A 140,940-nucleotide genomic window follows, 5' to 3' on the forward strand; every position below is an offset into this window, starting at 1 on the left:
TCACAGAGAGGAAGGGAGAGAGATAGAGTTAGAAACATCGATGAGAGAGAAACATCGATCAGCTGCCTCCTGCACATCTCCCATTGGAGATGTGCCCGCAACCCAGGTACATGCCCTTGACGGGAATCGAACCTGGGACCTTTCAGTCCGCAGGCCGACGCCCCATCCACTGAGCCAAACCGGTTTCGGCTATTTTTTTTTCTATTGATTCAGAGAGAGAGGGAGAGATAGAACCATCAATGGTCAGAGAGAATCATCAGCTGGCTGCCTCCTGCATGCCTCCTTCCCAGGCAGGAGCCCTGACTGAGAATCAAACCGTGACCTCCTGGTTCATGGGTTGAAGCTCAACCACTGACCCACACCTGGCTGAATGGTTTTAAGCAAGGAAATGTCAGATCTGAATCTTAGAAAGATAGCCCTGGTCTTAGGGAATCCGACAGTTCCATCTGCCCCTGGGGGTGGATCTGGGGCCATTCTACCTGAACGGCATTAGTCAGAGCCTCGCTTGATCCTGAGGAGAGTGCTGCCAGAGGTCAGAAAGAGGCCCCTGCACCCCAGGCAGCTGTTCTCCACAAAGGCCCTTCCACCCAAACACAGAATTCGGAGAGGTATAGGTTCTCTCTCCGAGGAGGGTGGGCAGGGATCCTGGGAAGGAGGCGGGAGGGTAGCAGCTTCTCTAGTCACACAATAGAGAACTACACACACAGTCAAACCTCGGTTCTGGAAAGTTCCTATCATGAACAATTTGCTTCTCAACCTGACAACCCTTTCAAGCTGATACCTGCATGATCATGTGCAACAAACAAAGGAGAGAATGTGCAAGTAGGAGTCAGTTTACCACTGTTAAAATCTCAGGATATTGTGCTGTGAATATTTTCATGGGTTTTTGGGGTTTTTTTTGCTTTTGTTGCTGCTTATTATTAAATCTTCATATTTTACTGTACATTTCCTTTTCTTTTTATTAAATTTCATTTATATTTCATGTCTTTTTTGCTTTTCAAGTATCTACAAATATTTATAGATTAAACAGTACATTAGACATGTACTGTATATAAAAAAAGGTTAAAACAGAATCATTTGGGAGTCTGGGGTGAATTAATTCAATTTACAGTACTTCGAATGGGAAAAATATAATTCGGTTTTCGAACAGCCTTACGGAATGAATTCAGTTCGAGAACCGAGGTTCCACTGTAGCTGGTCTTCAAGCTGATAGGGAATCTCTGTGGTGGACCAAGCCAACACTGTCATAAACGGTCCCCTGAAACCGTGAAAAGGAACTCGGTAAATGGAGAACTGCAACATGGGTCACAGCCACCCAAACTCGGGACCGAGTCACCACAAGCTGCGGGCCCTCCACGGGCATGTTCCACTCACTTCTTTGGACCATTAGTCCCCTGGGGCACTCCTGTGGGTCCAGGGCAGCTGGTTCCCAGTCTTCGGTATTTCGTTCCAACCAGGAGATGAGGGCTGGTTTGGGACCCGCGCACCCTGGGGAAGGAGAACCAGCTCATAAGTAACTCCGGGTCAATATGTTCCCGGAGCATCTGCTGCCAAGCCCCCATCCTGGTCGCAGTCCAGGACCCTGGACACCCTGCCCCCTCCCCCCGCCAGCTCCCCGTCCCCTCTGCCCCGCGGCAGCGGATTGGACCGGGCCTCACCGAGCGCGCCCAGGTGGCCGTAGTTCTCCCGCATCACGTCCCGGTACAGGGCCCTCTGCGCGGGCCGCAGACACCCCCATTCCTCCGGGGAGAAGTACACGGCCACGTCCGCGAACTTCACCGCCCTGGGCTTCCTTCCCCTTCTCCGGCCGGGTCCGGCCTCTCCGGGTCCCCGCGCGGAGCGTGGAGCGGACGGCGGTGCCATTGGGCCAGAGAAGCCGGCGCCACGACCTCCCGTTCCCGGCTCGGCCCCTAGCGGACCCCGGGATTTGGGAGCCCTCGGGGTCCCGGGACTGACGTCCTAGGGCAGGCCAGGAGGGGATCGCAATCAGCCGCCTGCGGGGCTAACGGAAACCTCTCGCTGTTATTCAGGAAACTCCTGCCCGAACGTGGGGGAAAGGCACCGGAAGATGCCTTCGGCGAAAATGGCGGCGCTGCTACTGCACCGCCTCGGCCTGGAACACAGGCAGCTTCCAGCTATCGATTTTATTGACCAGAGCGCCATGACGGCTTCCTACCCTCTTTGCCCTCAAGTGTGATGGCGCTGCGATTGGGCTTCACGCCCTTTTTCCTCCTCTCCCACGCGCTCATTGGGCGGCGGTGGAAGATCGAGCGTTCTGATTGGCTGCTGACGAAAGCGGCCTGTTTGAACGAAGCCAACGGCAGTGTAAGGGCAGGAAACTGGCCCCCGGTGTAGGGTGACGGAGTTTTGAGGCGGGAAAGCCTCCAAGTGGCCTGGGATTAGCCGGCGGCGGTCGGAGCGCTGCCCACCTGAGGGAGGGGCCGGTCTGAGGAGGGAGCCGCTGGGTTCCTTTTCGCGTCTTTCTAGATCAGCGGTTCTCAACCTGTGGGTCGCGACCCTTTGGGGGTCGAACGACCCTTTCACAGGGGTCGCCTAAGACCATCGGAAAACATAATTACATATTGTTTTTGTGATTAATCACTATGCTTTAATTATGTTCCATTTGTAACAATGAAAATACATCCTGCATATCAGATATTTACATGACGATTCATAACAGTAGCAAAATTACTACTAGTTATGAAGTAGCAACGAAAATAATTTTATGGTTGGGGGTCACCACAACATGAGGAACTGTATTAAAGGGTCTCGGCATTCGGAAGGTTGAGAACCACTGTTCTAGAGGAACCGTCTCTTTGGATAATGGGGAACTTCCTCGTTGCCCTTTTGGGAAGGGAATTACTGTTAGAGTTTGGTCTGTGCTGGCCACATACCCAGCATATTACACATTCTATTGCATTTATTCTTTGCCACCGCTGTGTGAGGTAATGGTTATCATTCCAGTTCCACTAGCGAGGAAGGATACTGCTAGCAAAATGGAGAGATTTAGACGGGGGCGGGTGGGGGCCGAGGGGGGGCCCATAGGGTCTTATTCATGCCGCTGACTAGGCACTCTCCCCTCCCACTACCTTGATTTGCTGGGTAACTCAAGAACCCCCCGGAGCGCCTGGCCTCCTCTAGGGTTCAATCTTTTGTGTATCCATACTTTATTTTTACGTGACACTTGTTCAACGTACAAAGCATCGTGGTAGATAGTGAGAAGAGGCTGGGTACAAAAATAAGCCCTGAATGAAGTTTACAGTCTAGTGAGGCACAGAAAGTCACAACTAATAATGATACAAGCATGTATGGGCAAGATACATTAGGAAAGAAAATTGCTGCTGGGACCAGTCAGCTCAGCACCTACGCCCATCGGTCTGTCCCCCCTTCTGTGTACGTGTCGTGGTGCATAGTTTTGCCAGCTCATCATTGCCCAGGGGGGCTGGGGACAGGAGAATACACCATTTGCTATACAGTCAAACCCTGGTTCTCCAACCTTCCCATCTCAAACAATTCAGTTCTAAGTTCTCGACCAAGCTGTTCACTGAAAAATGTCTCAGTTGTTGACCAAAACTTCAATTTCGACCTGACAACCCTTTCACGCAGACACCTCAGCATGACAAAAAGCATCTCTCAGGCAACAAAGGAGAGAATGAACCTACTATTCGCACAATTAGAACATAAAGAGGCCATCAAGAGTGCTAATGTTGCTAAGGACATAAAGGTGCTCACAAAACAACAATCACAGGCGATTGAATAGGTAGAAAAACTGTGTTGATTGGATAAACAAAAAGCAGTTAGCTAGTGACAGCAGTTCAGAGGCAGTGATGTAAGAAACATTCCTTTAAGGCTAGTGGGGGATAGTTCAATAAATTTAAGAAAAGAAGTGTTTATTTATAGATTAAACAATACATTAGACATGTACTGTATATGAGAAAGGTTAAAACAGGGAATCATTTGGGGGTCCGAAACAGACTAATTCAATTTACATTATTTTAAAAGTAAAAATGATTCCGTTTTCTAACAAATCGCTTCTTGAATAACCTTCCAGAACTAATTAAGTTCTAGAACTTAGGTTTCACTGTATCTTTTTCTTTTTTAATCCTCACCCGAGAATCAACTTTTTCCATTGATTTCTAGAGAGAGTGGGAGGGAAGGAGGGGGGGGGAGAGAGAGACACACATTGGTTGGTTGCCTCCTGCACAAGCCCTTGACCGGGAATCCAACTGATGACCGTTCAATTCATAGGCCGATGCTCTAATCACTGAGTCAAACCGGCCAGGACTTCACTGTATCTCTTACGTCAGCTGATGACATACATATTTATCTTTCCAACCCATTAATATTTTTAATGATTTTTTAAAAAGTTATCTTTATTGTTAAGAGTATTACAAATGTCCTCCCTTTTCCCTTCCTTGCCCCCCTCTACCCAGCTCCCATCCCACCCCAGGTCTTCACCACCCTATTGTCTGTGTCCATGGTCAATGCATATCTATACATATAAAAGGCTAATATGCTAAGTGTCCATCTGACCTGTAGCTATGATGCCCACTGACCACCAGGGGGCAGACGCTCAATGCAGGAGCTGACGAGCTGCAGTGACTTGGCAGCGGCGGTTCTCCAGCACCCACCCCGAAAACAGAGAGGAGGGAGCCTGATTCCTCGTGGGGCCATGTGATTCTGAAAGGACAAAGCAGAAACATACTCCCCTCCCTCTCCCCTATCTTGCCTTATAGGGCTGGGCCCTCAGCCCAAGCCCCCTCCTTTTCTGAGTGACCACAAGAATGCCGGTATTGACCTAACTCCCCCAACCACCACCTGAGTGGACCAATGAAGCTCCAGGAATGCAGCTAAGGTCCTGATAAGGCTATAGTGGGGGACGGCCCAAGCCTCAGAATGTGCTGGTCACTTCCTGACCTTTGTGCTATAAGACCCTGATGAAAAACCCTGACCTAAATGACCAATCTCTGTAACCCACGTCACCCCCTAAGCCCACCCAAATAACTAGCCCTATATAACCTTTGTTCTCCTGGGACACGCTCTCTCGCCTTACCGCTGCGTCAGACAGAGGCTGGGAGCCAAACCTAGGTTTGATTAATAAGATTAATAAAGACTCCTTGCTTTTGCATCGGAAGAGGCTCCCTGGTGGTGGATTATTGGGGACCCCGAACTCTGGACATAACAATTCCACCTTTGGTCCTGGGCTATGTTGTTGCTGGGGCACTGTTGGCCCAGATTCTGGTTTACTGCACACTTGCGTTTGCATTCCACACCCTGTACAACAGCAACTTTGCACTCCAGGACCCCTTGGGGGATGTTGGAGAGCGGTTTTGGCCTGATCCCCGCAGGCCGGGCCGAGGGACCTCACCTGCCAGAGGGACCCTGCTCACTCCTGAGTCGCCCTTTGAGCCGCAGCGCCACCCCAGGTGCAGCTGGCCAGGAAGGGACCATGGGAGGTTGGCTCCAGGGTGTGTCCAGCCCACCTCACCCAGTCCCGTCCTGCTGGCCACCTTCTAATTAATTTCCTTTCAGTGTGCATGAATCCATGCACCGGGTCACTACTATCTATATAAGTTCTTTGGTTAATCTCTTCCTACCCTCCCCTCTTCCCTCTGAGATTCTTCACTCTGTTCCATGCTCCCAGGTCTCTAGATCTATTTTGTTTTTCAGTTTATTTTGTTCATTAGATTCCACATATAAGTGAGATCATGTGATATTTGTCCTTCTCTGCCTGGCTTATTTTGCTTAGCATAATAATCTCCAGGCCCCTCCATGTTGTCTCAAAGAGTAAGAGATTCTTTTTTTATAGCTGCATAGTGTTCTAGCATATAAATATGCCACAGCTTTTTTTATCCACTCATCTGATGGGCATTTGGGCTGTTTCCAGATCTTAGCTATTGAAAATAATGCTGCTCTGAACATAGGGGTGCATATATCTTTTCTGAATAGACTAATAAAACTAAAGAAATTGAAGCTGTAATAATAATAAAAGAAAACTACCAGCAAACAAAAGTCCTGGTCTGGATGGCTTCACAGAGGAGTTTCACCAAACATTCAAAGAAGAACTAACACCTATCCTCCTCAAATTATTCCATAAAATCCAAGAGGAAGGAACACTTCCAAGTTCTTTTTACGAGACCAGCATTATCCTAATTCCAAAACCAGATAAAGACACTACAGAGAAAGAAAATTACAGGCCAATATCCCTAATGAATATAGATGCCAAAATCCTCAACAAAATATTAGCAAATTGGATCCAGCAATATATCAAAAAGATCATACACCATGACCAAGTTGGATTTATTCCAGGGATGCAAGCTGGTACAATATTTGTAAACCAATAAATGTGATACATCACATAAACAAATTGAAAGACAAAAATCACATGATCCCATCAGTAGACACAGAAAAAGCATTCAACAAAATCCAACACCCATTTTAAAAAAAATATTTTTATTGATTTCAGAAAGGAAGGGAAAGGGAGAAAGAGATAGAAACATCAATGATGAGAGAGAATCATTGATCAGCCAACTCCTGCACACCCCACACTGGGGATTGAGCCCACAACCCAGGCATGTGTCCTGACCAGGAACTGAACTGTGATCTCCTGGTTCATAGGTTGACACTCAACCACTGAGCCAGTACGGCTTGGGCTCCAACACCCATTTTTGATAAAAACTCTCAGCAAAGTGGGAATAGAGGGATCATACCTCAACATATTAAAGGCCACATATGACAAACATCATACTCAATAGACAAAAACTAAAACTATTTCCCCTAAGAACAGAAACAATACAGGCATGTCCACTTTCACCACTCTTATTCAACACTAGAGACCTGATGCACGAAATTTATGCAAGGGTAGGCCTTCGCAGCCCCAGCTGCCTGGCGGCCCCAGCCTCCAACCCTCATCAATCGCCCCGCTGGCCGGTGGCCTGGGCCTCCCTCTGCGGGGCGATCGTGGGGCGATGGCGGCCCCACCCACCCACCAATTGCCTCTCATTCACCTTGGCTGGCCTGGCGCCAGTGTGTGTCATAGCATGGTCATCTGAATGGTTGTTCTGCTGTTCAGTTGATTTGCATATTATGTTTTTATTATTATAGATAGTACTGGAAGTCCTAGCCATAGCGATCAAACAAAAAGAAAAAGTAAAAGGCATCCAAATTGGAAAGGGGGAAGTAAAACCGTCATTATTTGCAGATGATATGATATTGTACTGGTATATAGAAGACCCTAAAGACTCCACCAAAAAACTACTAGATTTAATAAATGAATTCGGCAAAGTAGCAGTATACAAAATTAACATCCAGAAATCAATGGCATTTTTATACACCAATCATGAACTCTTAGAAAGAGAAACTGAAAAAAAATAAAATTAAATTTAAAAATCCCACAATGGGGCAGTGAGGGCCTGGGGCAGAGGATGGGGGCAGGCTGGACAGAGTCAATGGGGGGGGGGGGGGAGAGGAAACATATGTAATACTTTCAACAATAAAGAATTATTTTTTAGCCGAAACCGGTTTGGCTCAGTGGATAGAGCGTCGGCCTGCGGACTGAAAGGTCCCAGGTTCGATTCCGGTCAAGGGCATGTACCTGGGTTGCGGGCACATCCCCAGTGGGAAATGTGCAGGAGGCAGCTGATCAATGTTTTTCTCTCATCGATGTTTCTAACTCTCTATCTCTCTCCCTTCCTCTCTGTAAAAAATCAATAAAATATATTAAAAAAAGAATTATTTTTTAAAAATCCCATTTACCATTGCAACAACAAAAAATTAAGATACCTATAAATAAAAATAACCTGAAGCATCCATCTTATATAAAAACTGCTGTTTGAAATTTTAACCCTGCTATTTTGGCTCCTGTAAATGCTTGCTGGCTTAAATGATAAGGGAAATAAGACTACTCCCATTCCAGAGAGACCAAAAACCTTCCCCAGACAAAGTTAACAGTGTTGGCGCCAGGCCAGGCCTTTGGTTGAGGTCTCAAAGCCCTAGCACATAGGGCTCTTTAAGAACTTGCAAAGGGGACCGCAAAACCCCATATTTGGGAGACAAAGAAGGTAAAAAGATATAAATAGGGAAACTTCCTCCAAATTGGGGCCCAGAATTTGAAATACAGTTTTCTCTCAACCCACGCACAATAATAATAATAATAATAATAATAATGATAATGTGTAACTCCATCTCTCTAAGCGTTGCTTGGTTCTTCTCCGGTCTTCTGTAACAAACCAAGTAAAAGACCCACACTTGGAAAACTATAGGACATTGAAAAAAGAAATAGAAGAAGATACAAACAAGTGGAAGCATATACTGTGTTCATGGATCGAAAGAATTAACATCATTAAAATGTCCAACTCATTAATATTTTATTTTTAATATATTTTATTGATTTTTTTATAGAAAGGAAGGGAGAGGGATAGAGAGTCAGAAACATCGATGAGAGAGAAACATCAACCAGCTGCCTCCTGCACACTCCCCACTGGGGATGTGCCCGCAACCAAGGTAGATGCCCTTGACCAGAATCGAACCTGGGATCCTTGAGTCCACAGGCCGACGCTCTATGCACTGAGCCAAACTGGTTAGGGCCCCATTAATATTTTAAAGCACTGACTATGGGCAAAACAATTCTCCAAAGCCTACAGGGAGTGAAGACAATATGACTGGAATAACAAAAGCAGTAAGACATTCTGAGGATGTCTTGGAAGGTCAAACAAACAAACAAGCAAACAAAAACAAACTGCAGTAAACCTTACATTGAGTTTTACTCTATCCTAAGGATAGTGACTTTATTGAAAAAACTACTGAGGGATACCTGGCCGGCATGGCTCAGTGGTTGAGCGCTGACCTATGAACCAGGAGGTCACAATTGATTTCCGGTTGGTGCATATGCCTGGGTTGTGGGCTGGATCCCCAGTGTGGGGTGTGCAGGAGGCAGATCAATGATTCTCTTCATCATTGATGTTTCTTTCTTTTTTTTTTTTTTAAAATATATTTTATTGATTTTTTACAGAGAGGAAGGAGAGAGGGATAGAGTTAGAAACATCGATCAGCTGCCTCCTGCACACTCCCCACTGGGGATGTGCCCGCAACCAAGGTACATGCCCTTGACCGGAATTGAACCTGGGGCCCTTGAGTCCGCAGGCCGATGCTCTATCCACTGAGCCAAACTGGTCAGGGATGATGTTTCTTTCTTATTTTTAAAAATTGTTTTATTGCTTAAACATCATTGATGTTTCTATCTCCCTCTCCCTCTCTCTCTCCCTTCCAGTCTGAAATAAATAAAAATATATTTAAAACACACACACACACACAAAACGTTATATTAAGTGAAAGGAGCCAGATTTTTCAAAGTGTGTATCTTTTGATTCCATTTATATGAAATGTCCCAAATAGGCAAATCCGTAGAGGCAGAATGTAGGTCAGTGGTTGCCAGGGGCTGAAGGAAGGGAGGATGAGGGAGTGACGGCTAAGGGGTTTCTTCCTGAGGTGATGTGCTAAAATTGACTGTGGCATGGTTTTTCATAACTGAATATACTAAGAACATTGAACTGTGCTCTTTACATGGGTGAATTATATAGCTTGTGAATAACATCGCAATAAAGCTGTTAAAGTCACTGCACTGTAGTCGCAGACATGGAAAGATGGTCTGGCAAATTATTCACACCCTATAAAACAGCAAACCAAGCCTGACCCTCACGACTCCCAGGAGCCATTCTGGGACAGGCCTCCCCCAAGCCTCGGCCTGACACCCGCCATCGGGCATCTTAGCTCCTCCTTCCCCTCACCCCCTCCAGGCATTCTGCGCTCTGTGGGTCGCCTCCGCGCCTGCAGCTCTCGCCCAAGAATCGGTTTGAGTAGGTTACCAATAAATGAATAAATGAGCAAAAACGGGCAGCGCGAGCCCGAAAGGCTTCACCGAGCGCCCCCAGGTGGCTGCGGGTCTCTTGCGTCACGTCCCGGCCCAGGGCCTTCCGCGCCTTAGGCTCCAACACCCGCCGTGGCCGCAAGCTTTACAGCCCGGTTCTCCTCGGCTCAGGGCCCAGCTCTGGGCTGCGATGGAGCGGGCGCGGGGCAGGGCCAACGCTTTGGCCTCTTTCAGTCCCAGGTCCTATGGTACAGCCCCAGCGCCTCTGTCTCTAACGGGCTGAGGAGACACTGCTCCGCGGGACCCGGAGTCCGAGCCGCTCGGCTCCGGCTCCACGTGGGGCCACGCTGCGGCCAGAACCCAGGAATCACGGCGTCGCGTCGTGCGTCACTCGGACGCTGAGGGGAACCACGGTACCGGAAAATGCCCAACAGAATAGGGCGGCGACCTGCCTTCACGACCCTCGTCACTCGTCCCCTCCAGCTGATCCTATCAAACCAGAGTCCGCTCCAAATCGGGGCTCCGGCGGTGACAATCCTCAACGCTCATTTGCTGCTCGCGGCGATTGGCTCGAGGACGTGGCTTCCGATCGCGCCCAGTGATTGGGTTGCTCTCATCACTGACACAGCGACGTCCGCGCTGATTGGCCCCCTTGGGCCAGCCTCCGGGACGCTGTTGCTAGGGAACGCGTGACGGGGGACCGCGTCCTTAGAGCCGGACTAGGCGTTCCGAGGGGTTTACCGGGCAATGAGCCGGCCTTGGTGCGATTCTACCTCGGCTCCTGTTCCGCTGACCCACAAGGCCCCCCAAAGCGCGTCCTGGACACAAAATGAACTGGTTCCTGTCCTTAGAGGAGGCATTTCTGGGAGGCTGAGCACATGTATGGCATTTTTACATGATAGAATCCTCTAACCCTGAGCAACGCTCCACACGAGGGTGGGCAGTGTGGTCCCTATTTAAGAAGAAAATTGAGACTGGCTGACTGGTGCCCGCCTCTCTGGCTTCAAGTCCAGTGCCCTTTCTACTCACCTAATTAATCAGTAGAAGTTTCCCTTCTGAGCCGCACGGCCTCGGAGGAGCTCACAAACACTCCTGGATAAAAGGCCCTGGCCACCAGCAGGACTTCACTGACTCACAGAAGCGCCCTCTTCCCTTTTCTCCATCGTCTTAAGGGCTGAGCACACAGCCAGAATCTTATTCTTTGTTGCTCCCAAGCATCTAATAATTAGTCATAAGAAAAAAAAACAACCCACACAACGTGCTGGAAATTGTGCAAAACGCTCCAAATGCATTATCGTTAATTTAACGCTTGAGGCAGATCCATGAGGCTGATCATCTCACTTTCCAAATGGGGGCGCTCAAGCTCAGTCCAATAAGAAAACTCTGGCAGTAACATAGCTTAACTGAGCCGGCAATGGAATCCAATGTATCTGACTTTGAAGCTCAAATTATCCTAACATTACACATACAGCTTCTCCTCGGCACCATTATTGTTCCAAAATAAGGAATGAAAAATTTTTCTTTGCTTTCCCCTTGCCCCTGTGTTCCAACCCTAACCTCCAAGTAAGAGACTCTCATTCCATAATTAACTTCCTTTACAGTTATGAGGTACAGGACCTGTGAGCTCAGGCCTTGAAGTCAGGGGGAACTCTACTTCATGGTACCTGTATAATGCAAGCATGCTTCCTCACCTTGCCACTGTAGGTTTCTTCGTTTGTAAAATTGAGGTCATATTATCTACCTCACAGACATGTCATTGAAGTTTAAAAGAGTTAACTGTAAAGTGTGGGGCCTATGGTTGTTAATTCAGGGGTTATTGTCTGAGAGAGATGGAACTTAGCTCACAAGAGGGGTGCTGTTGGTTTGAAACCTGGGGAATCTGAAACTGGTTCCCATACACCGAGGGCAAGGAGAGACCAAAGAAAGAGGCAGACTACTCTAGACTGGTAGGTGGCAGGTTTAACAAGCCAGGGAACTTACATATAAGTCTTGTCTTGAGTGGCCACCAGCAGATCTCCTCCCATGCCCACCAGAGTCTTAATAGTTTATATAGAGGCCTCAATAGGGCTCAGTCATGTAGACGTCAAGATGGTCTCAACAACATGTTGCTCTCTCAAGTCTTCATCCTTGAAAATGGCTCCCATTGTGGGACCAGTGGGCAGAACATACATTTCAAGGATAGGGGAGGGGGGAGGAGCCTCCCAATTGCCCAGGTTGGGCTCACAGCTCAACCAATAGTCATGTTCTCTCTCTTTTTTTTTTTTAATATATTTTATTGATTTTTTACAGAGAGGAAGGGAGAGAGATAGAGAGCCAGAAACATCGATGAGAGAGAAACATCGATCAGCTGCCTCCTGCACATCTCCTACTAGGGATATGCCTGCAACCCAGGTACATGCCCTTGACGGGAATCGAACCCGGGACCTTTCCGTCTGCAGGCCGACGCTCTATCCACTGAGCCAAACCGGTTTTGGCATAGTCATGTTCTCTTGATGACCTCCTCCAACAGATGCTCCCTAGCATGTTCTATATCTTGAAGCAGTGATAAAACACCGTAAGTATATCATTTTTATTCTTGGAGAAGTCTTGAAGGTTGGGGTATGGTTTTCAACCCCACCTTCTTCTGGTCCTACCCCTTGGATAATCAAGTATCTTTTTCTTCCATATCCCTGGTGCCAGGGTCCCTCACTCTCCCAGGCTGACTAATCTAGACTTATGGGAGGATCTGGGTAATGCGTAACTTCTGGCTCTAAGAACTGAGACTCAAGCCTGGAAGTGGCCTGGTGGCTGAGAGAATGGAACTGACCTAGAAAAGGTACTGAAATTGCAGTGGGTGCCAGGCCATGGTTCTTTGTCTCAGGGTGAGGCACCTGCCGTGGCACCGGTGTCTCCATAGCCCAGTGTTTCTCGACTTTTGGTCCCTTCCCTCTGCATCCCTCTTCCCCTTGTTTTCTGCTAGAAGAGGTTAGGATCTCAGGACTTGGGCTGCAAGCAGTTTTAGTCCAAGAGGCTTTTCACGGTTCTTAGAGGGTGAGGATGAGGGCAGTGGGAAAATTCAAAGACATGAGCCAGAACTCCCCTGGATAGTTGAGTAAGAGAGGCCCTCAAGTCCCCACAGCTGGCTCTTAGCCCCATAGCATCGTGGGAACACTGACCCCTCACGAAGAGCCCATCTTGTGCATGGAGTCTGAGAGAACGCCTCAGTCAGGGGCTTTGTTCCTCACCTGTGAAAGACCTCCCCCCATACTTGCAAACAACAGGAACCCTCTAGGACAGCGGTTCTTAACCTGTGGGTCGCGACCCCTTTGGCGGTCAAACGACCCTTTCACAGGGGTCGCCTAAGACCATCCTGCATATCAGATATTTACATTACGATTTGTAACAGTAGCAACATTACAGTAATGAAGTAGCAACGAAAATAATTTTATGGTTGGGTCACAACATGAGGAACTGTATGCAAAGGGCCAGAAGGTTGAGAACCACTGCTCTAGGAGCTCCCTGGGATCAGCTCAGGGGAAAAAACAACAAAAAAACAGGACCTTAATATCTTCAACCTGTAGAGAAGCTACTCTGACATTCTTTATATTTCAGGTTTATAAAGGTCCAAGATTAGTAACACATGAGTATTCCGAAGAGTGTAGCTGAAAAGCTAAGAAATAAGGAAAAGCCCACTAGATTTGAAGCTCTTTTAAAAAAATGTTTTTATTGATTTCATAGAGACAGTAAAGGAGAGGGAGAGAGAGATAGAAACATCAACGATGAGAGAGAATCATTGATGGGCGGCCTCCTGCAAACCTCCCCACTGGGGATTGAGCCCACAACCTGAGCATGTGCCCTGACAGGGAATTGAACCGTGACCTCCTGGTTCATAGGTCGATGCTCAACCCCTGAGCCACACCAGCTGGGCCTGAAGCTCTTTTGAATGAGTGGCACATTAACACTGTGATCTTCACCTTGAAATGATTATGAATGTCAACCAGCCTTGCACTCTCCCACTCCAACCAAAGGATATGTACCCCGAGCTCCAACACTAAGTCATCTTTGGGCCCCTTTCCAAAGAGTTCATGTTTTGTTGAGAATTCCCATTTACAAAGCACTTTGATCCTTTGCCCCTCATCAGCAAGGGACCCAATCTCTCTGCCTTAAATTTCTTACATGTTAAATGGGGGAAATCATTTCTTCCTCTTAGGGATTTTGTGAAGATTACATGAGATAACGTGATTAAAAGTCCTCTGTAGAAGCAATGAAGTTCAGTATGTGTTGAACAAAATTTACTTCCCTTCTCGACCCCCACAAATGACACTCTCTCTCCATAGCATTCACAAGAGAAAGAATGGTCAAGGGCTATTTTTAAAAACCTGTGGTATTATACTCCCCAAACCTGGAAGTAGCCTGGTAGCTGAGAGAATGGAACTGACCTAGAAAAGGTACTGAAATTGCACTAGATAGTTGCTGCAGAGAGAGCTCTTTGTAAGTGGTGGGCCCTTGAGGCCTTTCAAAATAGTCTGACTTTAGGCCGACACAGAGTTGCCTCATCTCAACAGGCTCTCTGGGACCTGCCTTCTCTGTGGGGTCCCCAGCTCCAGAGGATCACACACCTCTACTTTTTGTTTTATCCAAGAGCCAAAGGTGCTTTCAGATTCTGGGGAAGAAGCAATGAGTCAGAGATGGTGTAGGAGTCTGGAAAGGGGGGCCAGGGCGCAACTCAACAAGGTGTTATTAGAACCATTTTATGTTAAGGAAACCGAGGCTCAGAGAAATTAAATGGTTTGGCCAAGTGCACACCACATGGAAGGGATGGAGGCAGAATCCGCCTCCAAGTCTGCCTGACATCAATCCCTAAGCACTTAGTCTGGACCCAGCGACCATTACCAGACCTCACCTCACCTTGGCTTTATGTATTCCTTTTCTCTTATAATTATTTTGTGAATAGCACAATTATATTGCAATGGCTTTTGTGTTAAAAGTATCAGTTTGCTAAACGCATGTAAAACATACCATTGTTTTAGGGTTCTGTTTTTTCCATTTTTAAAAAATATGATGGCAGCTTAAAAAAAACCAAACCAAACAAAAAGGTAATAGCGAGGCCCTCTCTCAACTTTATAAAAGGCCCATGTCGGCCTTGGGCGGGGGTGAATTACTAGTATGTCGCATGTGCCTTACTAAACCAGGCACAGTAGAGCGCCTCTCCTTGGCACCCAGACCCGCCCTTGGTAAGCTGGGTGCTGGTCCCCACAGTTGCGCTGGTGGATTGGACATTTCCAGTCAATCGCCTAAGCCAGGCGCGGTGATTGGGCCTGGAAGGGCGAGGAGGTTTGAATGGCGCCTGCGTGGGTGTTACCTGCAGCCGAGCCCTTAGTGAATCTCATGGGGCAAGTGACCTGGATGCCAAGAGGAAAAGCCAAGCAGGAAGGCGCGTTCGGGGGAGCCTGCAGGACTCCTGTGTGAGTTTGGCACTGACAGAGCCTCGATAACAGTCAGTCTTCTCCTGTAAAATAGGGCTGTTGATCCCCCAAGAGCATTGTGAAAAACACCTACAAAGACTAATCCTTGGGAAGTCAAATAAAAATGTGTGAAAGTTTATATGGAATGTCCAGAATAAACAAATCTGTGGAAGTAGGGCCAGGGAAAGGGCCCCATGGGGAGTGACTGCTAATGGATGTGGAATTTGTTATGGGGGTGATGAAAATGTTCTAAAATTATATTGTAGTGGTGCTAATATACAAAAGGCCTTTGAATTGTACATTTCGAATAGGTGAATTATGCCCTATGTGAGCTCTATCTCAATAAAACTTTTAAAATGTGTGAAAGTTCTTTGTAACCTCACTAAAAATTTGGGGCGCTCTACATATCGCAAAATTTCCCCATGTATTATACGATTTTGTCCTCCATCCAATCCTTTGAGGTGATCATCATTAGAAAGGAACACACATAATTGCAGGGCAGAAGGGACAGTGAGAAATGCCCTAGATACAGTGGTTCTCAACCTTCTGGCCCTTTAAATACAGTTCCTCATGTTGTGACCCAAACATAAAATTATTTTCGTTGCTACTTCATAACTGTAATGTTGCTACTGTTATGAATCGTAATGTAAATATCTGATATGCAGGATGGTCTTAGGCGACTCCTGTGAAAGGGTCATTTGACCGCCAAAGGGGTCGCGACCCACAGGTTGAGAACCGCTGCCCTAGAAGATTAGGAGAAGAGACAGGAGGAGATTCCACTTGAGCTGGGCCTTTAAGGATGGTAGAAACTGGACAAATGGAGACACAATGATATCCTAGAAGATGGGAAAGCATCGGATATGTATCACTGTAATAATTAGATGTTTGGCTCTAGCATAGAGTATTTGAGGAAGAATTCTCACAAATGTCTGTTTGGGTAAGGTCATGCTATACAAAATGAACATGATATCTGACAATCCAACTCTGATGTTAATTAGCATTAGTAAATCACTAACATCTCTGAGCCTCAGTTTAATTACAGTTCCTACCTTGCAAAGTTGTTGTGATACTTAAATAGCACTGTTAGGGGTTAAATTGTGTCACCATAAAGATATGTTCAAGTCCTAACCCCTAGTACTCTCTGAATGTGACCTGATTTGGAAATATGTCTTCATAGATTTAATCGAGTTAAGATGAGATCACACTCAGTTACGGTGGTCGCTAATCTAATCCGACCAGTGTCTTTGTAAGAAAGAAAAGGAGACACACAAAGACAGACAGGAGGAGAGCACCAATGATTACAAAGGAAGAGAATGATGTACCAAGGAATGCCAGGGACTGTTGGCTACCACCAAAAACTAGGAAGAGGCAAGGAAGGATTCTATTCAGGGTCTCAGAGGGAACATGGCTCTGCTGACACCTTGATTTTGGACTTCCAGAACTATGAGAGAATACATTTCTGCTGTCTTAAGTAACCCAGTTTGTGTGCTTTGTTATGGCCGCCCTAAGAAACACATACACTTAGCATATGGTAGGCATTGATACATGTTTCCCTGAGAATTGAACTAGCATTTTGGTCTGCATACTGTAGGCAGCAGGGAGAGAGTAGGTGTTCTTGAGCAAGGGAGTTATATATGATTTTAAGATTTGGAAGAGGAGAACCTGCAGGTAAACATAGGGTTTTGGCCCTGGGCGGGTGGATCAATTGGTTAGAGCATCGTCCCAATATGCCAAGGTTGTGAGTTCGATCTTCCATCAGGGCACATACAAGAATCAACCAGTGAATACATAAGTGGAACAACAAATATCTCTCTCTCTCTCTCTCTCTCTCTCTCTCTCTCTCTCTCTCTCTCAAATAAATAGATAAATAAATAGAATAGTATTTTGCTTTAGTTCATCCACTTGAGAGTAAACAGGGGTTTTTATCTCAGAGTAAGTAGTAGAAATGCACAGGAAGGTCCTTTCCAGAACCTTCTGTAGTCTACTGTGTTCTAAAGGAATGACATGGTCTGAGAAAATTCTTTTATATCTCAACCCAGTAAGCCACTCTCTTGAAATTAGTCTGGGGAAACCAAGAGTTGGGTCCTAGATCCTATTTCATGGTTTTCTCCCACTTCATTTGCACTCTGCCCTGGCCAGGTAGCTAAATCTCTCTCACTCTCCCTTCCTCTCTCTCTAAAAATCAATATAAATAAATAAATACATACATACATAAATAAGTTTCTGCTCCTTTCATTCCTTCAACTAACTTCCTTCTCAAGATGGAAGGATGATTGATACTTTGTCTTTTCCAAGACTCTCCAGGGCTGGAGAATGCAGTGGGGGGTACAATTGCTCCCTCATTTCTCTTACACCCTCACCCTCTGCTTTGATTCTTTCTCACTGCCTTGACTTCATTGTTCTATCTGTGCTTCATTGCTTTGCTGTCACTGGTTACTTGACTGCATCCGATTTTTCATCACCTGTCCCACCTAGAATGCAGCTATGTGCCCTGGCTCACACAAACACACTGCAACCCAGCTTCTGTCCCTATATTCCACTAAAACAATTCTCTCCGAGTCCCGCGAACTTCATTAAAACACTGCTACTTTCTTCCGATGGCTTCTGAATCTTTATTTATTTTGTTGATTTTGGTTTTTGTCTTTTTTATTACATCCCTTTTTTTGAAGTGCATTTCCCCAAAGTTCAGGCATTCAACCTCTTTCCCTTGGTTTCAACTGACATTATATCCTGTAGGCCAGCGATTCCTGACTGGCAATGTCGAGAGACACTCTTTGGTTGGCACAAGGAGCGGGCAGGGGAGGGGGACAGGGTGGGGATGTGTGTGTGCTATCGACATCATGGGGGTATAGGCGGGGATACTTCTAATAAACATCCTGCAATGCACAAGACAACTCCTCACAACAAAGAATTGTCTGGTTCAAAATATCAATGGTACTGAAACCCTCCTCCTGGCCTACAACTCTAACGGGCTGCTAGTATTTTCACATGGTTGTTGAACTGCAAGCTTGTTGTTTTTTCTACATATTTTAAATGACTGTTAACTACACTTCACTCCTGTTACTGGTTTATCAGACCTAATGCCTGTTATCTGAGTCCTTCCTTTTCCCGGCTTTCCCCTGCCAGTCCCAACAGTCTCCCATGTACTAGTAGCTTAGGATAAGTCAGCTAAAAAAAAAAAAAAAAAGGCAAAGATGCTCTTTTCAAGAAGCTTCCATTCCAAAGGGGAAGAATGAACAACTTCTAATAATCATAGATACAGTGAAACCTTAGTTCTCAAATTTAATGCATTCTGAAAGTCTGTTCAAGAAATGATTTATTAAAAAACTGATTCATTTTTCTCCATTAGAAATAATGTAAGTTGAATTAATCCATTCCAGACACACAAATGATTCCGTTTTAACCTTTCTTATATACAGTACATGTCTAGTGTACTGTTTAGTCTATAAATAAACACTTTAAAAACAAAAAGGACATGAAATGTAAATGAAAATTTAACCAAAAGGATATCAAATGTACAGTAAAATAGGAAAATGTATGTAAACACCAGAAGTTACCTTTAATGTTGAGAGCTAGTGATGACTGACTATGAAGAGGAGAGATGGAGGGATGTTATCATTTGGAAGGGGAGTCCCCTTCTGTAAACATGTCAGATAGCCCAGCCGGTGTGGCTCAGTGGTTGAGTGTTGACCTATGAACCAAGAGGTCATGGTTTGATTCCTGGTCAGGCACATGCCCAGGTTTCGGGCTCAATCCCCAGGAAGGAGCATGAAGGAGGCAGCCGATCAATGATTCTTTCTCATCATTAATGCTTCTATTTCTCTCCCCCTCTCCCTTTCTCTCTGAAATCAATAAAAATATATTCTAAAAAAACAACATGTCAGGCAGCTGTTCTTCTGGGGTTCTTTCTCTCTTTTGTCTCTTTGGTCCACTTGCTTCAGGCTCACTGGGCCTCTGTCTCGCTAAAAACCTATCTAACGATGTTTGTTTTGCCTGCATTTTGACACCTGCCTGAAGTGAAACACTGCATTGTCATTGAACAAGTTTATTGTAAGGTTTGCTACTTCTTTGTCAGGGTGATATTTCCCAATAAAACTTGGCATTTCTCCCCATTTCCCAAGCATTCCCTGGATTAGCGAAGTAGGAATATCCGCCCTCCCCTCCTCCTCCTCCTCCTCCTCCTCCTCCTCCTCCTCCTCCTCCTCCTCCTCCTCCGAAGAGTGCTCCTCAGCTGCCGTCTGTGGCTGCTCCCTCTGAAGGTCATGAAATTCCTTGGTGGTCAGCTCAGTGTTGTGGTCCTCATCAACTCCGCCCCATCATACATACCCGCTCCCAAATCCATCTTGCATAGGAGTTGCTAAATCTTCACAAGGGATCATTTTAATTTTGTCTTGTCTTTCCTCAAAAACATTTACTATGAAACACAGGGGCTGACATGTAGGTAAAGGTTACCATTGAGGCATTGTTTATAATTCCGAAGGATAGAAAACAACTTAAATCGGTAGGAGAGTAATTAAAGGAACTATAGTATAAGCCACACAATGGAAAACCTAGGCAGCTGTAAATAATGCAGAAGTGCTCTGTACACTGCTAAGGAACGAGTTCCTAGATATAGTAAGTGCAGAGCAGAGCACTATATGTAGAATAGTATACCTCCTGAACATAAACCAGTCAGGGAGGAGAACGGATATGGGTATTTGCTTTTCTATGCACAAAGAAATTCTAGAGGATAGGTAATAATCTAATAATATGATTTCCACCCTAACCGGTTTGGCTCAGTGGATAGAGCGTCAGCCTGCGGACTAAAGGGTCCCAGGTTCGATTCCGGTCAAAGGCATGTACCTTGGTTGCGGGCACATCCCCAGTAGGGAGTGTGCAGGAGGCAGCTGAATCGATGTTTCTCTCTCATCGATGTTTCTAACTCTCTATCCCTCTCCCTTCCTTTCTGTAAAAAAATCAATAAAATATATTTTAAAAAATATGATTTCCTATACAGGGCCAGGACTGAATAGAAAATTGTTTTTAAAATGTAAACCATATAACTTTATTACATAATAAAAATTAAATTTTAAAAGCCAATATAGCCCTCACAGGTTGTCGGCCTGTAGACGGAAGGGTCCCAAGTTCGATTCTGGTCAGGGCACATGCCTGGGTTGCAGGCTCAATCCCCAGAAGGGGGCGTGCAGGAGGCAGCCAATCAGTGATTCTATTTCATCATTGATGTCTCTCTCTCTCTCTCTCTCTCTCTCTTCCTCCCTCCTCCCTTCCTCTCTGAAATCAATAAAAATATATTTTTTAAAAAGCCAGTATAGTTTCTTATTTCCTGCAGCATCCATTCACTCATTTGCTTACTTATTCATTTAACAAATCTTTATGGAATCAAGCCCCCACTTTTCCCCACTAGAGTACTTTTTTCCTCTTTGTTAGCTGACCCTCACTGAGCCTGAATAATCTTTTCACCTCCCATTTATTTTTTTAAAATATATTTTTATTGATTTCAGAGAGGAAGGGAGAGGGGAGAGAGGGATAGAAATACCAATGATGAGAGAGAATCATTGATTGGCTGCCTCCCCTGTACGCCACAATCTGGGTCAAACACGGGACCCTTTAGTCTGCAGGCTGACTATCCACTGAGCCCAACCAGCTAGGGCTCCCATTTCTTTGATGATCCCTTCCCAGTTGCTGAACTGAACTTTATGCCCTAAATCTATGGCCCCAAACCTATGGCTCTTCTCAAACTATTCCAAAAAATTCAAGAGTAGGGAAAGATACCAAGCTCATTTTAGGAGGCCAGCATTACACAGATTCCAAAACTAGACAAAGACATTACAAAAAAATTATAGCCCAATAGCCCCAATGAACATAGATACTAAAATCCTCAACAATATGTTAGCAAACTGAATTCAGCAATACATTAAAAAGATCATATAGCATGATCAAGTGGGATTTATTCCTGGGATGCCAGGTTGGTTCAATATCTACAAATTAATTAATGTGATATACCACATAAACAAAATGAAGGACAAAAATCATGATATCAATAGATGCATAAAAAGCATTTGATAAATCCCAGCATTCACTTACGATAAACCTCTCAGTAAAGTGGGAATAGAGAAAACATACCACAACATAATAAAGGTCATACATGACAAAACCACAGCTAACATCATACTCAATGGAAAAAAGTTAAAAGCATTTTCAGGAAGAAGACAAAGATGTCCATTTTCACCACTCTTATTCAACATAGTACTGGAAGTCCTAGCCACAGCAATCAGACAAGAAAAAGAAATAAAAGTTATCCAAATTGGAAAAAAAGAAACTGTCACTATTTGTAGATGACATACTATAGAGAAACAATTATAACTGATAAATAAATTCAGTAAAGTAGCAGGATACAAAATTAATATTCAGAGATTTGTTGCTCTTATTTTATTTTATCTTCACCCAAGGATATTTTTCCATTGATTTTTAGAGAGAGTGGAAGGGAGGGGGAGATACAGAGAGAGACACACATCGACTTGTTGCTCCCGCATGTGCCCTGATCAGGGCCAGGATGGAGCCTGCAACCAAGGTATGTGCCCTTAACTGGAATCGAACCCAGGACCCTTCAATCTATAGGCTGATGCTCTATCCACTGAGCCAAACTGGCTAGGGCTGGTTGCACTTTTATATAACTAGAGGCCTGGTGCTCGAATTTGTGCATGGGTGGGGTCCCGCTGGCCTGCCCCATTGGGGTTGATTGGGGGCAGGGGCCGAGGGTGGTTGGCCGGCCAGCCCCGCTCCCATCATGGCTGGGGGGGATATCAGGGAGCAGGGCCGGCCGGGGGAGGGGCCTGGAGAAGACCCATTGAGTTGGAGCTGAGCTTGGGCCCCAGGCTTCCCAGGGAGGACGGCCTCAGCAAGGAAACAGAAACCACCAGGAGGCTCTGCAAACAGGCCCTGAGCTCCCTTTGGCCAGGCGGACTCAGAGCTGGTGTCTCTGTGTGCACATTAGACACAGCCCAGCACTCGCCTGTGTCTGCTGGTCAAACCCATTGCATTGAAAAACTTGTTCCCCTTCTTCTCTCTGGGCCCTGACAACAAATACGGACCAATTGGAAGACGCCGGCCCCAGTGGCAGAGCCAGGCCCCACAATCACCCGGAATTTAGGCCTAAAACAACTGGGTAGCAATCTCCATGGAACAGAACACACTGTTTTAGAGTCTTAATTCTCCCCTAAAATGTGCCCAGCTGCTCCTCTTTAGCCGGGATAGACTGAACTAAGGAACCAAAGACCGAGTTTCCTTTGAGGCGGGATCCACTGGGAGCCAGCTGGTGGCAAGGCCCCTCACAGGCGGCTGCCTTCCCCCCAAGCTCAGTGTGCTCTGAGCCTGTCTGTTTCTGATGGTGCCGGGTCCTGGGCTGCTGGTCGGGTGGCAGGTACACAGGGGTTCTCTCTGCCACCTTCCTGGCCTCCGGAGCAGTACCCTCTGGCCCAGCGCACCAAGCAGCTGTCACTAGAGCCAGGACTCGGAGAGCGAAGGAGCTGGTCCACGTCGAGAGGGACCCGCAGGTGGCCAGGCCGTGCCTTCCTACCCTGCTTCTCAGTCTCGCTCATGTGGATCAGGCCAAAGCCCGCTGCCTGAGACTGGCGCCACGTGGGGAGAGGGATGCCCTGACCTGCCAGCCTTGGTGACGATCATCTAGGTGCCCAGCTGATTGAATTCATCCCACAGAGCCTTCATCTCAAGCTACACACTCACGCTGGCCATCTTCATGTTTTTTTGTTGTTGTTTTTTTCAGTTGATCAGCAGCCTAGCCAGGATCTCTAGCCAAGTTCTGGTCAGGATCTCCAGCGAAGTTCTGGTTAGGATCTCCAGCCAGGTTCTGTGTCCATGTTCTCTTGCTAGGTTCTCCAGGTTCTCCAGCCAGGTTCTGTAGTCATGTTCCCTCGCTAGGTTCTCCAGCCAGGTTCTGTCCAGGTTCTCCAGCCAGGTTCAGTCACCAGGTTCTAGTCAGGTTCTCTTGCCATGTTCTATCCAGGTTCTGTAGCCAGGTTCTGTCTCTAGGTTCTTCCAGGTTCTGTCCAGGTTCTGTCCAGGTTCTCCAGCCAGGTTCAGTCACCAGGTTCTAGTCAGGTTCTCTTGCCATGTTCTATCCAGGTTCTGTCTCTAGGTTCTTCAGCCAGGTTCTCTCGCTAGGTTCTGTCTCTAGGTTCTGTGGCCAGTTTCTGTCCAGGATCTTTTGCCATGTTCTCTCCAGCGAAGTTCTTCTGTCTCTAGATTCTGTGTAGGTTCTGTGTCTAGGTTCTGTGTCTAGGTTCTGTGTCTAGGTTCTGTGTGGGTTCTGTCTTCATGTTCTTCTTTACCAGGGCCTTGCTGGTAGCCTCGCAACAGGCCCTTGGGCCCTCAAGCTCTGCAGCAGTGCTGGTGGCAGCCCCCGTGGCCGGCACATCATAGCGACTGGTCGTTCCAGTCATTCTGCTATAATGGTTGCTGGGCTTTTATTATATAGACTAGAGGCCCAGTGCACAAAAATTCATGCACTTGGGGGGGTCCCTCAGCCTGGCCTGCACCCTCTCGCATTCCGGGACCCCTTGGGGGATGTCCACCTGCTGGCTTAGGCTCGCTCCCCAGGGGATCAGGCCTAAGCTGGCAGTCAGACATCCCTTTGGCAGCCTGGGAGCCCTAGGGGGATGTCCAACTGATGGCTGGCCTAAGCCACAGTTGAATATCCTTAGTGCTGTCGCAGAGGCGGGCGAGGCTCCTACTACTGCCACTGCACTCGCTCCTAGCCATCAGCCCAGCTTGTGGCTGAGAGGCACTCCCTTGTGGGAGTGCACTGACCACCAGGGGGAAGCTCCTGCATTGAGAGTCTGGGCCCTGGTGGTCACTGCGCATCATAGCAACCAGTCGTTCCACCATTAGGGTCAATTTTCATATTACCCTTTTATTATATAGGATAGCAAACTATCAGAGAGAAAAATTAAGAAAATAATCCTAGCCCTAACCAGTTTGGCTCAGTGGATAGAGCGTCAGCCTGTGGACTGAAGGGTCCCAGGTTCGATTCTGGTCAAGGGCATGTACCTTAATTGCGGGCACATCCCCAGTAGGGAGTGTGCAGGAGGCAGCTGATCTATGTTTTTCTCTCATCGATGTTTTTAACTCTCTATCCCTCTCCCCTCCTCTCTGTAAAAAATCAATAAAATATATTTTAAAAAAAGAAAAAGAAAACAATCCTATTTACAAACCTACATCAAAAAATAAAATACCTAGGAATAAATTTAACCTATACTTGGAAAATTATACAACATTGAAGAAGATACAAATAAATTAAAGCATATACAGTACTCATGTATAGAAATAATTAGCATTGTTAAAATGCCCTTACTGCCCTGGCTGGTGAGCAACAGCCTGCACACTGAATGGTCACAGGTTCGATTCCCAGTCAAGGGCACATACCTGGGTTGCAGGTTTGATTCCTGGCCCTGGTTGGGGTGTGTGCAGGAGGCAATCAATCAATGTGTCTGTCTCACATGGATCTTTCTTTCTCTCTCCTCCACTCCTTCCCTTCCACTCTTTCTAAAAACCAATGGGAGAGGCCAAGATGACGGCATAGGTAGACACCAGAGAATGCTGCCTCGAACAACCACTTCAAGGATACAACTAAAAGACGGAACGGATGTCACCCAGAGCCACAGGAGGGCTGGCTGAGGAGAGGTTCTGCAACTGGAAGGAAAGAGAGAGGCGTGCCGAGACTCAAAGGAGGCGCAGTACGGAAGTAAAATATTAAGGTGCGGAGGTACGTGCGGAGCGGGCTGGCGGCTGAGCGCGCGGTTGTTGTTTTCAATTGGGAGGGAGTCTCAGGCTCTGGGCTCCAGTTCCAGGCGAGTCTCTGGGGACCCAGACTCAAACAGGAGAAACGGGACTGTCTGGCATCGGTCAGAACACGAGGGCAGCTTTCTCCCTGAGGTACTTGCAGCGGTCGCTGGGACACTGAGAGGCAGAGCCTCTGGGGACGGGGCTGAGAGCAGCCATAACTGCTTGCTCCACCCAACCTGTTGATCCCCTGGGACCCGCCCTGCCCAAGCCCTGCACAGAGGAATTTGCTGGTTAGCCTCAGGCAAAGGCTAGATTAGCACCTCCCTAGAGGACAGAAGTTCTCCCACTGCAGACACAGCTGATTCTCACAGCCAGTTGGCCTGGAGGTCAAATACCCTCCAGTGTTACCTACAACAATCAAGGCTTAACTACAACAAGACTTCGCACAAAGACCACTAGGGGATGCACCAAGAAAGCATAAAAAATGCGGAGACAAAGAAACAGGACAGAAATGGAGGAAGGCAGAATGCTGGATATAGAGCTCAAAACCACACTTTTAAGGTCTCTCAAGAACTGTCTAGAAGCCGCTGATAAATTTAGTAAGGCCCTCGAAAAGACTGGTGAGACCGCTGATAAATTTAGTAAGGCCCTCAAAAAGACTGGTGAGACCACCGATAAATATAGTGAGATCCTCAAGAAATCTAATGAGACCCTCGAGGTTATGATAAAGGACCAACTAGAAATTAAGCATACACTGACTGAAATAAAGAATATTATACAGACTCCCAACAGCAGACCACAGGAGCGCAAGAATCAAGTTAAAGATTTGAAATGTGAGGAAGCAAAAAACACCCAACCGGAAAAGCAAAATGAAAAAAGAATCCGAAAATATGAAGACAGTGTAAGGAGCCTCTGGGACAGCTTCAAGCGTACCAACATCCAAATTATAGGGGTGCCAGAAGATGAGAGAGAGCAAGACATTGAAAACCGATCTGAAGAAATAATGACAGAAAACTTCCCCTACCTGGTGAAAGAAATAGACTTACAAGTCCAGGAAGCACAGAGAACCCCAAACAAAAGGAATCCAAAGAGGACCACACCAAGACACATCATCATTAAAATGCCAAGAGCAAAAGACAAAGAGAGAATCTTAAAAGCAGCAAGAGAAAGAAACTCAGTTACCTACAAGGGAATACCCTTACGACTGTCAGCTGATTTCTCAACAGAAACTTTGCAGGCCAGAAGGGAGTGGCAAGAAATATTCAAAGTGATGAATACCAAGAACCTACAACCAAGATTACTTTATCCAGCAAAGCTATCATTCAGAATTGAAGGTCAGATAAAGAGCTTCACAGATAAGGAAAAGCTAAAGGAGTTCATCACCACCAAACCAGTATTATATGAAATGCTGAAAGGTATCCTTTAAGAAGAGGAAGAAGAAAAAGGTAAAGATACAAATTATGAACAACAAATATGCATCTATCAACAAGTGAATCTAAGAATCAAGTGAATAAATAATCTGATGAACAGAATGAACTGGTGATTATAATAGAATCAGGGACATAGAAAGGGAATGGACTGACTATTCTTGGGGGGGAAAAGGGGTGTGGGGGATGCGGGAAGAGACTGGACAAAAATCGTGCACCTATGGATGAGGACAGTGGGTAGGGAGTGAGGGCGGAGGGTGGGGTGGGAACTGGGAGGAGGGGAGTTATGGGGGGGGGAAGAGGAACAAATGTAATAATCTGAACAATAAAGATTTAATTAAAAATAAATAAATAAAATAATAAAAAATAAAAACCAATGTGAGAAATATCCTTGGGTGAGGATTTTTTTTAAAATATATTTTATTGATTTTTTACAGAGAGAAAGGGAGAGAGATAGAGAGTTAGAAACATCGACGAGAGAGAAACATCGATCAGCTGCCTCCTGCACATCTCCCACCGGGGATGTGCCCGCAACCCAGGTACATGCCCTTGACCGGAATCGAACCTGGGACCTTTCAGTCCGCAGGCCAACGCTCTATCTACTGAGCCAAACCGGTTTCGGCCTTGGGTGAGGATTTTTTTAAAAGTCTAACAGAAAGAAAAGGCAAGGCGAGAAGAGAAGAGAAGAGAAGAGAAGAGAAGAGAAGAGAAGAGAAGAGAAGAGAAGAGAAGAGAAGAGAAGAGAAGAGAAGAGAAGAGAAAAGAATCCATACTACCCAAAGCAATCTATAGATTCAATGCAATCTCTATAAAAATACCAATGGCATTTTTCACAGAACTAGAACAAATAATCCTAAATCTTATATGGAACCACAAAAGACCCCAAATAGCCACAGCAATGTTCAGAAAGAACAACAAAGTTGGAGGTATCATGCTACCTGATATCAAACTATACTACCATGTCATAGTAATCCAAACAGCATGGTTTTGGCATAAAAAGACACATAGGTCAATGGAACAGAATAGATGCCCAGAAATAAACTCATGCCTATATGGTCAATTAATCCATGACAAAGGAGGTAATCATATAAATGGGGCAAAGACAGTTTCTTCAATAAATGGTTTTGGAAAAACTGGACAGATAAATGCAAAAAAATTAAATTAGACCACTTTTTCACACCATATACAAGAATAAACTCAAAATGAATTAAAGACTTAAATGTAAAACCTGAAACCATAAAACTCCTAGAAGAAGATATAGGCAGTAAATTCTTTGACATTGCTCTTAATATTTTTTTTCTGATATATCTCCGTGGGCAAGGGAATCAAAAGAAAAAAATGAACAAATGAGACTACATCAAACTAAAATTTTTTTGCACAGCAAAGAATTCCATCACTAAAATGAAAAGACAACCTACCAAATAGAAGATGCTCACCAAGGATACATCCAATAAAGGGCTATATCCAAAATATATAAAGAACTCATACAATTTAACACCAAGAAGACCTGAATAGACACTTCTCCAAAGAGGACAGATAGATGTCCAGTAAACATATGAAAAGATGCCAAATACCATTAATCATCAGAGAAATGCAAATGAAAACCACTATAAGATTTCACCTCACATCTGTCAGAATGACTATCTTTAATAAACAGAAAAACAAAAACTATTGGCAAGAATGTATGTGAAGAAAAGGGAACCCTTGTAGGCTGTTGGTGGGATTGCAAATTGGTGTAGCCACTATGGAAGATTCCTCAAAAAATTACCCAGAAACGAAAAAAAAACACACACAGTAAAAACAGAATTACTTTATGACCCGGCAGTTCCACTTCTGGATATTTATCCAAAGAAATCCAAAACACTAATTCAAAAATATATGTACCCTTATGTTTATTGCAGCATTAGTTAAATGGCCAAAGATGTGAAGCAATCTAAGCGTCCATCAATAGACTATGGGATAAAGAAGTGATACATGGCCCTGGTGGGGTAGCTCATTTGGTTGGAGCATTGGCCTGATACACCAAGGTTATGGGTTTGACCCCCCAGTCACGGCACATACAAGAAACAGCCAATAATGCATGGATGGGTGAAACAACAAATAATCTCTCTTCTCTCTTCTCTCTCTCTCTCTGCCTCAAATAAATAAAATGAGTGGTACATATACAGAGTAGAATATTGCTTAGCTATCAAAAAGAATGAAATCTTCCCATTTGCGACAACATGGATGGACCTAGTGAGTATTATGCTAAGTGAAATGTCAGACAGAGAAAGACAAATACCATATGATTCACTTATATGTAGAATTTTAAAAAAATGAACCAGCCCTAACCGGTTTGGCTCAGTGGATAGAGCGTCTGCCTGTGGACTGAAGGGTCCCAGGTTTGATTCTGGTCAAGGGCATGTACCTTGGTTGTGGGCACATCCCCAGTAGGGGGTGTGCAGGAGGCAGCTGATGGATGTTTCTCTCTCATCGATGTCTCTCACTCTCTATCCCTCTCCCTTCCTCTCTGTAAAAAATCAATAAAATATATTTTTTTAAAAATAAATAAATAAATAAACCAATAAAACAGAAACAGAATCATAGATACAAAGAGCAAACTGATAGTTACTTGCCAGTAAGCTACTTGTCAGTTACTTACTTGAGTTTGGGAGGCTGGGTGATAAAGGTGAAGGGATCAAGAAGTACTAATTGGCAGTTACAAAACAATCTTGGGGATGTAAAGTAACAGCATAGGTAATATAGCCAATAATATTGTAATAATTATTTATGATACCAAGTGGGTACTAGGCTTATCCAGGGAATCATTTTGTTAATTAAATGGATGTCTGACCACTATACTATACATCTGCAACTAATATAATATTGAATGTCAACTAATTGAAAAAGAAAAAATCTGTCCCTTGTCCTCCATTTTCAGAATGCCCCATGGACATTCATGTAGGTGAAAACAGGTTATCTGAATACAAAACCTAAATTCATGTTATATATGAACACAAACTTATAAGTCCAGTTTTAAGCCTGACCTCTTCCAGAAAGACAGCACCTGTACAATGAAGGAAGACTGGAACTTTACCAAGAATTATTAGTCATTTTGGCAAAGCATGACACAGAGGCCACACTTGAGTGTGAATCACCAACACAACTCATCTGTGACAGTCTGCATTAGTAGCTGCTGTATTCAGGAAATCCTATATGCAGGTGAAAACATATGACTAATTCAGTGTGACCACTTCACTAAACCTTAGGGCAAAGCCCTGCCCAAGCATTTACATATTGAGATAGAAATTTTAAAAACAAATGTGATACAGAAAAGTGTACAAATCCTAAGCATTAGCTCAATGAATTTTCACAAAATGAACACACTCACATGATCAGTACCCAGATCAAGAAACCAAAACATTTCTAGTATCCTAGGTTCTCCTCGTGTGCCTTCCAGTCACTACCCTTCCCAAGGACAGCCACTAGTCCAATTTCTAACGTTATCATTTTGCCTCTTTTTTGAACATAATGCAAATGGAATCATAAGGGGGGTGTGTGTGTGTGTGTGTACACACATTCTTTTGTGTCTGGCTTATTTTGCTTCTTAAAATTCATTCATATTGTTACCTGTAGTTGCAGTTTTTATTCTAAGATATGTATAATATACTATTGGATATGCATTTTTAAATAAATTACTTTATTTGTCCTTTAAATCATAGTAAGATCTATATTGATTATTCTTTTTCAAAAAATTATTTTAGAGAGAGAGACAGAGAGACATCCCTGGACCTCCCAGGGCACAGGATGATGCTCCAACCAATTGAGCCATAGTGGCCAGGGCAAGAGTTATGTTGATTTCTTAAAAGTAGGACTGTAGATGGTTATTTCACTATTCATTTTTTCATAATAGTAAAAGTAGCATTCAAAATATTTATTCTAAAAAGCATGCATTAGTTCTGATAGGTTGATGGACAAATTACATGTATTTGAAGCCTCCTGAATTTTGCCCTCTGAACCTTTGCATGTTTATGATGACCTATGTAGCCCCCCCCCCCCGCGTGCTCCTCCCCCCCCCCCCCCGACCTCCTTTCCTTCAATTATCAGATGATTCTTCACTTTCTCTGGGAAGTCTTCTCCTCTAACTCTGCTTATGTGCTCTTTTGTGAAGCCAAATAAAAGTTGAGTTTAACATTTATCTCACTACACACTCGCTTCTCTCTGAAAACAAGGACTCTCACTTGTCTTGTTCACCATAATATTTTGCCTGTCACATTATTGAAGTTCAACAAATGTGTTGAACCAAAAATGGACGCCTCAGCCCATATTTAGAGCCTCCTTGACCACCCGGAGCCTTTGCCATCCCACATGTAGCCCTCTTTCTCTGCACAAAAGGTCACAGCTGTGCGTGTTTTGTGTGTGTCATGGACCTCCCTGCCCCAGCCCTGCCACTCTAGCCCTGAGTACCACTTCCCTCTGCCTTCCCAGCCTGTAATATTAGACACAGTCACTTCCAGAAAACTCCACCTGGACTTGTTTCTGAGTGTTGTCTAGGGTTGGCCTCCACCTGAAACCATACACGTCGGGAACTGCCTTTAGGCAACATGGCATTTGTCCAGCTCAACTTCTTCCTCTTCAGTCAAGCCAGCTGTCTTCACAGGCACCTCCTGCACTCACTTTTTATTCTTTCTCAGGTATGATAGAACATCCAAATGCCTTTAAGGAATATGTCTGCAATGTAGACTTTAGTCCTCTTTCAAAAATGGCTTACTTCTTAAAGCTCTTCATAGCAATTGCGGTAGGAACTTTCAAGATTCAGATATTCCATTTGATTTAATGCTGAAACACTAGTATTTTTGTTGGCAATAGTATAAGTCTAGGTCCAGTCAGAAGAGAGAGAACCTATATAGTAATTCCAACAAGGACAAGTTTAATACAAAGAATTATCAGCTATAATAGGTAATTAGAGAAATGAGGGATTGGGTTGTGTATTTGTTTCTTAGGGCTGCTACAACAAATTACCACAGGTTGGGTGGTGGCTTAAGACCACACAAATTTATTTGCTTGCTGTTCTGGAGACTAGAAATCTGAAATCTATGCATCAGCTGGTCATGCTCCTTCTGAGATCCTGGCTAGAATCCTCCCTTGCCTATTTCTACTTCTGCTGGTTGCTGGCAATCTCTGGCAGTCCTTGGTTTGTAGATGCATCACTCAAATCTCTGCTTCTGTTGCCACGTGGCATTCTTTCCATATGTCTCTGTGCTTGTCTTCACATGGCATTCTACTTTCTACATGTCTGTGTCCACATTTTCTTCTTATAAGAACACCAGTCACTGGAGTAGGGCTCACCATAAACCAGTATGACCTCATAGAATACATCTGAAAAGTTCAGCTTTATTTACAAATAAGGTCACAGTCACAGGACTGGGGATTAGAACATATCTTTTGGGGTACACAATTCTGCCCACTACAGATAGGAAGAAGTAAAGAGAATTCTAAAGAATGCAGTAATATCATATATAGGAGCAGCCACTACTCCTGCTGAGATATAGCACCAAGAAGAAGCCTCTACCTGGCGTCCCTAGGGCTGAGATCCAGATCTTTTTTTTAAATCCTCACCAGAGGATACATTTTGTTTTGTTTGGGTTTTTTTTTATTTCTTTTTAGAGAGAGGAAGGGGGAGGAAGCAAGAGAGAAACATCGATTGATTGCGTCCCATATACACCCTGACTGGGGATTGAACCCACAACCTGGATATGTGCCCTGAATAGGAATCAAACCTGCAACATTTTAGTGTACAGGATGCTGCTCCAGCCAACTAAGCCACCTGGCCAGGGCAGAGATCCAGAACTTTTTGGAGAGAAGACAGATATCACGGAAGTGCCACTCCAGTGTAACTTGCTGGAAATCTTCCCTCTAGGGCAGGGGTGGGGAACTTTTTTTTTTTTTTGGCCAAGGGCCATTTGGATATTTATAACATCATTCTCAGGCCATACAAAATTATCAATTTAAAAATTAGCCTGCTGCAAGAAATAAAATAAAATAAAGATTAGCCTGCTATATTTGGTTAAACATTTAACTAACTCACCCCTAATGCCTTGGCAGGGCCAGACAAAATGATTTCCCGGGCATATACGGCCCATGGGCTGGATGTTCCCCACCCTGCTCTAGGGTGTCAGGGAAAGCTGTTAATGGAAAGGTGTCTCGCCAAAGGCACCCATCACAAAAGTGTCCAAGGTGAATAGCAGGGGGAGCTGCTAGCCATTGGGTGCTGTTGGCCACTACGCCCTGCAGGAGCCTGGGACTGGAGAGGCTGCCTGCACTGCAGAAGCTGGGGGCTGGGGACCCCACTTGCACTGTAGGACCCTGCCAATAGGGCTCACTGGAACCAGGAAGCAAAACCCTTTCTTCCAGCAATATCTCCCTAGCTGACAAAACTTAATGATTACAGCTAGTGAAGAAAAAAGTATTTAAAGGGCCCAGATCCATTTGTCACAGAGAGGCAAAAAGAATAAATTCAGAGTTGAGAGATAATAAATTGATAACCGGCACAGTGACATATCACTGTTTCAGATAAGCAGCTCCCTTCACCTTTCTTGACTTTTTCTCCAATCCTTCAAACCTTCTCCCCTTCCCTGACATCCTCACTTTACCAGTTCCTCCAAACTTGACCCTGGCCTATCACGTTCCCCCCACACACCCCATAAAAATGAAGGCAAAGATGGAACTGGTGGTGGGCTCTCTAGACTGGGGAAGAGACAGCGTTAGAACATGGGTAGTACCAGCTTTTTCAGATAAATTCTAATAATTCGAAGTAGCTGACCAGAATAGCTGCCCAAGGGTGAGTCTTAAAAGTTCCTCAGGCCATAGCTGGTTTGGCTCAGTGGATAGAGCATTGGCCTGTGGGTCCCGGGTTCAATTCCGGTCAAAGGCACATGCTTGGGTTTCAGGCTCCATCCCCATTAGGGAGTGTGCTGGAGGCAGTCGATCAATAATTCCCTCATCATTGATGTTTCTATCTCTCTCCCCCTCTCCCTTCCTCTCTGAAATCAATAAAAATATATTTTAAAAAATAAAAGCTCATCCGCAGAGGAATTAAATTGGGCAGGAATGTGCTGACACCTGGTTAGGCTGAGTACTTGAGCATGGAGAGGGCTGAAGCTGAGGTAATCAGCAGAGCCAATGGCAATTTTGTATCTACACTAATCAAAGACAAAGATGTAAATTGACTGTCCCTTCATGACGCCCACCAGCCAATCAGGAGTGAGTATGCAAATTAACCTGGCAAAGATGGCAGGCCTGTGGGCAGTGCACATGCGCAGAGCAGCTGGGGGTGGGGCGGGACGCTTGTGTCGTCACCATGGCGATGACGCAGGCATCCCACACTGTGCCAGCTGCTCCGGGCCTCTGGGACAGTGTGGGAAGGTGGAAAGGTGGCTCTGGGCCAGAGCGAAGGTGGTGCAGGCAGCCAGGGGAAAGAAGGCCTATTCTTGCACGAATCTTTGTGCATCAGGCCTCTAGTATCCTATATAATAAAAGAGAAACATGTAAATTGACCATCCCTTTGCTACGCTCACCAGCCAACCAGGAGTGAATATGCAAATTAACCCGCCAAAGATGGTGGGTTAATTTGCATACACAGGTGCTGGGCAGAGAGAAGTGGGAGAGCCGGCAGCTTGGGGGGACGTGGCTCCTTTGGTCACTCCCTTGGGGAATGTGGCTCCCTCGGTCGCCAGGCAGAGAGCAGAGCAGGAGAGCCGGAGGCTTGGGGGGCGGTGGCTCCCTTGGGAGCTCCCAACGCGGGGAGCACCAGGAATTCTGGGACTAGTAGTTCTGATGGCAGCCCCAGGACTGGAAGTGGAAGCCCAGAGCATGGGGAGCACCAGGAATACTAGGAATCATAGTTCTGGTGGCAGATGGATCTCCTAGGGCAGTGATGGTGAACCTTTTGAGCTTGGCGTGTCAGCATTTTGAAAAACCCTAACTTAACTCTGGTGCCATGTCACATATAGAAATTTTTTGATATTTGCAACCATAGTAAAACAAAGATTTATATTTTTGATATTTATTTTATATATTTAAATGCCATTTAACAAAGAAAAATCAACCAAAAAAATGAGTTCGTGTGTCACCTCTGACACGCATGTCATAGGTTCGCCATCCCTGTCCTAGACACTAGAGCAAAGTGAGCCTGGAGCAAGTTACTGTTGTGGTGGGGATGGAGGAAAGCAAAGGTGAGAGACATAAGAGTGTCCAGGGAAAATTAAAGGGAAGATATCCTAAAACTTCCAGGAAATCTCCACCAATGAAGCAAAGGGAAAAAAAATGCCTCTATTATTCTGTGAGCAACAAACCAAACTGGGTTGGGGGGTCTCAGACAATTCACTCATATGATTGCAAAGACAGACAGAAACTCCCGGATTGGAGAGGGCTCCCCTGAGGGCTTCCAGATTGGAGAGGGTGCAGGTTGGGCTGAGGGATTCCCCACCCCTCCGTGCACGAATCTTCATTCACCCGGCCCCTAGTAGGGATATAAACGCCAAACTCTTAGGGACAGGTGAGAGAAGTTAGCTTGAAATGCAGGCACGCAGGGCAGGGGTCCAGTGGGAAACAAAGGCAGGTGAAACATAGGCAGGGGCAGAGACAGCAGTGTGAGCAGCCTAATCACAAAAGCCAACCAAGAAGAACTAATAACATTTTTCTGGACTCAAAGTGGGAGGCACAGGAATCCAGGGAGGGTCTGCAACAATAAAGTGAACTGACTTATAAGAACAGGGGCCGAAACCGGTTTGGCTCAGTGGATAGAGCGTCGGCCTGCAGACTGAAAGGTCCCAGGTTCGATTCCGGTCAAGGGCATGTACCTGGGTTGCGGGCATATCCCCAGTGGGGGATGTGCAGGAGGCAGCTGATCGATGTTTCTCTCTCATCGATGTTTCTAACTCTCTATCTCTCTCCCTTCCTCTCTGTAATAAATCAATAAAATATATTTAAAAAAAAAAAAAAAAAAAGAACAGGGAAAGTTCAGGTCCATTGCTGGGCAAGAACAATTGAGGGAATCAATTAGGTGACGACAAGGGTAGATATAGAACAGACTTGTAGCAAATATATACCCTAGACAAGGCTTTAACAGGCAGCCCATTATTATTTTTTTAAATATATTTTATTGATTTTTCACAGAGAGGAAGGGAGAGGGACAGAGAGCTAGAAACATCGATGAGAGAGAAACATCGATCAGCTGCCTCCTGCACACTCCCCACTGGGGATGTGCCCGCAACCAAGGTACATGCCCCTGACCGGAACCGAACCTGGGACCCTTCAGTTCGCAGACTGACGCTCTATCCACTGAGCCAAACCGGTTAGGGCAGGCAGCCCATTATTGCCCACCCCCTACTCATGTGGGGAGTGTGAATCTGCTGGTAATAAAATTTCCACTTTTGCTTAAATCTTCTGGTCCATGGAGCTCATTCTTGGGAGTGGTGAGACACGACCCCAGGGGGGTGGGGGGGGGGGAACCTTGGCTCACCATTCTGGTTATCACAGGCACTTATCTATCCCCAGGACATAGCATATAGGAGGCATTGACATTTTGTTGCATGGTTGATGCAAACAAGAGCAGCAACCCAAATTCATTTCAACACCCTAAAGCCACATCCTAACCAGCCCACCCTAGCTGATCTGGAGATCAGGCTAGAGCAGCGGTTCTCAACCTGTAGGTCGAGACCCCTTTCACAAGGGTCGCCTAAGGCCATCCTGCATATCAGATATTTACATTACGATTCATAACAGTAGCAACATTACAGTTATGAAGTAGCAACAAAAATAATTTTATGGTTGGGTCACAACATGAGGAACTGTATTTAAAGGGAAGGTTGAGAAGGTTGAGAACCACTGGGCTAGAGGCTTCTGCAGAGAAACGTACTTAGCAGAGCAGCTGGCTTGGGAGGACAAGGCATAGGACACTCTGAGAGGAAGAATAGGTGGTTTTCATCACCCTCTTTTTACCTGTAGCCTGAGACTTAACTTATTTATCAGGCACACTGAGATGTGTCTTCTCACTTGATCTTGATCTTCCAAGTCTATTTTGAGATAAGGCATGGCAGGGTTTATTGTTCTCATTATACTGAAGCCAGGGAACAGTTAAGCAGGTGGGAACCCAGTCTAAAGGGGCCCAGAGTTTCTGAAGAATGATACACTGAAGTGCCGACAGCCAATATTCAGCCACATCGCCTGGCTTGCTGGAGGCTGTGTGGGGCTTCTGGCCACACCGTAGAGCAGTGGTTCTCAACCTTGGCTGCACATTAGAATCACCTGGGTATCTTTTTAAAATCCTGATTTCTGGGCCTCGAGGTGATTCTAATGTGCAGCCAAGGTGCGAACCACTGCCGTAGAGTGTGTGCACAGGTGATGGGTAAGATAGGAGTTGTTGAAATGGTAGTCACAAAGAGGGCCCAAATAAGATCTTGAAGCTATGAAGGCTGGTAACTGTGGGCCTGGGCTGGGAGCCAAGACACCAGAGTCTACTTTAGACCTCAATTTGATGAACTCCAGCACCCCAGTTAGGGTTGTAGGGCTGTGCCCTACCTACCAGCTTACTTGGTCCCAGGCCCTTTCTTTAAGACCACCTCCTTTGCCCTTGAGTTCTTCAGGAGATCTAGAGAATGAAAACTCAGACCTGGCAACTTTTCTTGCCTTGGGGCCTGGGAAGTACCTATGTGTTTAAGCAATGAAGTGAGAGAGAAGGATCTCCGAGCACCACCAGACCGCCAAGGAACATCCTCGGGTACTATGCAGCCAGTCTCCATCCAGGGGGAGAGAACACTTCCAGCTGAAAGAGCTGCCGCCTACTTCTACCAGAAGCCTTAGAATGGATTCCAGAGGGCCCAGCAGGCCATTAGAGAGCCGCCATTGTCCTGGAAGACCTATCGACGAGTCCTTGATTATAGAGTTGGAGAGCTTTCACTTTCCATACCAATTCTTGCTAATTCTGCTCTTTCTGTGTCATCTTTTGTCCAATTACTTTTATCATTTAATCCCATAAGAGAGAATCCTGCTGAGATGGGGAGGCACCTCAGGGCAAGAGAGCGTAGGCTTCAGGCTCTCTTGCATAAAGAAAATCAGGCCGGGTAGCTCGGTTGGTGAGGGCCTCCTTCCCGTACATCAACCTCGCAGTTTGATCTCTGGTTAGGGCACATACAAGGAGCAACCAATGAATGCAAAACTAAGGGGAACAACAACAACAGAATAGGTGTTTCTCTCTCTCTTAAAAAACCGATTTTAAAAAATATACTGGTTTAGACAAGGGAGTCCTGGGAAGGAGAACTAATGGAGGCACTGGCTTTGGTTAGGCGGCGAGAACGCCTTCACAATGCAAGGGCCAGGACTTACCCACTTCCTCCCCATCACCGGGCCCGCTCGGGATAAAGGTTCTATGGTGCAGCCTCTCCAAGCAGCGGGATTACCTCCCTGGTCCCTTACTAAGAGCCATGTGCACGCCTCCTCGGCCGGGCCCCTTTTGAAAGAGGGCTCACGGGAGCCTGGTCCTTAGAGGAAAGAGGCCAGACCCCTCAGCGCACGCCGAATAGGTCACTGGTCTCCTGCAATGACGCCCCTGTCCGGAGCCCTCTGCGCGGGCCGCAGAAACCCCTTTTCCTGAAGAGGTGCACAACACTCGGGTAAATTAAGCTCAGCGCCCCAAGTCTCCGCCCCACTTTGGCTCAGCTCGGTCTCTCCAGGACCCCGCCGAGCAACGGAGCCGGAAGGGGCGCCCGTCCTCGTCTCCGGCCCTCACCACCTACTCCAACCTCTTCCCAGCGCCGTGGGAACCCGGTTGAGGGACCCAGGATGGGACCAAACCGGCCTCGACGAGCCTCTCTAGGAAACTGGGAATTTCACCTATCGTTCGCACTCAGTTCACATTGATTGGCCTCACAGCGAAAGGACCGGAAGGTGCCCTCAAAAAACGTGGCGGCCAGCTAGCTTCGCTACGGTTGTCTCACTGTCTCAAGAAACCTGGCATAGGCTTCCGCCACCGCCTGGCCCTCAGAAGGTGACGCCACGCGGCTCACTCTGGTTCCTCGAGAACAACGAGATCTGCCCTCGAACACAAAAGCCGCGCTGCCCCGTTTGGCTGCGCACCCCGGGAGATGATGGCTTTCAGGTGGCTTCACGGGGTTTCTCACCACCCGGCAAGGCGCGGGCCGGCGATTGGGCACTGCCCGGGGCTCCGCGAAGAAGGCCCTCGGCGATTGGGCGGCACTGGGTTAGGCTAGTTTTAAAGGAGCCGCAGGTGGGAGCCGTCGAAGACCCGGGTTCGGCGGGAGGCGGCGGTAAGCAGTGAGCGGGGGAGGGCACCGAGCGGCTGCAGAAAGGGCGGGAGGAGGGAGGGAAGGAAACTTTTGAACCCTCTGGTCCGGGGCTGGGGAGAGAGCTGGGCGGGGACCCGGGGAGGGGGAGGAAGGAGGGAGGGAGGGGGTCTGTGGGCGGGACCTCCGGGATTGGAGTGGAGGGGCATCTGCTGGACAGCGGGTCCCCGGGGAGCCTCACAGAGTTGGCGATGCTCAAGTTCGGGCCGTCCTGGAGTGGAGCTTTGCTGAGCCGAAGCTCCCGGGGAGAGGACCCTCCCGCGGCGTCTGATTGGAGGAAACGCGCTGTGGGATTCCTTCCGCTCGGATCCAGTGGAGGGATCTGGCGGGAGGGGAAGCGTCGGTGTGTGGGAATATTGCTTCGGAGTCCTCGGCCACTCGCTGGCTGTGGCTGGGGATCGGGTGGAAACAGCCGCTCCGGACAGGATCCCAGCTGACGCCGAGGTGGAATGGGGGTGGGGGCCGTTCTCGGGGCAGAATCTACGGGGACAAAGGCCCCAGGAGGCTCGCGCCGTGGGAGAGCTGGGGCCGCTACAATCCAGGTTCTGGCGGCAAGTGCCTAGCAGTGATCCTTTGACTGCGGCGGCGGCGGCAGTGGGAAGACGGACGCTCCGGACCGCCGACTGGGGGCGCTTTTTCGCGCCCCAAGTCTCCAGCCCCGTCGGCTACCGAGAACTGCTTACTACCATGAAGGGCGGAGCCCCAGGGAAAGGGCTGGCCCTCACTCCCCGTTCCCCCGCTCCCCACCTCCCACCCCAGGCTGCAGCCTGGGATCCCCCAGGGACTCCCCGGAGCCGCCGCTTCCCCCATGGACTTGCCCGGGGACTCCAGGTGAGAGCGAACCCTGCCAGCGTGCCTTGAGCTCGGGAAACGGGGAGCCTGGTGACCGTACAGGGGAGACCACGAAGCCAACGACAGGCTCAGCGGCTGTCCTCCGCTTCTCTCGTCCTGCAGCCCCCCTGGCCAGCCGCGCCTGTGCCGCCAGCCCCTGACTCGAACATCATGGGGAGCCAGAAGCCCGAAACGGCGAAGGCTACAGCTCCCCGTGGTCCCTTCACCCTTGGAAAAGGCCTCTCGGCGGGTCCTAGCCGTGGTGCTGGAAGATGTCATGGCTGCCCATATGGTGAGCCCCTTGAAAGGGGAGGCTCCCTTCTCCCCCGGGTCCCTTCTCAGTACAATCAGGCCAGCTCACCAGTGAGGATTGAGGCACGAACACCTCTTTCTCACACTCATTGCTCAGGCAGCCTCCCTAATGCTAGAGTGTGCTTGGCTCTCTAACTCCAACCTCAAGATGGGCAGGGTCTCCAGTGCCCATTCCCCACCACCAGCCAACCCCGTTGGGCTGGAACCACCTCCCTACAACTCTAAGGGTGATAAACCCTCCTGCTTTCTTCCCAGCCCAACTTCTAGGCAAACCTTAGCAGCAGACTGAGATCATTTGCTCCACTGCACAGAGGAAAACTGAGGTCCCAAACAGGGCAGTCACTCGCCCAAGATCACTCTCTTTTTTTCATTTCTTTAAACAGCTTGGGTGAGATTACCTAGATCCCACACCAGCAGCTCAGAACACTGATATTTGGGCCCAATTCCGTTTAACTTACCTCTTTGGAGCTCTTGAGTGAATATTAGCCACAACCTCTGTCAGCTTTGTGGCATAGGACACTGCCAGGCACAGGGAGGCCCTGTCCAGTTCAACCTCATTCCATCACCTTGCTCTTGGTGTGTGTGTGTTTAATCCTCACCTGAGGATATTTTTCCATTGATTTTTTTTTTTTTTTTTTTTTTTTTAAGAGAGAGACATATTGATGTGAAACACATTGATTGGTTGCCTCCTGCACAAGCCCCAACCAGGGCCTGGGCTGGGGAGGAGCCTACAACCAAGGTAGGTGCCCTTGACCGAAATCAAACCCAGGACCCTTTGGTCCGCAGGCGGACGCTCTTATCCACTGAGCCAACTGGCTAGGGCCATCACCTTGCTCTTGACACCTCCTCTCTTAGGTCCCCCTGGTGCCCCAAGAGGAGACCTCCACCCCACCACACCGCAGCAACCATTGGGATTCTGTTCACCACCAGCTGCCTGCCTCGCCACCCCAACAGGCTATGTGGTCATCGCAGGCCAGGTGAGCAAGGCAGGATAGGGGTGAGCTGGTAACATAGCTGAACCCCTCTGATCTTTGTGGTCCCTTTCTAGGCCTGCCTATCCACTGCACTTATGCCGAGAGCCCTTGAGCCGCATCAACCGGCCTTCTCCCACCCTGAGGTGTCCATCAAAGACAACCTCTGGCCCAGAAGAAGACCCTTCACAAGAGGTGGACCGGGCACCCCAGCCTACTTTGGTGGTGATGCTAGAAGACATTGTCGGTCCCAGACCCCCAGCTGAGGTATGGGAACGTACTTCCGGTAAGGATGTCAGGGGTGCAGCTGGGGCAGGCACTCCAGTGAGGGTAGAAGACAGGAGAGTTGAGTTGGGGGTAGATTTTGCTCAGAGAAAAGAAGACAGCATTTTAGGTGGAACATACTGCTTGAGCAAAGACCAAATGAAAAAGTCTTTAGTGTAACCCAGGCAGACATCTGGAGGCTGAGAGTTGGGATGTGGGAAGCTAAGGAGGCTTCCCTGCCTCCCCACCAACATCCCATGTTTCTATCCAGGACTTGGCGGACAAGACTTCCAACTTCATCGTCCCAGCGAGAAGGTGAGAGGGCTGGGGAAGGAATTATTAAGATACCCAGACAACAACCATTATTCAGGCAGCCAGAACTAGGGTATTAGCATTTTCTTGTTCAGTAGTTCCATGTAGCACCTTCAGTAGCCTTAAGGGACAGGGGAGGTGCTGGCAAGGTGGGATCTGGATCTGGGAGCTTCCCCAGCCTTGACCTTGCCCCTTCACCCCAGAGCTGAGTCCATGATGATGATTCACCAGACAAAGCCTCCGTCCAGGGACCTGGAACCCCCCTTCCAGCCATCTGCCCTGCCTGCAGACCCTCTGGAGAACCCATCAGCAAGTAAGGACTGAGACAGGGATGAGGTGTGGGGCTCTGGAAAACCCTAGCTGAGCTTCTCAGAGGGGCTTCACCCCCTCCCAGGGCAGGGCTTGGTATGTGAAGAAGGGATTTTGACCTCAGAGGCCTGTTGTCCAACTCCTAAATGTAGGGGTTTTTTTAGGAATAGGCTTCCTCTGTGGGCAGTTTAGTGTTTGGGGAGGGGCTGAAGTTACTGAACGGGTTTAGACACCTGCAGCTGAGGAATGCCCACCTGTGACCCTCTCCTTTCCTCAGCCCCAGATCCGGTTCTGGAAGCCCCATCGACCCCACCGCCGTCCAGCCTTTTACGCCCTCGCCTCAGTCCCTGGGGCTTGGCTCCCCTCTTCCGTTCTGTCCGCTCCAAGCTAGAGAGCTTTGCAGACATCTTCCTCACACCCATCAAAGCCCCACAGCCCCCACCCCCCTCACCCCCCATGAAGTTGGAGTTGAAGATTGCCATCTCAGAGGCTGAGCAGTCCAGGGCTGCTGAGGATACTGCCTTTGTCAGTCCCCGCCCCCCTATCCGCCAGTGGCGAGCCCAAGCCCACAGCCCCCCAGCATCTCCTCCTAAGCCATCTCTGGGCCGAAGCCACTCCTGCCCTGACCTGGGGCCTCCTGGCTCAGATACCTGCAGCTGGCCCCCTGCTCCACACCACCCAAGCCGGCCACGGCCTCGACGGCACACTGTGGGTGGTGGGGAGATGGCTGGAGCCCCGCCACCCCCTCGACCCTGTCTCCGGAAAGAGGTCTTCCCTCTTGGAGGAGTGGGAGGCTCTCCTCCCCTCGGCACATCTTGTTCGTCCTCTGCATCCACTTCCTCCTTCTCTGAACCTGCAGAACCCAGGTAGTGCTCTCAATAAGCCCTTCAATCCCTGGCCCCCGCCTGGGCCTAGCCTCCTGCCCTGGTGTCCCATGGGCAGGAGATGGGGATGTGCTATGAATATTTTTTGTCCCTGAGCCTTCATCTTCTCTGTAGGTTGGGCTCGACCAAGGGCAAGGAGCCACGGGCCTCAGAGGACCAAGTGCTTTCCGACCCCAAGACCAAGGTAGGTGTACAGATGAGGGGGAGGAGCCAAGTGGGAGCCTGTGCCCATACTGCACTCTTACCCTCTGCCCCGTTTTTGCAGACCATGGGAAAGGTTTCTCGATTTAGAATACGCAGGACACTGGCCCGTCCTCAACTAAACCTTACACCAATGGGGCTGCCTCGACCGATCAGGTGAATGCTTACTGTATATGGAGCTGCCTTGGCCAAACAGATGTTGACTCACATTCCCTTAAGTGTGGCTTCGTCTCCTCTCAGGGAGCACAGTCCAATCTGGTGATTTGTGCTTAGAACTATCTGTCTGCCTCAGGCAGTTCTCCTGGCATCTGACATGTCCCGGAAACTGAAATACAGACCAGGCCCTGCTTCTCCCTTCTCCAGGCGCCACTGGTCCCAGGTTTTTCAGTGGCCTCTGCTCTTTGCTCCCAGGTTGAACAAGAAGGAGTTCAGCTTGGAAGAAATTTACACCAACAAGAATTATCAGTCACCTACAACCAGGAGGTGAGAAACGGTGAAGGCTTGGGGGTGATAGAGGGAAGGCTCCAACCAGAGGCGTGCTGGTAACCAGCACCTCTCCCTGCCTGGTCCAGGACATTTGAGACCATCTTTGAGGAACCCCGGGTGCGCAATGGGACTCTGATATTGACCAGCTCGAGGAAGCTGCGGCGGGCTATGGAGTTTCGGGACAGCAGCCTTCCTCGATCCCGGCGGCCGTCTCGTGGGGTCCGAGCTGCTGCTGGCAGGACCCTTGCTCCCAGCTTGGCCCCCGGCCCAGATGTGGGACCCCTGCTGCAGCAGCGGCTGGAGGAGCTGGATGCCTTGCTCCTGGAAGAGGAGGAAGTGGATTAGGGAGCCGCCCCATCTGACCTAGGAGCTCCATCTGTTTATCTGTACATCCATCCTGGAGGGAAGGGAAGCCTCTGAGACCATTTTATTTTTTTTTCTCTGTATTTCTAGTAAAGTTTTTGGTATGTTTCTGATTGCTTTGTATGTTCCAAGTTGAGTTTGAAATTGATTGGGACTATTGGCATGATTGGCACTACTTCGGCTCTCAGACTGGGAAATGGGGAAGGTGTCAGGGAAGGCAATGAGGGTTAGACACCGGGAGGGGGTGGGGAACGGTCGCTGGAGATGCTTGATTTCCTGGCGTGTATTCCTGTGTGGAGGAACACTTCTGAACCTGCTCCAGAAGACAGATCAGGGGCCCTGGTCAGGGCTGTTCCAATTCACTTACAAGCAAAGAGGACACTGCAAGTCCCAGAGGGGACCGAGGCCTGGATCGAGATGGCCCCGAATTCCTCTTAACATGCAGGCAGCACCGACAGCAAACTGTCAGCGGTGCTTGATGTGCAGTAACCCGTGAGGGGGTTTGAGCCCATTTTGTAAGAGGGTAAGCAAGTGGAGTGGGTCAGTGCCGTGTCTACACACAGAGTGACCGGCCAGCTAGAGGCAAAACGGCGGCGGCTAAGAGCACAGGCTAGAGACCCTGGCTAGGCCGAGTACAAATCCCGGCTGGGAACTAAGTATTGGTGGCCGGTCCCCATCCCTCTGTAAAATGGGGCTCGTAGGAGTATCTTCCTACAAAAATTCTTACTACCCAGCGAGTCGATACGTGAGGAAGTGCCCGGCCCAGCGGAGCAAGGGGTTTCTTTTCGTCCGCGCGCAGAGCACAGGCCCGCACCTTCCCGCGGAACCGAGAGGACAGGCGACGCGGCCTCCCCCCTGCGCGTCCGCCGGTCGCCACCAGCTCCACCGCGGAGCTAACGCTGCCGAGCTGCCCGCCCGACGTCAGCGCCGCGGCGCGTGCGCGCGCAGCCAGGCGGCCTGTGGGCCCAGCCCCGCGGCGGAAAGGGAGACGGCGCCACTGGGGGCCGACGGGGAGCTTCCGCAGCCGCGCCGCCCAGCGGCCAACCGCCCCCAGGCCTCGCGCAGCACCACCGGACTCCTGGCCTTGACGCCGTCAGAAGGTGGGCCAATGAACGGAGACCGGGAAAAGGCGGGACCCTCTGCAGGACCGCCCAGGCACCTACTCCGAGCCAGTCGAGTCACGAGACTTGGTGGAGGACGGAACTAATCTGACGTACGTCCAATCCGGAACTTGAGGGCGGTTACAAATTACCCACTCCCCGAGTTTGACTCCGCCCCCTCCCTGACGTGCACTTTTCCACCAATCAACGACTAAGCCTGCGGAGGGGTGAGGGGAAGGGGGCGAAGAGTGGGAGGAGGCAGAGAGAGGAAGGAGGCGTAGGCTGAGGAAGAGGGAGGGGGGTAGGGAAGTCCTGGCGGAGAAGAGGCCCAAGACTCCAAGGGAGACAGCAAGAGGGTGCGCTGGAGCTCCCCCGCTGACCAACGGCTGTTTCGGATCCCTTAAGGAGCGCGTCATACAGAGACGAAGAAAGGAGGAAGAGACTTTTATGTCGGCAGACAGAGAAGCTCTACCCGTCACTGTTGCCTCACATCCGGGGCTTTGGAGGGCTGGCCCCCGCGGCCCCGCCCCCCCCTCGCGCCTTTCATGGCGACTGGAGGCGGAGGCTGGAAGAGCTGGGACTGGAGGAGGCCCCTTTAAATCTCCTTAAAGGGGTGGCCACTGAGTTCGGCAGACTACAACGCCAGCCTTAAAGGGGAAGCCGCCGAACAGGAGCTGACAAATTGAAAACTGCTGTTGGGAGAATTGGAGCGAGTGAGGATTCTTACCTCCTCTTCCTCCCTACTCCAGAAAGTCCTTTAAATTCAGCGTAAAGGGGAAGTGGCCGCTTGTGGAGGACTGGAAACAAACTCTCGAGCCTTTCAAGCGGCGGCCTGCTGTTTTGAGGACCCAGGATTCCTTAAAGGGGTGGCCTCTTTTAGCCGGAGGACTTGAGACACTTTTAAAGGGGAGGTCTGCGTTTCGGGGAGAGCTTTCGGTCCCTTTTAAAGGGGTGGCCCTTCCTCTTCTTTGGGGAGACTAGTCTCGACCCCCTGGCAAGGGGCGGCCACCGCACTAGGCCGGCCGGACACCGTCTGGTCGTCTTAAAGGAGCTAGGGGCTGGACAACTTGAGATTTCGCCTTAAAGGGACGGCCGCCCCGTTTTCGCCGTCTTGGCCCTACCGGCCCCACTTGGGGGGTGGGGACCCTCGGGCTTGTCGCCCCGGGGGCGGCGCCGGCTCCCCAGGCCTTGGCCTTGGGGCAAGCTCAGGGCCAGCAGATCCTGCTTTAAAAAGGAAGCCGTGGCCCTCTCGTCCCTGTGCAGCCGCCAACGCCGCGCCTGCGACCCTGGGCCTGCGGACAGGCCGCTTCGGGCCCGGCCGCCTCCGGATGCGGCACTGAGGGCGGTCGCCATGGAGACGGCCGCGGCTCCGGGCCCGGGCTGGGCCGCTGAGGGAGAGCGGCGGCGGCGGCGCTGCTCGCGCCGAGACCGAGACCGGGAGCAGCAGCGGCGCCGCCGAGGTCCTGGCGGCGACGCGCCCCGGGCCCTGTTGGCTGCCCCGCGCGGCTCCTCGTCCTCGTCATCGCCGCCGCCGCCCGCCAGGCCCTGGTCGTCAGCTTCGTCTGGAGAGCGGCCCGGAGGCCCGAGACGGCGGCGGCCCCGTCCCAGGCCTCGGCCGCCGCGACCCCGAGCTCGGAAGCGGCCTGCGGGCTCCGGCAGTCGCGGGGAAGAGGAGGAAGAGGAGGGGGGGTGTGCGGACGACGGGGAGGCCGAGGAAGAGCCGGAGGAGGAGGAGGAAGAGGAGGAGGACTTGATCGATGGCTTCGCCATCGCCAGCTTCGCCAGCCTCGAGGCCTTGCAGGTGGGGCCTGAGGGCCGGGTCCTCGGGGGCTTCCCAGGGGCCGCGGGGAGGGTACGGTGCCCGGGTGGGTGGAGTTGAGGGGGAAGGTTGGCACCCCGAACCAGAGCAACCGGCTCCTCTGGCCAGGCCTCTGCCCCGCCCTGGGGTGGGAGGCGGTCGGGCCGGTCTCCAGGGACCGGCGGTGGTCCGTGGGGTCCGGAAGCTGGCGGCCGCTGAGCCCGGAGCCGCTGGGGGAGCCTGGTCGCCCCCGGACGGCCGGAGCCTTCCTTTCTCCGTCGACTGGAGCCCCACTTCCTCCTCCGCAGAAGGATGCCTCTCTCCAGCCCCCCGAGCGCCTGGAGCACCGGCTGAAGCACTCGGGGAAGCGGAAGCGGGGCGGCTCCAGCGGGGCCGCCGGGGAGCCAGGGGACAGCTCCGATCGGGAGCCCGGCCGGCCCTCCGGGGATCGCGCCCGAAAATGGCCCAATAAGCGGAGAAGGAAAGAGGTGAGTTTGTCCTCCTGGGCCCCTGCGCTTTAAGACTCTGGGCGGAACACCCTTCCCTAGGCCCGTTTTCCAGTGACCACGCCACTGCCCCGTAAACAGCGGCGGCATCTCCCGGACACAGATGAAGGCAGAGCCACGGGAGCCCTTCTCCCTCCGGGTCCACAAGGCCCTGCCCCAGGCCTGCCTGCTGCTGGCGGCACCAGGTCGGCCTCAGCACAGGACCCGGTTGGGTCATAAATGAATGAGATCTGTCTCTGCCGCCTCGAGGGGGTGGCAGGCTAGTGGGAAAGAAACCACCTGCAGGCAGACACCTATACCGAACCCAGAGGAGCCGCGGAGGAAGCCGCTCGATCTGCCCGGGGCCGGGAGAGGCTGTGGTTGGGGAAAGCCCCCAGGACATCTTAGTCAGGCCGTGAAGAACAGTCATAAGTTTAGCTCAGAGGAGAAACCGGCAGAGTTGTTTTGGACAGAAGCACAGATAGGAGAGCCTGGTATGTTTGGACAGTGGCCGGAGCGTGGGGAACGGGTGGGCAGGAGCCGCCGAAAGGAAATGGAGAGTAGGTGAGGAGGGGCCTGAGTGCCCCGCTGGGAGTTCAGACCTGCTCCAAAGGCCTCCCGGCAGCCCCCTCACCTCTGGACTCTGGTCTTCCTCAGGTCTCCTCCCGTCACTCTCTGGAAGCCGGATACATAGTAAGTGCCTCCGCCCGTACCGCCCGCCCCGGACTCTCTGAAAGCCCCACTCCTCTTCCCTCTGTGACTCCTGTCTCTCTCCCCAGTGTGATGCCGAAAGCGATCTGGACGAGAGGGTGAGTGGGGCTAGAACGGGTCGGGTGGGCAGTGGTGCGGCCTGTGAAACCAACTGCAGCTTAGCGGGCTGTGTGCAGCAGACAGCCTCCCCTTGAGTGGGAAGGACGAGGCAGTTGAGCCAGGATTAGATTTTGGGGTTGAGAGAGTCAATGGCTTCTTTTCCTTGGTGACTAGAGCCAGGTGACCAGAGAGTAGAAGGCCCCTGCCTCGCGCCATCATTTCTGAAGCCCGTAGAGAGACCCGTGGTTCTCCACCGACATTCAGCGTGGCTCCGGAACAGGCTGGTCCTTCCTCCTGGCCATTAGTCTTTAATAGACGAGAGTCTCAGCAGAGACTGTGGCCATGGCATTGAGGCTACTAAACCACTGTAGTCAGTGTAGGGACTCGCACTATAAAGGTGTTTTTCAGTTTATTAATAAGGCTGATCTGCTTATTTTGAAATAGTGGATCCTAGCAGTTGGGACTCTACCCCTATAACTAACTAAATTTGTACTCCCTGACGTGTCTTGTTTTAATTTTTAAAGTTGGCTGGACAGGGACTGTGATGAGCCAGAGCGTTCTCATCCATTTAAAGGGGGGGCCACTATCTAACACTAGCTCACTGTTGCCATGTGAGACCAGGGGCCCATTCTCAAGAGAAGCTGCAAGTCTGAATTTTTATGAGGAATCTGGATTTCTAAATACCGGCAATGAGTTTGTAATTTTTGCTAAAACTTATGAACCAGACAGAAACCAGGTAGGCCTATTGGCCAGCAGTTAGTGATACCTTTTTGTTTTTATTTCCTTGCTTCTTTGCTTTTTTAGTGCTGCCGCCATTTAGGCCTCCTGGTCTATCAGACTCTTAGGCTCAGCTGCTCCACCCTTTTTCCTCAGGCATAGGCCCCCTAGGGCAGCGGTCGCCGACAGGTGGTCTGCGGACCACTGGTGGCCCGTGAGGTCCGAACGGTTGGCGACCGCTGCCCTAGAGTATAGTCTCCGATGGATTTCAGCTGAGGTGATGGAATAGACTCACCACCACTGCCAGTGCCTAGTAGGCTCAGAAGTTGTTGGCCTTCCTGGGTAAGGGCTTGGCCTAACCAGAACCTGACCGTGTCCCTCCCCTTCTTCCCCAGGTCTCCGACGATGACCTCGACCCATCCTTTACTGTTTCAACCAGCAAAGGTTGGTTCCAAGGGCTGGGGCTGGAGACAAGGGGGACTTAGGGTAAGTGCGGGTCTTAATCGAATGTTCGCTGTCCTGCCCTCGCAGCCTCGGGCCCTCATGGCGCCTTCAATGGGAACTGTGAAGCAAAGCTCTCCATAGTCCCTAAAGTGTCGGGCCTGGAGCGGAGCCAGGAGCAGCCCCCAGGGCCCGATCCGCTGCTAGTGCCTTTTCCCCCGAAGGAACCACCACCTCCACCAGCCCCTCGGCCTCCTGTCTCACCCCCTGCACCCCTGCCGGCCACCCCCAGTCTGCCACCCCCACCCCAGCTGCAGCTTCGGGTCTCGCCCTTTGGCATCCGCACTTCTCCCTATGGCAGCAGCAGCCTGGACCTCAGCACTGGCAGGTGAGTGGGTAGGGGTTTGGTCTGGTCTGGAAAGGCCTGGTCCTTCTGGCAGGAACCCCTGCGTTCTGTGGCTGGGACATGGGAGAGTACCTTGGGAATATGATTTGAAAAAGGATTCTGAGACTGAAAAGTTTGAAAGACACCGGGTGACACAAACTTGAAGAGATGACCACAGAACTCATCAGAACGCGTTACGCATTCACATGCAGGGGATCCAGTTTGTGCCGTTGCTCAGTCTGTGTGCTGGTGAGACCTCTTTGCAAGGCACCTCCGCTGGAAATAGTGTTCTTAGGACATACTTTGGGAAATGCTGTCATGATGATTAAGAGGGCTGGCGTTGGTGTCAGTCGGACCTGAATTCAAATTCTTGCTCTGCCACTTCCTGGCTGTGTGATGTTCGAGAAGTCACTTAACCTTTCTGAGCCTCAATTTCCCCTTTCTGTAAAATGAAATAATAATAGTACCTTCATCATAAAGCTGTTGTGAGAATTGTGAGTTAATGCAGTGTTTCCCAAAGTGTGTACACTCATCATTAGTGATGTGTGAGATAATTTCAGATGTCATGTGAGCACATTTTTTTCAGTTTGTATGTGCTTTAGAAAAATATGACTAGTATCTCCTTGATTTCACACATTGTGGCTTGGGTGAAGCTATGTTAAAAAGAAAAACTGAGTTACGTTAAAGAGGTAAAAGGTACAGGTGGTTACATGGATGCGGCAGCGATTGGGAAGGTGGTATGAAATTTGGAGACTTGGATTAGCGTATAAAACAAGTGACGGCACTTGGCCTACAGTAAGTGCTCACTGAAGGGTAAGAGTTATTGATACTATTATTATTCATGCTATCTCTGTTATTGTCATCAATGTTATTTCTTTTCTTATTGAGAAAACTAAGGCTCAGAGAGGGGCAGTGACTTGCTCAAGGTCACCCAGGATGTTCATGGCAAGCTGGACCTAGAACTCCTAGGTCAGGCCAGCAGGGTGCTGCTCCCACTGTCTTAGGAGGGTAGGGACCCAGGTGGCCTGTTGTAATTAAGCGTCAAAATGAATGATATGTTTTGTGCTGTGGTTGAATCAGAAAAGGGAAGGTCGTGTGGCCAAAGACATTAGAGGCAGCTGTGTGGAAGATGAGCCCTAGAGAGGGGAGAGGGGGCTGTCGGTTGTGGGAGGCACCTCAGTCTGAGGATGGGTTCCTTGGCGGGGGTGGACATCCTGGGGGCCGGGTTCTACCACCTTCCATGTTGGAGAACCAGGGTCAAGGTATCGCCCAGGCTTCTGACCCACTCCTGTCAGAGCTGGCACCTCCCAACCCCTCACTCATTTCCCCACTTCTCTCCCCAGCTCTTCACGGCCGCCCCCCAAGGCCCCGGCCCCTCCCGTGGCTCAGCCTCCCCCCTCATCATCCTCTTCGTCCTCTTCCTCCTCATCTGCCTCCTCCTCGTCCGCGCAGCTCACCCACCGGCCCCCGACGCCCTCACTGCCCCTACCTTTGTCCAACCACAGCTTTCCTCCCCCTGGGCTGCGGCCCCCCCCACCACCCCACCACCCCTCCTTGTTCTCCCCTGGCCCCACCCTGCCCCCACCCCCACCCCTGCTGCAGGTGCCAGGGCACCCTGGGGCCTCAGCTGCTAACGCCCTTTCTGGTGAGTTTGGGGTCCTGGCCGGGGGGTGGGGGGCAATGACCCTGGGCTTGGGCCCAGTCAGCTTTGGGGCATTTGGACCTTAGCAGACTGCAGGGCTTGAGGAGGGAGTGGCTCCAGGCCAGAGGGAAGGCCAGTCACCCGGGCCCAAGGAGGCTGACAGGTGGCGACAGATGTTAAAGCCTTCTCCCCCTCCCCTCCCACAGAGCAGGACCTGATCGGCCAGGACCTGAACTCTCGCTACCCTGAGGTGGTGGGGGCAGGGGGCTCAGCCCGGCCCCTGGCCTTCCAGTTCCACCAGCACAACCACCAGCACCAGCATACCCACCAGCACACCCACCAGCACTTCACCCCTTACCCCCCAGGCCTGCTGCCACCCCACGGCCCCCACATGGTGAGCTCCTCATTGGGCCGGTGATAAGGCTCAGAGGCTTGGGGGGAGGGTCTGGCTTCAGGGGAAGGCCCGGGTCTCTGGCTAGCAGCTTACTCTTCCCTTCTCTTCCCTAGTTTGAGAAATACCCAGGAAAGATGGAAGGCCTTTTCCGGCATAATGTGAGTGCGTGTGTGTGGTGTGTGGGCGTAGATGCGTTAGTGCGTGTGACCCTAACTGTTGGGGGTCCAATCTTCAGCTTCAAAAGCAAGAGCCTTAAGCTCCCTGGGGGGCTTTAGGGAGGAGGCCAGAGGACTGATGGGCAGACCAGACGTGGGCTGCACCTCCACTCCCAGTTTGGACTAGTCCCATTCTCTCCACAGCCGTACACGGCCTTCCCTCCCGCAGTGCCCGGCCTCCCTCCGGGCCTCCCGCCGGCTGTCTCCTTTGGCTCCCTGCAGGGGGCCTTCCAGCCCAAGGTGAGCTCCCAATCTAGACACTTTCACCACCCCCACCCCTTAAAACCCAGCACCTCCAGGTCCACATACCTTCTTCCCCTTCTGCAGACCATGCCCATCTGCCCTCCCCGTGTGGCCCCGTTTCCCTACAGCCATCGTTCCTCCCTGTGCCAGTCCCCAGCTTGGTGACAGACCCTTTCTGCCTAGTGCCAGCTCTCCTGACTGTTCTCCACTCCCCTTTCCCAGAGCATGAACCCCGAGCTGCCACCACGACTGGGGCCAATGCCAAGCGGGCTTCCCCAAAAGGGGACACAGGTGAGGGGCCAAGGCGGGTCCTGCTGGAATTGGAAGGTCTGTTGAGTAGAGCAGGGTTGACCTGAGTGTGAATCATTGACTGATCCCTCCTGTTGATACGTGTTGGGGGTGTTCCTGAGAATATGATGTGAGAGAATTTATGTAAATGACAGGATTTCCCAGGCATGAGGAATGGGAATTTCATGAACTTGCCCGAAAAATAAGATTATTAGGGCAGTGGTTTCGATTTTTTTTAAGTTAAAAAACTTTTTCTCCCCAAAATGACATCATACCAGGAAGTTCTGTCTATAAAACAGTGAAAAGATAAGCTGTCCCTTTGTGAAGTGGCACAAGGTGACCAAGCCTTCCCTCCCACTTAGGGCCCAGGGCTCTGGGAACCGTGAAAGAACACAGGATGTATTTCCTAAAGGACAGACTAGACCAGAGGTTTTCCAGACTCTCTCACAGTAATAAAGGCTTTTCTCTAAAGAAAGCTTCAACAGGCCCACACATAAAGCTACTAACAGGACAGCTGCTTCTGCTGAGAAATCATTCTGCCTGCCCACTAACCACTCCCAGTCTCCCAAGCAAAGCGTCTTCTTGGAGCCTGGTTCAGGGCCTTGGTGCTGGAGGGGAGAGGCTCAGAGTGGGAGAGGTAGGGAAAGGAGTCCCAGCACCAGCAGGAAAGGATTAAGGGTGCCACACAGGGTCTCCAGGAGATGTTTGGGGGCGGATTTGGGGGCTGCGGAGATGAGATGCCAGGTCAGTAAACAGGTCTGAATCGCCACCAATCTGCTTTGCCATCCCCAGATCCCTGACCATTTCCGGCCACCTTTGAGGGTGAGTGTGGTGAAGACCTCAGGCTGCATGCGGCTGGGGCTGGTGTCAGGGTGTTTGGCTGAGGGGTGGGGAGGTCATGCTTGAGAATGAGTGAGAAATCCAAGACATGGAGGCAGCCAGATGTGGGACAGCAGAAAGAGAAAGGACTGTAAGCCAGAGACCTGGGTTCAGATGTAACTAACTGGTCATGGGACGTTGGGCAAGACAGTTCATCTCTCTGAGCCTCAGTTTCCTAGGCTGTGAAATGGACTTAGTCACCCTCATTTGTAGGGATGATAAGAGGAGATGATGTGTGGCAAGTCTGGGCCCAGGGCCAGGCCTGGAGTGGGTGACGAGTGAACATTCTTTCCTTCCCTTTCCCTTTGGTCATCCTTCTGGGGCGGCAGAAACCAGGGAAGTGGTGTGCCATGCACGTGCGCGTGGCTTACATGATCCTGAGACACCAGGAAAAGATGAAGGTACTGGGGCCGGAGGGCTGGGGAAAGCGGGCCTGCCTGAACTCTGAGGGTCTGCCTTCTGCAGAGCTTGGCAGAATCTTGGCCAGAAACATCCCATCCCATCTCTGGTCACTGCCTTAGCAATTCCAAATCAGCACTAGGCTCTCTGGCTAACTAGACGGTGGTCAGAGAAGGCACTCCGTCCCCATCTTGGCGCCAGGCAGCCCTCGGAGGGGGTGTAGGGGCAGAAGAGCAAGAGGACAGATCTGGCTCCTCACTGCCCTCTCCCTGTCCCACGCAGGGCGACTCCCACAAGCTTGACTTTCGGAACGACCTCCTGCCCTGCCTTCCGGGGCCCTATGGGGCCCTGCCCACTGGCCAGGAGCTCTCCCACCCGGCTGCCTCCCTCTTCACTGCAACTGGTGAGTCTGGCCAGCCCTCTCGGGGCCTAAGGTTCCCATATATAACCCAAGGCCCACCTTACGCCCACTCAGCCTCATCAGAATCTCCCACCTCTCTGCCCCAGGTGCCGTCCACGCTGCAGCCAACCCCTTCACGGCAGCTCCCGGGGCCCATGGACCCTTTCTGAGCCCCAGCACCCACATTGGTAAGAGCCAAGGGCATGTTGGGCACCTCAGGCCTTATCTGTGACTTCTAGGAATTCTCAAGCTGGGGATGGAAGTTAGACCCGAAAGGCAGCTGAAATGGGGGTAGATCTGGTTCCACTTGCTCTTTGACCTTGGGCAAATTACTCTACCCTCTCTGAGCCTTGATTTCATTGCCTGTAAAATGGGATAGGAAAGGGCATAGTGATTGCTCATCTCTGCCAGCCCAGATAGTCTCTGAAAGAACAGCCAGTGGTAAAGGGTATGTGCCACCTGCGAGAGGAAGGTGGGGGAAGGCTGCACAGCCCCAGGAGAGCATGGCCGCTGGTTCCTAGCCATCTTGGGCAGGCTGTTGGGGGAGATTTCGCCTGGGTTCGGGTGGACAAGGAGGATTTGAGCCTGATGGCATAGGGCAAGGTGTTCCTGGAAGAGGAAATTGTGAGGTCCCATAGGGGTAAGGTTAGTTGTTCTGACTGGCGATGGGACATGTGCATGAAAGTAGGGTCAAGCTGGGAAGGGCTCTGCATGTCAGGTGGGAGGAAGCGGCAGAGGTTTTCAGGTAACCAGCTTGCTGTAGAGCTGGTATGGGTGGCTGGCGTGGAGTGTGCGGGGTAAACGCTTGACCTCTGGAGTCAGAGAGGCCCTGGGTTGACTGTTGGCAAGTCACTTCACCTCTCGGAGCTTGTTTCATCACCTGTAAGTGGGAATGATCCTAGCTGCCTCATCGGGCTTGTGAGGTTAAACAGTACTGTGCATGTCAGAGCTCACTGCCTAGCCTGCCCCAAGGAAGCGCCGAGCACCAGGTTGTTAAGGTTAAGACCGAGCAGCCGAGGGCTTCGGGGCCTGCTTGCTGCTCTGCCTCTTCCCTGTCAGTTCTTGGTGGCTTCTCAGAGTGGGCGGCCCAATGCTCTGACCGTCCTTTTCTCCTGCAGATCCCTTTGGGCGTCCCACAAGCTTCGCCTCCTTGGCTGCCCTCTCCAACGGGGCCTTTGGAGGCCTGGGCAGCCCCACATTCAGTGAGTCCTGGGTAGGGTGGGTAGGAGGCTGTGGCAGTGGGTTAATGTGCTCACGCAGGAGGGGGGCGGGGTGCCTGACTGGGGCCTCCCGCTCCTGGCTCCTGTCACTCTCTACTTTGCCCTCTGTCTAGACTCCGGCGCCGTCTTTGCCCAGAAAGAAAGCCCAGGGGCCCCACCAGCCTTCGTCTCCCCGCCAGACCCATGGGGTCGCCTGCACCGCAGTCCTCTGGCCTTTCCTGCCTGGGTCCGGCCCCCTGAGGCCGCCCGGACACCAGGCTCAGACAAGGAGCGGCCTGTGGAGCGGAGGGAGACTTCTATCACCAAGGAGGAGAAAGACAGGTATGCTTTCCGCAAACTGCCCGCCCCCCCCCCCACCCCCCTCAGCCTGCATCTGACCTCTGACCTCTGGAGTACCTTTATTCTCTCCCCCCACACCTGCCCCCAGGGACCTCCCCTTCTCACGGCCCCAGCCCCGAGTATCTCCTGCTACTCCCAAGGCCCGGGCTGGTGAGGAAGGGGCCAGGCCAGCCAAGGAATCGGTGCGGGTAAAGGAAGAACGGAAAGAGGAGGCTGCTGCCGCCGCTGCTGCTGCTGCCACTGGGCCTCAGGGCCTTCACCTGCTGTTTGAGAGGCCCCGGCCACCCCCATTTCTGGGCCCTGGTCCTGCAGAGCGCTGTGCTGGCTTTCTGGAGCCAGCCTGGTTGGCAGGGCCCCCTCGCCTTGCAAGGCCACCCCGCTTCTATGAGGCAGGAGAGGAGCTGACTGGACCAGGGGCAGTGACTGCTGCCCGTCTGTATGGTCTAGAGCCTGCCCATCCCCTGCTATACAGCCGCTTGGCTCCTCCACCACCGCCTACTGCGGCCCCAGGAACCCCTCACCTTCTCAGCAAGACCCCACCAGGAGCCCTTTTGGGGGCACCGCCTCCACTTGTGCCCGCCCCCCGGCCTAGTTCCCCACCTAGGGCCCCTGGCCCAGCCCGGGCTGACAGGTGAGGGGAGGGGAGGGGCAGGGGCAAAGCTCCATCCCCCTTTCCTTTTGATAAGATCCTAGAACTGAGGTTTTAAGCCAGGCCTGGAGGGCAAAGGTTGCGACCTCACCAGCCATCTTTGAGGTCATGGAACATGAGAACAGAGCCCCAACCCCCATGAGATCAAGCATCAGATGAACCTTGGGGTCATTGGGAGGGCAGAGGTCACACACTTCTAGAGAGAAGAGTGTGTGTGTGTGTGTGTGTGTGTGTGTGTGTGTGTGTGTGTGTGTGTATGTGTGTGTACACATACATGAGAGTGGGGGTCATTTCAGAGGTCATAGCTCATAGATCTCCTGAGGTGCACCATCGCCCCCTGAGGGCCCCTAGGCCCTTGGCCTGCCTCCCCAAGGGCTCACTAAGCCAGAGGCCAAAGTGCCCCCCTCCCCTTCACCTACCACCCAAGTCCTCATGCCCTCTCAGGGTTGGGGGAGGAGGGGCTAAAGGAAGGGGAGTTCCATGTACATATTTATCTCCCCTTCCACATAGCCCCCCAGACCTTTTGTACATTTTTACAGGGGTGCCCCTCCCAATAACCCCCCTTCCTGGTTAATTAAATCCTCAGACTGGTGCTGTGTTCCTAGCCTCTGGCCTCTCTGTGGGGGGAGGGGAGATTGCAGGGGGAAGAGCTGGGAGGGGACAGGCAGGCCCAGGGTTTATCCCTAGGAATATGGGATCCAGCAGGAAATGGACCAACAGGGGAAGGAACCTGGTACCTAGGCTGGAAAGAAGTGCAAATGCTTCCTGCTTGGCTGACAGCCCAGGTTCCCCCCACGTGTTCCTGTTACCTCTGTGTGCCCCAGCCCCAAAAGGCTCAACCTTTAAGCTTCAGAGTCTACTTCTTTCTTAGTGGCTCAGTCCCCCCACTCCATTTCCAAGTGCCCCCAGGACTCCTGGGCCCTGCTCTCTAGAGCCCTGTTCCCAGAGCCCTGTCCCAGGCTACGGAGGGCCAGAGAAGGTCACCATGTACCACACACCAAAGAAGGGGGTCAGCTTGGGGTGGGCCACACAGGCAGCTTCCTTAGCAGCCTCTGGGCAGCAGCCTCAGCCTTCCCAAAGCAGCAGGTGCCCCCAGGCTGGGGCCCAGCCTAGAAGGCGGGGTGGGGGTCAGTTTAACAAAAACATAATGTTGACTTTTTTCCCAGGTGGGGCTTATTCTGTAACATGACTTGCGGATATTTATATAAAAATGAGTGTTACAATGAGGCCCCTTGGCTCCTCTTTCGGTGTGTGTCACCTGGGGTTGGGGATTGGGCTGGATCCTGGAGTCAGGGTGGGGGATGGTTGTGAAGATAATACTGTCTGTGTCCTGACAAAGGTTTTCCCCTCCCTCCCATCTGGGAGAGTTCTACTTCTGGATGGATGGATGGATTGGGGTGTTGGGCACTGGAGTTTTTCACTTTGTTTTTACAACCCAGGAGTACATGTTAAATAAGATTCAAACACTAAGAAAGAGACAAAACAATTTCCTATTCATCTGCCAACCCACACAAGCCCCACACATCCAGCAGTAACCACTGTCAACCATTTGGTATATGTTCTTTAGGCACCTTTACTATGAGTTTACCTGCACATATATGTGCATATGTGGTTATGTCAGAAAATACCTATGTTTTAAAAAAAATTTTAGACATGATCATTATTAATTCAAACCCAGAAATACATAGTACCAAGGGAGAGTGCCTCATAGTCCCACCCCTCAGAGATGCCGCTGCTGATAGTTGGGTATATTCCTCCAGTTCTCTCTAATATATGCTTAAAATGGAATCCTGTCAAAGGTACTATTTTGTAACTACCTGTTTACTCTTAACATTATTCTTTGATGTAATCATTAAAAACAAGTGACTAAGCTGAGAGGCTGGCTCCCATTCAAGCCACCCAGAATGGGCTTGCTCCAGGTGAACCCATCTCCGTAGAAAAGATGCTTCTATCCAACATCTCTGACCCACTACACATACCCTAGACTTCTAGGGTAGACTCAAGCCTAGATTGTTGCAACAGAAATCAGAAACAGGTGACCAGGAGAAACTTGGCCTTCAGACAAGGTTTCACATGGCAACCCTTGTTTTCCGTTTCTGAAAAAGCTTGCCTGCTTCCCCTATGACTGTCCCTTGAGGTGGGGCACGATCTCTCCAGATGGCCACTGTCCCATCCACTCCATTGTTTACGAATGGGCCATTGTCACTATTCAGGGTGCTACCCTGGTCCCTATACGCACTCTCAGTGAAACATCTGCCTGTGTGTACCCACCCTCTCCTGGGTCTCCCCATGGACCTCAGATATCCCTTAGACCTGGAACTGTGCTCCCCACTTCCATCTCTGAAAATGTTACCAGCACCCAAGTCGGAAACCTCCCTGTTAACTCACCCGATTCACTGAACTGCCCTTAATTATTTCAACCATTGTTCACTTCATCAAACCAGGACCTGAACTAGTGGCTGGGGATACAGAGGTAAACAAAACAAAATTCCAGCTTTCCTGGAGCCTAAAAGCTACTATGAGAAGAGCAACAAAGACATACTGTGAGAAGAAAAAGGGAGAGAGGGAGAAGGAAAAAATCCGAAGGGTTGCCTTCTTAGGGCCTGTCCTTGCAGCCACTATGTTCCACTGGTTCATCTCCACGCGTTCTGATCCTAATGCAGGCAGAGGTCAAAGAAAAGTCTGGAAATGACTTCCATCCTGGGGGAAGCAAAACCAAACCCAAATCATTCACCATTGAGAGGCTGCTATTTGGAAGTGCGTTTCTTTCAATGAGCTCAGCAAAGTAGCTATGTACCCTTAAGCAATGTGCTTATTTCTGTGCCGTGGTTTATTTGTAAAATGGGTTTTTAAAAAACAGCTTTATTGATGCCGAAACCGGTTTGGCTCAGTGGATAGAGCGTCGGCCTGCGGACTGAGAGGTCCCAGGTTCGATTCCGGTCAAGGGCATGTACCTGGGTTGCGGGCACATCCCCAGTAGGAGATGTGCAGGAGGCAGCTGATCGATGTTTCTCTCTCATCGATGTTTCTAACTCTCTATCTCTCTCCCTTCCTCTCTGTAAAAGATCAATAAAATATATTTTAAAAAAAAACAAAAAAAAAAAACAGCTTTATTGAGATCATTCATTCATAGGCCATACAATTCACCCAATCTTTTCTGACTGGCTTCTTTCACTTAGCTTTGTTTCAGGGTTCATCCATGTTGTAGCTTGTATCAGTACTTAATTTTTTCTGTTTATTTGTTTTGTTTTATTTTTGTTTGTTAATTCTCACCTGAGGATATTTTTCCATTGGTTTTTAGAGAGAGTGGGAGGGAGGGAGGGTGAGAAAGAGAAACATTGATGTGAGAGACACATAGGTTGCCTCCGGCAGTCTCCCTGACCGGGGCTGGGGATTGAACCTACAACTCAGGTACATGCCCTTGATCAGGAATCGAGCCCACAACCCTTCGTGTGAGGGCCAATGCTCTAACCACTTAGCAGCACCGGCTTGGGTGGTACTTAATTTCTTTTTATTGCTAAATATTCCATTGTATGGACAAGACCACATTGTGTTTATCCATTCTTCAGTTGATGGGCACTGGGTTGTTTCAACTATTAAGGATAATGCTACTGTGACTATAAGTGTTTGTACGAATGCATGTTCTTAATTCTCTTAGGTATGTACCTTGGGATGGAATTACTGGGACATATGTTTAACATTTTAAGGAGCTGCCAAACTAATTTCCGAAGTGGCTGCATTCCCTCCAAAATGTATGAAGATGGAGTGTTAATGGTTTCTCCTAGTATTACTGTATGAATTCACTAAGTTTATAGGCACAAAGTTCTCAGTACAGTGCCTTGCACAGACTGAGTGTTCATGGGGTTATTGCTGTCATTACTGGTGATGGCTCCCTCATCAGAAAGTCGAAGAGGCAGATCTTGAGAGCTCCATTAGGGAGAATGCTTACTTACAAGCAGTTTGGGGGGTGGGGCATCTTTCAAAACCGGCTCTGAGGTGGGCAGCATCTGTGTATGGGCATAGAAGAAGAAAGGAGGAGCCCGAGCCAGTGAAAAACAGAGGTTTAGAGCCTTTCTTTTACACCAGACAGGCCAGAGTGAGTTTGGCCTTCACTAACCAGCTCTGTGACTCTGGTCTAGTTGCAGCCTGTTTCCATGGTGGACAAACAGGGAAAATGACAATCCCAGCCCACAGGGTCATTGTGATGGTCACACGGGATAATGCATGAAAAGGGTGCTTAGCACAGAATTTAGTACCCAGGGGAAATTCACTAAATTAGAGAGTTGTTACTGATTGTAGTTGGAAAGATTAGAAATAATCCCCCTATTCCAAAATAGGCAAATTGAAATTCAAAGAAGTCAAGTGACTTACAGAGTCAGGAGAAGAAAGGAGACAATTGGGGAGGAAGTTAAAAATAAGCTTTATTATTTAGGACAGTTTTAGATTTCCAGAAAAATTACAAGGATATTATAAGAGTTCCTGTATGCCTCACACTCAGTTTTTTTCTATCAACATCTTGCATATGTTACAGTTAGTATTGATGCATTGTAATTAATTTAAGTCCATATTTTATCTTGATTTCCTTAGTTTTTACCTAATGTCCTTTGTCTGTTCCAGGACCTGCAAGGACACCGCATTACATTTAGTCATCATGTCTCTTTAGGCTCCTTTTAACTGAGCTTTCCAGACTTCCTTTGCTTTTTATTATCTTGCCAGTTTTGAGTACTGGTCAAATATTTTTATTTAATGTATTGGGGGTGACATTGGTTCACAAAACCATACAGATTTCAAGTGCACAACTCAGTAAAACATCTGCGCATGGCATTGTGTGCCCACCACCCCAAGCAAAGTCTCTTTCTGTTGCCTGGTCAAATATTTTCTAAAATGTCCTTTACTTAGGATTTGTATGTTTTTCTTAGGATTAGACAAGTTATGGGTTTGGGGAGGAGGCAAAGGTAAAGTGCCATTTTCATTACATCATATCAAGGGCACGTGCCTTCAGGACGGTTTATCACTGTTGATGTTGACCACAATCACCTGGCTGAGGCAGTGCTTGTCAGATTCTACTGCAAAATTGCTCTTTCCCCCTTCTTTCCATATTCTGTTCTTTGGAAGGCAGCCACTGCGCACAGCCTATACTACAGGAGTTGGGAAATTATGCTCCACCTCCTTGAGAGCAGAGTATCTGCATAAATTATTTGGAATTCTTCTGCATGACAAATCTGTCTCTTCTCCGTTTGTTTATTTATTCAGTCACTTATTTAAATTATGACTATTCATGGATATTTATTTTATACTTTAGGTTAAACTCCAGTACTACTTTATTACTCTCCAGTTTTCAGGTAGTTCCTGTGTCCCTTTGACATACCCCCATCATTGTGGGGTGGGTTTTTTTGTTTATTTGGTTTTTTTAGCAGAGACTAACTTTTTACTGCTTATCCTTTTACTAGAGGCCCGGTGCATGAAATTTGTGCATGGGTGTGGTCCCTAGGCCTGGCTGGCAATTGAAGCGTAAGCATCTGGTGTGGAAGGGCAGGTCCCAGCTGACCTCTGGGCCCTGGGCAGCACCTGGGCCCCTGGACCCCCGCGCGGCCCCCTCTGCCTGAGTCATCGGGCCCCTGCCTGGCTCCCTCAGCCCCTGGGAGCTGGGCAATGGCCCGGCCCCCAACCGCCGCCACTGGTCGCCATCTGCTGGCCAGTCAGCGGGGTGATCGGGCCCCGCTCGCACCTGCCTTGGCCTGGCACTGCCCGCTCACCTGCTCCACCATCTCACTGCAGTCCTGCTCTCATCAGGGCCTATCCAGGCCAGCAGCGCCTGCACTGCCACCCGCTGCCAGCACTGCATCACCGACCCCCGCCATGTTCCACACTGCCCCCTGGTGGTCAGTGCACATCATAGTGAATGGTTGAACTCCAGGTCGAACAGTCAAGGGGACAATTTGCATATTAGGCTTTTATTATATAGGATATCTCTGGGTTTTTCTCTTATGTGCTATTGTTAAAAGTTAAAAACAGCAGCTAGCCCTAACTGGTTTGGCTCAGTGGATAGAGCGCTGGCCTGGGGACTGAAAGGTCCCAGGTTCAATTCCGGTCAAGGGCATGTACTTTGGTTGTGGGCACATCCCCAGTGGGAGGTGTGCAGGAGGCAGCTGATCGATGTTTCTCTCTCATCGATGTTTCTAACTCTCTATCCCTCTCCCTTCCTCTCTGTAAAAAATCAATAAAATATATATATTTTTAAAAAACAGCAGCTAATGTAATTAACAGTAAAAGTTCCTAGTTGTCTGGTTGGTGTGGCTCAGTGGTTGAGTGTTGGCCTATGAACCAGGAGGTCACAGTTCGATTCCCAGTCAGGGCACATGCCCAGGTTGTGGACACAATCCCCAGTGTGGGGTGTGTAGGAGGCAGCTGATGAATGTTGCTTTGATTCTCTGTCATCACTGACGTTTCTGTCTCTCCCTCTCCCTTCCTCTCTGAAATCGATGAAAATATTGTTTTAAAAAAGTGCCTAGCTTGTAAAGAAAGGTAAAGTCTCCTTCTTTTCCCTGATTACTCCCCCCCTGCTGCATTGCCCCTTCCCAGAGACACCATATTGATTTCTTGTTTGTTTCTTCAGAGCAATTCCCTTTTTTTCCTTCTTTTAAACAAATGTTTACATATGATGCACACTATTCTGTGTATTGCTTTTTCATGTAACTATTTCTTGTGGGTAATAGCATTTTATTTTTTAAATATATTTTTATTGATTTCAGAGAGGAAGGGAGAGGGGGAGAGAGATAGAAACATCAATGATGAGAGAGAATCATTGATTGGCTGCCTCCTGCTTGCCTCATACTGGGGATGGAGCCTGCAGTGAATACCCACATACTTGTATGCTTGAGCAAATAAATCTGCAGGATACACTTATACACCTGGAAATGCTGAGCCAAAGAGCATACTTTTAAAATTCCGGTGCTGCTAGCCCTTGCAGTGTGGCTCAGTTAGTTCGATTTCAGATCAAGGCATATGCCAGGGTTTTGGGCTCCATCTCCGGTGGGGGGCATGCAGGAGGCAGCTGTTGATGTTGCACTCTCACATCAATGTTTCTGTCTTCTCCCTTCCTCTCTTTCTAATAAATCAATAAACGATTCTTTAAAAAAAATAAAATAAAATTTAGATGCTGCTAAATTGTCATCGGCAAACCTTTCACCATTTTCACTCTCACCAACATTGTAGGAGAGGACCTATTTCTCCACATGCTTGCTAATGCGGAGAAGTGACAAGCTTTTTGATGTTTGCCAATGCGATGGGTGAAAGATGGTTACTCATAGAAGTTTTAATTTGCACTTCTTTTATTATTATGAGTGATGCTGAACATCTTGCCTGATTTTCAAACCATTTGTGTTTTCATTTTCTGTGAATTGTCTATTCAGATCCTTTGTCCATTTGCCCTTCCCCCAGTCTTTGGATTTTTTATAACTTTTGTTTATAACTTTTGTCAATGAAAGTTATTTATTCATTTATTCCATCCACAAATATTATTGATCACCTACTCTGTACCAGACTGTTTTAACAACATGTCAGTGAACAGAAAGGACAATGGTATTTTTCTCTAGAGATTAAAATTCAGACAGAAAGTGAAGAAATAAATACACATCGATTGAAGAAAATAGGGTATGGGCTAGAAAGTTCCAGGGTGCTGTTTTTTTGTTTTGTTTTGTTTTTTAATATATTTTATTGATTTTTCACAGAGGAAGGGAGAGGGATAGAGAGTTGGAAACACTGATGAGAGAGAAACATTGATCAGCTGCCTCCTGCACACCTCCTACTGGGGTTGTGCCCGCAACCAATGTACATGCCCTTAGTCGGAATCAAACCTGGGACCTTTCAGTCCACAGGCTGACGCTCTATCCACTGAGCCAAACCAATTAGGGCCAGGGTGCTGTTTTATATAGGGGCATTAAAGAAGGCTTCTCTGATGGATGAAAGGGAGCAGAGATGGGAATGAGATGAGGAAAGGAACCATACAGTTACCTGGAAAAGGAATGTCGTAGGCAAAGGGAGAGCAGTGTGCAGTCCTTGAGGTGGGAATTCGCTGGTGAGCTGGAGGACCAGCCAGGGGGACCATGTGGCTGGCGCAGGGTGAGGGAGAGGGATGGGAGAGGAGGTCAGAGAGGTGATCAGGGACCAGATCAGACAGGGCCTTGCAGGCCTTTGAAAGGACTTTGGTTTCTACTGTGAGTGAGATGCTGGCCATTGCAGACTTTATTTATTTTGGCTGTACTTTTAAAAAATTTTTGGAGAGTTTTGGAGCAGAGGAATGACATTCCTTGATTTAGTTTTTTAAAGGACCACACATCAGCATGATCTGTGAAATGAGACATTATAGCACACATGTTGTTGGGGCATTTCCCACCTTTAGCATGTTCTAATTGGAACCTTTAGGGGCCTGGCCTGATGGAAGCAAATCTAAATGTGTGAAAATCCAGATGGATCTAATTTTCTCTAATGGACAGTCATTGCCATGGGCATGTGCTCAGTGTAGCATGAGTAATGTGGTGACTCCAAGCCTCTAGGTCCAGGGCTTTTGATTGGGGGTGATGAATAAGTCTCACCTTTTCTCCCTTTGGAAAGAATCATCTCCCCAAAGCTTATCCACCACATCCCTGGAAATGCCACCTGTTGCCAAAGTCATACAAGCCCATAAAGCGTGTGTTCAGGAATGTTCCCAGACCCTAGCCGGTTCGCTCAGTGGGTAGAGTGTTGGCCTGCACACTGAAGGGTCCTGGGTTCGATTTTGGTCGGGGGCACACGCCCAGGTTGTGGGCTCAATCCCCAGTGGGGAGCGTGCAAGAGACAGCCGATCCTTGATTCTCTCTCATCATTGATGTTTCTCTCTCTCTCTCCCTCTTCCTTCCTCTCTGAAATCAATAAAATATATTTAAAGAAAAAGAATGTTCCCAGAATTAGTGTAATAGTTGTACAATACACTTGAAAACCCTGAGTTATATTCTTTAAAAGTGTGAATTTATGGAACATTAATCATAAGTCAATAATAATAGTAACAATAGTAATGAATGTCTCCAGAAACCCTGTTTGTCATAGCACAAAACCAGGGAAACCTAAATGTCTATCCACAGGGAGCTATTAAATAAACTTGGTACAGTCACCGATGCATAAACACCATGGAGCGGTACGCCTGCATTTGCAGATGTGGAGGCAGAAAAAGCCCTGTGATGCAGTGTTCAGTTAAAAGTTAAGGTGAGAACTGTGTGTGCATAGTGTGCTACCATTTGTATTGGAGGAGCATATATACATGCACCTAGACATGTCTAGAAAGATATCTGAAATTTTCTTAACAGGAACTTCTAGGGAGTGGACATACTTTAAAAAAACAAATATTTATATGTATAATTTTTATTAAAGCATGATTTTAAATTATCATAACAAAAATTAAAAATGCCAAAATAAAAAAACTGGGGAGAGGATTGCTTTAGGCAGAAGCAGCAGCAGTGCTGGGTGAGCTGGAGGACAGGCCAGGACAGTGCTCGGAGCATGGTAGATGCCCGGGAAATGGCACCTATTAGGGTAATTGTACTGAAGATAACATTTATAGAACGAGGTGTCAGACCCGTTAGGCACCAAGAGCAGATGAAGAAGAATCAAGTCTTCTGGCCTCCTGGCCACTGCACCCCCTCCCCAGTCCCAGCTTCTGCCCTCGCTGAGGTAGAGGAGAGGCGGCCCTCCGTGATGCAAATGAATGTTGACTTTCATTAACAAAACAATGAGCCCGTTTAGAACTCTGAAAGGAGAAAAATCAGCTAACAAGTGTTTGTTGATGTACTCACACCCCACTCTACTTATCAATAAACATTTCCTATAGCCTGCTGGGACAACCCCAGTTTGGAATCCAGTCGAGGTCTCTAAAATGCTGTGTGAACAAGGGCCTCACAGTGTCTCCAGCTAAAGTGGGAATAATTGTCAGGTAAAGATGCTAACTAACCTCTTAGGGTTGGTGGTGGCTTTGATGAAATGTATATGAAGAGCTTGGCTCCTTTAGAAACAAAGCAATTTTTTCTTATCTGAGGCTATCGGTTTATTTTAGCGCAAACCTCTCCTCTCCTACTTCAAGGGAAGCGAGTGTGGACTCCCTAGGAGGTCCTGACCCCAACCTGGGGTATCACAGAGCTACTGCCAGCCTCCTGGGGAATACATGAGGCACAAGGCCTGAGGCCGTTGTACTGGGTCAGAACAGGCTAGTTAAGAGGACAGTAGAGAGAGAGTTTGAAAAAAACAACAGAAAAACAAAACAAAACTGGCCCTGGCCCAGTAGCTCAGTTGGTTAGAGTGTCGTCCCAATATGCTGATATGCCAATGTTGTGGGTTCGATCCCTGGCCAGGGCACATACAAGAATCAAGCAATGAATGCATAAGTAAATAAGTGGACAATAAGTGGACAAATTGATGTTTCTCTCTTTCTCAAGATCAATAAAATTTTTAAGAACAATCTGAAAAAACAACTATTTTTCATATACACTGTGTGTGTAGCCACCAAAGTATTGTTTCTGAGCTAGAGAACAGGAACAACTCAAGTGTCCAAAATAGGGGTTTGACAGTCACACAATGGAATACAAGGGCCTTTAAAAATATGAGGTAGATCCCAATGTTCAGATCTTCAAAATTTATTATTAATACATAAGTGGAGATAACTTATGTGCATGGATATCGGAAGACTCAGTATTGTAAAGATAACAATTCTCTCCATATTGATCTGTAAGAGCTAATGCAATGCTAATAAAACTTACCAATGGGCCCCGACCGGTTTGGCTCAGTGGATAGAGCGTCGGCCTGTGGACTGGAGGGTCCCAGGTTCGATTCCGGTCAAGGGGCATGTACCTTGGTTGCGGACACATCCCCAGTGGGGGGCTTTGCAGGAGGCAGCTGATCGATGTTTCTCTCTCATCGATGTTTCTGGCTCTCTATTCCTCTCCTTTCCTCTCTGTAAAGAATCAATAAAATATACATATAAAAAGAACACTAGAACTATAAAAAAAAAATCAAAAAACTTACCAATGGGATATTTCATGAAATTCAACAAGCCAATTAAAAAGTAACTAGGGAGAACTAAAGGGCTAAGAACAGGAAGCGCGAAGATCTGCTCTACCAGAACTGTTAAACTAGAGCAACAAAAATAAAGTGGTGTTGGTAGAAAGAGGAATTCACCAAAATCAACTCATAAATATATGGAACTTTTAAAAAATATATGTTTTTATTGATTTGATAGAGATAGAAAGCCCCCCACTGGGGATCGAGCCTGCAATCTGGGCATGTGCCCTGGCAGGGAATTGAACCGTGACCTTTTGGTTCATGGGTCAGCGCTCAACCACTGAGCCACACCGGCCGAGCATTGATAAATGACAGGTGGCATGGCAAATAGTCAAGTGGGGATTATTCAATCAATGGAGCTGGGGGAAAAATGATCATCCATATGGGGAAAAAATGAAATCAGATCATTGCTTCACATTATACACACAAATCAACTTCAGATATATAAGGACTTAATTATCAAAAGCAAAACTTTAAAACTTTTAGGAGAAAATATAAGGGTATTTCTTCCTGAACTCTGGGTAATAAAGAATCTCTTGCCCTAGCTGGTTTGGCTCAGTGGATAGAGTGTCGGCCTGCAGACTGAAGGGTCCCGGGTTCAATTCTGGTCAAGGGCACATGCCCGGGTTGCAGGCTTAATCCCCAGTAGGGGGCATACAGGAAGCAGCCAATCAATTATTCTCTCTCATCATTGATGTTTCTATCTCTCTCTCCCTTTCCCTTCCTCTCTGAAATCAATAAAAATATATTTAAAAAATGAATCTCTTAACACAAAAGGTTAATTATAAAAGAAAATTCTAATAAATGAAACTATATTAAAATTAAATTGTAAGCTACAAATTTGAAGATATGTGCAAGCACCTGTAACCATTTAAGGACCTATATTGCGATCATCTAAAGACCTACAAATCAACAAAGGACAATAAACCAGTAAAAAATGGGCAAAAGACTTGAACATGCATTTCAAAGAAGAGGAAACGTGGCCAAAAAGCTCATGAAGAAATACTCAGCGTCATTAGTAACCAAGGAAATACAAATCAAGATCACAATACGATTCCAGTTTATGCAAAGCCTAATGCAAAAATTAAGAAGTAGAAAAAAAAAAATTAAGAAGTAGAATATCGCCAAGCGTTGGAGAAGAACAAATGTCTTCTGCACACTGATGATGGAAAAGAATATATCCATACGGCCACTCTGTTTTTATTATTTTATTTTATTGTCAATCCTCACCCGAGGATGTTTTTCTATTGATTTTTAGGACAGACGGAGAGAAACATCGATGTGAGAGAAACACATCGACTGGTTGCCTCCTGCATGCGCCCCGACCAGGGCCCGGGCCGGGGAGGAGTCTGCAACCAATCGAACCTGAGACCCTTTGATCCTCAGGCTGATGCTCTATCCACTGAGCCAAACCGGTTTTGGCCATACAGCATTTTGGAAAACAATATATCATTTTCCTGTAAAGTTTTACTGATGTTAAAATCCAACAGTTCGGCTGTTGGGCAGATACCAGGAGCAAATTTTTTTAAAAAATATATATTTTATTGATTTTTTACAGAGAGTCAGAAACATCGATGAGAGAGAAACATCGATCGGCTGCCTCCTGCACACCCCCCACTGGGGATGTGCCCGCAACCAAGGTACATGCCCTTGACCGGAATCGAACCTGGGACCCTGGAGTCCGCAGGCCGATGCTCTATCCACTGAGCCAAACCAGTCAGGGCAAATATTTTTTAATATTTATTAATTTTAGAGGGAGAAGGAGGGGAGAGAGAGAAACATCGATGTGGTGTTCCACTTATGTATGCATTCATTGGTTGCTCCTTGTATGTGTCCTGACCTGGGATCAAACCTGCAACCTTGGCGTATGGGGATGATGCTCTAACCAACTGAGCTGCCAGTCGGGGCTTCGGGAGCAAGGCTCACACAAATGCTCTAGGAGACACGGACATGAGTATTCTTAACAGCAGCCAACAAACGGCAAAACTAAAACAACCAAAAAAGCGCGTGGAGAAAACACACAAAACCAAACAGAAAGAACCCGGAATGCCCTTCAACCGGAGACTGGGTAGATACACTGCGGTACCCTGACAAAATGAACTATTGCACAAGGGTGGAACGTGAATGGACCACAGTCATACTTAACAGCATGGGTGGATTTGGTTAATATAATATCAAGTGTAAAAAAGAAAGCAAGAACCCAAGGACTACCTGCATCATAATACCCCTTTTCTCAAATTCAGAAAGCACTGAAACTAGACAATAGGTTGCTTAATCATCTTATAGAGACTAAGCTCGAAAAACTAAAGGCAAGAAAATAATAAACACGAAGTTGAAGATAGTGTTTCCTGGTCTGGGGAGGGAGGAAACAGCTTAAATGGATAGAAGATGTGAATTATTGTCAACAGTATTGTAATATTAATAAGTAAGTATGTAAATAAATAAAAGCATAAAAGAACAAGTAAATAAATAAAAGGGGACCATGAACAGAGAATAGCAATATGTCACAGATTAAGGATTTTTTTAACTTTTTTTTAAAAAAATATATTTTATTGATTTTTTTACAGAGAGGAAGGGAGAGAGAGAGAGAGTTAGAAACATCAATGAGAGAGAAACATCGATCAGCTGCCTCCTGCACACCCGCTACTGGGGATGAACCCGCAACCAAGGTACATGCCCTTGACCGGAATCGAACCTGGGACCCTTCAGTCCGAAGGCCGACGCTCTATCCACTGAGCCAAACAGGCCAGGGCCAGATTAAGGATTTTAATTAATCCAGTTCTTTATACTGAAGATCCTATCTGAAAAAAAAGAAGAGAGAGCACATGCCATATGCTACTGTTGGTGTAAAAGACAGTAGTGGAGGCCTCCTGGCGGTGTTGCTCAGTGGTTAGAGCGTCGTCCCATACACCAGTGGTTCTCAACCTTCCTCATGCCGCGGCCCTTTAATACAGTTCCTCGTGTTGTGGTGACCCCCAATTTCATTGTTACAAATTGAACATAATTAAAGCACAGTAATTAATCACAAAAACAATATGTAATTATGGAAGTGTTTTCCGATGGTCTTAGGCGACCCCTGTGAAAGGGTCGTTCGACCCCCCAAAGGGGTTGCGACCCACAGGTTGAGAACCGCTGCCATACACTGAAAGGAAGGCGACGGGTTTGATTCCCGTCAGGCATATATTCAGGTTGTGCATTCAATCCCCAGGCGGGGCTCGGGGGCAATTAACTGATGTCTCTCTCTCTCTGCCTCTCTCTTTCTTTCTCTCTCTCAAATCAATAAAAACAACATATCATCGGGGGAGGATTAAACAAAATAAAGGGAAACATTAGTGGAGGAAATACCCTTTATCCACACATACAAAATTCTCTGTATATCAAACAGCTTCTCACTGGGGGCTGGATAGGGTGGGACATCGTGAACAGGGAGACACTGTTTTTCCTGTATACCTTTGTGCACTGTTTGAAATTTTTATCTTATTTGGCTTGACCTCACGCATAGATAGAATATCTTTTCAATATGAGTTTGTGTCAAGATAAAATAAAACTTTAATTCAGTACCGTTGATTTTTGCAGCAGGTATTTTAAGAACTTGCTAATTAGTGATATTGACGAAGGAGTGGCAGACAGGCCTCTTCAGACCTTGCAGATGGCACTAAAATGGCTGCAGCCCCTTTGGAGGGCAATTTTTAGTAGCATCTTCTATGAAATCTTAACTGCACACCTTCTTTGACCCAACAATTCTCTTCCACTTCCAGAATTTACCTCATAGATTTACTTGCACAAATGGTGTTCGTCACAGCATGGTACGAAGTTAGCTACGCATCACGGCAGAGCCACACAATCGACTACTCGGCAGCTATTTAAAAGTAAGACACAAATCTATATGTATTGACCTGGAACGATGATACACATATATTAAATGTAAAAAGGCAAGCTGTAGAACAATATATAGATACCATCGGTAGGCATGAAAGACACATGATCAACTGTTAACACTGGTCACTTCTGCGAGTAGAATTGAGAAGGCAAAGTGAAGGACAGACTTTCTGGTTTACACTTTACAATATTGGGTTTCATTTTTTACGAAGAGAAAACAGAGTGCCGCTATAATTAAAAGTCTATTTTAGAAGTTCAAACACAATGTCACAGGTCAATTATATGCCAATAAATCTGGGGGTAAAGTTCAAAAATTAAAAAAGCAATGTATGCTCACTGCAAAAAAACATGTTTCAAAAAAGCATAGAAGATGGCCCTGGCCGGGTAGCTCAGTTGATGGCATGATGGCAGTATTGTCCTGATACGCCAAGGTTGCAGGTTCAATCCCCGGTCAGGGAACATACAAGAAACAACCAATGTGTGCATATAGAACTGGAACAACAAATCAATGTCTGTCTCTCTCTCTCTCTCTCTCTCTCTCTCTCTCTCTCTCTCTCTCTCTCTCCCCTCTCTGAAGTTCAATAAATAAAAATTTAAAAATATATAGAAAAAAAATTAAAAAGATCACAGTTTTGTCTTCTCATCCTCAACAAGATGATCACATTTGACAGTTCGGGGTATATTCTTTTAATCTCTTTGTCTGCTTTTTAGCTTGCTTATTTAGATATACTTATTGTTTTAAATGGAATAGCATTACACGTTGTTAGTTTTTTTCATATATCATGTCAATAATATATATCTAGCCCAGCCGGTGTGGCTCAGTGGCTGAGCATTGAATTATGAACCAGGAGGTCGTGGTTTGATTCCCGGTCAGGGACATGCCTGGGTTTGGGGCTCGATCCCCAGTGGGGGGCATGCAGGAGGCAGCCAATTAATGATTCTCTCTCATCATTAATGTTTCTCTCTCTTTCTCCCCCTGTTCCTTCATCATGAAATCAATAAAAAATTAATCATATATATGTATATATAGATAGATAGATAGATATCATCATTTGTTTCCAAAACCAGAAAGAACTGTACTTTTTTCTGATTATACAAGTGTGATTCACAAAGAAAATACTGTATTTCTATAGCTGTTGCTGAATAAGAAATGCAACTTTTAGAACAATATGCACAGTATCATCTCATGTTTGTTAAAAACAACAACACAATGCCCTAGCTGGTTTGGCTCGGTGGATAGAGCATCGACCTGTGGACTGAAAGGTCCCAGGTTCAATTCCGGTCAAGGGCACATGCCCAGGTTTGTGGGCTCATTCCCCAGTAGGGGGCCTGCAGGAGACAGCCAATCAATGGTTCTCTCTCATCATTGATGTTTCTATCTCTCTCTCCCTCTCCCTTCCTCTCTGAAATCAATAAAAATATAATTTAAAAAATAAAAAAACAACACAAGAAAAAGTGTGTGTGTGTGTGTGTGTGTGTGTGTGTGTGTATAAAGGTCTATGAGGATAGTCATCAGCTTCCATTCAGAGTAGTTTACATGTGGGAGACTGGATTGAGATGCTTTGGATTTTAGTATGTTTCTTTTATAATAATGATACATGCATGTGATTAAAAAATTTAATTCAGACAAGCATACAAAAAGTTAGAATTATCCCCAAATCTTACCACTCAGAGACAGCTCCAAGTTAACACAGTGGTGAACACTATTTAAAAAAAATAAATTTTATTGATTTAAAAAATATTTTTATTGATTTCATGGAGAAAGGGAGAGGGAGAGATGGAAACATCAATGATGAGAGAGAATCATTGATCGGCTGCCTCTTGCACTGGGGATCAAGCCTGAAACACATGCATGTGCTCTGACCAGGAATGAAACCATGACCTCCTGGTTCATAGGTCGATGTTCAACCACAAGCCACACCAGCCAGGCTATTTTATTGATATTTTATTTTATTTTATTTTTTAAAGAGAGAGGAGGGGAGATAGAGTGAGAGACAGAGAAACAGCAATTGGTTGCCTCCTGCACATGCCCCAACTGGGGATCAAACCTGCAACCTAGGTATGTGCCCTGGCCTGGAGTTGAATCTGCCACCTTTCAGTGCATGGAACAACACTCCAACCGAGCCCCCCAGCCAGGGCCTGGTAAACACTCATTCATATTTCTCTCTGCCTATCCAAACATATTCATCCTCTCGACTTATAATTGGAATCATAACTGCTGTGTACCCTGCCGTTTTCAATATATTCCATGTTGGTACATTATTTTAATATTGCACAATATGCCATTATACAACTATACAAGTTTTTCTTAATATATATTTTATTGATTTTTTACAGAGAGGAAGGGAGAGGGATAGAGAATTAGAAACATCGATGAGAGAGAAACATCGATCAGCTGCCTCCTGCACACTCCTTACTGGGTATGTGCCTGCAACTAAGGTACATGCCCTTAACCGGAATCGAACCTGGGACTCTCGAGTCCGCAGGTCGAGGCTCTATCCATTGAGCCAAACCGGTTAGGGCGACTATACAAGTATTTAATCAAGCAACCCCTTGGTCTTGATCAGTTTTTTTAGAACATATTTTTTTTGTTATTTTAAATCTATATTTGTATTGATTTCAGAGAGGAAGGTAGAGGGAGAGATAGATAGAAACATCAATGATGAGTGAGAACCATTGATTGGCTGCCTCCTGCACGCCCCCCACTGGGAATGGAGCCCACAGCCTGGGCATGTGCCCTTGACCAGAACTGAACCTGAGACCCTACAGTCCTCAGGCCAACGCTCTATCCGCTGAGCCAAACCAGCTGGGGCACTCTTGCTCAATTTAAAAAAAAAATACTTTAAAATTGGGAAAATAACATCAAAATGTATAAAAATATATGTACTTTAAAAAAGTAATTATAAAGCAAAGATTTGTGTTACCTTTAATCTAGAAACATTTTAAATTATTTTAAAGTTTAAAATGTAAGAAAAGTATAATAAACGCCTCTGTACTCATTCTACTAGAATTAACAAATACACAGTCTGGGAATCGCATTATACATTCTGGGCGTTGAGGGAGCGGGGTTGCCTCCTTTCTTTTTAACTAACGAGACAACAAAATCAGATGCATCTTATTCTCATCACCTTTTTATTTTTATTTTGTTTTAATATAGAACTGGTTTTCAGAGAGAGAGATAGAAACATCGATGACAGAGGAACATCGATCTGCTGCCTCTTGCACGCCCCCTACTGGGGATTGAGTCTGCAATCTGGGCGAGTGCCCTGACCTCTTGGTTCCTGAGCCACCCCGCCCGGCTCATCACCTTCTGTTAGGGTGCAGTGCTTTATATGGACTCCTTTGTGAGTTACTTAATGGACCAAGCCCAACATTGACCTCAGCCTAATAGTCACCCTTTGAGGTGTCAATGGTCTTAGCATGGGCCAGTGGAACGCTTTGGGATGGTAATTATGTCTTTTTTATTTAATTATTTATTTATTTGAGAGAAGAGATGTGAGGGGGGAGGGTCACTTATACACCTCCCTGTTTTAGAATGCTCTTCGCCCAAAGCATTCACATCTCTGTTCCAATGTCACACCAGAGAGGCCTTAGAGACCACCTTGTCTAAAAGAGCACCACCCTGCCCTAGCTGGTTCTGCTCAGTGGATAGAGCGTCAGCCTGTGGACTGAAGGGTCCCGGGTTTGAATCCGGTCAAGGGCACATGCCTGGTTTGTGGGCTTGATCCCCAGTAGGGGGTGTGCAGGAGGCAGCCAATCAATGATTCTCTCATCATTGATGTTTCTATCTTTCTCTCCCTATCCCCTCCTCTCTGAAGTAAAAAAAGATATATAGTTTTTAAACAAAGTTCCCCTTAAACTTTAGAGAATAAGTGACAGAAGTAAAAATTTAAAAAAAGGAATAACACCACCCTGCTCTGGCCAGTGTAGTTAAATGGTTAGAGCTCAGGGTCGAGGGTTCAATTCCCAGTCAAAGGCACATACCTGGGCTGCAGATTCCATTCCCAGCCCCCGGGGGGACATGTGCGAAAGGCAACCAATCAAGATGTCTCTCTCACCAATCTCTCTCTCTCTCTCTCTCTCTCTCTCTCTCTCTCTCTCTCTCTCTCTCCTTCCTTCTATCCCTCCCTTCCACTCTCTCTCTAAAAACAAAAAGGAAAAAATATCCTCAGGTGAGCATTAAAAAATAAAATAAAATAAAACAGCACCACCTGTGCCCCTCATTCCCTCTCCCCAGCCCCATTTTGTTTTTTTCATAATACGTTACTCATCATTCTCCTACGTCTATACCTTTACTTGCTGTTATGTTTTTTTCTTTGTTTTCCTCTACCAGGAATGGAAGCTTAAAAAAACCCGGAAGTTTGTTAGTTTGTTTTACTTGTTTGCTTTTCCAATATATTCTCTCCCTGGTATCAAGAATGATGCCTGGCGCTTCGTAGACTTGGATTTGATAGACTGTCCTGCACAGCAGTTAAGGGCACACACATGAGTCAGCTTCTGGGTTCAAGTCCCTGCTTGGCTGCTTTCTCATTGCGTCAACCATCTCTTTACTGCCTTTAAAATGGGATTGCTAGCCTATTTAATAGGGTTATTTTGAGAATTAAGTGAATTAATTCATGTAAAAACATAGCTTGGTACTTAGTGTTTGTCCCTATTATAATTTTTTTTTAAAAAATGTTTTTATTGACTTTTTTTAGAGAAAGAGGAGGGGAGAGGGAGAGAGAGAGAGAAACATCAATGATGAGAAAGAATCTTTGATCAGCTGCCTCCTGCACGCCCCCTACAAGGATGGAGCCTGCATGTGCCCAGGCCGGGAATTGAACTGCGAGCTCCTGGTCCATAGGAGCCACACCGGCCGGGCCCTATTATAATTGTTGAGTGAATTGAACACATGAGTAATTGCTATCATGAATGCCTGCAGACATCCACCCACCTATGGATGGTTATTTAGTATGTGCCAACACTGCCCCACACAATGGGCGCAGACACGTGCACAGAGGCCAACAAGACAGGTGTGACTCCTCCCAGGAGCCTTCAGGAACTCCAGCAATTTGTTCCTAGTGTTAAAGTGCTGAGAGGCAAAAACAAACACAAAAACAAAAACACAACAACAAGCACAGAATGTGACAGGAGCTATCATGTAGTCTGAGGGCCAGGGAAGGATCCTCAACACGGTGATGTCACCCTGTGACTGGGTGGAAAGGAAAGGGGCAACCATGTCTGAGAAAGCCCAGTGGGGATGAAGAGCTATGCAGCGGTTCTCAACCTGTGGGTCGCGACCCCTGAAAATACATCCTGCATATCAGATATTTACATGACGATTCATAACGGTAGCAACATCACAGTGATGAAGTAGCCACGAAAATAATTTTATGGTCGGGGGTCACCACAGCATGAGGAACTGTATTGAAGGGTCGCGGCATTAGGAAGGTTGAGAACCGCTGCAGGAGACACCAGTGGAAAGACCCGGTGTCTGAGTGTAAAGGGCTGGAGAGATGGGGCTGGAGAACTCGGCAGGCGCCCATGGCGCAGGGAGCGACTCCATCAGTCAGCCTGACAGTCAGAAAGGATTTTCCTGGCTGCTGTGTGGAGAAACCTTGTCCCTGCTCACCTGCCATCTCATCAAAGACCACCTTGTCTAACATGGCACCTTCCCTGGCCCTCGCCTCTGCCCCTCTGCACCCCTGGTGAGAGGCCTGGGCCCTCCTCCGTGCCTCACATGTTGCACTTCCTCACGCTCGCTCTCTGCTGACCCCCATGGGAATGGAGCCCTGTTGTCACGTGCGTCTGGGTTGGGTTGAAACGCCAAACGCAGTCCTCTTTTCCGGATCCCTCAGAGCTGTAATCACCCTCAAGGGGGTACCTGTCGTATTAACTATCCCTGCTTCCCCCCGCCTCTGTGTGATCTTCCTTACATTCTCCTTGATTCCAAATGTATAAAAGAAACTGCAAAACTGTGCGTTCGCCGAAGCATTTGAGATCTTGCTTCTCAGCAATGTCACCAGTTAGGCTCCAATAAACTCATAAAGATTCTCTACAAGTTTGGACATTTCTTGTGTCGACAGAATGCACAATGAGATCATGACAAATTATTGGGATTAATGTCTTTTCTTTCTGAAATCTCCTTAGGCAAATTACCAGAAAGGCTTACGTGCAAATGCTCTCTGGTTGCAACCTGGCTTCCCCACCTCATCTAGGCTGTTCTGTAACCCCCAGATACGCCTAGCAATGAAGGGTCCCAATAAGGGAGGTGTCCTGTAGCTTAAGCTTCATTAGCTTCAGGATATCCGCGTCTGCCCTTGGCAACATGTTGGCTGAGAGAAGGCGACTCAGGGAAGAATGCTGAGGAAGCCCTACAGCTGACGGAGGGGCCCAGGAGAAGAGGCCTGGAAGGGAGCCTGGGAAAGACTGGCTTCGGAGAAAGCGAGAAGTAGGCTGTTCAGAGGCTGCTCATCACTAGCCATCAATTGCCAAGTTCAGCTAGTTCTTCCTCTGCAGTCTCTCCCTCAGTCTCCACTGCCACCTCCTGTCCAGCAGCCCCCATTACAACTGGGTAGTTGCAGCAGCCCCCTTACAACTGTCCTGCCTCCTTGCTCACTGCTCTCCTTGCAGCCTCCCCGTGCATCCTGTAGATCATTCGTTGGAAAGTGGGGCCTGGACCATGCTGATCCTGCTCAGAAACTTTCAGTAGCTCCCTGTCATGTCCAAACGAGTGCTCCACTGCCTAGCCTGGCGTACTGGGCCTTTGGACACTTGCCTCCAAGCGACCTACCTCCATCGCCTCCTTCACAAAGGAGACGAACTGATCTATGCGAGGCTGTGTCATCTGGCCGAAGTGTCTGCCCTCATGCAGACATTTTTCAAGGCCAGGCTCAAACGACGCCGACTCAAGAAAGCCCTCCCTGATCTGACCTCCACCTTGACGCCTTCTCCCACGGCATCAGAACCCTCCGCCATTCTTTTTACCAACCTTACAGGCCAGCCCCCAAAGAGACTACATTCTTGAGGGCAGAGACTATGTCATCTTCCCCCTCTGTTTCCCCCACTTCACCCAGCACAGGGCCTGACACTCAGTAGGCAGACAAAATGCTGGTCAGGGGAGTGTCCCCGCTACCAGTGGTGCAGGAATAATAGGTCACAAATCAACTGGCTCCAGGGCCCACCAGCTACGACAGATGTGTGAAATAGCCAAGTGCAATACACCTTTGCACTTGGGTGGTTCCTTAGAGCTTTCAAAGCAATTTTACATCAGCAACTCTGTCACCATCTTAAAGGAAATGGTGCTCAGAAAAGTGAAGTGAATTGCTGATCGTCACATAGCAAGAAAACAGCAAGGTTCCGCTCATTCTGACTCTGGTCTGGCCTGCCTTCTGAGGGTGCTGGGAGGACAGTCTAAAAAGATGAGCATCACTCACTTTTTTATTTTTATTTATTTATTTATTTTTAAATATATTTTATTGATTTTTTTACAGAGAGGAAGGGAGAGAGATAGTCAGAAACATCAATGAGAGAGAAACATCGATCAGCCGCCTCCTGCACACGCCCCACTGGGGATGTGCCCGCAACCCAGGCACATGCCCCTGACCGGAATCGAACCTGGGACCCTTCAGTCCGCAGGCTGACGCTCTATCCACTGAGCCACACCGGCCAGGGCCTCACTCACTTTTTTAAAAATTAAGATTTACCCTGGCTGGGTGGCTCAATTGTTTGGAGCATGGAGCAATAGTCTCCCCCATGAGAGCGGTACATTCGTTACAACTGATGAACCTACATTCACATCGCAATCACCCACAGCCCAGAGTTTCCATTAGAGTCCACTCTTGGTGGTGTACATTCTATGGGTTTGGACAAATGTATAAGGACATTTTAGTATCATACAAAGTATTTTCTGCCCTAAAAATACCCTGTGCTTCGCCTATTCATCCCACCTCCCTGGCAACCACTGATCTTTTTATTTTCTCCATACTTTTGCCTCTTTCAGAACGTCATGTAGTTTGGCTTATACTGACATAGCCTTTTCAGATTGGCTTCTTTCACTTAGTAATAGGCATTTACGGTTCCTCCATGTCTTTTCAAGGCTTTACAGATGTTTTTTAGCGCTCAATAATATTCTGTTGTCTAGATGTACCTCAGCTTATTTTTTCCAGTTTTGTTGAGAAATAATTGACACACATCACTGTATAAGTTTAAGGCTACAGCATGATGGTTTGATTTACATATATTGTGAACTGATTACAATCGGTTCAGCTACCATCCATCATTTCATATAGATACAATAAAAAGAAAACATTTTTCTCCTCGTGAAGAGAACTCATAGGATTTACTCTCCTAGCAACTTTCCTATATACCATACAGCAGTGCTAACTATAGTTATCATGTTGTATATCGCATCCCTAGTCCTTATTAACCTTATAATTGGGAGTTTGTGACTTTTGATCACCTTCCTCCAATTCCCCCTTCCCCACCCTTCACTCTGGAAATCACCAGTCCTCTCTATATCTAGGATTTTTAAAAATATATTTTATTGATTTTTTACAGAGAGGAAGGGAGAGGGATAGAGAGTTAAAAACATTGATCAGCCCTAACCGGTTTGGCTCAGTGGATAGAGCGTCGGCCTACGGACTGAATGGTCCCAGGTTCGATTCCAGTCAAGGGCATGTACCTTGGTTGCGGGCATATTCCCAGTTGGGGGTGTGTAGGAGGCAGCTGATCAATGTTTCTCTCTCATCGATGTTTCTAACTCTCTATCCCTCTCCCTTCCTCTCTGTAAAAAATCAATAAAATATATTTTTTTAAAAAAACAAAACATCGATCAGCTGCCTCCTGCACACTCCCCACTGGGCATGTGCCCGCAACCAAGGCACATGCCCCTGGCCGGAATCGAACCTGAGACCCCTGAGTCCGCAGGCCAACGCTCCATCCACTGAGCCAAACCGGTTAGGACTGTCTATGATTATTTATTTATTTATTTATTTATTTATTATATATTTTTATTGATTTCAGAGAGAGGAAGGTGGAGGGAGAGAGATAGAAACATCAATGATGAGAGAAAATCATTGATCGGCTGCCTCCTGAACACCCCTGCACCGGGGATTGAGCCTGAAACCCAGGCATGTGCCCTGACCAGGAATTGAACTGTGACCTCCTGGTTCATACGTCAAAGCTCAACCACTAAGCCACACCAGCCGGGAAAAATATACTTTAAAACCATAAGCTGAGCTGGAAATTTTTCCTCAAAAATTTGTTATGTTTAATGTCTTGATGTTTGCTAAATGGCCACAGAAGGCACTTGCCCAATCACCATATTAACAAGGTTTCTCTCTTGCAGGACAACACTGTTTTGTGATGAGCTGGGACTCTCTGTGACAGGATTTTCCTCCTTGACCACATCATATCTCACTCTTGTGTGTGTACTCTTACGTTTCACAAGGCAAAACGTGTAGGCAAAAGCTTTCCCACACACATTACAGGTATAGGATCTCTCTCCTGGGTGAATTCTTTGATGTTTAATGAGACCTGAATTCTGGGAACAGGATTTTCCACACTTGCTGCACACAAAAGGTGTCTTCCATGTGTGAACTATCTGACGTGCTATAAGGTATGTCTTCTGGACTAAGCCTTTTCCATATCCGTTGCATATGTAAGGTTTCTCGACTGTGAATCTGCCAGTGCACAATGAGACTGCCCCTGGATGAAGCCTTTCCCACTGTCAATGCGTATAAAGGGTTTTTACTCCTGTGTGTGCTTTCTGATGGATATTGAACCATGATTTCTTGAAAGAGGCTTTATCGCATTCAGAGCATTCATAAGATTTCTCTCTTGTGTGTGTTCTCTGGTGTTCAGCGAACGTGAACTTTTTGGAGAAGGCTTTCCCACATGCAGCTTTTGGTTGCTCTATAGTACATTCTAGTGCTTTTTATTTTATTTTTATTGATTTCAGAGAGGAAGGGAGAGGGAGAGAGAGAGAGAGAAACATCAATGATGAGAGAGCAGCATTGATCAGCTGCTGCCTGCACGCCTCCTACTGGGGATCAAGCCTGCACCCAGCATGTGCCCTGACTGGGAATCTAACCCTGACCTCCTGGTTAATAGGTCAATGTTCAATCACTGAGCCACACCTATTGGGCTAAAAAATATTTTTAATTTTTCAGTTGCAGTTGACAGATAATATTAGTTAGATGTACAATATAGTGATTTGACACTTATATAACTTATGAAGTGATCACCCCAATAAATCTAGTATCCACCTGACACAAGTATTACAATATTATTGACTATATTCCCCATGCTATACTTTATATCCCATGGCTATTTTTATAACTACTAATTTGTACTTCTTTTTTTTTTTTATTGATTTTTTTACAGAGAGGAAGGGAGAGAGATAGAGAGCTAGAAACATCGATGAGAGAGAAACATCGATCAGCTGCCTCCCGCACATCCCCCACTGGGGATGTGCCCGCAACCCAGGTACATGCCCTTGACCGGAATCGAACCTGGGACCCTTGAGTCCGCAGGCCGACGCTCTATCCACTGAGCCAAACCGGTTTCGGCTAATTTGTACTTCTTAATCCCTTTACCTTTTTCTTTTTTTCTATACCTGTTTATTCTTCATAATAAATCACTATTATAACTGACAATAATGAGAAATGAAAATACTTGAACTTTTAAAAAATACAGAGCCCTTCTTGATTAACAGAATTTGTTTTAATGAAATTTTATCTATAGAATCTTATACCTTAGATAAGTAACCATTAAAACAAAGAAGTCAAGCCGTAACCAGTTTGGCTCAGTGGATAGAGCGTCGGCCTGCGGACTCAAGAGTCCCAGGCTCGATTCTGGTCAAGGGCATGTACCTTGGTTTTGGGCACATACCCAGTGGGAAGTGTGCAGGAGGCAACTGATTGATGTTTCTCTCTCATCGATGTTTCTAATTCTCTATCCCTCTCCCTTCCTCTCTGTAAAAAACCAATAAAATATATTAAAAAAACAAAACAAAGAAGTCAATGCCAGAGTATTCATATAACTATATTACAGATCTCAGGAAACACATTCAGAGAAGACTTAAGGCTACCCAGTAACAGCCTCGTATAAAACCCAACAAACCTTACCATTGTAATTTGATTTAAGAGGGACCAACATATTCGTTTCTGTTGAGCCGAGAATAAGAAAATCTTCCACTGCTGTCATTTTCGTCTTCTTAGTGTTTTAATCAAATAGTCAGCTGTGATGAACCAATCGGAATTCGGTCTATAAACCAATTTTGATAAGAAGCCAAACTCACTGACTGGCGCTATGACATGAAGGTGCAAGTGGGAAATGGTGCAGAATGGTGGCACATGGAAACCCATTCTCACATTTTTGAAGTCAGTGAAATTATTCCTTTCAAGAATGGTTTTTCCGGCGGTAACCATGCTCTCAACAAGCTCTATTTGCTCTTTCCTTAGCTCTGCGCAGTTCTCGATGTGCCGCTTTGGCACCACAAGGTAATGATGAGTTGCTGCTGGTTGGATATCTTTAAAGCAAACCAGGTCTTCATTCTCACAATACAGGAGTTCGGTGCCCGGCTCCTGCTGGCTCACAATCCGGCAGAACACGCACTGGCTGTTGGAGTCCGCTGACTTCGCGGCGACCTCGGCGGTTGCCAGTGAAGACCCCGTAGGCGCTGCGGTGGCCCCTGTCTCACCGCTGGAGCCACTTGGCGCGTCGTCCATCGCACCTGCCCCGGCGGCCCAGCGCCTCGCCTCCTCCAGGACCACGGGGCCGGGACCGAGCCCGCCTCCGGCACCGGCGGGGTTTCCCCTCCAGGCGGCGCCTGGCCTGGCGTTGGGCGGAGCTGCGGCGGGCGCACGCGCCGGTGCCGGTGGACGCGGGTGGGGGGAGGGCAGCCCCGTGCTGGGCCTCGAAGCCGCGGCCACGAGGGGGCGCCCTTTACCTTTTTCACCCATCCCCCTGCCTGACCTCCCACCTGGCAACCATCAATTTGTCCTCTGTATCTATGCATTTGTTTCCGTTCTGTTTGTTCATATCTTTTGTTCTTTAGATTCCACATTCAAGTGAAATCATGCGGTAATTGTCTTTCTCTGTCTCACTTAATTCACCCAGCAAAATAGCCTGTAGGTCCATCCATGTTGTCACAAGTGCTAAAATTTCATTCTTTTTTTTTTTTTTTTTTATGGCTGAACAATATTCCATTGTATGCATGTGCCACATCTCTTTAACCATTTATCTACTAATGGACAGTTAGCTTGCTTCATATCTTGGCTATTGTAAATAATGCTGCAATACATATAGGGATGCATATGTTTTCAAATTAGTGTTTTGGATTTCTTTGGGGAAATTCCCAGAAGTGGAATTGCTGGGTCATAATGTGGAAAATTCCATACTGTTTTCCAGAGTGGCTGCACCAATTTGCAACCGTAACAAGTGTGCACAAGGACTCCCTTTTCTCCACATCCTCGACAACACTTGCTTTTTGTTGATTTATTGACGATAGTCATTCTGACAGGTGTAAAGTCATATCTCATTGTGGATTGTGGGTTTTTGTTTTGTTTTGTTTTTTGGTTAATCCTCACCTGAGGACCTGCCCCCGCCCCCCATTGACTTTTAGAGAGAGTGGAAGAAAGGGAGAGGGTGAGATAGAGATAGATAGAGAAACATCCGTGTGAGAAAGGCACGTCGATTGGTTGCCTCCCACACTGGGGTCAAACCTGCAACCCAGGTATGTGCCATTGACCAGCAATCAAACCTGAGGCCCTTCTGTGTACAGGCTAACGCTCTATCCACTGAGCTGCACCGGCCAGGGCTTATTGTGTTTGTTTTGTTTTGTTTAATCCTCACCTGAGGATATTTTTCCATTGATTTTAGAGAGAGTGGAACAGAGAGGGAAAGACAGAGAGAAACATCGATGTGAGAGAAACACACCGATTGGTTGCCTCCTGCACGGTTCCTAACCAGGGACCAGGTCAGGGAGGAGCCTGCAACTGAAGTAAGTGCCCTTGACCAGAATCAAACCCAGGACCCTTTGATCCACAGGCTGACACTCTATCCACTGAGCCAAACTGGCTAGGGCCTCATTGTGGTTTTAATTTGTATTTCTCTGATGATTAATGAGCATCTTTTCATATATGTTAGCCATCTGCATATACTCTTTAGAGAAAGGTCTATCCAGGTCCTCTCCCCATTTTTAAATCAGATTGGGGGTTCTTTTATGTTACATTGTAGAGTTTTTCTACATATTTTGGATATTAACCCCTTAGCCAATGTATCATTGGCAAATATGTTCTCCCATTCAGTAGGTTTTCATTTTGTTAATGGCTTGCTTTGATGTGCAAAAACCTTTTAGTTTAATGTAGTCCCATATATTTATTTTTTCATTTGTAACACATGCCTGAGGAGACATATCAAAAAATATATTGTTAAGAGCAATGTTACAGAGTTTACCGCATATATTTTCTTCTGGGAGTTTTATGGTTTCAGGTCTTTAAGTATTTTTTTATTTTTCTATAATCCTAAATTTTTATTTTCCCAACACCATTTATTGAAGAGACTGTCTTTGTCCCATTATATATTTTAGAGGGAGGTTGCCTTTCATACGTTCCCCGACTGGGGACCAAACCCACAACCTTTTGGTGTATGGGATAATGCTCTAACCAACTGAGCCACTGGCCAGGACTCAGGTCTTTAAGTATTTAATCCATTTTGAGTTTATTCTTCTACTAGAGGCCCAGTGCACAAATTCGTGCACCAGTGGGGTTCCCTCAGCCTGGCCTGTAAGATCGGGCTGAAACCAGCTCTCCGACATCCCCTGAGGGGGTCCCAGATTGTGAGAGGGTGCAGGCCAGGCCAAGGGACCCCACCAGTGCATGATCAGGGCTGGGGAGAGACACAGGGAGAGACACAGGCCAGCCAGGGAAGGACCACGGGAGGGCTCCAGGGCATGTCTGGCCTGTCTCACTCAGTCCCGATGGGCCGGACCCCAGCAGCAAGCTAACTTACCAGTTGGAGCATCTTCCCCCTGGTGGTCAGTGCACATCAGAGCGAGGGGTTGAGCGGCCTTAGCATATCATTAGCATATTACACTTTGAATGGTTGAACGGCCGACCAGTCGATCGCACTTAGCATACTGGCTTGTATTATGTAGGATATAGTGTAAGAAAGTGGTCTAGTTTAGTTTTTTTGCATATTATCTGTCCAATTTTCCCAACACCATTTATTGAAGAGACTGTCTTTGTCCCATTATATATTCTTGCCTCCTTTGTCAGAGATTAATTGACCATATAGGTGTGAATTTTTTTCTGGGCTCTCTATTTTGTTCCATGAACTATGGATGTTTTATGCTAGTACCATGCTGTTTTTAAAATTTTTTTTTTTTTTATTTTTAGAGAGAGGAAAGGAGAGGGATAGAGAGATAGAAACATCCATGAGAGAATGAGAGAAAAACATAGGATCAGCTGCCTTCTGTATGCTCCTTACTGGGGATTTATCCACAACCCCCTGACCAGGAATCAAACCATGAACTCCTGGCTCATAGGTTGATGCTCAACCATTGAAAAACAGTGGCCAGGTAGTACCATGCTGTTTTGATTACAATAACCTTGTAGTATAGTTTGGAATTGTAATGAATCTGTAGGTTGCTTTGGGTAGTATGGACATTTTAATAATGTTAATTCTTCCTATTCATGAGCACAGCATAACTTTCCATTTATCGTATCTTCAATTTTTCTTTTTTAAAATAGCTTAATATATTTTAATAGCAAACTTACAGGAACAGCACAGAAGACAGAGAACATTAAAAACATGTAATTGCATGTAGGACAACTAAGTTAGAAAAGTATAGTGAATGGATGGAATGTACTGTTTGATAAAAATGCTACAAACACCATTTAATTGCCATCAGTAAGAAATTTACTTGTTTTTTTTATTTTATTTTTTGCAGTTCTTTATTTCTTTTATAACTATCTGTATTGCTCTTAGATTTTTTGTTATTTTAATGAGAAAAGGTATTAGGCTGAACGTTCAGTTCTGTCATCCAGAAATTTACTTGTTTAAAAAAAAAATCCAAATGCTGGCATTGTCCAGAAAAATTTCACAGGTTTATTTATATTGTTATAAAGTTGAACTGTTGAAACTTGTTTACTGAAACATTTGACTTACATTAATGCTTTATGTCCCCTCATTTATATTAAAAAAAATTCACACACAAATGAAAATGGAAAAACTGCCAATACCTGATTTCTGTCCCCTATTTTCAACTTGCAATAATATACTTAGTTATCTTTTGACCCCATGGGGAACAAACAAACAAACACCCTAATGTTCAGAACTACCAATAACGGGAAGAAATTTTTTTAAAAGAATGAAATGTTTTCCATCTTAGTGGATTCTTAGGCACGTTCTCCAGGTATGCGGCGTGCTGGCTGGATGTCTCCTGGCATAATTGTTACACGTTTGGCGTGGAGAGCACACAGGTTGGTGTCTTCAAAAAGGCCAACCAGATAGACCTCCCTTGCCTCCTGCAAAGCACCAACAGCTGCATTTTGGAAGCGCAGATCTGTTTCGAACTCCAGAGCAATTTCTCACACCAGACGCTGGAAGGGAAGTTTGCAAGTCAGTTCAGTGAACTTCTGATAAAGTCTAATGTCATGAAGTGCCACGGTACCAGGCCTGTAACGATGAGTTTTTTTCACCCCTCCAGTAGAGGGCGCACTCTTTCAAGCGGCTTTGGTAGCCAGTGGCTTCCTTGATGCTTTACAACGAGTCGATTTGCAAGCAGTTGGCTTTGTAGGAGCCATGGTATAGTGACCTCTTTACTCAACCCCCCCCACCCCCCCACCCCACCCCCGCTTCTCCTATGGCTGGAGCTTGGCAAGCTGGAGGCGGCGCTGGCGTTTGAGATTGACGGCAGCTGCTAACACCCATTTTTTTTCTTCAGTGTCATAGTTTTCTTACTACAGGTCTTTACCTCCTTAGTTAAATTTATTCCTATTTTATTCTTTTTTCATGCAATTGTAAATGATATTGTTTTCTTAATTTCTCTTTCTGATAGTTCATTATTAGTGTAAAAATGCAACAGATTTCTGAATATTAATTTTGTATTCTGCTACTATACTGAATTCATTTATTTTAAAAGTTTTTTTGTGTGGAATCTTCAAGGTTCTCTCTATATAGTATCTTGTTGTTTTTATAATGGCCATTTAACAGATGTGAGGTGATATCTCATTCTGGTTTTAATTTGCATTTTCCTAGGGACTAATGTTGTTGAGCATCTTTTCATTTTAGCCGTTCATTTATCTTCTTTGAAAAAAGTGTCTCGTCAGATCCTTTGCCCATTTTTAAATTGGGTTATTTGTTTTTTTGCTATTGTGTTGTATATGTTATTTATGTATTTTGGATATTAACCCCTTATCAGATATATGCCACAGCTTATTTATCTATTCATATACTGAAGGACATCTTGGTTGCTTCCAGGTTTTGGCAATCTTATCTAATAAAAGAGAAACATGGTAATTAGCTTTAACTTCGCTACCCTTCCCATTGGCTAATCAGGGCGATATGCAAATTAACTGCCAACCAAGACGGTGGCCGGCAGCCAGGCAACTGACGCGAACAGGAGGCTTGCTTGCTCCAGTGATGGAGGAAGCCAAGGTTCCCCGCCTGGCCTGCCGCTGCTGGGCTCTGAGCTGCTCTCTAAGAAACATTGTTACAAATATAGAAGCTAAACAAAACCCCAGAAACCTGCTTTCAGCAGCCGAGGTCTTACAGCTAAAGCCGGCTCTCAGCTCCAGTGACAGCCACAGAAGGTAAATAAATCCCAGAATAAAAAAATTAAAAAAAGGAAAAAAGGAGAGGTTGGGAGCTTCAGTCACCCGCCAGCCTGAAAACGGCCTTCAGCCCCTCACCCAGACTGGCCAGGCACCCCAGTGGGGACCCCCACCCTGAAGGGGGTGTGACCAGCTGCAAACAGCCATCATCCCCTCATCCGGGCTGGCCAGGCACCCCAGTGGGGACCCCCACCCTGATCCAAGACACCCTTCAGGGCAAACCAGCCGGCCCCCACCCGTACACCAGGCCTCTATCCTATATAGTAAAAGGGTAATATGCCACCCAGCACCGGGATCAGCGGAGCAGTGAGGCCTCCCAGCACCAGCATCAGTGGAGCCGTGAGGCCTCCCAGCACCGGGATCAGCGGAGCAGCGAGGCCTCCTAACACTGGGATCAGCGGAGCCACGAGGCCTCCTGGCCCATGGAGCAGCGTGACAGGGGGCAGCGCCCAAACCCCCTGATTGCCCTGCGGCTCTGTGTGTGACAGGGGGCAGGGCCACAACCTCCCTATTCGCCCTGCTCTGTTCGTGACAGGGGAAGGCGCCCCAACCCCCTGATCGGCCTTGCTCTGTGCCTGATAGGGGGGAGCTCCCCAACCCCCTGATTGGCCCTGTTCTGTGTGTGACAGGGTGGAGCCGCAACCTCCCCATCAACCCTGCCTTGAGTGTGACAGGGTGCAGCGCCCCAACCCCCTACCCTGAGCATGACTGAGGGTGGCATCGCAACCCCCTGATCGGCCAGCTCTGTATGTGACAGGGGTGGCACCACAACCCCCTGATCTGCCCTGCTCTGTGCATGACAGGGGGTGGTGCCGCAACCTCCCCATCGACCCTGCCTTGAGTGTGACAAGGGGCGGCGCCCCCACCCTCCAATCGGCCCTACCCTGAGCGTGACTGAGGGTGGCATCGCAACCTCTTGATCCACCCTGCTCTGTGCATGACAGGGGGTGGCGCCCCAACTCCCCAATCGACCCTGCTCTGAGCCCAATGAGGAGCTGCGGGGCAGGCACCTAGGGATTGGGCCTGCCCTCTGCCACCCGGGAGCGGGCCTAAGCCAGCAGGTCGTTATCTTCCCGAGGGGTCCCAGACTGTGAGAGGGCACAAGTGGGGCTGAGGGACACCCCACCCTCCCCCCAGAGCACAAATTTTTGTGCACCGGGCCTCTAGTCTATATATAAAAGGCTAATATGCTAAGTGTCCCTCCGACCGGTCACTATGACATGCACTGATCACCAGGCGGCTGACACTCAATGCAGGAGCTGCCATGAGACACACTGGCCATTTACAAAGAAATAAATTACCTGGTGCCCACAAAGCAACACTTGGCCTGGCCACCACCCTGGAGCAACAGCCCACCAAATAGCAACCTACACTGCCAAGACCCCATGGCACAAAATGTGGCCCACAGCCCAGCCCAGCCCAGAAACGGACACTGTGGGCGCTGGGTAATGATGTCACATAGCAACGCCTGGCTTCCTCTCCCTAGCAACAACTAGCCTCCTTGCAGTTTCTTCAGCCCAGGAACATGACTTGCTTTATAGCCAGCTGCAAACACTTTATGCTTTAACCAAATGTCTGAAGCATTTTCCTGTGCCTCATCTCATTTGATCCTCACAGAAGTTCTGGAGTAGGTCAATAGGAGACTCGGTAGAATTCTATTTTCTTTTCATTAGCTGGAAAACAGAGATTTAGAAAGTTTAGAAACTTGGCCCGACTGAAAAGAAGTAAGAAATGGTGGACCTTGAAAATGACTTCAGGTTTTTTCACTGCGCAGAATATAGTCAAACAGTGCTGTAGTTAAATATTTTACCCTTTGTTCTCCCTGCGTGATCTACAATAATAATCTGCTTCGTGTTGATATTTACTGCTGTGTTGCTGACAATTACCTGAAAGAGAAGTTGGGGTGCTTCACTGGGCTGGAAAAAGTTTAGCTAAATTAGAAAGCAGGTCTAATTAAGCAAGTTTATTCTCTTTATATAAAAGGCTAAGTTGACATGCGCATGTGCGATACATATAAAGCTCTCGCTGGTGCCAGTAGCACGCATGTGTTTCCATCTATCATTGTCAATCGTGAATTTGGTTGACACTTCTATTATAAAGGGAAAATAGCGATATTAAAATATTTCTTCTAATTAATTTCCTTTCAATATGCATGAATCTGTGCACCGGGCCACTAGTCATGAATAAAACCCCTATAAACACCTGTGTGTAGTTTTTGGATGGGCATAGGTTTTCAACTCCGTTTTGAGTTACAAAGAGTGTAATTGCTGCTTCCTGTACTGAGGGTATGCTTACTCTTATAAGAAACTACCAAACTGTCTTCAAAGTGGCTGCAGTATTTTGCTTTCCCACCAGCTATAAATGAGAGTTCGTATTGTTTCACATCTTCAGTGTTTGGTACTGTCAGTATTCCAGATTTTGGCCATTCAAATAGATAAGTAGTGGTATCTTATTGTTATTTTAATGTGCATTTTCCTGATAACATGATATAGTGCACCTTTTTGTTTTTTTCTCTTTTTTTGGAGTATCTTTTTATATGCATATTTGACATCTGTATGTCTGATGAGTTGTCTGTTAAGGTCTTTGGCCCATTTTTAATCAGCTTGCTTGTTTTCTTATTGTAGAGTTTTAAGAGTTCTTTGTATATTTTGGATAAGTCCTTTATCAGATGTATCTTTTGCAAATATTTTCTCCTAGTCTGTGGCTGTCTTATTGCTTGACATTGTCTTTCACAGAGCAGAAGTTTTAAATTTAGTGAAGTTCATATTGTCAATTATTTCTTTCAGGGATCATGCCTTTGGTGTTGTATCAAAAAGTCATCATTGTCACATCCAAGGTCATCTAGGTTTTTCTCCTATTTTTCTCTTACCTTCTATTTTTTTAATCTTTAAAAGTATATTTTTATTGATTTCAGAGAAGGGAGAGGGAGAGATAGAAACATCAATGATGAGAGAGAATCATTGATTGGCCACTTCCTGCACGCCCCACACCGGGGATCAAGCCTGCAACCCCCCAGCATATGCTCTGACTGGGAATCGAACCATGACATCCTGGTTCATAGGTTGACACTCAACCACTGATCCATGCCAGCCAGCTGCCTACCTTCTATTTTATCCTGTTATCTTATGGACGTTTTATAGCTTTGTGCTTCACATCTAGGTCTGTGTTCTATATTGAGTTAATTTTTGTGAAGGGTGTAAGGTCTATGTTGAAATTAATATTTTTGTCAATGTCCAGTTGTTCCAGCATCATTCGTTATAAAGACTATCTTTGCTCCATTGTATTACTTTTTGTTCCTTTGTCAAAGAGCAGTTGACTATATTTGTGGGTCAACTTATAGGCTCTTTATTCAGTTCCACTGATCTATTTGTCTAGTCTTTCACCAAAATCACACTGTCTTGATTACTGCAGCTTTATAGTCTTGGTGTCAGATTATGGCAGTTTTTCAATTTTGTTCTCCTTCAATATTGTGTTGGCTATTCTGGGTCTTTTGCCCCTCCATATAAACTTTGGAATTAGTCCATTGATATCCACAGAACAACTTACTGAGATTTTGATTGGGATTGCATTAAATCTATGGATCAAGTTTGGAAGAAAAACTGAAATCTTGATGATATTGAGTCTTTATCATTCATTTTTCATCCAACCAAAATTTCATTTGTAAATGTGAACCAACAATCTCTTTCTCACCAGGTTGTTTGAAATGTTTTTCATTAATGTATTAGTTATCTAGAGAGTACTTCAAACTCTGTAATAATGTCCCTGCTCTCAGAGAGTTTATCTTGGGTAGGGAGATATACAATAAACAAGCATATAAATAAATTAATAATTTCAGATAAGTGAGGAAAACATGTGATAGAGTGACTGGCAGTGAAAAGGATACTTAATACCAGGAAACTTCTCAGAGGAGGCAATGTTTGAACTATGATCTTCATGAAAAGGGAGAAATAGCCATGAGAAAAAAATTCAGACAACAAAGATGAGGGCTTTGGGAGCAGCAGAAATGAACTCCATGGATGGTTTAGAGAAGAGCATGGTGGCTATAGTATAGTGAGCAAGGGGTAAATGAAGTTAAAAAAAAAAACAAAAACAGGCAGGTGTCAATGCCTATAGAGTTATTTTTATTTTTTTATAAAGTTAGTTTTAAATTTTAAGTATAAAATACATGCTGCAAGGTACATAAATTTTAAGTGCACAGCTCAGAGAATGTTTACATCTGTACACACCCTTGGATATAACTTCATTCAGATCAAGACATAGAACAGAGGTCAGGAAACTTTTTTTGTAAAGTGTCAGATAGAAAATAGTTTAGACTTTGTGGGCCTATGGTTTCAGTTGCAACTACTCAGCTCTGCTATTGCAGCCGGAAAGAAGCCATAGATGCTATGTAAGTGGATGCACACAGCTTTTTCAATAAACCTTTGGTGAACACTGAAATTTTAATCATATAGAATTTTCATGTGTCACAAAATACTAGTCTCATTGTGATTTTTTCCTCAACCACTTGAAAATGTAAAAAGCATTCTTAGCTTATGGGCTGTATAAAAACATTTAGTGGGCAGGACTTGCCCTTCAGGCCATAGTTTACCAAATTCTTATTTAATTCATTTTTAGTATCCTCCTTGTACCTCCTCTCAGTAAAATCCCTCTCCCCCAAAATTATTACTATGATTTTGTCACCATCAATTAATTTTGCCTGCTCTGGAACTTTAAAGAAATGGAATCATATGTATACAGTCTTATTAGAGGCCCAGTGCATGAAATTCGTGCATGGGTGTGGTCCCTAGGCCTGGCCGGTGATTGAAGCATGAGCATCTGGCATGGAAGAGCAGGTCCCAGCTGACCTCTTGACCTCTGGGGCTTGGGCAGCACCTGGGACCCCATACGCCCCTCTCTGCCTGAGTCACCAGCCAGATGCCATGGGTCAGGGCACAGTGTGGGCCTCTGGGCCACCCAGGGGTGCCACACAAAAGCCAGGTGGGCAGCGCACTCTCTCCTGGCCGGCCTCGCAGACTGGCTCCTGTGCGAACCCACAGAGAGCACAACTGGCCCCTGCGGTCCCAGCGGCTGCAGCTTGGCTCACCCTGAAGAGGCCACACTGGGACCTGAGCACGGGGCTTCCCTGGCACAGGAGGGTAGCAGGCAGAGTGAGAGCGAGCTCCCTGGACACTGAGCATTCTCACCACACCTCTGTCCTCATCACCCCCGCCCCCAGGTGGTCAGTGAACATCATAGCAAGCAGTCGAACTCCCGGTCTCCGGGTCAGTGGAACCACTGCCTGAGGGGACAATTTGCATATTAGGCTTTTGTTATATAGGATGCTTGGCTTCTTCAGCTCATCATGTCTGTTCTGTGATGATTTAAGTGGACTAAGATGCCATTTGGAGGTCTTAAGTTTGAGAGCAACATGATCTGATTTACATGAAAAAGACACTCTGCTTGCTATATGAATAATGGAGTGAAGGGGAATAGGAGTGGAAGTGGAAGCCCGGTTAGGAGTAATCCAAGCAAGAGGTGATGGTAACTGGTCCAGGGTAATAGTCATGGAAATAGGAGGTTTGGATTTGAGTTTGAGACCATGTGTTTTTTATTATTTTATTATTTTTTTAGAGTGAAAATTACTTTATATTTTATTGATTACTGATGAAGCAAAACATTTAATTTTTTAATTATTATTTTTTTATTGCTTAAAGTATTACAAAGGGTATTACATATGTGTCCTTTTTTTCCCCCCGCCCTTGACAATCCCCTGGCCTCCCCTACCCCCCAGTGTCTTATGTCCATTGGTTATGCTTATATGCATGCATACAAGTCCTTTGGTTGATCTCTTACCCCCAACCCTCCTGCCCCCCAACCCTCCCGGCCTTCCTGCTGCAGTTTGACAATCTGTTTGAGGCAGCTCTGCCTCTGTATCTATTATTGTTCAAAAGTTTATAATGGTCTCTATTATCCATGAATGAGTGAGATCATGTGGTATTTTTCCTTCATTGACTGGCTTATTTCACGTAGCATAATGCTCTCCAGTTCCATCCATGCCGTTGCAAATGGTAAGAGTTCCTTCTTTTTTACAGCAGCATAGTATTCCATCATGTAGATGTACCACAGTTTTCTAATCCATTCATCTACTGATGGGCACTTAGGCTGTTTCCAGATCTTAGCTATGGTGAATTGTGCTGCTATGAACATAGGGGTGCATATATCCTTTATGATTGGTGTTTCTGGTTTCTTGGGATATATTCTTAGAAGTGGGATCACAGGGTCAAATGGAAGTTCCATTTGTAGTTTTTTGAGGAAACTCCATACTGTCTTCCATAGTGGCTGCACCAGTCTGCATTCCCACCAGCAGTGCATGAGTGTTCCTTTTTCTCCACATCCTCTCCAGCACTTGTCGTTTGTTGACTTGTTGATGATAGCCAGTCTGACAGGTGTGAGATGGTACCTCATTGTTGTTTTGATTTGCATCTCTCGGATGATTAGTGACTTTGAGCATGTTTTCATATGTCTCTTGGCTTTCTGAATGTCCTCTTTTGAAAGGTGTCTATTTAGGTCCTTTGCCCATTTTTTGATTGGATGAGTTGTATGAGTTCCCTATAAATTTTGGAGATTAGGCCCTTATCAGATATGACATTGGCAAATATGTTTTCCCACGCTGTGGGTTTTCTCATTGTTCTGTTGATGGTTTCTTTTGCTGTGCAGAAGCTTTTTATTTTGATGTAGTCCCATTTGTTCATTTTCTCTTTAGTTTCAAGTGCCCTAGGAGCTGTATCAGTGAAGAAATTGCTTCGGCATATGTCTGAGATTTTGTTGCCTTTGGATTCTTCTAGAATGTTTATGGTTTCCTGTCGTACATTTAAGTCCTTTATCCATTTTGAGTTTATTTTTGTGTATGGTGTAAGTTGGTGGTCTAGTTTCATTTTCTTGCATCTATCTGTCCAATTTTCCCAACACCATTTATTGAAGAGACTATCTTGGCTCCATTGTATGTTCTTGCCTCCTTTGTCAAATATTAATTGAGCATAGTGGTTCGGGCCGATTTCTGGGCTCTCTATTCTATTCCATTGATCTATATGTCTGTTCTTGTGCCAGTATCAGGCAGTTTTGAGAACAGTGGCTTTGTAATACATCCTGATATCTGGTATTGAGATCCCACCTACTTTGTTCTTTCTCAGGGTTGCTGCAGCTATTCGGGGTCTTTTTTTATTCCAGATGACTTTTTGGAGAGTTCGTTCTAGATCTGTGAAGTATGCCGTTGGTATTTTAATGGGAAGTGCGTTGAATTTATAGATTGCTTTGGGTAGTATGGACATTTTAATGATGTTGATTCTACCAATCCATGAACACGGTATGTTCTTCCATCTGTTTATGTCTTCTTCTATCTCTTTTTTCAACGTCCTGTAGTTTTCTGAGTAGAGGTCTTTTACCTCTTTAGTTAAGTTTATTCCTAGGTAGCTTAATTTTTTTTGTGCGATGGTAAATGGGATTGTTTTTATAATCTCTCTTTCTGAAAGTTCACTATTGGTGTATATAAATGCCTCAGATTTCTTGTGGTTAATTTTGTATCCTGCTACATTGCCAAATTCATGTATTAAGTCTAGTAGCTTTTTGATGGAGTCTCTAGGGTCTTGTATGTATACCATGTATTTTTTAAAGTATTATAATGCAAATAACTCATATTAATTTCCTGAATCTTTCTGAGACTGGAATCATGAATTTGCATGTATTAACTATGTCTCTATACTTAAAGGGTTAATAATACCTTTTGGAGTGGTGTAGACAGACCATGAATCCACATACAATGCAATCAGTGCCTTAAGAAGCCTAGGAAGCTATGGGAGCCAGAATGGTGTTATACCAGCCTGGGGGTGGTCAAGAGAGATCACCTGGGGGTTGTGGTCCTTGAGCTAAATTCTAAGAAGGAATAGTTTAAAACAGCAGTCACCAACCTTTCGGACCTCACAGACCACCAGTGGTCCATGGACCACTGGTTGCCGTCCGCTGGTTTAAAGGATGAAAAGGTATATGGGAAGGCCAAATGATGTGAAATCTCTTGGAAGTTCAGTGTGGTTCTATGATGAGATCTCATAAATATATGAGTCTGGCCTGAAAAAAGGCTTTGAACTGGATCTAAATGGTTGGGCATTCCACCATTTATTCAATCAAACAACTACTCCTAGGTGCTTCTATGTGCCTTGAGACTCAAGGAGAGGCCTGAGGTGGCAAACTAGAAACCTGAGGGCTGAATCGGACCAGCACATGTATTTTGCCCCACATTCCTATAGGATCACTGGAATAGTGGTTTTAACGGTGGCTGTTCTTTAAGACGGAGTATATGGTCTCCTGTTCTTCACATTCCTCCTTTGCTTCTCTTCACCTTATTTACACTACTTCCTGGCCCTTTGAGGTTTTTGTTGAAAGTAAAATAGGACTTCTAGTCAACGACACACAGAGAGAGAATGATCAACATTTGAATAGGGAAGAGCTAACCTAAGTAGATGAAGAGGAGATGAGAGCTTTATCAGGGCTTCCTAGCCTGACTCCTAGGGTGGACTTTAGGTGGTGCAATCAAACATGTATATTTATTGATTTCAGAGAGAGGAAGAGGGAGATAACATCAATGATGTGAGAAAATCATCGATCAGCTGCCTCCTACATGCCCCCTACTGGGGACGGAGCCCACCTGGGTATGTAACCTGGAAAGGTGACCTCCTAGTTCATAGGTTGATTGACGCTCAACCACTGAACCACACCAGCCAGGCAGGTGGTGCAATTTGTGAGTGTGAGCATCCTTGTGACTTAGACTGCTTGGCTATGAATCTTGGCTTTGGGCTCCGTCACTAGTTTATAAGCCTCAATTCATTTGTAAAATGGGTGTATTGTTGAGATTAAATGTATAAAGTGGCCTTAGTAGACATTAACTGCTATTCTTATTCTATCCTGGGGTTAGGGTATCGATTTTCAAAGGGGTTCTTAACCTGGAAGTTGGCCAACAGATGGCACAGGTGTTTGGGAGCTATCTGCTATACCACCCTTCTCTAAAAGGAAGCAGCTCTATCTATGTCGAGTGGATGGCAGTGGGAATCCGGAGGCCCCGCTCCACTGCTAACTTGTTGAAAGTTCCTGACAAATTGCTTCAGCTTTCTGGGTAATCTACCAAAAGGGGGGAACTGGTTCGACTTGGCAGCCGCAGTGCAGCTCAGGGGCAGCTTCAGTGAGGCAGGGTAAAGACATTCCGCCGCGGGTCAAGCGCGGAGCCTCCGGGCCAACTACACCTCCCAGCCTGCTTTGCGCCTCGGACAGCGCCCTACGCTAGCACGCGAGCCTCTCCGCATTTCCAACCTCCAGTTACCGTCTCTCGCGAGAGGACGGGCCGCGCCGGCGGTAGCGATAGCTGTAGTGGTGCTGGTGCAGGTGGTGGCGGCCGAGACGGCAGCGGCCATTTTGGTGAGGCCTCGGAAACGGCGGCGGCGGCGGCGGTTCGCTGGGGCTACCGTCTCATTTTTCCCACCCACCGCCCGCACCTTTGTGGTGTGAGAGGAGGCAGTGGAAGCAAGGCGGTGGCAGTAGCCGCAGGCCCCCGGGGAATTTAAAGGCCGCGAAGGCGGCGGCCAAGAGGGGGTCCTCCCCCCTCCTCTTCTGCGGGAGGGGGGTGGTGCGTACGCCCCCGAGGACGCAGGTAAGGAGAGGGAGACAAGATGGCGGACGCTCCAGAGTTCCCCCTCCCCTGACGGGTGACTGCGCGCGCATCTTTCCGCCACCGCCTTCCCTCCCTCCTTCCCGGGGTGCTGCGCGCGCACCTTCGGCCGGGGCCCCGGGGCCGGTACGCGAGGCTGTCGGCGCGCGCCCATAGAGAGACAGGCTGAGGGGGGCCAGGCCGGCCGGCACTGGGCCTGGGCGCGTCTCCTCTCCCTTCCCGCCCGTCTGCGCACGCGTGCCTGAGCGAGCGAGCGAGCCCTGAGAGGACGGACCCAGGTGTGCTCCTGCCCGCCCACCAACCCCAGCCCCTCTCAGGGGCGCGCGGGAAGAGGAAGGGGGGCGTGAGATGAGTCGTCGGGGCGTGCGCCCACCATATCCAGTCAGGGACCAGGATCTGGCTGCTCGAACCCTTCCTTATCACGGCCTTTCGCGGTCTGGTGGTGGTGGGGCTTCCGGACGGGCAGGGATGCGAGGCTACCCAGCCCTGCGACCCTTGTGTGCGTGGGCTTGGGTTCTGGCGGGAGCCCCCGGGCGATGCGCGCAGCCGGCTCTCTCCGCCTCCAGCCGCGCACGCGCGGGCCCCTCCCCCACTCGCGCATGTTGGGTGGGGTGTTCGTCCAGGAGGGGGCGGGGCTACCTCAGGGCTAGTGGCCACTGGGGGTAGAGGTCAGGGGTCATGCCGGGTGGGACTGTTGGGAGGGGTGTGGGGCGGTAATGACGCCGGGGTGAGGCGTCCTAGCCAGCTGCCTGTGTTCCAGGTAGCTCGGGTCCTGGCTGTTGAGGAGGGGGCGAGCCAGAGGCAGCACCGGGGCCGAGGATTTCCTTAAACACGGGGAAACACTTCCGGGCCTTGTGTGGATTTGCCCGCCTGTTTCCGGGCCATGTTTCTTTGCGAGGCGGCCTTGCTCACAGGCTTGTTCCTCTCATGTTTCCTGCGGTAGCTCTAGTGTTTCGGGAAGTGTCTCCTGGTGCAGGTACGGGAGTCAGGGGCCCGGCCCCGAGGAAGGGTGCGTTCTCCTGTGACAGCGTCCTGTTCTCACTGCAAGGAGAGCAGCTGCCAGGCCCCTCGCACCTTTCCAGCTTCTAGATGTGACAAGTTTTTTTCTTGGTTATTTGCCCGCCAGTCAGTTGTAGGAACCTTTCACCCTTAGGCTTTTTGAACTTTTTTTTTTTTTTTTGCTTCCCTGTCTTCCCCCTAGTCAGAATCTGGATTTGCTTTGATTTTTTGAAATTCGAGCTTTTCCTAATACTGTAACTCTTTTTTTCAGCCTTGCACTGATTTGGGTATACTTAAAAGCCTCAAAAGTTGGTGTAAAGAAGGCTTGGATGGATGTTGGTAAATGTGGATTGATTCCTCACTGCTGTTTTCTTCTGTTTCAGTTGTGATTCCCCTCAGTACGGCGGCACCGTGGAAGTACAGACTTTCACAGGGGGTGTGGTCTCAGCTCACACAGGTAAGGGCTCAGATACCATTTTGTGTACTGATGCTAATGAGAGAAACGTTTGAGATAACGAGAGAAATTATAGCTTAGTATTTCTGGGTTGATGATAACATCCCAACAGTAGACCTGGGACTGTGGATAGAGAAAGGTTTGCTCACCCTGGCTCTGCCAAGGAGAATAGCATGTCCTCCCTGGTTTTGGCATTAGCCTACCTAAGTTTAAGTCCTCCAACCACTTCCTTACTGTGACCTTACGCAAGTCATTTGTTGTCTTTGTATCCTGATTTTTTCTAACTTGTAAAATACAGAAAATATTAGAATGTAAGCTCCATTTAGGTCAGGATTTTTTCTGCATGGCTTTATCCTTAGTATGTAGAAGGAACTAATTGAATAATTATGAAATGAAAAGTACTTGGTTCATAAGGTACATAAGAGGGTATAGAAAACATCAAGTACCAAGTAAAGTATCTGACACATGTCCTAACCGGTTTGGCTCAGTGGATGGAGCGTCGGCCTGTGGACTGAAGGGTCCCGGGTTCGATTCCGGCCAAGGGCATGTACCTTGGTTGCGGACACATCCCCGGTGGGAGGTGTGCAAGAGGCAGCTGATCGATGTTTCTAACTCTCTATCCCTCTCTCTTCCTCTCTGTAAAAAATCAATAAAAGATATTTAAAAAAAAAAAGTATCTGACACATAGTAGATGCTCAAGAAATGCAGACTATAAACAATGTTTACTTTTTAATGTTATCTTTGCTTATTTAAAAGATTCTTTAATATTTTAAAAATCCCATTTCTACTCTTTTCTACCCTACTTTAGGTGCTCCAGAGGCCAGTGGACCTGAGCGGAGGCTGGGACGCCCTAGTGGGCCCCGGGCCCTGGAAGGCGGGTCCCGGTGGCCTGTGGCCCAGAATGAGGCCAGCTCCCAGCATGCCCTGCAGCCGGACGCCAACCCCTCGGCCAGCAGCAGTGGTGACAACGACCCAGTCGTACTTCAGGCATCCAAAGAGGAGCCTGGGAGTGGGACCATGCAGAGCAGCCCCTCCCCTGCTCACCCTCAACTCCCAGTCCTACAGACACAGGTTTGAAAGTGGGGAGAGTTCCTTCTCTGCTTCTGCTTTGTGGGCTGCTGGCTCTGAGGCAGAAGAGCAGGACCTAGCCATATTTCTATGATCCTAGCTACCTTGACACTGAAGTAGGGGAGAATCTTCAGGTGGACTGGTAAACCTGTTGGATACTTACATTGTATTTGATTTTTTTTTTTTAATTTAGTCTATTCTTTTTTTTAAAAATATATATTTTATTGGTTTTTTTACAGAGAGGAAGGGAGAGGGAATAGAGAGTTAGAAACATCGATGAGAGAGAAACATCGATCAGCTGCCTCTTGCACACCTCCTACTGGGGATGTGCCCACAACCAAGGTACGTGCCCTTGGGAGGGCCGGAATCGAACTTGTGACCCTTCAGTCCGAAGGCTGACACTCTATCCACTGAGCCAAACCGGCCAGGGCTGTATTTGATATTGTGTCATTGATCACTGAGAGTCTGGAAATTCCTTGTTACCTGAAAAACGTTGAAATAGGCCAGGTTGGAAATGGAGGTTGAGACAATATGCTCCCAAGACTGACTGCTTTGCAAATAGCTCAGTTTCTTTCTCAGTACTGGAATAAGTTAAGCGTTATGGATGGTGTGTGTGTGTGTAGTGTTCATTCCTTTTTCATACCAAGGAAGTTAAGGGAGTGGGGGAGGGGGGAATCATGGCTTTTTAAACTAGACTGACCTAGGTTTGTGTACAGTAGGCTTTTGATGGTTATGGATTTGAAATTTATAATTTTCCTGAGCAGCTAGGAAACGTTGTGACATAGTCTTTTGTCATTTAGCCGAGTAGGAATTTAAGTAGCACACTGAAGCTTGTGTGCTGGAGTGAATTTAATGAGTTCTCTCACAATCCACATTTAAGTAGGACTTTGTTCTCTCCTTCATATTGCTTGTGCAAGACCTTGTAAAATAATAGGTGGGTGTTTGAAGACAGTGGCCACACCCCCATCCCTTTCCCCTTACACCTCACCAGTAAAGCAAACTACCAAGACTGGTAATAAAGAGGTTTAGGTGATCTTGTGGGGTTTTTGTTTGTTTTTTTGAGGCCTTTTGAATTTGGTGGTAGCTCAAATTTATTTGCATAGGTGAATCTGCCATACTTGATGGGAAAATAGGGATTTATTTGTGTAAGTGAAATCATTGAGGTCCTGAAAAGTTCATTAAAATTTGAAATCATCTGCTATAGTATTTTTGAATACTATAGCTGTGAAAGAATAGGATATAGTATTCTTTAACACCATTAGGCTATAACTCCTCTTGCATGCCAGACTTCTATTATAAGTTTGGTCTGCCCTCTTGAACACCTTAAAACTTTACCACGTAGGTTTGTGTTTATAAGATGAGGTTGATACATTACTTCAGAGCTTTTTTCTTGTAAAGATAGAGTGAAATAATGTACTTTAAACTCCCTGTACAGTGTTAAGCATTCATTTTATCTTTCATTTTTCCTTTTCTAGATGGTGTCGGACGGCATGACAGGCAGCAATCCTGTGTCCCCTGCCTCATCCAGTTCCCCAGCCTCTAGTGGGGCAGGTGGCATCTCCCCCCAGCATATAGCTCAAGATTCCTCTCTGGATGGACCTCCAGGGCCCCCAGATGGTGCCACCGTGTCCCTGGAGGGGCTCAGCTTACTCCAGGCCGCTGACTTAGCTAACAAGGGCCCAAAGTGGGAGAAGAGCCATGCTGAGATCGCAGAGCAGGCCAAGCATGTATGTATTGGGAGGGCTCATGAGGATTCTTGATAATTTTCTTCCCTGAACGCCTATGTTCCATGGATATTTTACATTTCTTTTCTCATTATGTGTAAGTTCTGCCTTAATTTACATGATCTTGAGCAAGTGTCTTGAACTCTGAGCCTCTTCTCTTTTTCTATAAAATAGAGCTAGTGTAATAGTCTATAGCAGAGGTTCTCAACCTGTGGGTCGTGACCCCTTTGGGGGTCGAACAACCCTTTCACAGGGGTCGCCTAAGACCATCGGAAAACATATATAGTTACATATTGTTTTTGTGATTAATCACTATGCTTTAATTATGTAACAATGAAAATACATCCTGTATATCAGATATTTACATTACGATTCATAACAGTAGCAAAATTACAGTTATGGAGTAGCAACGAAAATAATTTTATGGTTGGGGGTCACCACAACATGAGAAACTGTATTAAAGGGTCGCAGCATTAGCAAGTTTGAGAACCACTGGTCTATAGGCTGTTAGGACATAACATTAAAGACATCAAAGTGCTTTGTAAGCTGTGAGGCTCTTAAGATTTACTGGTTGCTGCTGCTTTATTTACCCGGTGGTGAGTGTGGTCCTGGGCCTGCAGCCTCGCACCAGCTGGACAATTGTTAGATATGCACATTCTTACTCCTCTCTTCCTACCCATTCACACTAAAGGGTGGGGCCCGCAATCTGTCTTTAAAAGCACTTCAGGTGATCCTCATGCATGCCCATATTGTTCCTGATATTTTCTTCATCAGATCATTTAGTTTCGTGATTCATGTCTGGCTGTTACTTCCTCTGGATTAGTTTTTGTCAGGAGAGCTAAGAATAATGAGGGCAGTTGTCTTCAGTTTTTAAGTCATGTCTCTTAAATGAAAAATATTAAAATGTTTTTATTTTTCCTCTTATGAAATACAGGGTGGGGCAAAATATGTTCACAGTTTATATGTAAAATATTACAATAAATAATCTATAATAATAAAAGTGTAATATGCGAATTAGACCAGACGTCCTTCTAGACATCCTTCCGGATGAAGCCGGGGCTGCAAGGGATGCCCGGGTCCTGGGTGCTAGAGGGAAGCCGGTGCTGGCAGCAGGGGAAAGAAGGCCTACTCTTGCATAAATTCCATGCATTGGGCCTCTAGTACAAGAATAAAATGTTTCATATACTTACAACTGTAAATCTACTCTTGCTCTACCTTGTATAATCAATGTAGAAACAATGTTTTTTTTCGTTAATCCTCACCCGAGGATATTTTTTCATTGATTTTTAGGGCGGGTGGAAGAGAGAGGGAAAGACATAAACATCGATGTGAAACACATCGATTGGTTGCCTCCTGCACGAGCCCTGACCAGGGCCCAGGCCAGGGAAGAGCCTGCAGCCAAGGTACATGCCCTTGACTGGAATCGAACTGGACCCTTTGGTTCGCAGGCCAACACTCTATCCACTGAGCCAAACTGGCTAGGGCAGCAATATTATTTCTTATTGTGGTAAGCACTTAGTTTTTTGGTGTATAACTTTTCAGTATTTTCACCAAAATATATTTTTCTAAAAATAGTATTTAAAACAAACAAAATTGTGTAAATTGGGCTTTATAGCATACTTCTCATCATGAACATGCTCCTGCATAAGTAGAATTCTACAGTGAGAAGAACCCTTATATCTAGAGTCAGTAAAGAAACTTGTGCTCCCTCCTTCTTTGGGAAGTACCCTTGGGATATGTTTTCCGAAGTCTTGCCTATATATTTGTGGGGAGTGGAGATTGTGTGAAATAATGGAAAGAGCATTAAATTTGGTGTTTGGAGTCATTAGACATATTTTTAATCCTCAGCTTGTTAATACTTCCTAGCTATGTGATCTCAGTTAAATCACATAATCTGCCTGATGGTTACTTTAATCATTTGAAGATGATATAATACCTACTTGTAGGATTGATATGTGGACTTAAGACAGCGTGAAACATTCAGTCCAGCCAGTTTCTATGCGTAGTCAGTGCTCAGGAGTTCAGCATGGTCGTGAGGTGAAGTATATGCCCAGTAACGATTGGCCTCGCTCTCCCTCAATAGGAGGCTGAGATTGAGACTCGGATTGCTGAGCTTCGGAAGGAGGGTTTCTGGTCACTGAAGAGGCTGCCTAAAGTACCTGAGCCCCCTCGCCCCAAAGGCCACTGGGACTATCTGTGTGAGGAGATGCAGTGGCTATCTGCTGACTTCGCTCAGGAGCGCCGTTGGAAACGGGGTGTGGCCCGTAAGGTATGTCTTCCAACTGCGTCTACTTTCCATTTCTTTTTCAGGTTTGTTTTTTGTTTTTTTGATGGGTGGGTTGATTGGAGGGAAACTAAACAGAACAGTGTAGGATGCTTATTAATGCCAAGTCTCAGGAGGCAAGCTGACTTCCCAGGTTTCTTGGCCTTGATTATTTTCTTCGCTTTTGACTTGGGGAGAGGGCAGGAGTCTGGCCATGGAGCGTTTCTATGCTGGGTCCTCATTTCCACAGGTAGTGCGAATGGTGATCCGGCACCATGAGGAACAACGACAGAAAGAGGAACGGGCCCGGAGGGAGGAGCAGGCTAAGCTGCGCCGAATCGCCTCCGCCATGGCCAAGGATGTCAGGCAGTTCTGGAGCAATGTGGAGAAGGTAGGCAGCAGGGATTGGGAAAGGTAGATGCCTTGGGTTTGATTGGTGGGTAGTGTGGTAGCAGGAATGATCAAAACTGTGAGAGAGTGAAATTATGATTTCAAGCAATTTTAGTGACATTTCTATTGTACATTGGACCTTTCTTGCATTAAGTGTTATTAAGAAGAAAGAAATACAGTGGAAAATAGGCCCTGCCTTTGGAGATAGTTTTAAATTTTTATTTTCTAATTACAGCTGACATTTAATATACTGGTTTCAGGTATGCAATATAGTGGTCAGACATCTATATAACTTACGAAGTGATCCCTTGATAAGTCCAGCACACCCTTGACACCATACATAGTTATTACCATATTATTGGCCATATTCCTTGTGCTATACTTTACATCCCCATGACTATTTCTAACTGCCATTTTGTACTTCTTAATCCCTTCACCTTTATCACCCAGCCCTCCAATCTCCTTCATTTCTGGCAACTATCAGTTTGTTCTCTGTATCTATGAGTTTTGTTTCTGTTTTGTTTGTTCACTTATTTTGTTTTTTAGATACATATAAGTGGAAATCATATGATACTCGTATTTTTCAGTCTCTATTTCCATCCATGTTGTCACAAATGGCAAGATTGCATTCTTTTTTTATGGCAGAGTAGTATGCCATTGTATATATGTACCACATCTCTCTTTTTTTTTTTTTTAAGGGAGGAAGGGAGAGAGAGAAATACTGATTTGTTGTTCTTTGTACTTATGCGTTCATTGGTTGATTCTTGTATGTGCCCTGACCTGGGATTGAACCTGCAACCTTAGCATATTGGGACAATGCTGTCTATCTGGCCAGGGCTATACCACATCTTTTTTTTTTTTTTTTTTTAATGTTTTTATTGATTTGCGAGAGAGAGAGAGAGATCGATGAGAGAGAAACATTGGTCAGCTGCCTTGTGCATGCCCCAAACCGGAGATCAAGCCTGCAACCCAGGCATGTGTTCTGATCAGGAATCAAACTGGTGACCTCTTGGTGTATGATTCAGTGCTCACCCACTGAGGCACGCCTATCAGCGTGTACCACATATTTATTCGCTGTCTCTCCATGGACACTTAAGTTGCTTCCTACCTTGGCTATTGTAAAGAATGCTACAGTGAATATGGGGGTGCATATTTCTTTTTGAATTAGTATTTTGGAATTACTAATATTCTTCAGAAATATACCCAAAAGTGTGACTGCTGGGTCATATGGTAGTTTTATTTTTAATTTTTGAGGTTCTTAGTTTTTATTATTTTGAGGAATCTCTTTGCTGTTTTCCATAATGGCTGTACCAATATGCAATCCCACTGACGACACACGAGTGTTCCCTTTTCTCTGCATCCTCACCAACATTTGTTGTTTGCTGATTTATTGATGACAGCCATTCTGACAGGAGTGAGGTGATATCTTATTGTGGTTTTAATTTGCACTTCTCTGATGATTACTAGCCATCTATATGTCCTCTCTGCCCTATTTTTAATTGGATTAGGGATTATTAATAGGACTTATTGAGTCCTCTAGGCCATCTGTCTTTTGCAAGGCACTCAGCATACTTTTTCTAAAACTTATTTGTGCCAGTTACCTGCTTAAATACCATCAAAGTTCTCATTACTAAATTGTTCACATATATTTACGTCATTGTTTCTCAAACACTACATGGCTTTTGTTTATATTTCCAGTCTTTTGTTTTCTGCCAGCTCCTTTTCTCTTTTCCATCGCAAACTGTTCCTTCTTTTGCACATCCCTGGCCATTAATATATGGCTCTTTCTGCTGCTGGAAATGCCTTTTTCCTCATTCCACTTAGTGAAGAGCTACTTAGACTTTAAGGTTTAGCTCCAGCCCTGGCCAGTGTGGCTCAGTTGGTTGGAGCATCGTCCCGTACACCAAAAGGTGACAGGTTCGATCCCCAGTCAGAGCTCATGTAGAGGCAGCTGGTAGATGTTTCTCTCTCATATCAGTGTTTCTCTTCCCCTCTCTCCCAATTCAATTAAAAAAAAGAAAAAAAAGATTCAGCTCCAGATACATTTGCAAACCTTTCTCTTGCCTGAAGCTAAGCTGGCTCTTCTCTCCCCTGTGCTCCCTTTTTGTTTTCCTCAGAAGCACCATTAAGTACATGTAGTTCATCCTCCTAAAAAGCCATCCAAGGCCTAGCATAGGTGGAGACTTCCCTAAATGTTGTGTAACAGTACATGAATAAAAGATTATCTTGGTGAACCATCCATGTCATGCTTGTGGCAGGTGGTGCAATTCAAGCAACAGTCCCGGCTGGAGGAAAAGCGCAAAAAGGCTCTGGACCTGCACCTGGACTTCATTGTGGGGCAAACGGAAAAGTACTCCGACCTTCTATCTCAGAGCCTCAACCAGCCAGTAGCCTCCAGCAAAGCTGGCTCCTCCCCTTGTCTTGGCTCTTCCTCAGCTGCCTCTAGTCCTCCACCCCCAGTTTCCCAGCTGGATGATGAAGGTGTGTGTCCTCTTTGGCTCTGTTACTCCTCCTCATGTACCCTTTCAAGAGCTGAAAACCCACCCTGTGGCTTGCAGGGCCCCGTGGACTTTGTGACCTTGTTCTCCTGCTATAGATGGGGACTTCCAACCCCAAGAGGAGGAAGAGGATGATGAGGAGACGATTGAGGTTGAAGAACAGCAGGAAGGCAATGATGCAGAGACGCAGAGGCGTGAGATTGAGCTGCTTAAACGTGAGGGAGAACTGCCACTGGAAGAGCTGCTCCGTTCCCTTCCCCCTCAGCTGCTAGGAGGGCCTTGCAGCCCCTCAAGAACCCCATCATCTCATGATAGTGACACCAGAGATGAACCTGAAGATGGTGGTGAAGAAGAGTCCTCTCAAGTGTTGAAGGTGTGGGCAGAAGGGATAGGGGGAGGGCTCAGAGTGGGGCAGGGATGGGATTCTGGTCTATAAGGTTAGATACGGTTTTCAGGAGTTCTCGCTGTTTAAAGGTAATTTTCGGGCTCTCATTTGGGGGTAACTAAGGAAGAATCAAGGTTGGGGCAAGTTACAGTCTGAGATGGGCAGAGTTTCTAATGCCATAATGGAAGTCTACTGTACTCTACTCTTTAAATTACTGTGTGACCTTAAAAAATACTTACGCTGGCCCTTGCCACTTCTATGAAATGGACCTAATACTCCCTTACTGGTTTGTAGATTTGGAGCTGGGATGGTAACCTTTAAGTCTCTTTTGGACCTAATTTCTCTGTTTCTTCATATGTCTGCATGCATGGGAATGGGGTTGGGGGCCTATATTTGTTATCTAGCACTTTCACAGGTCCTCCCCCAGGCAGTGGGGCCAGGATTTGGTAGCTGGTGCTGAAAGAAAACCCTTGATTGCATCCTTGCCCTGGGATTGTGCCAGTGGCAGCTTTCACTCAATGGCACAGAGAAACTGTTCTGTAGCATTGTATTCTCATTGTGCCTTTCTCCTGTTTTAACCTTAGGCCTTCTTCCTTTTCATCCTTTGACACACAGGTAAACCCCCCACCCTCTGTTACACAGCGTAACAAACAGCCTTGGCATCCAGATGAAGACGATGAAGAGTTCACTGCCAATGAGGATGAAGGTTAGACCTATGCTCTTTATCCTGTTCCCCTTAACCCTTGAATAGTTTGGACCTAATGTCAGGCTTTCTTACCTCTTCCACTTAGACTGTGTGTCTCTTCCCTATTGATAATAGCTTTATTCTCTTTCCTAGCGGAGGATGAAGAGGATACCATAGCAGCTGAGGAGCAGTTGGAAGGGGAGGTGGATCATGCCATGGAGCTGAGCGAGTTGGCTCGAGAAGGTGACATTCACTAGACATTTTAATGAACATCTACTTTGGTGTCTCCTCTGCAGAGTGACAGGGATAAAGAGATGAACAAGACACATTTTATCCTCCTAGGGCAGTGATGGCGAACCTTTTGAGCTCGGTGTGTCAGCATTTTGAAAAACCCTAACTTAACTCTGGTGCCATGTCATATATAGAAATTTTTTGACATTTGCAACCATAGTAAAACAAAGATTTATATTTTTGATATTTATTTTATATATTTAAATGCCATTTAACAAAGAAAAATCAACCAAAAAAATGAGTTCGCATGTCACCTCTGACACGCGTGTCATAGGTTCGCCATCACTGTCCTAGAGGAACTCCTAGATCTGATGACAAAGACAAATTTGTAAGTGAATACTTAAAAATAGAATATGATGACTAATTATGATGGCATTTTGAACAAAGTAATGTGAGAGCTCATGGAGAGAAGGGCTGTTGTGAAAGGATTTGGGTTATGTTTTACCTAAACCTCAAAGCAGGGGTGGGGCACCTTTCTTCTGCCAAGGGCCATTTGGATATTTATAACATCATTCATGGGCCATACAAAATTATTAACTTAGAAATTAGCCTGCTATATTTGGTCAAACATTTAACCCCTTGAGTGCTGGGGAGTGCGATTGCGCTCCTCCTGTCTTTCGCCAAAAGTGCCGGGAGCGCTATCAAAGCTTCGAAATGGCGTCCAGTTCTAAGTCTGCTTTTATTAGTGATGATGGTATTGCTAAATATGTCAATGTAGTAAAGGTTTCCTTAAGTTTTTGAATATATAACTTCATTTACTTGAGGTTCATAATTTTTTTCCTAAACTGCTGTAAAATCAGCAAAAATGCCTTGGCAATTTTAGCATAGTTCCTAGGATATTGGTTGGCACTCAAAGGGTTAATTAACTCACCACCCCCCCCCCCCCCCCCCCCCCACGCCCCAATGCCTTGGCAGGGCCAGACCAAATCATTTTGCAGTCCGGAAGTTCCCACCCCTGCCTTAAAGGGAGGTTCATCACATTGATATTATCCTTCCCAATGGAAGGCAGCACCATCCATGGCTCTAGCCCATGTTGTAAGACTTGGCTTTAGTAGCTGGTGCTGAAAGTAAACTTTTCGTTGCCTTTCCTCGGGCCTGGGCCTAGCAGTATCTACAGAGACCTAGGTAAAGCAAATGGCACCCTCAGACCTCTTCTTCCTTCCCCTCGATGCATCCAAAAACTTACTCTCTCTTTTTCTTCAGGTGAGCTATCTGTGGAGGAGCTGTTGCAGCGGTATGCAGGAGCCTATGCCTCGGATGCGTCTGCCCCAGGTTCTGGGAGTAGTGAAGAGGAAGAGGAAGATGAGGTTGACGCTAACAGCTCTGACTGTGAACCAGAGGGGGCCACAGAAGCTGAAGAGGCTCCTCAGGAGGATAGTAGCAGTCAGTCAGGTAAATGTGTGGTTATGAGGCAGGCGCTGGGGAGGGTAGGCACTGGAGGAGCAGGTATGGTTAACACTAAGCCTTGGTCTTGTGCTTTAGACTCTTCGGAGGAGCAGAGTGAGGACGAGGAAGATGAGCATTCCGAGGAGGAAGAAACAAGCGGGAGTTCAGAATCAGAGGAATCTGAGTCTGACGAGTCTGAGGAGTCCCAGTCACAGAGCCAAGCAGATGAGGAGGAGGAGGAGGAGGAGGATGACTTTGGGGTGGAGTACTTGCTTGCCCGGGATGAAGAGCAGAGTGAGGCAGATGGGGGCAGTGGACCTCCCACCCCAGGGCCCACCACCACTCTAGGCCCTAAGAAAGAAATTACTGACATCGCTGCAGCAGCTGAAAGTCTCCAACCCAAGGGTTACACCTTGGCTACTACCCAGGTGGTATCCCTAGGCCCCCAGCTTCTGCTTTCTCATATCTTGACTTCTCTGTTTCTCAGTGACATGCCTCAGTTCACCTTGACACCTCTCTTCCCTACCAGGTGAAGACACCTATTCCCTTGCTCCTGCGGGGCCAGCTCCGGGAGTACCAACATATTGGGTTGGACTGGCTGGTTACCATGTATGAGAAGAAGCTTAATGGCATTCTTGCTGATGAAATGGGGCTGGGCAAGACGATCCAGACTATCTCCCTGCTTGCCCACTTGGCTTGTGAGAAAGGTAACTAGACAGGGCCCCTTCCTCTTGGGTCTCCTTGGGGGTGACTCCAGCTACAGGATAGTGAAATACTCTTTTGCTGGAATCTTAATAGCCTCATTGACTGGTCAGTAACTGTATAGCAAGGCCAGCATAAGTGCTGGGATTCTTAGGAAGGGCCATGAGGACAGACTGGTCAGGGTTAGGCGTGAGGAGCAAGAACCTTAAATTGTATATCTCCTTGCCTTCTCTCGTTCTTATTTTTAAAAATTCATCTGTTTAAAATCTTTCTGCATTTTATTTATTTATTTAAATATGTATTTTTATTGACTTCAGAGCGGAAGGTAGAGGGAGAGAGATAAAAACGTCAATGATGAGGCCGAAACCGGTTTGGCTCAGTGGATAGAGCGTCGGCCTGCAGACTGAAAGGTCCCAGGTTCGATTCCGGTCAAGGGCATGTACCTGGGTTGCGGGCACATCCCCAGTAGGAGATGTGCAGGAGGCGGCTGATCGATGTTTCTCTCTCATCGATGTTTCTAACTCTCTATCTCTCTCCCTTCCTCTCTGTAAAAAATCAATAAAATATATTAAAAAAAAAAAATACAAATGCTTTAAAAAAAAAAAAAAAACGTCAATGATGAGAATCATTGATTGGCTGCCTGGGGATTTAGCCTGCAACTCGGGCATGTGCCCTAACTGGAAATCGAACCATGACTTCTTGGTTCATAGTCATCACTCAATCACTGAGCCATGCTGGGCGGGCTGAATTTTACTTTTTTTAATCATGTATTGACATGTTACTTTCAGGTGTATAACATTATTTAGTACTTGTATACATTGTGAAATGATCACAATAAACATGTCATCATACATATTACAAACAATTACTTTTCTATGATGAGAACTTTTAGGATCTGTCTTAGCAACTTTCAAATAATACAGTATAGTACTGACTATAGTTACCATGTTATACATCTCTCATTCTTTTGCTAAACAGGTAACTGGGGTCCTCATTTGATCATTGTCCCCACCAGTGTGATGTTGAACTGGGAGATGGAACTGAAGCGTTGGTGCCCCAGCTTTAAAATTCTCACTTACTATGGAGCCCAGAAAGAGAGGAAGCTCAAGCGGCAGGTTTGCTCCTCCATGTGACCACCTCTCTCCCCACAGTTGATGCCTCATTTTTTTTTAGGCCCTTTTTCTTCAGATGAATTTCTTTCCCTCCCCTTTCTATTGCTTCATTCTGCTTCTGTTTCCTCCCAACCTGATTTCTGTCTCCTGAGGGCCTTAGCATGTCTTCCCTTTACCCTTTTTTTTTTTCCCCCTCACTATCTCTACTTTCTCTTGATACCTCAGGGCTGGACCAAGCCCAATGCCTTCCATGTGTGTATCACGTCTTACAAGCTGGTGCTGCAAGATCACCAGGCCTTTCGCCGCAAAAACTGGCGCTATCTCATTCTGGATGAGGCTCAGAACATCAAAAACTTCAAGTCACAGCGTTGGCAGTCACTGCTCAACTTCAACAGGTGGAAATGGAGTTGTAGATTCATGGGAGGGTTGATTGGGTCTGAAGGGTGGGATGCTTGGAAGGTTGAGAATTTGCTGACTATCCTCCCTTTAATTCCCTCTGTCTCTTTGCAGCCAGAGACGCCTGCTCCTGACAGGAACTCCCTTGCAGAATAGCCTCATGGAGCTGTGGTCCTTGATGCACTTTTTGATGCCCCATGTCTTCCAGTCTCACCGCGAGTTCAAAGAGTGGTTCTCTAACCCCCTAACTGGCATGATTGAGGGCAGCCAAGAGTACAATGAAGGTCTAGTCAAACGCCTCCACAAGGTAGGGCCTGCAACAGTTTGTCAGGGGTCTTGGGAATGGTGAGGAACTAAGGGCAGAAAACCTTTAGGGAGAGGGAAGTCAGACAGATAGGCTGAATTCACCCATTTGTCAAGCTTCAGTGTTTTCTTTAATGGGAGACATGTCTGTGCGTATTCTCTGAGTAGAATAATATTGCTCATCAGTCCCTGCTTGGATTTCTCTTTACCTGGCTTTCCTCAACTTTGTATTTTTATTGCGTTTCTTTTCTCTCCCCCTCTTTCTCTTCCTCCCTCTCTCCCTCCCTTTTCCTCTCTCCCTGTCTCCCTCCCTTCCTTCCTCTCCTCTCCTCCTCTCTTTCTCTTTCCCCTCTCACTCCCTCCCTCCTCCCTTTCTTATGTTTTTTTGTCTTCTCTTTGTCATTTTTAAATAACATCTCTCAGCATTATGATTTTTTTTTTTTAATATTTTTTTATTGATTTTTTTACAGAGAGGAAGGGAGAGAGATAGAGAGTTAGAAACATCGATGAGAGAGAATCATCGATCAGCTGCCTCCTGCACATCTCCTACTGGGGATATGCCTGCAACCCAGGTACATGCCCTTGACCGGAATCGAACCTGGGACCTCTCAGTCCACAGGCCGACGCTCTATCCACTGAGCCAAACCGATTTCGGCAGCATTCTGATCTTTACTTTTTTTGTCTCCCAATTTATGTATCTCACTCATAAGGCTTTAAAGACTCCAATTTGTGTTTTTAATTCCTCAACTCTGTAGACCACTTGGCCTGTATTTGAATTTGACTTTATGTCTTTAATTGAAAGTTGCTGTTGAACTCAATTCTGTTTTAGCCCAAACATCTCATGTTTTATAGCCTATTTCTATTCCATTTTGGTCCATCACACCATCATTTTGGTAAATCATAGAAACCAGTAAGTCTTCCTCAACTATACCTCTTCATCTCCATTCACTTCTTCCATGTTAACTTAATGACTGTGTCTTGTCAGATTTTGCCTCCTGAAATCTCACATTTGCCTTTTGTTTTCTATGCTGCTGTCACTGCCCCAGTTTTTGTTCTCAGCTTCTCTCCTGGACTTACTTTCATGATCTTGAATATTTGCATTTACTGTAATTTGAGTCATCCCTCCTGTGCAGGTAGTTGCTCTGCGCTCAGTGCTCTTCTTTATCACTTCTTATGTTGTGGCATTATAATAATAACGTCTGTCCTTCAGCAGATAGTAGATTCCTTGAGAGAAAGGAGGGCTTGCATCTGACTCATCTTTGTGTGATTAGTTCTGGGCATGCTACAAAGCTCCATGAGTATTTACTTAGGGGACTAAGGCAGTGCCCAGCTGATCATCAAGCCAAGACCCAGCTAGAAGAGCTAGACTAGGGCTCAGTCTCCTGCTGTTCTCCTGTCAGCCTCTTGATTATTTACTTTTAGGTTTTGCGGCCTTTTTTGTTGCGCCGAGTTAAGGTGGATGTTGAGAAGCAGATGCCTAAAAAGTATGAGCATGTTATCCGCTGCCGGCTCTCCAAGCGCCAACGCTATCTCTATGATGACTTCATGGCACAAACTACGTAAGGGAGAACTGAGGGTGGGTCCTGGGACTCTAGATTATAGCAAAGGTCAGAGGTGAGAGTTAGGGTGCCCTATTTATTTTTCTTCTCTCCCAGAACTAAAGAGACACTAGCCACGGGCCATTTCATGAGCGTCATCAACATTTTGATGCAGCTGCGAAAAGTCTGTAATCATCCAAACCTGTTTGACCCTAGACCTGTTACCTCCCCCTTCATCACCCCAGGCATCTGCTTCAGCACCGCCTCTCTGGTCCTACGGGCCACTGATATCCATCCCCTCCAGGTAAGTAGTTGCCCCCAAGGTTATTGGCCCTATCCCAAACCTTAATTTATTTTCTTTAGGCTAAAGTCTGACCTTTTGCATCTTTCCTTCTCCTATCATCTTAAAACTATTCCCCTGCTTTTATTATTTTTTTAGCTGTGTCACTTCAGGCAAGCTAATTATTAACCTCTAACCCTAAGTTTGCTTGCCCTTCAAAATCGGGATTATATAGCCTATTTTGCAGTAGGTTTGTGAGAATTTTGTTAATCTTTTTGAAAGGGGTTGGCATGTTAACATTTAATTATTTTGTTTTTCTATTTCCTCTTTTTGGCTACTTCGTACCGGCTCCCTCCAATTTTTTTTTTTAATATATATATTTTTTATTTCAGAGAAGAAGGGAGAAGGGGGTGAGAGATAGAAACATCAGTGATGAGAGAGAATCATCTATCGGTTGCCTCCTGCACACCCACTACTGGGATCGACCCTGGAATCCTGGAATCAAACTTTGACCTCCTGGTTCATAGGTTGATGCTCAACCATTGAGCCACACCGGCCAAGCCCATTTTTGTTTTTGTGGTAAAACACATAGCAAATTTTACTACTTGAGCCATTTTAAGCATATGATTCAGTGGCATTAAGTACAGTTAATTTGTACAACGCTTACCCACCATCCATCTTCAGAACTTTTCTCATCTTTCCAAATTGAAACTCTGTACATATTAAATATTAACTCTTCATTTTCCCCCTTTCCCTAGCTCTTGTTAGCCACCATTCTACTTGCAGTTTATAAATTTTAGTATTCTGAGTACTTCATATAAGTGGAATCATACAATATTTGTCCTTTTGTGAATGGCTGTTTCATTTAGCAGAATATTTTTAAGGTTCATACATGTATACCACATTTTGATTATCTATCCATCATTGGACACTTGGATTGCTTCCACCTTTTGGCTATTTTGAATAATGCTGCTATGAACATAGCTGTACAAATATCTGTCCAAGCCTCTACTTTCAATTCTCTCATTTTTAAAAATTAAATTTATTGGGGTGACATTGGTTAATAACATTATACAGGTTTTAAGTATATAATTCTAAAATACATCTTCTGTATAGTATTGCTTTGTGTGTTCACCACCAAAGTCAAGTCTTGTTCTGCCACCATATATCTGACCCCCTTTACCCTTTTCTACTTCCTTCCTAACCCTTGCCTTCTGGTAACCAACATACTGTTGTATGTGTCTATGGGTTTTTGTTTGTCTTGTTTGTTCATTTGTTGCTTTCAGTTTTATATCCCACATATGAATGAAGTCATAGTTCTTGACTTTCAATCCTCTCTTGGGTATACAGTCATGCTCTGCTTAATGAGGGGGATATGTTAAGAGAAATGTGTCTTTAGGTGATTTCATCATTGTGGTAACATCATAGAGTGCACTTTCACAAACTAATTGGTGTAATCTACTACATACCGAGGCTACATGGTGTAGCGTATTGCTCCTAGGTTATATGCCTGAACAGCGTATTAGACTGAAGACTGTAGGCAGTAGTAACACAATGGCAAGTATTTGTGTATCTAAACATAGAAAGGGGACAGTAAAAATATGGTATAAAAGTTAAAAATGATACACCTGTATAGGACACTTCCCATGAATGGAGGTTGTAGGATTGGAAATGGTTCTGAGTAAGTTGATGAGTGAATGGTGAATTAATTGTGAAGGTGTAGGACATTACTGTACACTTAGGCTACATTAAATTTATAAAACAACACAAGATTAAGTGAAGCACAAGAGAAACTGATACAATCAAGAGACGTAAACACAAGATGTATGGGGCTGCTGCTGGCCTAACAGCATACTGTTATATAGCAGACTTAAAAAAAAAAAAAAAAAAGTACATTCTAAAATAATGGTAAAAACATAGTGTGGTAATTACATAAGCTTATAATATAGTCATTTATTATAATTGTTAAATATGCACTATACAGCTCTGGCTGGTATGGCTCAGTTGGTTGAGTGTCATCCCATGTACTGACAGGTCACTGGTTCAATTCCCGGTCAGGGCACATTCCCGGGTTTAAGGCTCAATCCCCAGTGGGGGCATGCAGGAGGCAGCCAGTCTGTTTCTCTCTCATTGATATTTCTCTCTCTCTCTCTCTCTCTCTCTCTCTCTCTCTCTCTCTCTCTCTCTCTCTCTCTGTCTTCCTCCCTAAAAAAATCAATAAAAATGTATTTTAAAAACATGCACCATACATAATATGTACAATGCTTTTATATGACTGGGAGCACAGTAGGTATGTTTACACCAGTATTACCATAAACACATACTGAAAATTCCACTACAATATTAGGATGCCTAGACATCACTAGACAATAGGGATTTTTCAGCTCCATTATAATCTTACAGGACCACCCTTGTATATGCAGTCCTACATTGACTGACATGTGATACATGACCGTATATCCAGAAATGGAATTGCTGGATTATATAGAAATTTGTAATTCTATTTTTAATTTTTTGAGGAATCACCATACTGTTTTCCATAGTGACTGTCACAACCCTGTTATTTTTCTGTTTTTTAAAAGAATAATATCTAAATGGATATTAGGTAGTATCCTGTGATTTTGACTTGAATGTCCCTAATGATAGTGATGAACATCTTTTCTTGTGTTTATTTTGTATTTCCTTTGGAGAAATGTCTATTAAAGGCCTTTGCTAATTTTTAAAATGGGTTGTTTGTGTTTTTGTTACTGAGTTGTAGGAGTTCTTTATATTTTCTGGATATAACCCCTTATGAGACATGATTTACAAATATTTTGTCCCATTCTATGGGTTGCCTATTCATTCTATTGAAAGTGTCCTTTGATGGAGTTCAGTTTATCAATTCATTTTGGTTATTATCTGTGCTTTTGGTGTCGTATCTAAGAAATTATTGCCACATTGACCCCTTTGACACCATGCTTTTGTGTTCCTTCTTGTGCCAGCGGATAGACATGGGTCGTTTTGATCTTATTGGCCTGGAGGGCCGAATTTCTAGATATGAGGCCGACACATTTCTACCCCGGCACCGCCTGTCCCGCCGGGTACTACTAGAGGTGGCTACTGCTCCTGACCCCCCACCCCGGCCCAAGCCTGTCAAGATGAAGGTCAACAGGTACCAGGGCTGAGGAATTAAGGGGATGGATTCCTAGAAAAACTGACTACAGCTGGCTGGGGGGGATTGGGATGGCAAGGAGAGGGTTGTAGAGTAGGCTAGAATGTTTATATGGGACAGATGCAAAATACTGTGGCCATGTTAGGGGAGACAATAACTAGAGGGTCCTGGGAGGGGCCCTTGTGTTTGTCATTGATTCCCACCCCCCCTTCCCTGCATGGTGCTTTTGGGTCTTTATCCTTTTCCCCCTTTGCTTTTACAATCTTTGTCTTTTTGCCTTTTCTTGTTTCTTTTTTCCTTACTCCTTATTCTCCTTCCTCACCCCCTTGTTTTTTTCTCATAGGATGTTGCAGCCAGTGCCCAAGCAAGAAGGCCGGACAGTGGTGGTAGTGAACAGCCCACGGACCCTCCTGGGTCCTGTCCCAGTCCGACCCCCTCCAGGCCCGGAGCTGTCAGCTCAGCCGACCCCTTGCCCAACCCCTCCAGTGCTGCCAGCACCACTGATGGTGTCAACCTCGCCTACTGGATCCCCACTTATTCCGGCATCCCGGCCTCCAGGCCCTGTTCTGTTGCCCCCATTGCAGCCAAACAGTGGGCCTCTTCCCCCAGGTGAGTTACAAGGGAGCCAGAGTGTTGGGTTAGGGGGCACTTCAGGTAGATTGGTCAGATTGATTAGCAGTAATAAAAATAGAGTGAGAAGTTGGGTTAGAGATGGGTGTGGTCTTTGTTGGGCTGGAAGGGAGTATGTATGTGTGGAGGCTGCTGGGAGCTGGCTAAGGCTCTGGTCAGGGTATATTTGACAGATGTTTCCTTTGTGTTTACAGTGTTACCTTCCCCCCTGGGGGTCCTGAGTGGGACCTCACGGCCTCCAACACCAACCCTGTCCCTAAAGCCAGCCCCACCTGCCCCTGTTCGCCTGAGTCCTGCCCCACCCCCAGGCTCCTCCAGCCTGTTGAAGCCCCTGACAGTGCCACCAGGCTATACCTTCCCTTCTGCCACTGCCACTGCCACCACCACTTCTACCACCACAGCCACTGCTCCTACCACAGCAGTACCAGCTCCTACTCCTGCACCCCAGCGCCTCATCCTGTCTCCTGATATGCAAGCTCGCCTGCCCTGTAAGTTCCCAGGGCTCTGAGGGTGAGGGACCTGAGAAGGGAGGAAGGCTTATATGCCCCAGAGCTGGAGAAGAAAAACTCAGGAGTATGAGCGAGTATCAAATTCTAGGTAGCTAACATATATAGGGTATTTTGCCAGACATTGGTAACTTATAATCAAGAGCCCTCAGGGAGTTCATGATTTAGTTGGGGAGGTGACATGTAAGCCTTGTGGTAGAAAATCATGAGGTAAAAGGGCAGCATAGAGGAGGGGGTGGTGAGTGATAAATTAGCTCAGTATGGTGGCAGGCCTTTGCAGCGGTCGCCAGCCAGTGGTCCGTGAGATCCAAAAGGTTGGCGACCGCTGCTTTAGAGGATATAAAGGAAATTATTAAGCAAATGAGTGGAATAGGAAGGAGTAGCATGTCAAAAGTTCAGACTGTAGTTGAAGGCTGAGCTTGTTGAAACATGAGAAATTGAGGGGAAGAGTTAGAGGAACTGAGACTTGTACCTCATGAGGGTCTGCAAAATGGCATTGAGCAGAGTGATCCCTGTGTTCATTAAGCCCCTTCTTTGTTTATAGCAGGTGAAGTGGTCAGCATCGGCCAATTGGCCTCACTGGCACAACGTCCAGTGGCTAGTGCAGGGGGAAGCAAACCTCTCACCTTCCAAATCCAGGGCAACAAGCTGACTTTGACTGGTGCCCAGGTGCGCCAGCTTGCCGTGGGGCAACCCCGCCCGCTGCAAAGTAGGTAAAACCCACCCCCTGTCCTGCCTTTTTCCTCTTCTTCCTTATCCTCTTGTTTTTTTATGGCTCTTTAAAAATGTCAGCCTGTGTGTTTCTTTCCCTAGTATTTGGTGGGTGGGACCAAAGAGAATGATTAGAGGAGATTTTTTATAAAGATAAGGATGAGGTCATTTTATTTATTTATTTAAATATATTTGTATTGATTTCAGAGGGGAAGGGAGAGGGGGAGAGAGATAGAAACATCAATAATGAGAGAGACTCATTGATCAGCTGCCTCCTGCGCATCCCACACTGGGGATTGGAGTCCACAATCCAGGCATGTGCCCTGACTGGGAATCGAACTGTGACCTGGTTCATAGGTCAATGCTCAACCACTGAGCCATGCTGGCTGGGCTGGATGAGGTCATTTTAGAGATGTTATTTTCTCTCTGTTCTTTCTCCTCTAGCCCTTGCCTCTTTGCCTCCCTCCGGCTGATAGCTACTTCTCTTTCTCTCTTCCCTTAACCCAGGGAATGTGGTGCACCTGGTGTCCGCAGGGGGGCAGCACCACCTCATCAGTCAGCCTGCCCATGTGGCCCTCATCCAGGCCGTGGCCCCGACCCCTGGCCCCACCCCTGTCTCTGTGCTGCCTTCTTCGACCCCCAGCACCACCCCTGCCCCCACTGGCCTCAGCCTTCCGCTTGCTGCTAACCAGGGTGAGGCTCCTGGCCTTCCTACTTAGCTCTTGCAGGCCTTGGTCCTTCCAGGCGTGTCCTGGGCTACTGTCTGTCCAGCCTTCCCTCAGTATTGTTTTCCCTTGCTGGGTCTCCAATATCTGTCTGCTTCCCTCTCCTGCCCCTGGACTTCTTCCATCTTTTGGGTCTCTTGTTTCTTTTCTACCTTTCCCTCAATGTAGCTTCCTCTTGCAGTGCCACCAACCATGGTGAATAATACAGGCGTGGTGAAGATTGTAGTGAGACAGGCCCCTCGGGATGGACTGACTCCTGTTCCTCCGTTGGCCCCAGCACCCCGACCTCCGAGCTCTGGGATTCCAGCTGTGTTGACTCCACGGCCCACATTAACCCCTGGCCGGCTACCCACACCTACTCTGGGTGTTGCCCGGGCTCCCATACCCACATCCACTCTGGTGAGGCCCCTTCTCAAGCTGGTCCAGAGTCCTTCGCCCGAAGTCAGTGGTGAGTCAACATGGCTAAGGCCAGAAATGTTTGCCAGAATTGGCCCCAAGGGTTTCTTTCTTTTTTTAAAAAAATACATTTTTATTTATTTCAGTGAGGAAGGAGAGAGAGAAACATCAATGATGAGAGAATCATTAATCGGTTGCCTCCTGCACGCCCTCTACTGGGGATCGAGCCCACAACCCGGGCATGTGCCCTGATTGGGAATTGAACCGTGACCTCCTGGTTCGTAGGTCGACACTCAACCACTGAGACACCCCAGCCGGGTGCCTTAAGGGTTTCTAAGTCACAACAGATCCCTTCATTATCCAGCATACTGACTTGCTGTGCAGTGGACCCCAAAACTGGGCTGCCGAGCCCTTGCCTAATTCCAACATACATTTATTGGATTCTTGGAGGGAAAGGAAATGTTAAGTTGACAGATTCCTTGATTCTTTGATCTCATAGTGTGGGAGTGAAGGTTTTCTGGGAAACAGGTGAAACTTGCGAGTAAGGGAAGGGGTGGGACAGGATTAATCGGAGCAAGAAAAGAATTTTGGGCCTAACTCATCCTCTGTCTCCACAGCTTCAGCAACCGGAACTGCTCCCTTGACCATCTCTTCTTCCCTTCCTGTGCCATCCTCACTCCCTGGGCCAGCATCTTCTCCAATGCCAGTTCCCAACTCCTCTCCCCTTGCTAGTCCTGTGTCCTCTACAGTCTCCGTTCCAGTGTCATCTTCACTCCCTATCTCTGTCTCCACCACGCTTCCTGCCCCAGCCTCAGCTCCACTCACCATCCCAATCTCAGCTTCCTTACCTGTTTCGGCTTCAGGCCCAACTGTGTTGACCACTGTGACTCCAACAATGGCACCTGTTGTCTCAGCGGCTCCTGGACTTCCCTCTTTGGCACCAGCTGGGGCTTCCCCATCAGCATCAGCCTTGACTCTAGGTTTGGCCACAACGTCATCCCTGTCCCCATCTCAGGCACCTGGTCACCCTCTGTTGTTGGCTCCAGCCTCTTCACATGTTCCAGGGTTGAATTCAGCCGTGGCCCCAGCATGTTCACCTGTCCTGGTGCCAGCTTCTGCTCTGGCTAATTCTTTTCCGGCAGCACCAAATCCAGCTCCAGCTCAGGCTTCCCTTCTGGCTCCAACACCTTCTGCATCTCAGGCTCTAGCCACCTCTATGGCTCCCATGGCGGCTCCACAGACAGCAATCCTGGCTCCTCCAGCTCCTTCCCTGACTCCTCTTCCAGTCCTGGCTCCATCGCAGACTCCAGTTCCAGTTCTGGCTTCATCATCTACTCCAGGAACTCCTTTAGCCTCAGCTTCTTCACTGGTGCCAGTCCAAACTCCTGTGTTGGCTCCGACATCAACTCAAACTATGGTACCAGCCCCGATTCCATCACCTCTCCCAAGCCCGGCTTCTACACAGACACTGGCCTTAGCCCCAGCTTTAGCATCCACTCTTGGCGGCTCGTCTCCATCTCAGACACTCTCTTTGGGAACAGGGAATCCCCAGAAGCCCTTTCCAGCTCAGACATTGTCATTGACTCCAGCAGCAGCCCTAGTACCAGCTCCAGCCCAGACACTGTCTTTGGCACCAGGACCACCACTGGGTCCAAGTCAGACGCTGTCCCTGGCTCCAGCACCCTCTCTGACTCCTGCTTCTTCGATGGGCCCAACCCCAGCTCACACTTTGACTTTGGCTCCGGTATCATCATCTGCTTCACTCCTGGCCCCAGCTTCAGTGCAAACACTGACCTTGAGCCCTGCCCCAGTTCCAGTGCCCACCTTGGGCCCAGCCACAGCCCAGACTCTGGCACTGGCCCCAGCCTCAACACAGGTCCCAGCTTCCCAGGCATCCTCCCTTGTGGTTTCTGCACCTGGGGCCGCTTCCTTGCCCATCACCATGGTATCCCGGCTGCCTCTTTCCAAGGATGAGCCTGAGACACTGACATTGCGCTCTGGTCCCCCCAGCCCTCCCTCCACTGCTACCTCGTTCAGTGGTCCCAGGCCTCGACGCCAGCCCCCACCACCACCTCGTTCCCCTTTCTATCTGGTAAGTTTTACTGCCTCAAAGGAGAGGGAATGGGAAGTTGAGTTTCTTTGGAATGTTGATAGAATGGATGGAACAGAATAATGTCACTTTTATCTTGGTAAATTAAAGTCTCGTTTTGTGGACCTGATATTTCAGTGCCATTGGACAAGTCCTTTTCCCTGAGCTTGTATTTTCTGTAAAATGGGAATAATCGTGTTCTACTTAATAGGGGTAATGAGAACCTAATGTGCTTTTAAAACTATTATTCACTGATATGTTGAAGGCCTTATTGTTATCACTGGTCTCTTTCTTCTTGCTTACTCTTTTCAGTTAGTGTTGGCATTTAATTGCCTCATTTTACAGATGAAGAACTAGCCTATTAAGTGATGTTATAAATGTTACACAGCTTGTGAGAACAGAGATGTGCTGACTCCATTGCTTTCTCCTCTTCCCCACAAGAGTCAGTCCTCAGAGACATACTTTCTTCAGTTGCTGAAACCATTACCATCAGCAAATATTTGAACTTCTAAGGGAGGGATGACACCATGGAATGCAGTTCCCCAAAGATCATCATTTGACTTTGATGGCCATTTCTTTTTTTTTTTAAATATATTGATTTTTTACAGAGAAGGGAGAGGGATAGAGAGTTAGAAACATCGATGAGAGAGATCGATCAGCTGCCTCCTGCACACCCCCCAGTGGGGATGTGCCCGCAACCAAGGTACATGCCCGTGACCGGAACCGAACCTGGGACCCTTCAATCCGCAGGCCGACGCTCTATCCACTGAGCCAAACCGGTTCGGCTGATGGCCATTTCTTAAAGTTTTTTTACCTCCGTGGCAACTAAGTGGCAATGAAAAGAACTCTGGCCCTGGCCGGGTGGCTCAGTTAGTTGGAATGTCATCCCGTACACCAAAAGGTTACGGGTTTGATTCCCAGTCAGGGCACATACCTAGGTTGCGGGTTCAATCCCTGGTCAAGGCGCATATGGGAGGCAACCAATCAATGTTTTTCTCTCACATCAATGTTTCTCTCTCTATCACTTCCCTCTCCCTTCCTCTCTCTCTAAAACATCAATAAAAACATATCCTTGGTTGATGATTTAAAAAAAAATAGAACTGTTCCCTATCACTTCCTTAGCTTTCTGGTAGCCATTGTTTTTCTGTCATATAAATAGTTCCATATATGTTTGGTTAAGTTAAACTTAGAACTCAGATTCAAGTAAATAACCCAGGAACAAATTTGAAGAAAGTTCTAGTGAATCCCCCAGGCCTTATCTTTTGTTCATTCTATTACAGAGCTGCTGCTTATTCTTTGCCTCAGCCTCAGTATCCCACCCTCCCATCAGTGCCACTAACTCCTTTTGTCTTTCTGGTACTGCCAAGTTGGTCTGGCTTGTTGGAAGTAAAAGAGATCCTAGATCCTGGCCCAAGTGTGACAGCCCATGGTCTATGCTAAATTTTGGTTGCTCTGCAAGTAGATAGCAGCTTTTGACACTATTTTTTCCTTAAAACAGTTTGAAATATGTCACATACCATACAGTTAATCCAGTTAAAGTGTACACATCCAGTGGCTTTTATTATATTCACAGAGTTGTACAGCCATTACCACAGTCTTACTTTGGAACATTTTTATGGCCTTAAAGAGAAACGTTACACCTTAGCCATCATCCCCAAAACTTCTCTATCTCTCCCAGCCTTCGGCAACTACTTATTTTCTGTCTTTATAGATTTGTCTATGGAGTCACATAATATATGGCCTTTTGTGATTGGCTTCTTTCACTTGGCTTAATGTTCCTGAGGTTCATTCATGTTATAGCACACATCAGTACTTAATTTCTTTTTATTGTTAAATACTCCATTTTATGGAGATAGCACATTTTCTACATCAGTTGATAGGGACATTTGAATTATTTCACTTGTTGGCTGTTGTGAATAATGCAGCTATGAAATAAGATCTTGTGTCTTTTTTTTTTTTTTTTAAATATATTTTATTGATTTTTTACAGAGAGGAAGGGAGAGGGACAGAGAGTCAGAAACATCGATGAGAGAGAAACATCGATCAGCTGCCTCCTGCACACTCCCGACTGGGGATGTGCCCGCAACCAAGGTACATGCCCCTGACCGGAATCGAACCTGGGACCTTTCAGTCCGCAGGCCGACGCTCTATCCACTGAGCCAAACCGGTTAGGGCAGATCTTGTGTCTTTTCATGTTTTCCATTATATTGAATGTAAACCTAGGACTGGAATTGCTGGGCCTTATGGTAACTACGTTTAATTGTTTGAGGAGCTGCCGAACTGTTTTCCAGTGTAGCTGTACCATTTTACATTCCCACCAGCAGCCTGTAAGGGTGGTTCCAGGATCTCCACAACTTTGCCAACACTTGTTATTTGTCTTTTTTATTACATTCTAGTGTGTGTGAAGTAGAACCTAATGGTTTTGATACACATTTTTCTGATGGCTAATGATGTTGAGCATCTTTTAAGTGGTTGTTGACCATTTGTGTATATGTATAAAAGCCAAGCAACCTGTGGCTATGATGCACACTGCAGTGACCAACCAGCCCGATTGAGGCCCCAATCGTCCCCTCCGCTAGCCTGCCCCATTCGGCCCCCATCAGGGCAGGCCGGCTGGACCCCACTCGTGCATGAATTCATGCCTCTAGTCTTTGAAGAAATATCTCTGTGAGCCTTTGCCCTTTTTAATTGGGTTATTTTATTTGTTTTTATTATTGAGCCGTAAGAGTCCTTTATATATTTTAGATACAAGCCCCTTTTCAGTTATATGATTTGCAAATCTTTCCTCTTTTGCTACTATTTGAGAACTCACCTGGATTGATTTTTCTCAGTGTTAGGATGCTTTCTCACTTAGATCACAAGGAGCCAAGAGGTTATGCTTGATGTAGCCATCAAAAAGGGAGATTTGGCCGAACTGGTTTGGCTCAGTGGATAGAGCGTCGGCCTGCGGACTGAAGGGTCCCAGGTTCGATTCCGGTCAAGGGCATGTACCTGGGTTGTGGGCACGTCCCTACTGGGGGCATGCAGGAGGCAGCTGATCGATCTCTCTCATCGATGTTTCTGGCTCTCTGTCCCTCTCCCTTCTTCTCTGTAAAAATTCAATAAAATATATTTTAAAAAAAAAAAAAAAAGGGAGATTTGGGTCCTGGCCCGTGTGGTTCAGTTGGCTGGAGCATTGTCCCATACACCGAAAGGTTGCGGGTTCGATTCCTGGTTTGGGCCCATACACAGGTTGTGGGTTTGATCCCTGGTTGGGGTGTGTACGGGAGGCAACAGATCGGTGTTTCTCTCCTCTCCCTCACCACTTTTCTCTCTCTCTAAAATCAATGAAAACATAATCCTCGGGTGAGGATTAAAAAATCTTGGAGGCACTGCTATTTTTCAGGACCATTTTCTGGGATCCATTCTATTAACAGATTTATTGAGAGCCTACTTTGTGCCAGATACTGAGCTAGGTAGTGGGTGATTATAGGTAACAGGATCAGATATGGTCCATGATATATGGGCCTTAAATTTAGTGGGTAGAAGACATCAAAAGTATCCCCTTTCCTTTCTTACAAAGTAAAATTGCAAGTGTAGTAAGTGCTTAAAATATATACTATATATAGAGAGAGGTGGTTTTATAACCTGTGAAACTGGAAGCACAACAGATGGGGAAGGATTGGGTCAAAGTCATACAGATATCCTATCTGCCAGGCACTCCCCTTTCTCTCTCAGAGAGATGATATTAAATACCTGGTTATGTTCCCATCCCAGTTCATTCCAGTCTGGCCCTTGACAGAAATCTGCTGTGGATTTGATTAGCCTCTCTGTATCCTGGTCAGTGATTTGAGGAAGGCTTTTAATACTTGTTTTTGATATACTGCAAGAAGATAAATTAATTGAATGTTTGGAGTTAAATGTTATATAGGAGAATTTCCACAAATCATCTATTTTATAAGATTGTTGGAATGCAGATCTTAAATTTGAATATTCAGACATTCTGCTTTGGTAGCATACAAGGAAAGATCAGTTTTCTTTTGCAGAGAACTTCACTTAAAAATTGTGAAAGGAATAACGCCCTTTGATGACTTGGAAAACTAAAAGCATAATGTATTTTAAAATATTATGGTTCCCATAAATTGTTTAATTGTGGGAGGAACTGTCAGGTTTTCTGTGAAGACACTGATTACTTTTTCTGTTTTTTTTTGTTTTGTTTTGATTTTTTCATCCCCAGGACTCTCTAGAGGAAAAGCGAAAACGACAGCGGTCTGAACGCCTGGAACGGATTTTCCAACTTAGTGAGGCTCATGGGGCCCTGGCACCCGTGTATGGGACTGAAGTCCTGGATTTCTGTACCTTGCCCCAACCTGTTGCCAGCCCCATCGGCCCTTGTTCTCGCCCCAGCCACCCCACCTTTTGGACTTATACTGAGGCTGCCCGCCGGGCTGTACTGTTTCCTCAGCAACGCCTAGACCAGCTGTCTGAAATCATTGAGAGGTTGGCAGGGCTAAGTGCTCATGGGAAGAGGGTCTTGGGGCCTCTGAGTGGATGTAGTGGTTAGGGATATTGAAGGTGCTATCTCTTGGGACTCTACAGAGTTCCATCTTTTATACTGCTTGCCTTCTTCCTTTTGCAGGTTCATCTTTGTCATGCCTCCTGTGGAGGCACCTCCCCCTTCCCTGCATGCCTGCCACCCACCTCCTTGGCTGGCCCCACGTCAGGCAGCCTTCCAGGAGCAATTGGCCTGTGAGCTCTGGCCCCGGGCTCGTCCTTTGCACCGTATTGTGTGTAACATGCGCACCCAGTTCCCTGACTTGAGGCTCATCCAGTACGATTGCGGTGAGTTCATTGACCAGTGAGGGTCCCTTGACCTCTTTTCCTCTTTTCAGGGATGCTGTACATAAGGTCTTGGTAGATTTCATTAAACATTAGACAGTTTTTTTAGGTTATCTTTATGGGAAAGATAGAGAATTGTAGACGTATGATGGATTCTTGGCATTCATGAATTTGACTTTGATGAAAGTTGAAAATATGTGTGAACTCATTTATTTGTTCAGTGATTATTTTGTGAATATCTGTTTTGCTAATCATTTGGGATTCAATGGCGAACAAGATAGCACAGCATGGAGTTTTCAGATTTATGCTGTACAAGACTGCACAGTAAATAGTAAATTTTGTTTTGTGAAAAGACAAGAATCCTTATCTTTTGGTTAGAATCTTATTAATTAGAATGCATTAGGCTGCAAGTAACAGAAAACCAAAAGTGAACATTTATTGTTGACTTAATGAGCAATTAGAATAATGGTGTGTTGTTGGTTCAGCAGATTAGTGGTGTCTTCATGTATCTAGGACCTTCTTGTCTTTCTACCTTGCTTTCTACCATCCTTAATATTTATCTTTTTATTCTCATGCTTATTTCTTCATGGTCAGAAGATGGCTGCCGTAACTCCAGGGAGCACACCAAATGCTCTGAGTAGGAAGCCAGGGGTTGAGACAAAAGACTCCTAGCAAATCTTTTTTGGGAAAGAAAGCCCTCCCAGTTGACTTTGCTTCATAATTCATTGGCTCAAATTGGGCCTTATGCCCATCCCTAGAGCAATCACTGTCAAAAGAAAGTGGCAAAAAGGAACTCTGGCTTATTTAGGATCACTTATGATTTGTCTTCTCTGGGTTGGGTTGAGGCTTGCCTTGCCAGGTGTCCACAGTATTATTCAGGTTCTGTTAACCAAGAATGGCTTTCTGTCACAATCCTGCACAGATATTTCTATAGTAACATGTTTTTGGAGATTTCCTAAATGTCTTATAAGAAAGTCAGCAGAACTTGTATTACTATACGCAAATATATTTTAGTAAAAAAACAAAAAACGTTTGAAATCATTCAGAGGAGATGAATTCAAAGTCTTTGTTAAAGTGTTTCAGACTGACTTACTAGAAATGTTTCAGAAGTTAATTCTGTGTTTGATGGGAGGTTGAACTAAGATAACCTAAGATCTTGCCTCTATGGTTCTGATCTTGGTGACCTTCAATCCCTGTCTGTAAACCATGAATCGGGATTTGTTGATATTTATTCTGTGAATCTGTCCTGTGACTCAGCTGGTATAACTCATTGTAGTACTTAAAAATTTCTTGCTCAAACTACTGTAGATTCCTTCCCCCCCCTGAGGGTGTATATTACCTTACCCCTAGTAAGACTATAGAAGTTAAATCCAAGACAGAAGCAGATTGAAGAGGAGAACCCTTAGGGAAAGAAAATAGGTTAATTCAGATTTTTTGGTATCCTGTGCTAATTGAAATCCTGGCCTAAAATTTTGGTTACCATTCAACTACAGCCTTTCAGTGTTAAGTGTTCTCCTCATTCCAGTTTATAGCTAGCTCCCTGCACCCCTTCATATCTCTTCAGGAAAGTTGCAAACGTTAGCAGTGCTGTTGCGACAGCTCAAGGTGGGGGGCCACCGAGTACTCATATTCACCCAGATGACCCGGATGCTGGATGTATTGGAGCAGTTTCTAACCTACCACGGCCACCTCTACTTGCGTCTGGATGGGTCTACTAGAGTTGAACAGAGACAGGTAATCCAGGCATTGCAGCCCTTAGAGACTCACCTCAGCGTCTCTCTCCTTTTTCCAGGCCTTGGGGGTCCAAGAAGGGGCCCCACTAAGCCTTAGGTCTATTTTTGGGGATTTCTCCCAATGTTATCTTTTTTTTCCCTTTCCCTCTAGGCCTTGATGGAACGATTCAATGCAGACAAACGTATATTCTGCTTCATCCTTTCAACTCGGAGTGGGGGTGTGGGCGTGAACCTGACGGGAGCAGACACTGTTGTTTTTTATGACAGCGACTGGAATCCCACCATGGATGCTCAGGCCCAGGATCGCTGTCACCGAATTGGCCAGACCCGAGATGTTCATATCTATAGGTATTGCCTAGTCTCCCCTACCTTGCTTCCCCTTTGCTGGAAGGATTTTATTGATGTATTTGGCTGTTTACCCATGGCTTTCATCAACCCCTAGGCTTATCAGTGAACGGACAGTGGAGGAGAACATCCTAAAAAAGGCAAATCAGAAGAGAATGTTGGGAGACATGGCCATTGAGGGAGGCAACTTTACCACAGCATATTTTAAACAGGTACTGCTATCTTCCAGTCTATGGAAGGTAGAACTGCTTTGCCTGTAAGAGTTATTCTTGCTTATGAAAGAGGATGCTTTGACCTCTACAGACCTGCTTCTTCAACCCGTGGCACCTGATACTTCTAAGAACCATCATCAGATTCATAGTCGTAGGCCTGGGAACAACATTCCATTGACTCTGACATTTTTTCTTCTGTTCTTTCCAAAGCAGACCATCCGAGAGCTGTTTGATATGCCCTTGGAGGAGTCATCTGGCTCCTCTGTACCCTCTGCCTCTGAAGAGGAGGAAGAAACTGTGGCCAGCAAGCAGACCCACATCCTGGAGCAGGTGAAAAAAGTGGTGGTCCCTAGAGGAGAGCTAGCTCATGGTTATAGTGTGTGTTGTCTTTGGATCTGTTAAGTTTGTCCAGGGGGAAAGAACTATTTCTGCTGCTTCTGAAATTACAGTTGCCTTTGATAGTTGTGAATAGATTGTTTATTGGTTCACATGGTTTCATAGAAAAAAGACAGGATTTAGTTTTTATTTCTAACTTTTCTAAGTTTAAAAAAAGCAGCAGTGCTTTTCTTAAAACAAAACAATATACGTATTTATTTAAAAATCTTTTTATTGATTTTAGAGAGGGAGGGGGGAGAGAGAAAGAGAGAAACATCGATGTGAGAGAGAAGCATTGATAGGATCAGCTGCCTCCTGCATGCACCCCAATCCAGGATCAAGCCCACAATCTGGACATATGCCTGGACTAGGACTGAACCAGTGACCCTTCAGTGTGTGGAATGATCACCAACTGAGCCCACTGGCCAGTGCCAGCAGTGCTTTTTAGTAATAGTATTTGTTAAGCTAAGTCTGTTTAGTCTTCTGAGCCTCACTTTCCATTTTTCTAAAATGCTAATGACAAGGAAGTAACTGAGGTTAAATGACATTGTGGATTAAGAAGTGCTTTGTTGCCCGGCTGGTGTGGCTGTGGTTGAGTGTCGACCTATGAACCAGGAGGTCACAGTTCAATTCCCAGTCAGGGCACATGCCCAGATTGTACGCTTGATCCCCAGTAGGGTGTGTGCAGGAGGCAGCCGAGCAATGAATCTCTGCATCATTGATGTTTCTATCTTTCTCTCCCTCTCCCTTCCTCTCTGAAATCGATAAAAATATATTTCTTTTTAAAAAAGAAGTGTTTTGTACATGGGTAGAACACATTTTCCAAACATTGATGTATAATAGAATCACTTGGAAAGCTTTTAAAAGGATTGATTCCTGGACCTCATCTGAAAATCTAAATCATTTTAGGAGGTGAGGTCTGATCATATGTATTTTTTCAGAGCTCTTCAGAAGTAAACAAATGTTTAGGAACTACAGATGTAGAGTGTCATGGAAATGTTTTTCTCTACCTAGTGCCTTCTCATGGTTGACCATACTCTAGGCTACTTCCTTCAGTGACTTGGTTATAAGCTCCCATCATATCTCAAGGGAAAGATTAGATGTGGTTAGTCTATTGCCATGAGACATCTCAGTACAAAAATAGAATTTTATTTTTAAAACTTTCTGCCTTTAAAAAAATTTTTTTATTGTTGAAAGTATTACATATGTCCCCCTCCCCCCACATTGACCTCCTGTAGCCCACTCCCCTCCCCACCCCAGGCTTTTACCATCCTACAGTCTGTGTCCATGGGTTATTCATATCTATATATGTAAAAGCCTAAGCAACCTTTGCGACCTGAATGACCAGTCGCTATGACATGCACTGACCACCGGGGGGCAGACGCTCAACACAGGAGCTGCCCCCCAGTAGTCAGTGTGCTCCCATAGCCAACCTCCTGCTGCCCCTCTCCCCCTTTCCCAACCTGGCCTTGATGGGCCCCAATCAGGGGCGGGGCCAGCCAGCCAACTTCCCACAGCCTCTCCCCCTGACTGGCCTCAATCCCTGGCCAGGCTGAGCGATCCCACCCGTGCATGAATTCATGCACTGGGCCTCTAATCCTAGCTAATAGACAGAATATGCAAATTAACTGTCACACCTTCACAAATATGGTGGTGCCCAGTCCCCTCAACCCCACTGGAGTCCCCTAGTCCTTTCAGCCCATCCGGGGGGCGGCAGGCACACGGTGCAGCTGGACCTGCCCTCAGCTCTCCAGCCGCCCAGAGCCTGCCCAAGGCGCAGGCAAGCCTCGGATGGTGGCTGCCCAGGGCCGCCGAGGCTCAGGTAACCAGGGCCGGCCGCGCTGCCGGCAGTGGCAGCAGCAGAGGTGTGATTGGGGCATCACCTTCCCCTGATGGCCGGGTTGCCTCCCGCCCCTGAGGACTCCTGGACTGTGAAAGGGGGCAGGCCAGGTTGAGGAACATCCCCCCTCCAGTGCATGAATTTTCATGCACCAGGCCTCTAGTATGCATATAAGTTCTTTGGTTGATCTCTTCCCACCCACCCACCCTCCCTGCCATTCCATCCTATGTGTACAGCTGCATTGCTTTGGTAACTTTGAGGGCCCAGATGAGAGTTGAGTTCTGTTATTTATATATATAAAAGCCCAGCGACCGGAATGGCAGAATGACCAGAATGACCGATGGCTATGACATGCACTGTTGCAGGCCAACCAGCCTGATCCGGGCCCTGATTGGCCTCCACCCCAGTCGCGGGCGGGGCTGGCCAGCCATCCACCCGCAGCCCCTCCCCCCGGCCAGCCCGTTCCAATGGACCCCCATTGGGGCAGGCCAGCCGGACCCCACCCATGCACGATTTTGTGCACCAGCCTCTAGTAATGTTATAAACCTGGTTTGGTATAAATGTTTTTTTTGTTGTTACTGTTTTAAATCTGGGCTGTGACCAAGACAACATTTAATTTATTCCAGAATCTACCATGTAGCGTGAAGAACCAATTTAGTCCAGTCCTTATAATAATGATATCACTTTTATAGCACTTAATAAATTATAAACATATTGTATGTTTAAATACAGTAAATGCCTCAGGTTAAGCAGGCAAAGTGGTGTGATGTCATTTTACAGATGAGAAAACTGCTCCTTAGAAATTTAACTGGCTTATCTATGAAAAAAGGCAAGGACAGAACCATGACTGGGACCCAGGGTTTTGGAGCCCAATGCTTTTTTATTTCCTCATTTTGTTGTAAACTTGGCCTCAAATTTTTGCCAGAATCAAATCACAGGATGCAAAGTTTGTTAATTCTCATGGATTTTCTTTCACATGCCCTTGCAGGCATTATGTCGGGCAGAAGATGAAGAGGATATTCGTGCGGCCACCCAAGCCAAGGCTGAACAGGTTGCTGAGCTTGCAGAATTCAATGAGAATGATGGGTTTCCTGCTGGTGAGGGAGAGGAGGCTGGTCGGCCTGGGGCTGAGGATGAGGAAATGTCCCGAGCTGAGCAGGAAATTGCTGCCCTTGTCGAACAGGTCAGTGTTGGACCCACTAGTTCTCAACTCCTTCCTCTGGACTCTGTAACCCTCCTATCTTCCCTGGTAAAAATGGCTGATAGGTGGGCCCTGGGCACCTAGTCCCTCTGTTCATCACCACTCTTCCTCCCAACAGCTGACCCCTATTGAGCGCTATGCTATGAAATTCCTGGAAGCCTCACTGGAGGAGGTGAGCCGAGAGGAGCTCAAGCAGGCAGAAGTGAGTAGTTCTAGGGGGAGGGATTGGAAGTGGGAGGCTACTGTTTTCTACCCATTACCACCTTGAGTGCCTCTCCCTGACCACCCTGTGGGGTCTGTTGGTAGGAACAAGTGGAAGCTGCCCGCAAGGACCTGGACCAAGCCAAGGAGGAGGTGTTCCGCCTACCCCAAGAGGAGGAGGAGGGACCAGGGGCTGGGGATGAGGTTTCCTGTGGGACTGGTGGAGGCAGCCACCGGCGCAGTAAGAAGGTCAAGGCCCCTGAAAGGCCAGGGACTCGAGTCAGTGAGCGTCTTCGTGGAGCCCGGGCTGAGACTCAAGGGGCAAACCACACTCCTGTCGTATCCACTCATACCCGCAGTACTTCCACGCCTCCCCGCTGTAGCCCTGCCAGGGAGCGAGTTCCCAGGCCAGCGCCTAAGCCTCGACCCGCTCCAACTTCGGCTGCTGCAGATCCCATACCGATCCCTGCCCCAATCCCCATTTCAGCTCCAAATCCATTAACCATGCTTCCTGTCCATATCTTGCCTTCTCCCCCACTTCCTCCGCAGATTCCCCCCTCTTGTTCTGCCTGCACACCTCCTTCTGCCTATACCCCTCCACCAGCTCATACCCCACCTCCAGCTCAAACCTCTGTCTTAACTCCTACCTCCCCTCTCTTGCTTGGTCTACCCTCTGTGCCCATCTTCCCCCCAGTCACCAACCTCACCTTGGGCTTGGGGCCTGAGGCAGAGCTGTGTACACAAACATTGGCATCTAGTGAGTCCCTGGAGCTGGCTGATATGACCAGCTCTGAGACTTCCCCGCTTACTCATATGCCCGCTAAGGATCTGTTGCCAGTTGCTGTTGAGATCCTGCCTATGTCAGAAAAGACCGTTTCTCCCACCTCTTCTGCACCTAGCCCAATCCTGGAGACTGGCAGTTTTCCCAATGGTCAAGAGCAGGAGGTACCAGAGCCTGCTGAGGGGACCATCCTCACAGTGCTGCCTGATGGTGAGGAGGCGCCCACGTGTCCGAGTGAGAACAGTGATCTGGCGCTCCCACCTTCAGCAGTATCTGATGAGCTACTTCAGTTGCCATTGGAGGCTGACAAGAACTCAGAAGAGCTAGTGGAAGCCCAGACCCCAACATCCAGCCCACAGAAGCTGCAGGAACTTGGTTCAGCTGAGGTTACAGCTCCATCAACCTCATCTTCAGCCACCTCCTCACCTGAGGGTTCTTCACCTGCCCGGCCCCCTCGACGTCGCACCAGTGCTGATGTAGAAATTAGGGGTCAGGGGGCTGGTCGGCCGGGGCAGCCTCCAGGCCCCAAAGTGCTTCGCAAGTTGCCAGGACGGCTAGTGACTGTGGTAGAGGAAAAGGAACTGGTGAGGCGACGGCGACAGCAGCGGGGAACTGCCAGCATCCTAGTGCCTGGGGTCTCTGAGACTGGTGCCAGCCCAGGAAGCCCATCTACCCACAACATGTTGGGGCCAGAATCCTCACCTCCCACCAGTGGGCCCTGTGAAGCTGCTCCCCCATCCATACTGCCCACCCCAACCCAGCAGCCCTTCATAGCTCGCCGTCACATTGAGCTGGGGGTGACTGGAGAGGTCAGCCCAGAGAATGGAGAAGGGGCACTGCTTGCCATCACCTCTCCTGCTATGAAACGTCGGAGGGGGAGGCCTCCCAAGAAGAACAGGTCTCCTGCAGATGCTGGACGAGGGGTGGATGAGGCACCTTCATCCACCTCTAAGGGAAAAACCAATGGGGCTGACCAGATCCCTGGGGCTGACCCCCTTATTGTTGCAGAGCCTGTTTTGGGACCCCAGCTTATTCCTGGGCCCCAGCCTCTTGGACCCCAGCCAACTCATAAACCCGAGCCCATCATCCTATCACCTGTGGAGAAAAGAAGGCGCGGGCGGCCCCCTAAGGCACGTGATTTACCCATTCCTGGGACCACTTCCTCTCCAGGGGATGGCAGCTTAGAGAGCCGGACACAGCCACTCCCGATGCCACCACTCCCACCACTCCTATCCTGTCCCATTGCTACTGTCGCCAACACTGTCACCACTCTCACCATTTCAACATCCCCACCCAAGCGCAAGCGAGGCCGACCTCCCAAGAATCCACCATCGCCGCGGCCCAGCCAGCTCCCTGTCTTGGACCGTGACCCGTCTTCTGCCCTTGAGAGCTGTGGATTGGGGCGGCGGCAACCCCAGGGCCAGGGGGAGAGTGAGGGCAGTTCTTCTGATGAGGATGGAAGCCGCCGCCTCACCCGCCTGGCCCGCTTGCGCCTTGAAGCAGAGGGGATGCGGGGACGAAAAAGTGAAGGGTCCATGGTGGTGGCTGTAATTCAGGATGACCTGGATCTAGCAGATGGTGGACCAGGCGGGTTAGAATTGACACCTCCCATAGTCTCAGCTCCAAAACTGCGCTCCACCCGGCTACGTCCAGGTTCTCTAGTTCCCCCACTAGAGACTGAGAAGGTGCCTCGCAAACGGGCCGGTGTCCCAGTTGGCAGAGGTCCTGGGCAGGCAAAGCGGAGCTGCCTGCAGTCCCCAAGTCCCGTGGGGCCTGAGGGTTCAGTAGAAGAGTCTGAGGCTGAAGCCTCAGGTGAAGAAGAGGAAGGGGATGGGACCCCACGCCGCAGGTCTGGCTCCCACCGCCTTGGTGGGACAACCAACCAAGGGGACCAGCGCATCCTGCGCAGCAGTGCCCCGCCCCACCCAGCTGGCCCCACTGTCAGTCACAGAGGCCGAAAGGCCAAGACGTGAGTGGGCTGCCCCTCCACCTAGGCTTTCCACCATGGCCCCTCTCCCTCCACAACCAGGCCTGACTCTGTTAACCACTACTTGAAGTCTTGAGGGGGAAAGCCTCCAGGGAGACACAGGGGCCTTCTCCCTTCTTTCCACCAAAGTAGGGGGTAGGAAACTGGTTGTCATGGAAATGGGGCGCGTCACATATTCCCTTCCCTTCCACCCCACATGGCTGGGCAGTGTTAAGGGTGGCAAGATAGTCTCTGTCCCCACCCCCTTGTACTTGATTCCCCAGCAGTCTTTCACAGCTCTCCACCCTTAAGGAAAGGGGGAGGGACTTCTCTACAATAAGGTTTTTTTTCTTTCTTTTTTTTTTTTTTTTTTAAAGAAGAAAAAATAATAAACTTAGTTTCTGTATGAGCATCCGCGTAAGGAGGCTTCTGATTTTCTGGTCTGGTGGAGGGTTGGGTGGGAACTTGGGCATCTTTTTTATTTCCCTTCCTCCTGCCAAGATCCTAGTACCTCATCTCTAACCCAGAATTACATATCTTGGTGGTAGAAATGTCCACCCAAGAAGAGGGAAGATTTGGCGAATCTGATCTGGTAGGGCACCTTTCTCTAAAGTTTTAGTTTTCAGTCACTCAGACGCTCACTTTTCCTCCTCCCGTCTGTTCTCTCAGTTCCTGACTTTCCCTCGAGCCCTCTGATGCCTTAGCCTTTTTCCTGCTTTTATCTTCCTTGCTCAGGTGCTTTCCCAGAAGGCAGGCATCACTCCCTTGGGTTGCTCCCGTCATTTTTCCTCCCTTGCTTTCCTCCATCTAGCCAAACTGGTTTGAGTCAGCTACACCCCCATATGAGCTCCTGGGGCTCTTCAGGTGGTGACTGGCCACCCAACCCCACCCCTGGGCTTGGCTTGAAGCCCTGAGTCAGCTCCATCTCTACCCAAGCCAAATCAAACCTGAGGCAGAAGCCGAAACTCTCAGTACCTCAAGGCCTATAGCCAGGTAAGAGCCCCTGTTCATTTTACATTTTCTCTGATCTCAACTCCCTGGCCCCTCTCCTTGTGTTCTCCCCTCATGTCTGTATCTGTTTATTCCATCTGAGTTCTTTTCTCAAACCCACTTCTGCAGCTTCGTGGCACATATTCTTTGCTTTCTGCTTATCTTGACTCTTTTCACCCTTTTTATCCTGGGTTGTGTTCAGAGAACTGCAAATGGTTTCATTTTATCTAGGATATAGGGGAATGGTTGGAGATGGTGGTTTGGTATCAAAGCTCAGAGGACCTGAGAAATAGGGAGATGAAAAATGATTAAGTAGGGCATCATTATGCAGGTTTCTGTGTGGGTTATGAGGTCATTCAAACTCAGTGTTAATCTGATTGTGTTGTGTGGCCTGAGTTGAAATGGAGAGGAGATGGCAGGGAGTCAGCATAGCAAAGGAGGCCCTACTGGGGGATTTAAGGTCTTTCCTGGTTTTCCGTTTCCTCAACTATAAAGAGCTTAGATGGGTACTTTTTCCCTCCTTGCTTCCATCTCCAGAATTATTATCACATGAAATGGCAGTTTTGCTTGAAATAGGGAACGGCCTAGCATGTCAGTCTCTGAGGAACTTCAGGGAATTGTAGTGCCCTTTGAAATACAGTTTAAAAATCAGACTTTGATAGTCTCTAATTCCTAGCAGCTGTTGAGATTCTATTTCCTGCTTCTCGATGTGCACCTGTCATTCTGCTTCTCCCCACTTGTCAAAACAGTAATACAGATAATGCTATGTTCACACTAGCATGTCTTTAAAGACTTGAAATCTTAGGCTGAGAAAGGATTCCAGCCACACATTTCCTCTCTTGGTCTATGAGTCATTAGAGGAATTCCCTAGTAAGGCGGCATTCTTGAAGAGTTGGGTTAGGCCACAAGGACATGATTAGAGAGGGGTGGAGTTTGAGAAAGCCAGGCCAAGGGCTCAGTTTTGGGGCTTAAAAGTACCTCGACTGTATCGCCCACAGGTGATGGAGGACGAGGAGAATGCAGTGGAGATCTTGGTGAGCAACATGGAAGCTGCTCATTCTCCATCCCCCATTCGCTGCTGCTGGCTCCGCCTCCGCTACTTGGCAGCTACTAGCATTATCTGTGGCTGCTCTTGCCTGGGAGTCATGGCCCTTGTGTTTGCCATCAAGGTGAGGAATGCAGTTCCTATGGGAGCAGGAGGGTGGGTGTAGTAAGGCAGTGGCTTCATATCTGATCTGTCTACATTGATCAAACGGTTACTAAGTAAGTGCCTGTCAGAGCTTGGTATTGGACCTTGTGCCAGAAGTAAGAAGAAGACATGGTTCCTGCCATCAAAGGTCCCACAGTCTAATGAAAGAGATGGCTGTGAAAACGGATAATTATTAATGGGATGTAGCTCGTCAGTACTGTCGTAGAGGAAGCACAAAGTGTTTTGGGAGCTGGGGGAGGATACATAGGGTGGGGCAAACGTAGGTTGACAGTTGTAAGGACCTAAAACAGTTTATTCTTGTATTATTCATTGTATTATTTTCCATACAAACAACTGTAAACCTACTTTTGCTCCACCCTTTATGTGTGTAATTAGAGTAGAGTAGGTGGCAGGAAAATAACCTTCAAGGATGAGTGAATTAGGGTGAAAGGCATTCCAGGTAAAGGAAGCAGTGTGTACGAAGGCCTGGACTATTAGTTCAGCCTAAATGAACCAGTAAGAAATAGTGAGAGATGAAGCCAGAGGGCCCAGATTCCCAAGGGCCTCCAGTGTTATGCTTAGGAGTTTTGACTTTATCTTAAAAGTACTGGGGAACCATTCAAAGGTGTTTGCAGAGGAGGGTGACATGGTCAGATTTGTGTTTCAGTAAGATTCACTCTCAAGTCCTACATGGAGAATGAATTAGAAAACTGGAGGCAGCTGAGCAGTATGAGAGCAGTCTGCAGGAGCCAGGAGAAGCTATGAGGGTTTTGAGAGGGTTCCACCATTTCAAAATATCTGTCACACAGGCTAACTTAAACACCAGTCTTGAATTTTCTCCACCCTAGTTGTATTTTAACCATCAGAAACTGTACTCCTGTCATAAAAAATTCTGGGTTTTATTAAGGTACAATCATAAAAAGATCCTTAAAAGATGAGGCCCATTGACTAATGAGAATGGGGTGTTATATGACTGGACATGAATGAAAAATACAAAAATACTCCAAGATAGCTCACTTTCTTTTTTTCTTTTTTTTAAGTATTTGTGTGTTTTTTAAATTTTTATTGATTTCAGAGAGGAAGGAAGATGGAAAGATAGAAACATCAGTGATGAGAGAGAATCATCAATTGGTTGCCTCCTGCACACTCCCCACTGAGGATCGAGCCCGCAACCCAGGCATGTGCCCTTGACTGGAATCGAACTGAGGACCCTTCAGTGCGCAGGCTGACACTCTATCCACTGAGCCAAACCAGTTAGGGCTAGCTCACTATTTTCTTGCCAAGAATTCCAAATTTGGAATGAATCTGGGATAAGTAAAAAAGGATAGGGGAAAAAAGGATTGAAAAGTATTTTACCATATATGATCTTGTGCGTTAACAATGGCCACTCTGAAAAGGAGGCAGAGCAGAATGGATAACTTATTTTGCAGATGAGGCATGAGAAATAGAAACTAGAAAGGAAGGTAGAGGATTTGGATGTGAGGTTTTGAGCCATGACAGGGATGGAGGATTGTAATGGGTCAATGGGCACTTTGGGACAGAAGCAGGGGGAGAACCTAACCAAAAACCTGCCCCCACAGGCAGAAGAGCGGCATAAGGCAGGCCACTCCGAGGAAGCAGTGCACTGGGGGGCCCGGGCCCGGAGGTTCATCCTGGCCAGCTTTGCTATCTGGCTTGCTGTCCTCGTTCTGGGCCCCCTGCTTCTGTGGCTGCTCTCTTACATCATCGCCCAAGCTGAGTGAGTGAGGGTGGCCTCTTCTGAGAGTCAGCCGGAACCTCCTGGATCCTGCAAGGCGGCATTACTAGGGTCCAGTGCCAGCAGTGGTCCTCCCTGGCTGGAGGATGGTGCCTCTCTCAAAGGGCTTTGGAAAAGCTCTTCTAGCCCTTTATAAAAGGAAACGGCAACTGAGACTGATGAGGGGAGGTCAGCCTGCTCTGTTCTTTCAGTGTTCATCATTCCCTGCCCCCCCCCACCCTCCCCAGCCTACCCCATTCTAGGGGCCTCTACCCAGAGGTGGGGTTGAAGACCAGGCCTGATTTTATTAGAATTTGTTTTATAATAAAAGCCTTTTTTAGTGGTGAAATGCTGTTCCTGTCTACTTGTTCTTCCTCTGCTTTCCCAGACCTTGGTAAGAGCCAGAGAGGGCATCTGACTGAGGCAGAAGTTTGCGTCTCCCTGTGCCTAGTTGCTCCATGAGAGTGAAGGGTTTCTTTTTCTTTTTCTGGAAGCTCTTGGAAAGACCCCAGCTTCTTCCTTATACCTGAAGAGAGGCCCAGAGGCCAGAGAGCAAGAGTAGCAGCATCAGCTACTATTCATTGAATGTTTGATATGTTCCAAGCTGTGTTCTGGACACTTTATATTTCTTAACTTCTTCAGTTCTCATAATCACTCAATACCTAGTACCATTGTTCTCACTTTATAGTTGAGGAAACAGGCACAGATTATAATGGCATACAGCTAGTAAATGGCAGAGCTGGGACTGAACTCAGACATTTTGGTTACAGATTTGAGAGAGGAGTGAAAGGATTGAATACAGCAGCCATCCCTTACATAGAGAGATTTCTATGACTATATTGAATTTGCATAGCCTTTATCTTGGGCTTATTGATACTTATTTTGTATTTTTATTGATTTCAGAGAAGAAGGGAGAGGGAGAGAGAAACATCAATAATGAGAGAGAATCATTGATTTGCTGCCTCCTGCACACCCCCTACTGGGGATCAAGCCCACAACCTGGGCATGTGCCCTTGACTGGAATTGAACCCGGGACCTTTCAGTCCAGAGGCCGACGCTCTATCCACTGAGCCAAACCGGCTAAGGCTCAGGCTGACACTTATCCACTGAGCCAAACTGGCTAGGGCTGATAACATTTTAAACATTTTTAATATGAGATATATCACACATACAGGAAAATAT

At 47.0% G+C, this 140,940-nt stretch overlaps 6 protein-coding genes, 1 non-coding gene and 1 pseudogene across 16 annotated transcripts in view; 5 read left to right on the forward strand and 3 right to left on the reverse strand.

Annotated features, from left to right (window-relative positions):
- ZNF689 (zinc finger protein 689) overlaps positions 1–2,191 on the reverse strand; it is a 7,056-nt gene extending 4,865 nt beyond the window's left edge. The window contains exons 1-2 of one of the 2 annotated variants that reach the window (XM_036310985.1): positions 1,659–2,191; positions 1,375–1,488 (exon numbers count right to left, since the gene is read on the reverse strand). In XM_036310985.1, the coding sequence (XP_036166878.1) occupies positions 1,375–1,488; positions 1,659–1,863 (319 nt within the window). In that variant the 5' untranslated portion in view covers positions 1,864–2,191. The remainder of the gene's footprint in view (positions 1–1,374; positions 1,489–1,658) is intronic. The other variant, XM_036310986.1, reaches the window with a different exon arrangement.
- Positions 2,192–38,498: 36,307 nt separating this feature from the next.
- PRR14 (proline rich 14) lies at positions 38,499–43,927 on the forward strand. 3 transcript variants are annotated; one of them, XM_036310981.1, is made up of 12 exons: positions 38,499–38,842; positions 39,638–39,709; positions 39,833–40,001; positions 40,877–40,998; positions 41,070–41,259; positions 41,528–41,571; positions 41,772–41,881; positions 42,155–42,743; positions 42,876–42,945; positions 43,027–43,118; positions 43,374–43,445; positions 43,535–43,927. In XM_036310981.1, the coding sequence occupies exons 2-12, from the start codon at positions 39,687–39,689 to the stop codon at positions 43,791–43,793; spliced, it is 1,740 nt and encodes a 579-aa protein (XP_036166874.1). In that variant the 5' UTR covers positions 38,499–38,842; positions 39,638–39,686; the 3' UTR covers positions 43,794–43,927. The 3 variants fall into 3 exon arrangements, with proteins under 3 accessions (XP_036166874.1, XP_036166876.1, XP_036166875.1); XM_036310983.1 differs by lacking the exon at positions 39,638–39,709 and having other exon boundaries at positions 38,505–38,842; XM_036310982.1 differs by lacking the exon at positions 38,499–38,842 and having other exon boundaries at positions 39,001–39,709.
- Positions 43,928–45,158: 1,231 nt separating this feature from the next.
- On the forward strand, positions 45,159–82,838 carry FBRS (fibrosin). Of its 6 annotated transcripts, none has more exons than XM_036308793.1 (19): positions 45,159–46,712; positions 47,018–47,197; positions 47,852–47,887; positions 47,974–48,003; positions 49,117–49,165; positions 49,253–49,550; positions 50,891–51,192; positions 51,396–51,583; positions 51,697–51,741; positions 51,943–52,038; positions 52,264–52,332; positions 53,122–53,151; positions 53,538–53,609; positions 53,890–54,010; positions 54,115–54,195; positions 55,126–55,209; positions 55,341–55,548; positions 71,059–71,169; positions 82,729–82,838. In XM_036308793.1, exons 1-18 carry the CDS (start codon positions 46,263–46,265, stop codon positions 71,165–71,167), a joined length of 2,448 nt encoding a protein of 815 aa, XP_036164686.1. In that variant the 5' UTR covers positions 45,159–46,262; the 3' UTR covers positions 71,168–71,169; positions 82,729–82,838. The 6 variants fall into 6 exon arrangements, with proteins under 6 accessions (XP_036164686.1, XP_036164687.1, XP_036164684.1 ...); XM_036308794.1 differs by lacking the exon at positions 82,729–82,838 and adding an exon at positions 80,508–80,803; XM_036308791.1 differs by lacking the exon at positions 82,729–82,838 and having other exon boundaries at positions 71,059–71,575.
- LOC118656058 (histidine triad nucleotide-binding protein 3-like) lies at positions 82,306–82,890 on the reverse strand. Its single transcript, XM_036308795.1, has one exon. It carries the CDS (start codon positions 82,888–82,890, stop codon positions 82,363–82,365), a length of 528 nt encoding a protein of 175 aa, XP_036164688.1. The 3' UTR covers positions 82,306–82,362.
- Positions 82,891–86,228: 3,338 nt separating this feature from the next.
- LOC118657020 lies at positions 86,229–86,970 on the reverse strand (annotated as a pseudogene).
- Positions 86,971–97,603: 10,633 nt separating this feature from the next.
- On the forward strand, positions 97,604–136,217 carry LOC118655775 (Snf2 related CREBBP activator protein). Of its 2 annotated transcripts, none has more exons than XM_036308081.1 (34): positions 97,604–97,672; positions 99,073–99,146; positions 99,952–100,214; positions 101,687–101,938; positions 104,019–104,204; positions 104,449–104,589; positions 106,847–107,069; positions 107,185–107,459; positions 108,087–108,177; positions 108,310–108,399; positions 109,651–109,839; positions 109,930–110,261; positions 110,363–110,540; positions 111,514–111,650; positions 111,873–112,042; positions 112,158–112,350; positions 113,769–113,905; positions 114,002–114,188; positions 117,146–117,315; positions 117,659–117,924; positions 118,140–118,433; positions 118,996–119,160; positions 119,670–119,855; positions 120,069–120,335; positions 120,901–122,375; positions 126,589–126,851; positions 126,991–127,193; positions 128,755–128,924; positions 129,075–129,271; positions 129,366–129,480; positions 129,691–129,810; positions 132,684–132,878; positions 133,015–133,098; positions 133,203–136,217. In XM_036308081.1, the coding sequence occupies exons 3-34, from the start codon at positions 100,161–100,163 to the stop codon at positions 135,849–135,851; spliced, it is 9,654 nt and encodes a 3,217-aa protein (XP_036163974.1). In that variant the 5' UTR covers positions 97,604–97,672; positions 99,073–99,146; positions 99,952–100,160; the 3' UTR covers positions 135,852–136,217. The 2 variants fall into 2 exon arrangements, with proteins under 2 accessions (XP_036163974.1, XP_036163972.1); XM_036308079.1 differs by lacking the exon at positions 97,604–97,672 and adding an exon at positions 98,477–98,666.
- LOC118657196 lies at positions 107,872–108,000 on the forward strand. The gene has a single exon (XR_004967920.1). It is a non-coding gene; the product is annotated as a small nucleolar RNA SNORA30/SNORA37 family (small nucleolar RNA).
- Positions 136,218–136,327: 110 nt separating the features above from the next.
- On the forward strand, positions 136,328–140,706 carry TMEM265 (transmembrane protein 265). Its single transcript, XM_036308095.1, has 3 exons — positions 136,328–136,837; positions 137,833–138,003; positions 139,604–140,706. The coding sequence occupies exons 2-3, from the start codon at positions 137,836–137,838 to the stop codon at positions 139,763–139,765; spliced, it is 330 nt and encodes a 109-aa protein (XP_036163988.1). The 5' UTR covers positions 136,328–136,837; positions 137,833–137,835; the 3' UTR covers positions 139,766–140,706.
- Positions 140,707–140,940: the final 234 nt, after the last annotated feature.

This window comes from Myotis myotis, unplaced genomic scaffold (assembly GCF_014108235.1).
Source record: "Myotis myotis isolate mMyoMyo1 unplaced genomic scaffold, mMyoMyo1.p scaffold_m19_p_5, whole genome shotgun sequence".
NCBI classification, from domain to species: Eukaryota; Metazoa; Chordata; class Mammalia; order Chiroptera; family Vespertilionidae; genus Myotis; species Myotis myotis.

Coding starts and splice junctions, on each gene's coding strand:
- LOC118655775 (XM_036308081.1), top strand. CDS start 100,161: ATGCAGAGCAGCCCCTCCCCTGCTCACCCTCAACTCCCAGTCCTACAG. Junction 108,400..109,650: donor GAGCGAGTTGGCTCGAGAAG/GTGACATTCACT, acceptor CTTTTTCTTCAG/GTGAGCTATCTGTGGAGGAG. Junction 119,161..119,669: donor GCAACCCCGCCCGCTGCAAA/GTAGGTAAAACC, acceptor CCCTTAACCCAG/GGAATGTGGTGCACCTGGTG.
- FBRS (XM_036308788.1), top strand. CDS start 46,263: ATGGAGACGGCCGCGGCTCCGGGCCCGGGCTGGGCCGCTGAGGGAGAG. Junction 49,551..50,890: donor CTGGACCTCAGCACTGGCAG/GTGAGTGGGTAG, acceptor TTCTCTCCCCAG/CTCTTCACGGCCGCCCCCCA. Junction 54,011..54,114: donor CTCCCTCTTCACTGCAACTG/GTGAGTCTGGCC, acceptor TCTCTGCCCCAG/GTGCCGTCCACGCTGCAGCC.
- PRR14 (XM_036310981.1), top strand. CDS start 39,687: ATGGACTTGCCCGGGGACTCCAG. Junction 40,002..40,876: donor ATGTCATGGCTGCCCATATG/GTGAGCCCCTTG, acceptor CTCCTCTCTTAG/GTCCCCCTGGTGCCCCAAGA. Junction 40,999..41,069: donor ATGTGGTCATCGCAGGCCAG/GTGAGCAAGGCA, acceptor GTCCCTTTCTAG/GCCTGCCTATCCACTGCACT.
- LOC118656058 (XM_036308795.1), bottom strand. CDS start 82,890: ATGGACGACGCGCCAAGTGGCTCCAGCGGTGAGACAGGGGCCACCGCA.
- TMEM265 (XM_036308095.1), top strand. CDS start 137,836: ATGGAGGACGAGGAGAATGCAGTGGAGATCTTGGTGAGCAACATGGAA. Junction 138,004..139,603: donor CCCTTGTGTTTGCCATCAAG/GTGAGGAATGCA, acceptor CTGCCCCCACAG/GCAGAAGAGCGGCATAAGGC.